This window comes from Carassius carassius, chromosome 47 (assembly GCF_963082965.1).
Source record: "Carassius carassius chromosome 47, fCarCar2.1, whole genome shotgun sequence".
Classification (NCBI taxonomy): Eukaryota; Metazoa; Chordata; class Actinopteri; order Cypriniformes; family Cyprinidae; genus Carassius; species Carassius carassius.
In genome coordinates this window covers 21,635,388-21,757,721 of record NC_081801.1, presented here as the reverse complement: position 1 = coordinate 21,757,721, position 122,334 = coordinate 21,635,388, and the positions used below count along the sequence as shown (strand labels likewise).

At 37.3% G+C, this 122,334-nt stretch overlaps 5 protein-coding genes and 1 pseudogene across 9 annotated transcripts; 5 read left to right on the top strand and 1 right to left on the bottom strand.

Moving 5' to 3' along the window:
* Positions 1–894: 894 nt before the first annotated feature.
* On the top strand, positions 895–25,900 carry map4k6 (mitogen-activated protein kinase kinase kinase kinase 6). 2 transcript variants are annotated; one of them, XR_009428806.1, is made up of 33 exons: positions 895–1,153; positions 2,594–2,651; positions 3,309–3,399; positions 3,480–3,544; positions 3,819–3,874; positions 7,281–7,328; positions 7,468–7,510; positions 7,628–7,700; positions 8,229–8,360; positions 8,696–8,758; positions 8,846–8,927; positions 9,042–9,152; positions 10,423–10,498; positions 12,083–12,141; positions 12,304–12,350; positions 12,604–12,642; positions 13,340–13,373; positions 13,452–13,746; positions 14,959–15,077; positions 19,672–19,710; positions 19,812–19,896; positions 20,325–20,404; positions 20,692–20,752; positions 20,853–20,976; positions 22,112–22,170; positions 22,255–22,358; positions 22,445–22,619; positions 22,780–22,848; positions 23,530–23,616; positions 24,574–24,644; positions 24,733–24,788; positions 24,870–25,320; positions 25,762–25,900. XR_009428806.1 is itself a non-coding variant. In XM_059542755.1 (32 exons), the coding sequence occupies exons 1-32, from the start codon at positions 1,061–1,063 to the stop codon at positions 24,955–24,957; spliced, it is 2,682 nt and encodes an 893-aa protein (XP_059398738.1). In that variant the 5' UTR covers positions 895–1,060; the 3' UTR covers positions 24,958–25,418. The 2 variants fall into 2 exon arrangements, 1 of the variants encoding a protein (XP_059398738.1); XM_059542755.1 differs by lacking the exon at positions 25,762–25,900 and having other exon boundaries at positions 24,870–25,418.
* Positions 25,544–26,480, top strand: zgc:110222 (uncharacterized protein LOC550336 homolog). Its single transcript, XM_059542774.1, has 2 exons — positions 25,544–25,984; positions 26,217–26,480. Exons 1-2 carry the CDS (start codon positions 25,726–25,728, stop codon positions 26,441–26,443), a joined length of 486 nt encoding a protein of 161 aa, XP_059398757.1. The 5' UTR covers positions 25,544–25,725; the 3' UTR covers positions 26,444–26,480.
* Positions 26,481–27,175: 695 nt separating this feature from the next.
* Positions 27,176–47,093, top strand: LOC132130899 (myotubularin-related protein 1-like). 4 transcript variants are annotated; one of them, XM_059542758.1, is made up of 15 exons: positions 27,176–27,385; positions 30,032–30,137; positions 31,744–31,809; positions 34,958–35,033; positions 35,223–35,311; positions 36,388–36,702; positions 36,795–36,878; positions 36,985–37,134; positions 37,699–37,887; positions 40,172–40,357; positions 43,403–43,609; positions 43,702–43,794; positions 43,877–43,990; positions 44,083–44,259; positions 46,833–47,093. In XM_059542758.1, exons 1-15 carry the CDS (start codon positions 27,336–27,338, stop codon positions 46,980–46,982), a joined length of 2,052 nt encoding a protein of 683 aa, XP_059398741.1. In that variant the 5' UTR covers positions 27,176–27,335; the 3' UTR covers positions 46,983–47,093. The 4 variants fall into 4 exon arrangements, with proteins under 4 accessions (XP_059398741.1, XP_059398740.1, XP_059398742.1 ...); XM_059542757.1 differs by having other exon boundaries at positions 27,177–27,385; positions 35,223–35,317; XM_059542759.1 differs by lacking the exon at positions 31,744–31,809 and having other exon boundaries at positions 27,177–27,385; positions 35,223–35,317.
* Positions 47,094–48,329: 1,236 nt separating this feature from the next.
* On the top strand, positions 48,330–53,824 carry hmgb3b (high mobility group box 3b). Its single transcript, XM_059542773.1, has 5 exons — positions 48,330–48,457; positions 51,988–52,167; positions 52,248–52,390; positions 52,491–52,665; positions 52,954–53,824. The coding sequence occupies exons 2-5, from the start codon at positions 52,018–52,020 to the stop codon at positions 53,092–53,094; spliced, it is 609 nt and encodes a 202-aa protein (XP_059398756.1). The 5' UTR covers positions 48,330–48,457; positions 51,988–52,017; the 3' UTR covers positions 53,095–53,824.
* Positions 53,825–62,400: 8,576 nt separating this feature from the next.
* On the top strand, positions 62,401–94,860 carry LOC132130651 (short transient receptor potential channel 5-like). Its single transcript, XM_059542423.1, has 11 exons — positions 62,401–62,848; positions 70,358–70,751; positions 73,573–74,094; positions 77,561–77,897; positions 79,972–80,111; positions 80,241–80,563; positions 82,148–82,343; positions 85,176–85,382; positions 90,216–90,257; positions 91,536–91,625; positions 92,455–94,860. Exons 2-11 carry the CDS (start codon positions 70,365–70,367, stop codon positions 93,274–93,276), a joined length of 3,066 nt encoding a protein of 1,021 aa, XP_059398406.1. The 5' UTR covers positions 62,401–62,848; positions 70,358–70,364; the 3' UTR covers positions 93,277–94,860.
* A 1,606-nt stretch (positions 94,861–96,466) lies between these two features.
* Positions 96,467–110,117, bottom strand: LOC132130860 (putative bifunctional UDP-N-acetylglucosamine transferase and deubiquitinase ALG13; annotated as a pseudogene).
* Positions 110,118–122,334: the final 12,217 nt, after the last annotated feature.

Genomic DNA, 122,334 nt, shown 5'->3' with positions numbered 1-122,334 from the left:
CCTCTAACACTAGCTTGCTCTATTCTTTTTCTATTATTTCTATATTATTTAAAAGCCCTTGTTACGTGTACTGTGTTAAGCTAACTGAGACTTGTTATAGCACTTATATATCATTGTTCTTTTTGCTGTTTTTGATTGCTTCTGTCCTCATTTGTAAGTCGCTTTGGATAAAAGCGTCTGCTAAATGAATAAATGTCATTGTAAATATAAATATAATCAGACATCACACATATGTGGCGTCTCGAGTCCAAATGTGCTAAATATGTTGTGGGTATAAATAGGATGGTGAATAAATAGGTGTGAATATGAAGTTCTCAAATCACCCACAGTAATCTCTCACGAATGTTTACATTGATCTGACGCCGAGGAACCTGTAGATGGCACTCGCACTTTTTCACTATTTCAAATAAGTATTAGTATTTTACATTACTGCTAAACTTAATATTGATGCCATATATCGCCTTGTTTTGTTGTCCAATGTTTTAAGATCTACTTGCAAGATTTGAAGGAATTCAAATGCGTTTCTCATTCAAAATGTTCGTCAAAATATGTATTGCCTAATATAAAAGGCAGTAGCCTAAGCTTTGTTTAAGCATACTTATATAACCGATAAAAGCCAAATGAGAAATTAAAAGTACAATAGTATGACGTCTTTAGTAGCTAGCCTACTCTGTATTTAACTGAAACGTTTTGATCTAAACTGTCTCACAACGTAACGACATAAAGAACGCGTTTTGCGTGCGTTCCGTGTGCGTTAATTGTCGCTCTTTAGGTGCACATAACAAAAAATATTTGACGTTTCCCACGCGTTTAGCTGCTCTCTCTCTCTCTCTCTCTCTCTCTCTCTCTCTCTCTCTCTCTCTCAGAGATGCGCTCTTATAGACGTCCTGAACGCGTCTCTGTGAACGCCCTCGGAGAGAGAGATGCGTCTGTGTCATCGCTGACATGTTCACTCTAGTGCACTTGTTACGTTGAGGAAGTGGTGGTGAGTGGCACTTGGATGAGTATCATCCGCTCTTGATTTGGCACCGTGAGAAAACGCGTCAGATGCCGCGCTGCGATGGACGCGATCGGAGTATCGCACACGGATCCGCTCGATGACTATGAGCTGATACACCGCATCGGCAGCGGGACATACGGAGATGTGTTTAAGGTAGGAAAGTATCTTAGAGGCTCTTGTGTTTGTACCAGTGAGAATGCAAGAAAACTATAACCAAAGTTTCCATCCCAAAACCACGGTTACTTCAGTATAAGAGGCTTTATGATATTGTTAGTGAAAGGGATGAGTTGTTGTAATCATGCCTTGCTGCAAATTCTGTGTTTTGGGACATAGTAGCTGGTTTGTTCTTGGTCCAAAATGATCCATCAGCAAAAACACTTTCCAGCAGTTGTTATAGATTCATGACACAGATACTGCATCTTGTATCTTAGTTATATTTGCAACCATCTTGATTGTGCTTCAGACTTGAGTATTATATTATACTTTGTAGCATATTATGCATTTGCATTAACATGTTGTAGGAAATAGTATTAACTACCAATTTCACAGAACATGAATGATGCGTGTAATAACTGTCTGACCATGTTACCCTACTATGACTTCAGTTTTCACACCCCATTGACTTTGATGTTCAGTAACGCCCATGTGGCCCTGGCACGTTTAACTGCATAAAAGCATGCGACTGTGCATGTGTGCACCTTCACTGTGGATTCCTTCTTCATAAAAGAAAAGTAAAAAGGATACTAAACATGAATTTTCCTTGCAAATGGAATTTGTTCCTTTGAATGAACTGATCTGATCATGGTGGCATAGAATGCAACAGAAATAACAGGGCGTGAAAAACATCTTTTTGCATACAAGGAAGCGACTAATAAAAAGATTTGCAAACGCCGTATGCACATTTTGTCTCTTCGGAGTATCTGACGGTGACCTTGTTTGCCCTGATTGGGTGGATTGTCCATTTATATCACTCTGCCTGAACAAACATGAATCATGGCCTTGATAACGGTGAAAGACACATTACAGGATGTGATTTGGTTCAGCAGGAAAGAAAACAGGAAATGAGCACTGCTACTTTTTTTTTCATCTCTACTTCACCTTTCCAGTGTCTGTTGATCCACTATTGGCTGCTGGTTACCATGGTTACAGGCAGACAGCTTCATTTTTCTGTCGTGTGTAGACCACAGAGGCACACAATGTGCCTCACAAATCCTACGATGGTTTTCAGTGAAGGTAGACGGTTTGTCTTGCTGCTGTCACACTTTTTAAGGGACATCCTTGTGATACAATCACAGTTCTTTCGTGGTTAGTATAGTATGAGGCTTTTGAAAGGTATAACTGAAACCCGTCAGACTTGAAAGAGGTAGCGTGTATTCGTGTATGTATCAAAATACTTGTGGCTCTTTGTGCATTGGATTTTTGTGATCCAGTACTACCGCAAAAACAATGTAGAAACTTGAAGCACTGGATTTTGAAAGTAACTGACTGATGCAAATACAGTATGTCTGATGTCAACATGTATTGTTTATTTGTAGAAGCAGAACGCTATAATTCATCTGCATAAACCACAAGTTTGTTTCTCTGTCCTCATAGGCCCGTAGCATTAAGACTTCAGTCATCACAGCTATTAAAGTGGTCAAACTGGACCCTGGTAAGGTCATAAACCATTGTTAATAAAATGTTCTTATTTGCATTTTACTGATATGATGCACACTATGTATTGATCTTTTCAGTAGATGTGGTAAGAAATCAAAATCAGCTTTATTCGCCAAGTGTGTGCAGACACACAAGGAAGTTACTGTCATGTAAAGAGGCTAAAGTTATGTCATATATGTCATATATTATACAATTTAATTGTAAAAAAGGTTGAGGATGTTAAATATGTTCTATGCAATATTTAGTCCAGTCAACACCTCTTGCTAATTGGCATTTACAGTTATTGGCCAACACTAATTATTTCAAAATTATATGTCACAGTAGTTCTTTGCTGTCTTAGCTTCCGAACTTCTGAACACTGACACGTATTTAGATCTTAAAACTGAAAATGATTGAGAAAGGCTTGTAGTTGCAACTATTTTTATATATATATATATATATATATATATTATATATATATATTTATATATTTAAAGATACTCAGAAGATCATATTTTATGCTGAAAATTCAGTTTGATGCTGAATTCTTCACTGCAGCATCTGAAATTCAGCTCAGTTATTTAATCGCTGTAAATCTTGCTGTTTTGTTAAGGGAGCCTGTTGAAAATATAACGTGTTACTGATAAAGAACCTTGTTTCTTTTTTCTGTCAGGTGATGACATTTCAAGCATTCAACATGAGATAACCATGATGAAAGATTGCACTCACAAAAACATTGTGGCCTATTTCGGTAGCTACCTCAGGTTAGTCATGTAAGAAACTAATACTCCAGTTTGAAGAAAACTTAAGGAAAACTAACAATGAACTTCTTCATATTGCACAGAAATAACAAGTTATGGATCTGCATGGAATTCTGTGGAGGAGGATCATTGCAGGATATTTACCATGGTACAATTCAAAGATATGATAATATGATACATTATTGCATATAATTTGGATGTTATATGTCATTATTGACATTGCAAGTAGGTAGTCAATTAATATATCAATCATTCTAGCTGAGGTTGTGATGTTTAATTGTTTCAAAAGCAAGCCCTCCTGTATGTTGTTTCCTTAAGAAGGGTGATTGACATGGTTTCTGTTGTTATTTATATTGTCTGACAGAGTATTAATGTACACATGGTATTAAGCGAGTCTAAATGAGGTCATTGTGTTTCTGCAGTCACTGGTCCTCTGAAAGAGAGACAAATAGCTTATGTGAGCAGAGAAACACTTCAGGTGAGGATGCCTTCACATCTTACATTATGTTTTTATCACTTAAGGTCCAAGAGGCAGTTGGAAGGGATTTCAGTTATGTTATTTTTAAATTATTCTAGTCATTTAGTTCATTTCTACTTGTTGTTGTTGTTGTTGTTGTTTTCCCATTTATTGACGGACATGTCTCCTGTCCCCATATTGGTAGAAATCTGAAGTACAGAGGCATTGTGTGTGCTGTGTGAATGCTGTGTGATGTAGTTATAGACTAAATGTGAATGTGTCCATTAATTCATCCTACTCACAAAAAAAAAAAACTGATTAAGTATTCATCAAAATGAATTAAAACAGTGTGGTGCAAACTCAGAAAATGACGCAAACCTGCAATAATTAAAAATGTTAAATAACACACATGTATCTAATCCCATTTTATTAACCAATGTCTTTGCTGCTGACTGTTGAAGAGCCAGTTCAACCATACTAATAAGCAAAAATGTCTTTAGATAAACTAACAATTGTGCTTCATTGTTTTTTTTTTATTGCTTAAGAGTGTTGAACGTTCTCCTCCTGTGTTCTGCTGTACAGACGTGAATTTACTTTTCCTTCAGCCTGAGGTTTAACGGGGAAGTCGTGTCCTAATGGTTAGAGAGTCGGACTCCCAATCGAAGGGTTGTGAGTTCGAGTCTCGAGCCAGCAGGAATTGTAGGTGGGGGGAGCACATGTACAGTTCTCTCTCCACCCTCAATACCATGACTTAGGTGCCCTTGAGCAAGGCATCGAACCCCCAACTGCTCCTCGGGTGCTGCAGCATAAATGGCTGCCCACTGCTCCGGGTGTGTGCTCACAGTGTGTGTGTGTGTGTGTTCACTGCTCTGTGTGTGTGCACTTCAGATGGGTTAAATGCAGAGCACGAATTCTGAGTATGGGTCACCATACTTGGCTGAATGTCACTTCACTTATTCAATACATTTTCTGGTGTGAAAGGGCTTTTATATTTTCTATAAATAGAAGTTCTTATATTAAAAATTAGGGATGCACCGAAATGAAAATTCTTGGCCGAAACCGAAAACCGAAAAAGAGAAAACCAAGGCCGAAAACCGAAACCGAAACACCGAAAGAAATTATCCCAATTATTAGTACCATTGCATTTATTGCTATGACCGTGTACTAACTTTACTAAAATTAAAACATTGCAATTGCATAAATTAATATTAAAGTTTCAAAGATAATTACAATTACATAAATTATAAAAAAACATAAAAATGCATAATTACAAATATTTATTAAGCACATTGCAACAATGCACAGTATAAAATAAAATTCAAACTAAAATTTAATCCCACTCATCTGTATATTAAATAATAATGTACAGGCCTACTGGCCTGCAGAAAGGTTTTAAAATTAACTGTTCTCTCATAAAAAGTGCATTTAGGTGAAGAGCATTTGAAATTTTTCTCTGTAGAACTAGAAAGTGCATTACTTCTCCAGTAGGCAAGACTGTTATCACTTCTGGGGATGGGGACTTCAGACAGATAACCATCTAGCTGTTGAGCAGTTGAGCTTGTCATCTGCCTGACATTTGAGAAATATTTGAGAGAGTGTATTTAAATAGGGCCAGGGCATAAATAAACATTTTTATCAAATTAAAGCAGAAATCTAGCAAAAAATCTAGCAGAAATATGGCTACAATCTGATATTATGCATGTATATGTATATGTGTGTGTATTATATATGCAGAGACGAGTCTTTTTTTTTTTGCGCTCTGATCTCAGTCTCCTGCGCTTGGCGCTTCTCCGTCTCCACGCGGGTTCTCCGCATCCAGCGCGGCCTGGAGCATTTCTCGTGTGCTCTGCCATATTTCCGCGTCCAAGTAATGGTCTTTATAACGCGGATCAAGCACATTCGCGATGAAGTGCGGAGGATCCGAAAAGATCTCAGTGAGACGTGTGCTAACAGACTCTATAAGACTGTACTTTTCTTTGTTTTCACTTCGTGGTCCGTCTCAATCTCTTTGTTAGGAGACGCTTTAGTGCTGCGAATAAAGGAATAAGAATAGAGAGAATGTTCTCTATTAAGACCCACTGGTGTGAAGTGAATGACGCGGGGAGCTCGTGGTCTGCGCTATGCAGGTGCACGTGCAGGTCGCGGTTTCTGTTTGCGTCATCATAACATTTCGGCCGTGTTGTTTCGGTAATAAAAGTGTTTCGGCCGAAAACCGAAAATGCACTTTTTGGCCATTTTCGGCCGAAAATTTTCGGTGGCCGAATATTCGGTGCATCCCTATTAAAAATAATCAAGCCCTGCTCATATTTAAAAAGTAACGTGAAAGTAACGCAAAAGTAATTTAACGTAATGTAATTAGTTACTTTTTTAGGGAGTTACGCAATATTGTAATGCATTACTATTAAACGTAAATTTCCACAACCCTGGTAACCACACAGTTGCAGGACTTCCATAACATGGATAAAATAAAATAAAAAGTGGGCTATGGAAGTCAATGGGGACCAGAAACTGTTTGGTTACCAACATTCATTTTTGGGAGTCCAATGTTGTTTGGTTCCTATTCTTTGAAGGGAGCTAAAAGCGGCACTAAAAGTGCCAAAGGTGTACAGTGTTATTAAATATAACAATATAGTGCTAGAATTTTGTGGCAAGTTGTTTAGCAACAGACAATCGATCATAAACTAAACAATGCTCCCCTCATTAAATATTCATGTTCAGTCACAGAAACTTCCCCGTGCTGTGTTTAGCTTCTGCATCTGAGGGAAACCGTTAAATTAAATAGCAATTGCATTAGTTATAGCCATGATAATTTGATTTACGTTGAGACATTTCTAAAAAGGTGCATGCTTGCTGCAGTATACTTTCCCAGGCAGTGTTATTAACTTTATTACGTTGGGATATATTTATCCAAAGGAAATCTTCAATATCACTAAAATAAAAAATATCACATTTTAGTAATTTTATAAAACTGTAATATTTATAAAATCACTATATATATATATATATATATAAAACTCAAATGCACTTTTAATATTTAAAATTATTCATTTTAGTTTTTGATGTTTTAAGTTTATGATTTAAATAAAACTTAAAACTGAATTTTAATATCAGCCCTTTATTGGTTATCGGTCTTATTTGTGTCAGACAAAATCTAAAAGTTGAGTGTTTATGTGGATAAATGTAACAGCAATAGTGGCAGATCTTTTTGTATCGTAGCTGACAAGGATGGGCTTCTGTTCACCACTGAATTCTTATAAATATGCAAATAAAAGTGTTAACCGTTACAAATGTACAGTGTGAAATCGTAATACCTTTTTACCCAGGAATAATTATTAATCAGGTTAGTAAAAAGGTTAAAAATGAAAATAATTTAATACGTGTAAAGCCCATTTATGCTGTATTTTTCACAACTGTGTTCTGTTTACAGGGTCTACATCATCTCCATCAAGGGGGGAAAATGCATAGAGACATAAAAGTAATTTTACAAGCCATTATTGCATATAGCCACATAGTGATTGATATACATTGGTAGTGTTCATATATATGAGTGAATTCTTTATAGGACAATAGCGCATATGAGATGTGCTCATTGTGTCCTTCTTGGTTGCCCACAGGGTGCCAACATCCTTTTGACGGAGCGAGGAGATGTCAAACTAGGTCAGTCGGGGTTTACCCCTGTCTCAGACCCTCACATTTAAACACACTTATGCGCATATTAATTAATACACCATAAATCTAATAAATGTGGGCTTTTGTCTCCTCTCTGTCTATCAGCGGATTTTGGAGTGGCAGCTGAGATCAACGCATCTGTTGCTAAGAGAAAGTCCTTTATCGGGACGCCATACTGGTGAGTCACCAAGATTGTAATATAGTATAAGAATAGGAATAAATATGTTTACAATTTAAAATAACTGTGTTATACTTTAATATATTTTCAAATGTTATTTATATTTGTGATGCGAAGCTGAATTTTCAGCATCATTACTGCGGCCTTCAGTCACATGAACCTTCAGAAATCTTTTTTAATATTTTGATTCGCTGCTCAGGGAACGTCTCTTATTATTATCACAGTTGAAAACGGTTGAGCTGCTTAATATGTTTGTGTAAACAGTACACATTGTTTTCAGGATTCTTTTTTAACATTATAAATGTCTTCACTCGTGATCAATTTAATGCATCTCTTTTGAATAAAAATATTAATTTCTTTAAAAAACATGAAATGGTGGTGTATAGAAAAGAATAACTAACTGTATATATTATGATTTTATAATGAATTTATTTATGCTTATTTAAATCCATTTTGTGTAAAAAATCCCATCTGTTGTTGCTTTGTTATTTGCTTCTTTTATATTTTACTGTGATGGCTTTCTCTCAGGATGGCCCCAGAGGTTGCAGCAGTGGAAAGGAAAGGCGGTTATAACCAGCTGTGTGACATCTGGGCAGTGGGGATCACAGCTATTGAACTAGCAGAGCTGCAGCCGCCCATGTTTGACCTACACCCTATGAGGTCTCAACACACACACACACACACGCAAATATACACACATGTAAACCCTTGCTAAAGGACTAACACACTGAAACTAGTCACGCTACAAAAGATATTCCCCTTTGTTATAGGTACAGTAAGCGATTTCTTTTGTTTTGCTAATTTCATCTCAGTTTGAGCCAATCAAACCTTGACCCCTTGGCTACACAAAACATGTTTTCACACGCTGCCAGGAGTGATGTAAGCTTGTCTAGCAGAAAACTCAAACAAAAAGATGCAACGTTTCATAGACATTGTCCTTTAGGTTGAAAGGTTGGCGGCAGAGATCAAAACCGTCTTTGTTGTTTCGCCCTCAGAGCTTTGATGCTAATGTCCAAGAGCAGTTTTCAACCTCCCAAACTCAAAGAAAAGAACAAATGGTAATATAGCTGTTGATTTTCCTCATCTTTGCCTAAATAACAAAGTGTTCTGTTTGCAAGTTCAATAAAAGCACGCTCATTTATCAGGTCCACAGAATTTCACAACTTCATTAAAATGGCTCTTATAAAGAGCCCTCGGAAAAGACCGACAGCAGAAAAAATCTTACAGGTACATGTTAACTATATCTGTGTGTTGAATATCATTTTAATGATCTGATATCCTTGTAGGGGCTCTTGATACTGTCTTATTACTGAAATCTTTTTTTTTTCTCGGTCTTTTCAGCATGCTTTTGTCACGCAGCTTCTCACACGTAACCTTGTTATAGAGCTGCTGGATGCAGTCAATAACCCTGATCTGCAGCAGACACACACTATGGATGAGAGTGACCTGGAGGTGAATGGAGCGCAATGAAGATATTTCCTTTCAAATGGAGAAACATATTTTATTTCAGAGCACTTTCGATTAAAGCTGAAGTGTGTAATGCCTTTAATGGTAAAATACTTTCTCCCAATTCCACTAGGCTGAAAGGGTAAAAACTGTTTGTTTGAATGGTCCAACATTTCCATCATATTTAGAAAACCTGTTGGAAATCCAGGTCTATTTATTAATGTATTTAAAATGTATCTATTTGAAAAAAAAAAATATATATATATTTTGGAATTATTTTGGGGGGCGTCAAGTCATAGAACAATCCTGATATCAAAATAAAGAAAAAATTAAACCTAAAAAAAGGATTCATTCTAAGAAAAATGAAACCGTTTTGTTAAAAACAGAAAATTATAGTAATAACAATAATAAATTAAATATATAAATAGATTTTAAATAAATATATAAATAAATAATAAATACATTTTAGCTTGAAAATATACATTTATAGTATAAAAATATAGATATATGGCATTCATTATTTTTACAGTTTTATAAAAAAAAATGTAAAAAAAATAACTTACTATAATAATAAGGTTGCACTGTGTTGTAAACCCCAAAATAATGTATTGATGTTGAAACCAATTTTTTTTATTATAAATAAATTTAAAATCATCAAATAAATGTTTGATTTGCTTTACAAAACAATATATATAATATAATATAATTTATAAAGGTCTGAACACATTTTCAAAATATAAAAAAAATGTATTCATCACAAAACAAGAGTTATTACTTTTGACTTGTTTACAAGTCATTTTTTATATTTTATTATGCTTGTTATTATTTTATTTGTATTATTTTAAACACTCAAAAACTATATGATGAATACAAAGAGTATGTTTCTTAAAGCCCAGGAATCATTATTTTTGCAGTTTTATTTGGTGCCAGGAATGGTACAAAAATTACGCACTTCACCTTTAATACTCAAACACCAAAATGGTACATAGACAGTACCATGGCTTTAAGTTGACATGTGACATTTTTAACATTAATTATCTGTACTGTGGCTGTTCTTCAACCCTGCTCCTGGAGAACCACTGTCCTGAAAGTTCAGCTTCAGCACACTTGCCTGTTTATTCCCAAGTGATCCTGAAGAGCAGGATTCGCTGGTTCAGCTGAACCCTGCAGGACACTGGGTCCCCAGGAGCAGGGCTGAAGCCCTCTGCTGTAAGGTAAAAGATCTTCATGTGACTTTAGAGATTATGTCCATGGTTGTGTGTCTGTGTGTTTACAGACATGCAGTGTCCTACCTGATAAGATTCATTCCCTAGCGAAACGTCCCATTCAAAGAACTCGGTCTGAAGAGCAATGTGAGTCAAGTTCATACTCTTATTCACAGTAAAAGAACTATCTTTATGTTATTAGGTAGTGATTTTAGCAGTATGTTATTGCATCCAAATGGCTCAGAAACACCACATAAATACGTTTCTGAGAACCTTTTAACATATTTCAGTTACTAAACAACCATTTTATGAAGTAAATTGGTAATATCATACATTTATTAAATAAATTTGTTTTTCATTTGTTTGATTTATTCATGAGCATTTATATCCTCTCTCTGACCTTTACAATAAAAGGGTCAGTTCACTCAAAAATGAACATTCTGTCATTTATTTACAGTCATGTTGTTTAAAAACTGCATCTGTGTTTTTTTGTTCATAAAATGGAAATCTGTGTGCTCTGATGCAACACCGTTCTTCAAAATCTTTTCTGTTTTTGACATGACGATGAGTAAGTGATTGATTGTGAATGAAGTGCCATTTTTTGGTAAACCGTCCCTTTAAGTGGCCTTTTTTGGTATTTAAGCAAACCATGTAAATGTCAATCATTAATGTATCCTTTGAATGTTACAAAATGCTGATTTTGGCAACTTGATTTCAATACGTTTTGAGTTCTGAAAGTTACAACCTTGACTTAAATACAGCACTGATAAAAGTAGTTTTAAAGCGGAAAAATAACAGAATGATCCAAACATAATCAAATATGAGACAGATTCTGTTGTAAAGTAGCTCCACAGAAGACAATCATCAGATATTGTCAGTGCAGTCAACAATTTACATTAAAACTCTTTTATTTCAAAAGCTTGTTCTTTAAATGACCCCTTTATGATTCCGAAAAGTTTGTAGTGACTCAGCATATCCTCTACAACAGTGTGATGACAGAACTCTAGAGTAATATGACCGTTGTGACTTCACCTCATGGCTGATCAAGAGTGACTAAGAATGCGACGCTAGCCAGTGAGCGCAATTGTTGTGGTTTGGAAGATTACAGCAAGCCACGGCCACAAGCCAAGGATAGCTGGCCAACAGGCGCTATTGTAATTAAAAAGCCAATCTAGAGCTATGAAAGGACGTATTGTGTATGTTCTGAGTGTTTATTTAGGTTCATGTCTGTTTCCATGAATGCATGAGAAGTTAGAATGCCATGCAGACTTTACTATACTTTATGGTGGGGAAGTCGTGGCCTAATGGTTAGAGAGTCGGACTCCCAATCGAAAGGTTGTGAGTTCGAGTCCCGGGCCGGCAGGAATTGTTGGTGGGGGGAGTGCATGTACAGTTCTCTCTCCACCTTCAATACCATGACTTAGGTGCCCTTGAGCAAGGCATCGAACCCCCAACTGCTCCCCGGGCGCCGCAGCATAAATGGCTGCCCACTGCTCCGGGTGTGTGCTCACAGTGTGTGTGTGTGCATTTCGGATGGGTTAAATGCAGAGCACAAATTCTGAGTATGGGTCACCATACTTGGCTGAAGGTCACTTCACTTTCACTTTTCACTTTCACTTATAGAAAGTGGCACGTCATACTCATACCACACGATTGTATGTGAAAGGGGAAGCATGCTGCTGTTGAATACAGTCATACAGAGGAGTTGTGATCGCTTTTTCTGTTTTCCAGTCGGTCACGTGAAGTTTGGACCACCCATGAGAAAGGAGACGGATCCCTGTTCTGATCTGGTGAGAATAAACATTTGAATGAAATAGAAAGGACGTTGTCCAGTGAAAAATCTGTCATTTTCTCACCCTCACTGATCGCTCATTTCCATACGCAAAACACAAAAGCATGAAAAGAAATGATAAAACAATACTCATGGAATATGGTTTCCTGTTCTTCATTAGGGGGCGTATGAGGACTGGAGCTCTATCAGTGCGGACAAGGACTCACCGTGGGTTATATTTCACTCTCGCCCGTCTAAAGTAATGGTGTCAGTAGTAAATGTTGAGTTTGATTTGCTAATGCATGGAAGCCAATCAAAAATATTGATTGGCTGAGCAGTTTGACACCCACCAATCACTGTTCAACATTTAATTGGATACATTTATTGTTGAATTAAGCTATTAAGAAGCACTTATATGGTTATCGTTCTCACAAACAGGAGTTTTAAGGGTTGCATTGTATTTTTATTCTTTATTTTGCAGGAGTTTGTTAGAGTGTGTGGAAGAGGCCTTGATGGAAAGGTGAGCTGGCTTTATTTTTTAATGTCTCGACACACAGATTCAGACAAAACTAACGGTTGTTGCTCATCATTATAAATGTACACTGCAAAAACATTGTGAATCAGATTTTTGTTTTACTAGTAAAAATAAATAAAAAATGAATACTAGGTTCAACTCACATACAATTTGTCTTTATATGTTCCCTTTGGCATAAATATCCAAATGTTAACTATAGTTTTAAATAATGAGAGTACTTATGTATAGTTGATTATTTCTGTGGCTACCTCTGGTCTAATTTGATATCTGTTTACTAGAATGAAAATATCCATTTGCATAGCTTTTGTGGTTAATGAAACATTTTGAAATTAATTATATTATATACTAAATCAAAAATATGAAATACTATACTTGTATATAAAAAGCTTATTGAATTCAATTGGACCCCTTATATCTCCCAAATATGGCATATTTGGTTACCACCTCAAATAGGTTAATATCTTCCACTAATGAGGTTTTAAGAATTTTATATATATATTTTGGACTAGAAAACAAGACCAATATGCCAATTAATTTTTTATATATATTTAATATTTAATCTGTCATCTTTAAATTTGGAGTAAAAGGTCAATGTACCTTAAACTATTTAGAAAAACTGATAGCTAGGTTAACATACAACTAAAATGATGAAATGTCTAACATTCTGCTTCCTCTTTTGCAGGAGTTTGACTATAAAGAGAGGCTCTTCTGCGGAGGTAGAAAGCAATGACATAAAAGTTTAAAAAGTCAAAAGTTTTCTATAATAGTAGAATTGATGTGTGTTTAATCCACAGCACTCACCGGATGAAGAGGATAAATATGGGACGGTGAAGAGAGTGGTCTCTTCTCCCCAGTCAACAACTACAACAACCAATCAAGAGAGAAAAGCTCCCACTCCCTGTTCCCTCTCCTCGCCTCTCATTGGCTCCACGCCTCTGAAGGGCCCCGCCCCTGACTCTAACCCCGCCCTAGTCAATGAATCCGCTTTCCTGATTGGTTCAACACTGTCAGATCTGTCACTCCTCACAAACTCCTCCTTCTTCAGTGATTCCACCAGTCTAGGTTCCCTTTGTTCAACACCAACTGAAGGTGAGATATATGCATCAAATTATGAGTATGTACTAATGACCACAGCTTTAAGGTAGAATACCTCAGTTTTAGAGTACAGTTCTGTTTTAATATTTAGTTTTAGTGATGTTAAATGGACCAACGTCATTAATAGCCTACACTTCTGCACATTACTCAATCTATATGCTTTGTACTTTTATAGTGTTAAAGGGATACTCCACCCAAAACTGAACATTCTGTAATCATTACTTCCCCTCGTCCCTTTCCACCTATGACTTGCTTTCTTAAGATGAAGCAGAAACAATGTTTTAAAAAGTTTATAATATTAGTATTTTTCTTACACACACCGCTGTAGTTTGGTAGTTTCACCCCCTCAGTTGAAACTGTAATAACAGGATACTGGCGAAACAGATGTGGCAACCTGATGGCTATTGTGTTCCAGTTGGTCAGAATTCACTCACCGCTCAAAACTCTGGATATTACTTTTAAAGTTCTGCATGCCATTGAATGCCCTCATTGTAATAAATGAAGTGTATATACCAAGGATCCTCAAATCTAGACCTGGAGATCCACTTTCCTGCAGAGTTTAGCTCTAACCCAAATCAAACTCTCCTGTCTTTGGGATCATTAGAAAATCACAGGTAGGTGACTTTGATCAGGGTTGGAGCTAAACTCTGCAGCGCATTGGACCTCCAGGACAAGATTTGAGTAAGGGGCGTATATACAATGTAAATAAGAGATTCATTGTGCAATGTAGAGAGATTTATTGATTATCACGGATGTTGTTGTGAGGACGCGATGAACTGGTGTGAGTGATTATGTGTTCTGTGATTATGAACAAAAGCACTATTTGCACACATTCTAGGCTACATACAGTCCATTCAGAATTTGAATGAATGTTTTATATTTCGGGTTGTATATTTTAATTTTTGAGTGGACCACCTTTGTCTTTCGATGCAACCAGTTAGAAAACTACTTTAGAATTTTAGAAGACACTTTGGAACACCTTAGCAACCACATAATAACACACGTAAAACCACTCATAACACCCTAACAACCATATAGCAACACATTGAGCACCCATTAGAAACTGCATAGCAATTTCATGGTTTGAGGTTTCTGGGGTTTTTTCTCATATGTAAGGCCACACCACCCAGTGAGATCAATATAGTTAGTGGAACCTGTTATACCAGGCCAAAATCCAAACACTGATGCAGCCGCTGTGTTCAACAGGTTTGATAGCAGAGAGCTCTGTCACTCCAGACCCAGGAGGAACCAGGAGTCATTTTCCCCCAAATGACCCCCCTCTCTCTCCAGAATGGAGCACTCTCAGGAGGAAACCAGATGACTCTGTGAGTAAAAAAATAAAAAATCACACAGGTCAAATCAAATTTAACCTTCATGACTTGACGAGAGTCGGTAGGAGGGTACAAAAAAGGGTGGTCTGGGGTACGGTTCATATGAACTCCGGTACGGTTTGCTGCAAGCAAACAGTAAACAGATGTAAAAAGAAGTAAACAGATACTGGCTTGATGATGCAAGCGAACCCTGGTTTGGACCCAAATAAAATAATATTAACACAGTCCAGCAGGGGCAGGGGGAGGGGTAGGGGGAGGGGGAAGCAATCGAACTCAGGTTCGGACCAGGCAAGAGGACCAAGTGTGAAAGCATCCTTAGAAGACTTCTCTGCCAAAGACGAGTTTTACGGCTTTTCGTGTTTTCACTGTTATACACTCGGGGGCGCTATTACACATCTTCTGAAAGAGTAGAAAACTTCCCGAACAAAAACACAGGTGAACAGGACGGAGAAGTGAGCGATCTCTTATGTAAACATGCATATTAAAAAAATGCGATCATCAGCAATAGACAGCACATAAATGAAAACTGCATAATATTACGGAGTAAAATTAGAGATGCACCGATCGATCAGCCAGGGATCGGAATCAATGTCATGTCTTTCTGATTTTGAGCTGATCCGTTTATATGCAGCTGTGAGCGCAAGCGAGGCCTTGTCGTTGACGTAACAACAGCGTGAGCGATCACAGCCGCATGAAAACTAAGGCTGGGTAAAAAAAAATTGATATCTTCATATTAATCAATTCTCTTTTTTTATGGAACAATATCGATTCTTAAATCCCAAGAATCAATTAGTCTAGTCTGTTTTCAGTTAATGGATTGAACATTGAAGGGAACTTCCCATCCAATAAATCGCAATAAGCATTGTGCTTTGGTGCTTTTAATATGAAACAAAGTCTCAGGTTTCAATTTATGTCCATTGTATTCCACTATTCAGACAACAAATGCAGTTTTGTGCGCTGTTTAATCTGGAGTGACAGATCTCGGTAGTGCCTCAGTTCAACAGACGCTGCAGTGTGAAGCACAACTAAAAATGTCATCCACATTAATACCAGTTTTAGCACAAAATAAACATGATTCATGACTACACATCCGAAGATAAGTTAAAAGAAAGAGTACATATTTACAATCTGTATCCTGTCTCATGTAATCGTTTAATCAGTATTTCAGACGTGCAAATATATCAATAAAACGTCTTGTAAACAATTTCACATAACACCACATTTACCTCAGATACAAACATTGTTGGTGATCATAAACTCGTTACTCGTTAAAAACTGTAGAGAGGGGTATTTTGCTAAATATATGCACCATGTAACATATTCATTATAATTTTTACTCTTCTTGTGTTTAATTTTTTTTTAATAAATCCATCAATTTTTTATGAAAGCCATATTTTCTTGACCTGGTAAGGACTCTAGCTGCTGCATTTTGGACTACCTGTAGCTTGTTTATTAAAGATGCAGGACAACCACAAAGAAGTGCATTACAATAGTCCAGTCTAGAGGTCATGAATGCATGAACTAGCTTTTCTACATCAGAAACAGGTAACATTTTTCATAGCTTGGCAATGTTTCGAAGATGGAAAAATGCTGTTTTTGTAACATGGGAAATATGATTTTCAAAAGACAATTTGCTGTCTAATATAACACCCAGATTTTTGACTGTAGAGGAAGTAACAGTACATCCATCTAGTTTCAAATTGTAATATACGAGATTCTGTGTTCTGTTTTTTGGTCCAATAAGTAATATCTCTGTCTTATTCAAATTTAATAGGAGAAAATTATTGGTCATCCAATCTTTTACATTTTTAACACACCCTGTTAGCTTAGGTATTTAAGAAGTTTCATCTGGTCTTGTTAAGATTTATAGTTGAGTGTCATCAGCATATCAGTGGAAAATAATCCCGTATTTTCTAATAATATTACCAAGGGGCAACATGTATATTGAAAATAGCAGAAGACCTAGGACAGATCCTTGTGGCACTAAACATTTTATTGGTGATAAATGAGATGACTCCATTTAAATAAACAAAATGGTAGCGTTCGGACAGGTAGGATCTAAACCATCTTAAAGCCTGCCCTTGAATACCTGTATAGTTTTGTAAAAGATCTATGAGTACGACATGATCTATGGTGTCGAATGCAGCACTAAAATCAAGTAAAACTAGTACTGAGATACAGCCTTGGTCTGACGCAAGAAGCAAGTCAATTTTAACAAGCGCAGTTTTCTTTGCTATGGAGGGGCCTGAAACCTGAACTCTACATACAGATACATTTTTTTTTTGCAGGAAGGAGAACAATTGAGGAGATATATATTTTTCTAAAGTTTTAGACATAAATGGAAGATTCGAAATGGGCCTATAATTTGCCAGTTCACTAGGATCTAGTTGTGGTTTCTTAATAAGATGCTTAATAACCGCCAGCTTGAATGGTTTTGGGGAAGTGACCTAAAGATAACGATGAGTTAATAATATTGAGAAGTTGTTCTTAGACTACAGGTAACAACTCTTTCAGTAATTTAGTGGGTACAGGATCTAATAAACATGTTGTTGGTTTAGATACAGTGATAAGTTTATTTAGCTCTTCCTGTCCTATAGTTGTAAAGTGCTGCAGTTTATCTTTGATGGATGAAACTGACGCTGTAGAATCTACATTCGCTATTGTATTTCTAATGTTATCTATTTTATCAGTGAAGAAATTAATAAAGTCATTACTATTAAACTGTGAGGGAATATTTAGATCAGGTGGCATCTGTTTTTTTTGTTAATCTAGCCACTGTGCTAAATAAAAACCTTGGATTGTTTTGGTTCTTTTCTATGAGTTTGTGTATATGCTCTGCCCTGGCAGTTTTTAGAGCCTGTCTATAGCTGGACATACTGTTTTTCCATGCAATTCTAAAAACTTCCAAGTTAGATTTTCTCCATTTGCGCTCAAGACTACGAGTTTCTTTCTTGAGAGAGTGAGTATTACTGTTGTGCCATGGGAAAGTATGTTTTTCTCTAACCTTTTTCAATTTGATGGGGGCAACAGCTTCTAATGTATTAGAGAAAATAGTGCCCATATTGCCAGTCATTTCGTCTAATTCATGTGCATTTATGGGTACACATAGCAGTTGAGATAAATCAGGCAGGTTATTTGTGAATCTCTCTTTGGTGGCTGAAACAATAGTTCTGCCCAGATGATAACACAGAGTCATATAGTTCATATCTGTGATAAGCTGCATGCACGATACAAGTAAATGGTCAATAAGATCGTCACTTTAAGGAACGATATCTATATCAATCAGATTGATTCCATGCGATATAATTAAGTCTTGTGCATAATTAAAACGATGAGTGGGCTCTGTGACATTTTGCTTCACTCCAAATCTGTTAAAATCTGTTAAAATCTCTGACAATTAGCGCTTTATCAACGGTAACCAATAGGTCTGAGAGGAAATCTGTAGATTTAGGAATTCCATGTCGTTGGCGTGGAAGTTTTTTTACTGTGAGTGAAGACACTTAAGTTTGCTATTATTTGGAAGAGTATTGTACACTTCAGTTTTGTTCATTCTGGATCTTTTGACTCTTGTAAGACAAGCAAAAAAGAGAAAAAGGTCAATTTATAAAGTTGTTTTGTTTTATAAAGCAGCTCATTTTCATTTAATTGTTATTTCTACTTCTTTCCAGTCACAAAGCACTTTTATTTGTTGAGAGTTGTTTAAGTGAGAGAAGGTCCTGTGCCTTGGGAAATTGCAATGTTTAATAATTTATTTTATTATGAAAAATATATATATTGCTTTGAAGAAAAGTAATTTTTTTGTTTGTATATGCTGTCAGTTATAGTTCTTAGAAAGAAAATCGGCAAAAATCAGTATCGGCAGATCACACTTACAAAAAAAAATAAATAAATAAATAAAAAAAACACGTAAATCAGCCAAGAAAATTACAGTCGGTGCATCTCTAAGTAAAATGTTGATCCAGGATGTGGTATATGTCTGTGCAAGCTTTAGAGGTGTTGATGGAAACGATTTACTGGGTTTATGCCTTGGCAATCATACTGGATGTTATCCAGATGTAGTTTTTGATAAAAATTTGGTTTCTCACCTTTTTGCTCAAAACTATATTAAAAAATTTAAAATAAAAGAAATGCTTTAAGCTAGAATAAAACTTTTTTTGTTTAAAAGTAGAGGCTCTGATCTTTATTTTGGTGTATTGCATATTCATACAGCAAAATATACTGGAGGCCATCAAATTGGAGTGAAAATCATAAAAATCGCTGGCAGTGGCTGGCAACGTTTTTCAAAAATGCTGGCGGGGAAAGAGTTAATTTGGCCTTTCATGCCATATCATAAAAGAAAGAAAAAAACAGGCCATTGAAACATCTTCATTTCTAATTTATATTTTTGTTTTAACTTTTTGTTGTATTTTTGCATCAAGTTATACATTTTAATATAATATAGTTAGATATATTGCAATATTTAATATTTAACCATGACCCTCAGTCAAGTTTTGGCCCTTTGTATTGAAAATGTGGGCACCTCTGGTTTTAATCAATGGCAGATTTTCATTGGTCGCTCACACTTTATTCTCTTTTCATCGATTTCCAGAAAGTTGTCCATGGACTGCCACCTACACCACAAGTACATGTAAGCACGGAGATTCAAATTCTATTGTGTGTTCTAATTTTATGCTTATTGTTCTGTAATTACAAATATAAAACTTATAAATTATACAATTTTATTTTCAGATGGGGGCCTGTTTCTCTAAAGTATTCAACGGCTGTCCGTTAAAGACCCAATGTGCTGTTACATGGGTTCTACCAAAGACTAGAGGTAAAGTTTGCAGCGTTTTAGATCACCAGAGACAGCCGTATTCGGCTTGCTGCCAATACCATGAAACCGCACACAAAACCCTCGAACAAGTATATCAACTTGCATATGGTTTTGTTGTTAGAGCGAAATTAAAGTGCAGAAGCAGGACAAAATAGCTGGTGTGTTAAAATAGATTAGTGTGAATACAGCATATTATATCCACTGCCATCTCCTATTAAAAATAAAGCATTAAGCAATCAGCATTAATACTAAGAAAAAAAGAGAACTCACTCTCAGATACTAAGGGAGCTATTTGTTTATTGTTATAATGTGTTTATAATTTTGTGTATATAAAGTATGTTTAAACCAATTTCTATTCTTTTTAATTGCAACAGTGTCTGTTTTGTCTTTGGTTATAACAAGAGCGATATGCTGATATTTACTCGTAGATCAGTACCTTATGCTGGGTGCTGAGGAGGGCATCTACACTCTCAACCTCAATGAGCTCCATGAGGACACCATGGAAAAGGTAGCCATATTGTTTTTTCTCTATTTCTTTTTTGTGGACCCTTTCATTGTTTCAGAGTAAATAATAAATAAAAAAGCTCCAAATGAGAACAATATGTCACAATATGACAAAGGCACAACAAAAATACAAAATATACAAAGGTACATAAAGTTATATGTCACAATTTTCATTGTGAGATATAAGGCCACAATTACCTTTCTATTTTTTGTTCTGAGGAGACAGTCTTTCATAATTTACCAGAGCAAATATCTCATGAAAGAGTGTGTGAGATTTTCTTTCTTTTCCAGTTGCTTCCTCAGAGATGCAGTTGGTTGTACGTGATGAACAATGTCCTTATGTCCATCTCAGGCATGTGCAATGTTACTAATATGACCACATTTAATGTACCACAAAGATCTGATATCTTCATTAACTCTCTGACTGGTACCCTGCTGTTTTCTTTCCACAGGAAAGTCATCACAGTTGACTTCTCATAGTCTGCCGGCCCTCTTTGAGTACCGCAGGAATATGCAGCGTAGACAGGGGCATCTGGTGATGAACGCACACCGCTTGAGCACAAAGATAAGCGCAAGGTTTGTAGGATTCAACAGTTCATCTGTGAATGCTCAAGACTGCATGATGGTGATGAGGTTACATAAACTATTATTCTTGGTTGAGACAGAGCTAAACAGGCAGTGATGTAGAAGCAGGTGTTGATCTTCTTCTGTGGAGGCGGAGTTTAGCCACACTATTACATCATAATGTGGCACATTCCACAAGCTGTCATTTTTGGCAGACTGGCTTCAATATAAGCTGTTTTTAGACTAAAGTTTTGAGTTCTGAAACTTGCAGGATGTTTTTATAGTACAATGCCCTCTTATATGTCAAAAGATCAAGGGAATTTAGATTTCTCAGTTCATGGTTCCTTTAAGAGATCACATTTCTACACATTTCTAAACCCAAAAATGACATGTTTATATTGTGTTTATATATATATATATATATATATATATATATATATATATATATATATATATATATATATATATATATATATATATATATATATAATTTTTATCTATGGTAGATGAAATTTTGCTGTTTCTACTTTGGATATGAGACATCTTTTTAGGTGTATACACAGTATTCATTAAATTTAAATTTTTAAGGTGATGTGTAACCTATTAAGTAACTATTGTTTAAACGTTTGGGGTCATTGGGGATTTTTTAATTTTTTTATAATTAATACTTTTATTCAGCAACAATGCGTTAAATTGACCAAAAGTGACAGTAAACCATTTATAATGTGAAATATGTTTTATTTCAAATTAATGTTGTGCTTTTTAACTTTTTATTCATCAAAGAATATTGAATAAACGTATCACATTTTCCACCAAATATTTAGCAGCACATCTGTTTTCAGTATTAATAATAATAAGAAATGTTTCTTGAGCAACAAATCAGCTTATTAGAATGATTTCTGAAGGATCATGTGACACTGAAGACTGGAGTAATGAATCGGAAAATTCGGCTGCGCATCACACAAATACAATTTTTATAATATTTCTAAATATTAATTTTTATGTGGATACCTCCATTTATTTAACATGAATATGTATTTTCTTATATTTTAATTTGTTTAATTTTAATTGATCTTTAGCTTTGTCTTTGTCAGTTACTTTGAATTAAAGGGTCTGCTAAATGGTGGCAATTCTTATCTTCCTCCAGGAGGTATGCCATGTCAGTAAAGATCCCAGACACCAAGGGCTGTAGAAGATGCAGTGTGGGTGAGGACCAGTGACCTCTGTAGGCGTGTGAATCATTCTCTAGGCATTCCATGCACATGTTAATGTTTATTTCTCTGTTTCTAGTTCGAAACCCCTACACTGACAGCGTTTTCCTTTGTGCTGCTGTTCCCACTGGTTTGGTTCTTCTAATGTGGTATGAACCTCTGCAGAAGTTCATGCAGCTCAAGGTGAGAAATAAGAGATAAGAGTGATGGAAATGTTAAAAATACCCGCACTGTTGCGTAACCTTCCTGTCTCTCTCTCTCTCTCTCAGCACATTGCTCTGAATCTGCCAGAGTCTCTGCCCGTCTTTGAGCTGCTCGTAAACGAAACAGAGGAGCTGCCACAGGTCTGTGTGGGGGTGAGAAGCTATACCTGCCAAAAAGACAACACTGGACAGATGTACTTTGACATCATTCACCTGGATGACACACCACAAAGTCTACCAGGTGTTGCATTTTGTGGATACATCAACAATCACACTGTAAAGTCACTGTATGCGTGAGTTTTACAACAGGAAAAATGTATATGAAGAATCTTTCAAATGAACTATATTATTTATATTGCAATGACAGACTGATCAGTTGTGTGATTTATGTGACCTCACAGATGGTGAGTCTTTGGAGGTCAAACAAGTGATTCAGCTCGACAGGGACACAGTTCTCATAGCACTGAAAAGTAAGAAATCGCTCATTTTCACTGAATCATTTGAAGCACTTCGTATGGATGCTCAAATTGGTTTAAAAAGTCATATTTTATATGTTCCTTGTGTCTTAAATAATGTCATTCCTGCTTCATCCATGATTTACTTTTTGAGTTCTTAGAAATGTGTTCTTTGTATTCATGTTGGTTTCATGTGGTTTTGAGAAACTTTTATATCATTTTCAAGAAAACATGTCATGTGGTACAATCAGTAAAGTGAATACCATATTTTTCTTACACTATGAATACACAAGTATACACATCGTAAATATCATTGTGAAAAAACTTAATAAATATATTTTGAAAAAAGTTTTAAAATATATTTTTCAAAAATAATTTTTTTTTTTTTTTTTTTTGACAAATGTATGCATCATTAATTCATAAAATATCTTGGTTTAGGGTGTTTTACCAGATGACACACACTCATTAGGGCCATCTGGGGTCCTCTTTGGGTCCTTTTTCAAGATCCCTCCCCCCTTCCTCTCATTTCTGCATGTTAGTTGCACCACATGACTTTGCTGGTTGCACCATATGACTTTATATGGACATATGGACTTTATACAGTGTCATGTATATATACGTGCATTATTGTCAGTGCAGTTTCTGTGTTTTTACAAGCCAAGGAACCAAATCTATTAACAAACCGTTTTGTTTCAGACACGGTGAGGGTTGTGAATCTTCAGGGATATCTGAGCCATCAGAAGACCTCTGAACTTGCTTTTGAGTTTCCCATTCAGACACTGGGTAAGGACATGATGCATCAAGCTCACTGTCGGCTATTAGCCAATGCCAGGCCTTCTTTGAGCATATCTCAGCCTAGGTTTTGCAGTATGTTCCACACTATTGTCACTAGTTGGACAACCATCAGCAGCTTTTTGGCTGACTGTGTTGGGCCAGTTAGTGAGAGAAATCACTCTGACTGGCTGTTCAGCTTAGCGAACTAAGTGCATGAAAATAAAAATAAAAGTTAAGTCAAGTGGGCACACACAGAAGGTTATTCTAATTTTACATCTTCATCTTTTCTGAGAATGCCAACACACACATTTTCATATTATTGACTACTGCCACCTGCTGGTATGGAGCGTATTTGCAAATCTTATAGTGCTTGTAGTCTTATAGTTCTTGTAATTGCAGGTACAGAACTATAAGATTTTGTGGTGTATGAGGTGCAACATTTTGGCCCAAATGCAAATGAACCAGATCCAGGATCTCTCTGTGCTTGACTGTCTGTGCAGATCCTATATCTCTCATCAGAAGAGGTGTTATGGGTGCACTTTTGATGAAAATTAAACAGAATATTAGTTGTGATGACAGAAATGGGAAGATTATAGTGAGGATACTAGCATGTTCTTTTTTGCCCTCCTGTCCATAAATATGATATTTGCATTAACACAGTATCACTGGGCATTATTTGTGAATGACACGTCCTCAGTATTTAATGTTGACTGGCAGGAACATCCATTAATCCAAATTACGTGACTTCATTAGTCAAATTTTGAGGTTTTGAATTGAAAATATGCCATTTATGACTATTTATGATTATATCGTGACTGTGTAATTTGAAAATGAATGTGAGTAGCCTAAAACTATTTTCAGTTATTGCCACAATATTTAGATGGCCTTTAGTTTGTGTACATCTGTCTATTTAGGAATCAGACTTCTATCTGTTGAATCTGGTGCTAATGTGCTTGTCTTTTGTAGTGTGTCTACAGGACAGTGTTCTTGTCTTCTGGAAACATGGTCTGAAAGGAAGGAGTTTACAAACGAATGAGGTAAACCTGTCGTATAGAACAATGATGGATGGCTTCACTGATGTATGAGGAAGGAAGAAATGATGAAATATTATGCTGTTCACCTCAGGTTACCCAGGAGATCACAGACAGAAGTCGGGTTTTCCAAGTTTTGGGAACAACTAGGTATGTTGTTTTCCCACTTTAGTTTAGCAACACGTTTGGGAATGAATTGAATCATATACTTATTATTATATGTTACTACAGGGATATTATCTTGCAAAGCACTCCTACGGATGATCCGTCTGCCATGAGCAACCTGTACATCCTCACTGGGCATGAAAGCAGCTACTGATGGGACTGAAACGCTGAGAATGTTCAGTAATAGCTGGAAACACTACAAAGGTTCCCTACTGAAAGGGTAGAGTCAGCAGGCCCAAAAAGCTCCAGGAACAGAGGAAGACATGATAAAGTCACATACACAGGTCTCCAGAGGCTTTGAGGACCGGAGGCAGAATTGGAGTTGACGTGGATGAACAAAGATCAACCATGAGAGAGTGACCTGTGGACCTGCATACTGTGTTGAAATAACTTGTGAATCAGGCTGCTATGGGTTCTGTTTAATACTAGACACTCTGTTGTATTCCTTGTTTCAGGAAATACCATGTCATATATCAACGTTTTTGTGCAGTGGTTCAGAACTATCTTCCATTGGCCAGTAAATTAATTGATGGAATCCTGTCAACCATTGTACTGTAAAACCTACAAAAACCAAAACTGTGAAATAAATTAAATAAATGTAAACGACATGGATAATTTGATGAGTAACTTAGTATATTTCATGTTTTAGTCTTGTGACTTGCACTGTATTGTGTTGCGTTTTAAATAACAGCACTAGCTGGCGCTGTTTCTTTCTTGAGCTCTTGTCTTGTCATTTTAAAAACAGGAAGCGCTTTACACAAGCGTTCAACAAGACGCGTTTAGCGGGAAGTTATTGTAGTATTTACAGCAGTGTTAGCCTTATACCTGGGTTCTAAAGTACTTAGCATCTGTTGGGAATTTGCAACGTACTTAAAACGTGTCTTTTTAAAGTTGATGAATAGATAAATATTATATTCTCGGTATGAGTTTAGAGGTGGCTTGCTTGTCGTTTCGCCAGCCGTACGCTACTCTTGTGTTGGACGGGGTGAAGACCGTAGAGAGCCGCTGGCGGCCCCTGCTGTCAGGACTGAGGAACTGCACGCTAGCGGTTCACATCGCTCAGAAGAGCTGGGAGGGAGAGGACTGGAGACTCATCCTCACCGAGAGACTGGGAATGACCACCGTGCAAACCGAGGAACTGCTGGAGTCTGGAGAAAGGTTCGGCCGTGGTGTTATAGCAGGTGAAATGTACATTGATTTGTTAATAATCTCAATGTTTGTATAATATAAAGATTTATTTAAAAAATCAACAATGGTGTGTGTGTGTAATATATATATATATATATATATATACAACTGAAACATGAAGTGCTTATATACTTTCAAGTCAACATCAAAGTACAAATGAGATCGAGACAAGACCAAGATCTACAAAAAATGGTCTCAAGACTATTTACCATTGTATACGTGCAGGTCTTGTGGACGTTGGGGAGACGTGGTGCTGTCCTGAGGATATTCCCTGTGAAGAGATGAGAGAGCTGGAAACTGCAGCTTGCTTGACTGAACTCAAAATGAAATACCTTACAAGACTCTCAAACCCCCGGTGGCTCAATGAACCAGTATATTCCAGGGGCCATAAAGACGTGTGGACGGTACACGTCCCAGTTCATCTCCTGCCCTCCGCTCCTTCACAACCGTAACAGTGAAGCAAAGTTTTCAGTTGTGTATTTGTGTCTGAAATATGCCTCCCTTGAGATCTGCAATCCTATGTAATGTGTACAAGCTGTTTTTTCAACGTGAAATATAAAAAATGCATTTGTTACATTTAAATGATGTTAGTTTATAGTGAGGTAACAGGGCTCTTGGAACATTAAAATAGTACACAAACGTGTAGATGTATACATGTTATTTCAGGGGGAGAGATTATTCAACACTTCAAAAATGTATAAATACCTTTCACATTATGCGAGCATATTCATCTTATTTCTGTTTTCCTCATTACCTGGGCATCGCTGAGAAGCCAGAATTTGGGATTTGGAAAGGATTAGGAGGAAGAATAGATTTGTTCAGAGCCAGATGGGCATTTACCATTAATCCCCACACAATGCGATTAACATGTTCACTATTTTCCCCATTTTTAAAAAATAATTTCTATTATATTATTTTTATCCCGTATTATGTAACAAGGGTGTGTCAATAAAGTGTTTCTAAATATTGCTTTTGCTGGTTGCATTTTGGGTAACGTAGTTGATATTAACGCTGGCGTGGCGGTGCTGGTGGCCAGTTTACGAATCCTACTGTGTTGAAGACTGACAATTAATATTCATGAGTGGAGTCCCTGCCATTGGAAACTGAAACTATTGACGCAACCTAATTAATATTCAAGAGCAGACCGTCACCATTGGAGGTTTGTTGCAGCACAGACCTAATTATTATTCATGAGCGATTCCTTTTGACGTAGTGGGATTCACGATTTCAACTCTCGGCGAGTCACAAAGTTTTAGAGGAAAGCGTTTGCAGATCCAGACACACGATGAGCGTTGGATGTGCAACAAAGCGTGATTTTATCCTTCTGTAAGCCTTCTGTAGAGAATGGATAAGCGACCAACCTCAGCACAGTCAAACGCTGAAACCCCAGACAGGTCAGTGCCCATAACACCCTTTTTATAGTTTATGACACAACTCATCTATCGTTACACTGCTAGTGGCGTGACGCGACGCTAGTGGATTATACGTCGCGTCGCGTTGTAGAGCTAGAGTGTCATAAACTACCTAACGTTAGCTGCGTTTTACCGCGTTCTGTTACTGAGTGACTTGATGCAAACAAAACCCTCGGGCTAACTTTGAATTAAATGTTGTGTTTTATTAACCAGACATTCAGATAAAGGATTTTATCAACATGAGCAAATATTGCTGATTACTTAATCTTAAGGGTGTACTCACGTAAACATCGGTTTTGGAAATAAAAATGAGCGAGAGATGTAACTTCTACTGCAGACATTAGTCTGTTTTGTGATACGTGGAGCGGGTCGACCCTCATGGGCGCCGCTTTGTTGACATCACATGAGCAAACCGTCTCATTTAATTGGAGTTAATGGTAAAAAAAGCTGCCTGTTTCTGCCACTGAATAAAAATGTTAAAAAGCTAATTGCCATTTTTTTCCTTGCAAGTTTACTACTAGAAATTCTCACTTTTTTTTCTCAGAACTACATGAAATTGCGAGTTATAAAATGTAAAATTGTGAGATATAAAATCGCAATTGTGTGTTAAAGTCAGAATTGCAAGGTATACCATTGTCTTTTTTTCTCTCCTCAAAACTAGACTGTAACTCACAATTTAGAGTTTACATCTTAATTCTGAAAAAAGATTTTAGAATTGCAAGATATAAATGTCAGAATTGTGTCAAAAAGTCTGAATTTTTACTGATTTTGAAATTTGATTTATCTCGTAATTCTGAGAAAAAGTGACGTATAAAGTGATAGATAAAAGTGAGATAAAAAGTGACCATTACCTTAAAAAAATTATAAAAAAATTATTCAGTGATTGATGTTTTATAAAGTAAGTATAAATATGTAGTCCATCTAAACAACAGATGTACAGGTGCATCTCAATAAATTAGAACGTTGTGGAAAAGTTATTTCACTAATTCAACTCAAATAAATAAAAATAAAAAAAATGCACACAGACTGAAGTAGTTTAAGTCTTTGGTTCCTTTAATTGTGATGATTTTAACAAAAACCCACCAATCGCAACAAATTAGAATACTTCATAAGACTAATAAATTTTTTTTTTAGTGAATTGTTGGCCTTCTGGAAAGTATGTTAATTTACTGCACGCCTACTCAATACTTGGTATAGGCTCCTTTTGCTTTAATTACTGCCTCAATTCGGCGTGGCATGGATCAGTTTGTGGCACTGCTGAGGTGATATGGAAGCCCAGGTTTCTTTGACAGTGGCCTTCAGCTCATCTGCATTGTTTGGTCTCTTGTTTCTCATTTTCCTCTTGACAATACTCCATAGATTCTCTCTGGGGTTCAGGTCTGGTGAGTTTGCTGGCCAGTCAAGCACACCAACACCATGGTCATTTAACCGACTTTTGGTGCTTTTGGCAGTGCAGGCAGAAGCCAAATCCTGCTGAAAAATGAAATCAGCATCTTCAAAAAGCTGGTCAGCAGAAGGAAGCATGAAGTGCTTCACAATTTATTGGTAAACGGGAGCAGTGACTTCAAAAAACACAATGGACCAACACCAGCAGATGACATTGCACCCCAAATCATCACAGACTGTGGAAACTTAACACTGGACTTCAAGCAACTTGGACTATGAGCTTCTCCACCCTTCCTCCAGACTCTAGAACCTTGGTTTCCAAATGAAATACAAAACTTGCTCTCATCTGAAAAGAGGACTTTGGACCACTGGGCAACAGTCCAGTTCTTCTTCTCCTTAACCCATGTAAGATGCCTCTGACGTAGTCTGTGGTTCAGGAGTAGCTTAACAAGAGGAATACGACAACTGTAGCCAAATTCCTTGACACTTCTGTATGCCTTGACCCCAGCCTCAGCCGATTCCTTGTGAAGTTCACTCAAATTCTTGAATCGATTTTGCTTGACAATCCTCATAAGGCTGCGGTTCTCTTGGTTGGTTGTGCATCTTTTCCTTCCACACTTTTTCCTTCCACTCAACTTTCTGTTAACATGCTTGGATAAAGCACTCTGTGAATAGCCAGCTTCTTTGGCAATGAATGTTTGTGGCTTACCCTCCTTGTGAAGGGTGTCAATGATTGTCTTCTGGACAACTGTCAGATCAGCAGTCTTCCCCATGATTGTGTAGCCTAGTGAACCAAACTGAGAGACCATTTTGAAGGCTCAGGAAACCTTTGCAGGTGTTTGAGTTGATTAGCTGATTGGCATGTCACCATGTTCTACTTTGTTGAGATGGTGAATTCTGGGGGTTTTGTTAAATGTGAGCCAAAACCATAACAATTAAAAGAACTAAACGACTTAAACTACTTCAGTCTCTATGCATTGAATTGATTTAATACACAAGTTTCACAATTTGAGTTGAATTACTGAAATGAACTTTTCCACGACATTCTAATTTACTGAGATGCACCTGTACATGACCGTCTGACAGCATAGTCCAGAATGATGAATGCTATTGATGTACTGGTTCTTTTAGGATGAATAAAAGCCAACTGTATGTAAACAGAAACTATGTTTTTTAAGTATCTTACTGACAGACATATACTGTATGTACAAACATATACTCACTAACACTTTTATATTATAGTCCCACAGGGCCTCATGTTGAATGGTGTAAACAACTGATAGCAGCCACAATGTCCAATCAGTTCTCAGGACCCATCAGCTCAGAAATGAATTTCAAAGAGTACAAGGTATGAGTGTAAATACGTACTGGTATGTGTATATACTTAAAATATAAACAAACACTTTTTCTATTGACATACAACACAGATCTCATGGTTTGGATTGCACTAGCTTTACAAAAATCAAGACTGCTTTTTCTCTCAATGCATTGCCAGAGATCTCCACCCAGTGCCTTTAGTTTATGTACTCTTATGCAAGAGGCAGCACAGACAACTGCTGTTTTTGTCATGAAACCAAAGTGTATCAGAACATTGCTGATAAAATTATTTCATTCATTTTGTCACAGATACATATTTCACATTCTCTCAATATTTTGTAATTTTGTTACAAAAACCCTTTTGGTGGAACTTAAAAGATAAATTTTTCCTCTCCATATCATAGGATTATAAAAGCATCGTAAAAATAGTCCAGACAGCTCATCTGGAGTCATATGATAGCTTAGTGTGAGGAACAGACTGAAACCAGTTGACTGATAATTGTTGATAATCTTCTTTTTTTTTTTTTTTTTGGTGTTAAAGGAATAGTTCACTAAAAATAAACATTTGCTTAAAATCTACTCACCCTCAAGTCATCAAGATGCAGATTAGTTTGTTTCCTCATCAGAACGACTTAGAGAAATTTACAACATTTTCATTCTCTGAGGTGAATGGGTGCCGTCAGCATGATCGTCCAAACAGCTGCTAAAAGCATCACAATAATCAACAAGTACTCCATTCTACTCCAGTCCATCAATTAATATCTTGTGAAGTGAAAAGCTGTGTTTGTAGTAAACAAAGCCATCAAGACATTTTTAACTTTAAACCTTTGCTTCCGGCTAAAATATAAGTAGTCTATTCATAATTTATGCTTTACCCAGTAAGTAAGACATCTCATCTGAATCAGGAGAGAAATATGCACAGAACAAAGCACAATTCACAAATGAAAACAGTCCTAAACAGTTCTGTGTTGGTGGATTTTGCTATGGGAGGAAATCAGGGGACTTTTTCACTGGATGTATGTTATTATGGATTATATAATCAAATTTTGGCCAGAATAGACTGATAAAGTAATGATACTTAAAAAATTGGTCCCTTATGAGTTGAGATCAACTTCTCTGTAAATCATGCAGAACGTCTGATTTTCACACTCTTTCTGTTCTTTAAAGGGGTAACAACAAATTAAGATTTACTTAATCTTTTAAATTAAAAGAATACATTATGATTGTAACTTTCATAATTGAAACATTATGATGAATATGATACTGAACAAAACGTGTTTTTATAATATTTTGTAAAATATATATTTTATCTATATTTATTATTTTATTTGTTAGGTTTTACATGTTTAATATACAGTCCACAAGACATTCATATGTTGATTTCCTCAAAAACAGAGTTAGTATCAGAGTTTTTGATGCAGAAACCTTACCTAACACCTCAGATCTGGGAAAGTGCTAAAGTGTATTTGGCCCCTTGTACACCTTCATACTTGTCGTTCTCATGGCTTCTTGAAATGATTGCGTTTCCACAGACTTTCTGGTGTGATTACATGCACTGCAATGTTTCTGCTCTTCCTTCTATCTCTTTCCTCATCACTCTTTTTTTTCTGTGGTGCTGTGGGGTTTCTTTGGTGCAGGACTGTGATGTGGAAGTTAACGGATTTCTCTTGGACAATGACCCTCAGCAGACTGCCTCCTCTTCGGCAAGTCTCTTTGTGTGTGTGTGTGTGTGTGTGTGTGTGTGTGTGTGTGTGAAAGATAGAGAGAGATTCTATTAGACTCTATCTGTTAACTATTTGACTTAATTACTAACTCACTAACAGACTGAACTATCTGTCTGTCTGTCTGTCAAAACAGCTGTCTGTCTGTCTGTCTGTCTGTCTGTCTGTCAAAACAGCTGTCTGTCTGTCTGTCAAAACAGCTGTCTGTCTGTCTGTCAAAACAGCTGTCTGTCTGTCTGTCTGTCAAAACGTCTGTCTGTCTGTCAAAACAGCTGTCTGTCTGTCAAAACAGCTGTCTGTCTGTCAAAACAGCTGTCTGTCTGTCTGTCTGTCTGTCAAAACAGCTGTCTGTTTGTCTGTCTGTCTGTCAAAACAGCTGTCTGTTTGTCTGTCTGTCTGTCTGTCAAAACAGCTATCTGTCTGTCTGTCAAAACAGTTGTCTGTCTGTCTGTCTGTCAAAACAGTTGTCTGTCTGTCTGTCTGTCAAAACAGTTGTCTGTCTGTCTGTCTGTCAAAACAGTTGTCTGTCTGTCTGTCTGTCAAAACAGTTGTCTGTCTGTCTGTCTGTCAAAACAGTTGTCTGTCTGTCTGTCTGTCAAAACAGTTGTCTGTCTGTCTGTCAAAACAGCTGTCTGTCTGTCAAAACAGCGGCCTAGCTGTCTGTCTGTCAAAACAGCGGCCTAGCTGTCTGTCTGTCAAAACAGCGGCCTGTCTGTCAAAACAGTTGTCTGTCTGTCTGTCAAAACAGCTGTCTGTCTGTCTGTATGTCAAAACAGCTGTCTGTCTGTTTTGTATCAAAAACATTTGGAAAAAAAATCTATTTATTGTATTGTCTGGTCATTATAATGAAGTGTTTTTGATATTTACCAGCATGTCAATGTAAATGCAGTAGCTGTATGTAATATTTGGATATTTATCTTTGTGCACAATTTTTTTCTGGGACACATACGCTTTTGAAAGAGTATGATTTGTATTTGAATTTTCAGTATGTGTTATTGTATTCTACTTTATTGATATAGATCACTGAATGAGTGAGTGGAAAATACATATGTTTTGACTCATATGCCATTATGAAATATCACCACCCCATGCCATCTTTTCAGGGCTTTATTAGTATAATGCTGAACAGATCTCCATAGATCTTTTGTCTTTGTGAAGGTCAAGCCTGTTGAACTCCACAGTGCCGTCGTTGTCCTGCAGCTGGACTGTAACAGAATGACTGAATTCTCTGATTCTATGAGTCTATGAAGCTGCCAAACAGTTGTGTCACTGTGGGTGGAGCAGACCCATGAGCCCCCATCTCTTCCCGCTGAGCTCCCTGTGGCTCACTGTCAACAATGTGCTCACAGAACACGAACTTTTAGAGCCATAGACGAGTGATTTTTGGGATCTGAAAAGAGTAATCCTAATGCTTTCATATTGCATTTAGATAAGATTTGTATTAGTTACTGGTAGGGGTGTAACGGTACGCAAAAATCACGGTTCGGTACGTACCTCGGTTTTAAAGTCACGGTTCGGTTCATTTTCGGTACAGTAAGGGAAAGAAATGCAAACATTAAACTGCAGTTTGTTTATTACTATACACTTTTTTTTAATACTTTTTAATAAAATATATATAAAATAAAAAAAGAATAAGAAATAAAATACTGCTGCAAAGTTCTCCACTAAATAAAATACTCTGTCTCAAACCAATATCATATAATAAAATATAATGAAAAATATAAATAAATAACTATGATTACAGTGCAGCAGTACCAGTCCCAGCTTGTAGGCCTGCTTCACCAGAACTGTGCCGTGCCTGCTGCTGTAGGTGACAGGGAGACCGCCGACAGACCAGGCTCTTGTCTTCATGACAACAATATCTATACTTCATGTTGAGCATAAATATAAAACCTACTGATAAAGGACACCTTCAACAGTATTGACGACAATATAGACTATGTTTGACAGGTGCAATATTTGAAGATTGATAGAATTGAGCTGGCCTTAGAATCGGCTGCAGGGCGGGATTTGCGCTGAACGCGGAGACTTCCGCCACTTAATATGTTCGTTTGTAAACACGAAAATGTACTTATGTTCCGCGCACAAAATATTGCATTTGGTCATTCGGTACACACGTGCACCGTACCGAAAGCCCTGTACCGAAACGGTCCGGTATGAATACACGTACCATTACACCCCTAGTTACTGGTGTAGATTCACATTCAATATGCTGCAGGAGTGGTGTTGATGGTTTCCAGAATGTTCCTGAGGATTTCAGAGTGTATTCTAGCTATGTGCAGAAGTGCATATTCCCTTCTGTCAAAGATAATGAAAGCATCTAAAAATATGAATCTCAGATATTTTGCTCTTGCTGAATTTGCGTCATCAGCAGTTTGCTTATAATATCAGATTTTTTTTCGGTGTTCTTAATTACAGCCCTGCCTTCCGTGTTTAGTTTACAACCTCAAGCATCGGACTGACTGTTTGTATAGGCGGAGAGAGAACTTAAAGTCTGGGAGTGGTAGCGAAGGAAACCACATGCAGCTTTTGTGTATCTCTCTGACGCTGAGTTGTATTTTTATAAATCAACGTTTTCTAGAATTATTTTATTTTTTTTGTCTGTTTTATTAGAGATTTCCCAATAGTTTACTTATAAGTGGCACTTATGAAGGTAAGCACCACTATTAATATTGTACAAAGTAATAAATAAAAAATGCAAGATTTGTCCTATGTTGAGGGACCAGAATATCATAGATACATTGGGCTCTGGGTTTGCTGTTATGACAGTTGCCTAACAACCAGCTATAACACCCTAGGAACTGCATAGCAATGCCATGGCAACATGTTACACATGTTAAGTTTTTGGGCAGGCAGCACTCAAAATGTGGTCATATTCTGATTATGTAAGTGTAAAATACATAAAACTAATTGCAAAATCTAATAATTTTGTATTCTATAAATCATATTAAGACAGCTGGCATATGTCTGTATTAATCTGAATTTTGTATAATTTAAATGCCTAATTCAGAATATATTGGATACATTTTGCTGAGACTGGAATATTCCAATAGGAACATGTAAACGCTTATCCAGAATATTCTTTTCCTTAATCAGAAAATGATGTGTATCATGTCAAAATGTGTGACAGGCACTCAGAGAAGGAAATAAGCAGGCTCAGATGGAAGAGGCCCCGCGTGTTCCTGGAGAAACCATCAAAGCTATTGGTAAGGAACTTAACACTTGTGCTTGAGCATCTTTTTATGAGATGTATTAGTATATAGAGCCATCATGAAGCATAACAAATAAACCATAAAAAGAAGAGTTAATATATGGTCAGTGATCAAGGGTAAAATTGTCATCCTTTTTAGACCGTTTTGTATAACTTTGTATGCCGTGTTGTTGTTTTTTTACAGTCAAAGACATCATGTATATCTGTCCGTTTTCTGGGGTCGTGAGGGGAACTCTAACCATCACTGACTACAAGCTCTTCTTTAAAAGCCTGGTGCGGGTAAACACACTTTCTATTTCTTTTAACGCCATCTGAATGCAGTGACACACCAAACTGACATTGAAAGCCGACTGTGGTGTCACTTCATATCAAAGTTCTGCTTGAATAATCAACAATGTAGTTTCACATTTTTCATCTTCATCTTACCTGACCATTTCAATACGCAAATATTTTCATAACGATTTGGCTGTCTGGAAAGAATAAAGACCAACTGATCAATGTAATTCATATCAATGTTACCAAGCGCTGCTTTGTTCACAGTTTATATATCTACAGTCTTATCCTGCGTTCCATTCAGAAGGGCTCATCCCTATGCCCTAATCCCTTTCAAAGGGTTTACCCTCCGGAGTGAGAGCTTCGAAGGGTTGAAGGGTGTAGGGGACCAAACAACTGCTTCTTGAAGTGCCCTTATGCGTCACCATCACGTGCCCACACGGAGGCGCTGTCATCATGCAAAGAATCTGCGCAAAGGATCGTGGGATTCCGAAGTGTCCATCAGTTGTACTCTTCAAAATCCTTCATTCCGAAGAGCACTTTAAAGTGGCCAATTTTGAGCACTTCAGTTTGGAACGACTCTTCAATATGGCGACCATGTTTGTTTTCACTCCGAAGTGCCCTTTCAGAGGGCGATATATTCCACCGTTAGTTCCAGTTTTCTTGTTTGAATGATGAATACAGACTACTGCCACCTGCTGGTATGGAGAGTTATTTCCTCTCAGGCAGAGGCAGAACAAATTTGGTAGTTCAAGCAACTTTCCAACTCAGACCCTGGTGAGGTGAGGCAGCTTTCATTTTCACTAGTTGGTTTGGTGTGTCACAACCTTGCCCTAATACTGGCATACACTCTTTCTACATACTCCGATGTTTAGACTTTCCTATGGTCTGCAAAGTACATAATTCTACTATGCACTAAAAGTATGCAAATCAGGACACAGACATGATCTCTATAAAATAAAATGAGGTTCTGGCTCAGTAAATGAATTAATTTAGTGCTCTAAACTGGTTTCTCAGATCTCAGCAAGCACAGATGTTTTGGTTGGGTGATAACATTTCTTCTGTGTTTGGGAAAGGATCCTCCATTTGTGCTGGATGTGAATCTTGGAGCCATTAGCAGACTGGAGTCCGTCGCCGTTCAGAGTCACGGAGAGAACACTCAAGGACTTGAGATCGTTTGCAAGGCAAAGGACACATCTTTGGCTCTCGACCTCTTCCTTTTCCAATCTTCACTTCTTTTTATTCACTTGCGCAGACTTTCAAATATTAATTCCTGTTTTTTACCACAGGACTTGAGAAACCCCCGGTTTGCGTACAGGAAGGAGGGACAGAGCAATTTGGAGGTGTTCGAAATACTGTCAAAGTACGCATTCCCCCTCTTCCACAACCTGGTACGACTTTTTAAAAACACCCACAAATGTGTACAGAAGCTGAAGCTGTTTCAGTGTGTTTAATGAACCACGTTCCCTCTATTTTCCTTCAGCCTCTCTTTGCCTTTAAGTACCGAGAGACATTTCCAGAAGATGGCTGGAAGATCTACGACCCAGTCGCGGAGTATAAGAGGCAGGTAAGAACTATCATCACCACTCACCTTACGCAAAATGAGTTAATAAAGGTCATTATTTTGGTATTATGTTATGATGTACCTGTGTCGATGATGTGGATGGTAACAGGGTCTTCCAAACGAGAGCTGGATCATCAGCAAAGTCAACAGCAGTTATGAGGTGTGCGAGACGTATCCCGCTCTGCTGGTCCTTCCCTCAAACGTCACAGAGGATGAACTGAAGAGAGTGGCAGCCTTTAGGGCCAAACGTCGTTTCCCAGTGAGATAACGTATTCGTTTAATTTGAAAAGGAGAATTTAAAAAAGAGTTTAGTTTTCTTTATGGTCCGTATGGTTTGACAAATTTAAATATCTTTTAGCATCATCTGCATTGTCATCAGGGTTATTATAGTAAAAAAAAAAAAAACTACATTTATTTAATTTCAGATAGTTGCCAAGGCATATTTTTTCTTTTTCATTTAACTTGATGTACTAAATTAACTAAAACTAAAACTGAAATTAAAATGTTATATAACAATGTATATTAATATTATTTCAAAAATGATAACAGAAACTACAAAAAATGGTTTTTAACCGTTTTAAACAATTTTTAACTATGATTTCAAATATTAAACATAGTTTAAGTTAAGTTAAGTTTATGCATTTGGCAGATGCTTTTATCCAAAGCGACTTACAGTGCATTCAGACTAACATTTTTTACCTAACATGTGTTCCCTGGGAATCGAACCCACAACCTTGGCTGCTAACGCAATGCTCTTCCATTTGAGCCACAGTAACATTTGATTTGTTATATGAGCATCTCAGACATTACAACTTTTCGTCAGGTGCTGTCCTGGATTCACCCTGAGAGTCAGGCCGCTATTGTGCGCTGCGGTCAGCCACAGGTGGGTCCATCAGACCGCCGCTGCAGGGAAGATGAGCGCTACCTGCAGACCATACTCGACGCCAACGCTCAGTCTCACAAGCTCTGCATCTTTGATGCTCGCCAAAGCACTGTGGCTGATACTAACAAAGTAAGTAACTGTTTTAACAAACAAATACTGTGGATATACACTGCCCTTCAGTTAGTGTTTTTGGATGCATTAAACTGAGAAAGAGTGACAGTAAAGACATTTATAATGTTACAAAATGTTACCATTTTAAATAAATTCTGACCTTTTGAACTTTTCTATTCATCAAAGAGTTTCCACAGAAAATATTAAGCAGGCCAACTGTTTTTAACATTGGTAATAATCAGAAATGTTTCTTGAGCAGCAAATCAGCATATTAGATTGATTTCTGTAGGATCATGGGACACTGAAGACTGGAGTAATGATGCTGAAAATTTAGCTTTTCATCACAGGATTTTAAAATATATTAAAATGGAAAACCCCTATTTCAAACCCTTCACAATATCACTGTGTTGACTGTGTTTTTGATTAAATAGATTCAGCTTTGGTGAGTTGAATGGACTTCTTTCATTAACATTAGTCTTGTGTATACCCTATATATTTATAACATCATTGAGAAATGTGTTCGCTTGTTTCTCACTGTCTGGTCCAACTCTTCCATTACAAGAAAAATAAAAACGTTATATTTTGTACTGAAGTAGTTCATATATAGGTCCACAAATATAATTTTACGCATTTCCGCCTTTATAGCATAAGATCTAAGAGATCATGAGAAACATCATTCAGTCAGGTGTGTTTTGACATATATATATATGAAATGAATATTATACAATAAGGGATGAATTTAGCTTACTAACCTGTTTTAGATTCTGACTTTACTTAGAAAAGTGGTTCATTCTAATTTAAGGAAAAAAAAAAAAAGTGAAAGTCGTGACAATTGCCAAGTGTGGTAACCCATACTCGGGTATGGTGCTCTGCATTTAACACATCCAAAGTGCACACACACAGCAGTGAGAAGACATACCCGGAGCAGTGGGCAGCTATAGATCCAGCGCCCGGGAGCAACTGGGGGTTCAATGCCTTGCTCAAGGACACTTCAGTCACTCCCTCCCACCTTCAACTCCTGCCAGCATCAAGACTTGAACCAGCGACCTTCTGTTAACTAGTCCGGCTCTCTAACCATTAGGCCACAGCTGCCCTCTGAAGTCGTGGCCTAGTGGTTAGAGAGTTTGACCCCTAACCCTAGGGTTGTGAGTTCAAGTCTTTGGCCAGCAATACCACGACTGAGGTTTTCTTGAGCAAGACACCGAACCCCTGACTGCTCCCCGGGCGCCGCAGCATGAAAAAAAAAATGACTGCTCCGGGTGTGTGTTCATGGTGTGTGTTCATGGTGTGTGTGTGTGTGTGTGTGTGTGTGTGTGTGCACTTTGGATGGGTTAAATGCAGAGCAAAAAACAAATGGAGCCCAGTGACTGCCATTGTATGCACACAAAGAACACATTTCTCACAGTATCGTCTATGATGTTACACTGGAGAAAGAAAATCATACAGTTTTGGAGCGACATGAGAGTAAATGAGTCAAATAAGCATCTTCCCTCTGCTAGAACATCATCCATTTTAGATTAACATTGTTTGTTTTTGGATTAGTCCAGATGAGGACAAGACAAGGCTTGTGAACATTTCTTAGAAGTTCAGTTCATGAAAGATCATAAAAATCTCATCGATAATTCAGCAATGCTCTGGGCTTATCATAACATGTCAAAACATGTTCCCCTTACACATTACAGCAAGTGTGATGGCTCAAAGTTCAATCTGAATGAGAGAAATCACGTGGTTGAAGCTAAGCATCTAAAAACACAGATGTTTTGAAAGTTTCCCTTCTGGAATATCCATCTTAAGGCTGGAGTACACTACACGACTTTTTAAAATTGAAACACTAGACATCATACACTTGTTGATTTTGTAAATGGTTCCAGACAAATACTGGGCATCATACGGGAATCTAAAGGACTGAGGATCACACACTTCCAGACTTTTAAGTCCTTCTTAATGCAACACACGCAGAAACATGTGTCTTGTTTTTAGGAGACACACAACAAATAAAAACAAAATGTATTCTGGAATTGGCTTAAAATATCAAACATGTTCGATTTCCTTCTGGACTGGACTGAATCATTGTCTGAAGCTGGTTTCCACTACACACAATACACAATTTGTCTGTGAAATTTGTCAACTCCAACTAACCAAAATCTTCAGACTGGCTCTAAATATCTCAAACTATCATCTACTCAACCAGACTGCAAAATCTGGATAAATCTGTTGTGTATTCCAGGGTTTAAGCTGGTCACTGTGTTTTTGGAACATGGTGGTTTTCTGGAATAAGTGATATGTGGCTTCTGTTCTATAGGCCAAAGATGGAGGATATGAGAATGAGAGTTTCTACATCAATGTGGAACTTAACTTTCTGGAGATCCCCAACATACACGTGATGAGAGAATCCCTGAGGAAGCTCAAGGAGGTGGTGTATCCTGCCATCGACCAGCAGCACTGGTTCTCATCTGTGGACTCTACGCACTGGCTGGAATACATCAGGGTGAGAATGTGTGACTATGTTAGTTTTGAAGTCAGGATCGAAACGGGACACTATCAGATGGTCATTATACCCTGACATTCATTCTCATAAATTTTCATTGAGGTTTCTGTTCTGTCTTCTCTTTATATATATATATATATATATATATATATATATATATAAATTATTTTGCTTAACATGAGCAAGTAAACCATTCGTTGGCTGAATCTATGGCACTGAATCTATTTCAAATCGAAAATCTTCTTAAAGAAATAAGTTAAGAAAATATTACATTTTAAGAATAAGAGAAATGGAGAAATTAAGCATTAGATCACTTGTTCACCAGTGGATCCTCTGCAGTGAATGGGTGCCATCAGAATGAGTCCAAACAGCTGATAAAAACATCACAATAATCCACATATAATCTAACTGATTCCAGTGCATCAATTAACATCTTTAGAAGTGAAAAGTTGCAATAAAAATAAATAAATAAATAAAGTATTATGATGTTTCTAACTTAAGGCTGTTGCTAAAGTAGCATGCCCCTTGTACACATTCCCTCTTATTCACATGCCCTTGCATAATCTGTGTGTGTGTGTGTGTATATATATATATTAGTGCTGGGCAACGGAAAACATTTTTTTTTTTTAAATCATCGCAATTAATCGCATTATGCACAAAACTAATAATGCATTCAAAAGTAATGTATTGTGCACATTTTTTCATTTAAAAGTAGACCAAAAACCAAAAACATTTGGTTTGCAAACACTTTAAACAAATAAGGTGCTTTTTACAGCAGTGTTCCTTTTACATAGTAACAGTTAAAATATTGATTGTAGCCTAAATCTCAACTTATTAATGTAATTAAATATAAAACAAGCTATTTGTCACTGCCATGACATTAATGTTTTTTAAGAAAATATTTTATAGTTTGTTATAGAAAAACAAGTTATGCTCAAGGTCCAGATCCTCAGTCATAACATTATAACAGACACAGCGCGTTTCAGTTATATATAGATCAGTGAGCATGAGCGCTAACTAGGGCTGTGCAAAAAATCAAATGCGATTTTCATGCGCATCTCATCAGTAAAGATGCTCCTGTGATTAGAAGTATATCTCCAGCACGTGCGTTCAGATCAGGGTTGCCAGGTTTTCACAAAAAATCCTGCCCAGTTGCTTCTTAAACTAATCCAATCGCGCTTCTAGGAGGTTCCCTGATAAAAATAGCTTCCCGGGTTAAAATATACATTTTTTGCAAGGGTTGCCTTGGTAAAATTCACATTTTAGGGGCTAAATATCACGTTATTTGTATTGGGGTTGCTTCAAACCGCGGACATGAAAAACAATCGCAGACTTGGTAACACTGGTTCAGGTGGAGCGGCAGTTTCTACACAGAGCCGTAGTCTACCGACAACTAACACAAAATCGTTTTCAAAATCGACAAAGAATCGCCTGCGATTTTAACATCGATTTTGTGTAGATTTTCAGTGAATTACGGCTCGGTGTAGTAAATGCCAACCAGTGTTGCCAAGTCTGTGGTTGTTTTTCATGTCCGCGGGTCAAAGCGACCCCAATACAAATAACGTGATATTTAGCCTCTAAAATGCCAATTTTACCAAGGCAACCCTGCTAAAAAATGTAAATTTTAACCCCGGGAAGCAATTTTTATCGGGGAACCTCCTGAAAACGCGACTGGGCTAGTTTTGGACTAGTTTTGAGTAGCAAGTGGGCAGGATTTTGCTGTGAAAACCTGGCAACCCTGATCCGAACGCACGTGCTAGAGATATACTACTAACTACAGGAGCGTCTTTACTGATGAGATGTGCATGAAAATCGCTTTCGATTTTTTGCACAGCCCTAGCGCTAACCGCCCCAGAGTGCAGATAATCTGATTCGTGCTGCATGATTGCGTGAGTATTTCTGAGCTGCAAAAGCGATAGATCTGTAAAGCAATATATTCTAAGATGGACGTGTGTGATCACGTCCCACACGACTCAAAATAATAAACCACAAGGTTAACAAAATGATTCACTCCGCTGTGTTGAGTGAGAGCACTTCTCTGCTGTCTTCACGTGCTATCGGAAACTTTCTATTTCCAACTTATAAAGACATGATTACGAGCTCATTGCATTCTTTTCAAATCACAGTGGACAGTGGTTTGTGATCGGTAGCATCCCCTCCTGTGCCCCATGATTTGTCTGTATGTGTATTCAGAGCCAGTGAGAAACAGACTTTCATAATAATAAAAATAATAAAAATTAACAAAATAACTTTTATAACAATTAATAAAAAACTGCATTAACGCAATAAAATAATTGTCGTTTTAATCAATTAATGCGTTAACGCGATAATAACACGTCTAATAGATGCTCAAAATGCATTGGCCAATGGTGGCCATGTTTTTTAAGATACATGAATGTCCTCATTGTCATCTGTGACCGTTTGGACAAAGACACTGCATATCAATTTCAAGTCAATTGGACTAACGGTTGTGTAGTCATAGCTGTTTTTCCTTCTTATAGTGCCACCAAATAGCCAAATGCCGCATTTATTTATTTTTATTTTTTTACTGTGACCTCATATTGAGCTCTTACATAAGTGTTCAGAGTTTGGTGAAAATATCTCCTTCCATTCAAAAGTTATAGGCACCGCCAATAACAATTTTTGGCATCCTGTCGTGATGGCGTGTCAAAAGTAAGGGTGTCTTTTTCATAGTTGAATCAGAATTTTCAAATCTTGCTGATATTCGACTAATAGTCGAACCATATGTTCGGGTGTGGGGCAAAATACATTGAGTCAAGTCAGACATTCGACACCCATAATTACTGATGTTAACACACAGGGAAAATGTGTAACAATTGCCTCACAGATACAAACGGGTTTTGTGTTTTGATTAAAAGATAGTTGACACTAAACGTCAGCAAAACCTTAACAATACACTTTTTTTTTTTTTTAAATAGCTCTCTCATTATAACATTAGCCTATATGACAGTAGTTATTAATGTTCTGCATTTGTCTCTGAAGATGACCAACACTCACCAAAATGACCGGTCATTTTCTCTGTAGCTCTTGCTAGCAGGTGCGGTGCGCATCGCAGACCGAATCGAGTCCGGTAAGACGTCAGTGGTGGTGCACTGCAGTGATGGCTGGGACCGCACGGCTCAGCTCACCTCTCTGGCCATGCTCATGCTGGACGCACACTACCGCTCGCTCACGGGCTTCCAGGTGCTTCTGGAGAAGGAGTGGCTGAGCTTCGGACACCGCTTTGCCTCAGTCAGTAAAATCCTGTGTTTATGGAGAAAACCATTCTGCAATGAACGTGTACTAGCACCTTACGGCTTTCTTCTTGTCCTTCTGTCTGTTAGCGTGTGGGACATGGAGATGGGAATCATGCAAACTCTGAGCGCTCACCTCTCTTTGTGCAGTTCATCGACTGTGTCTGGCAAATGACCCGGCAGGTGAGGAAAAGTGAAAAAAAAACATAATGAAAAAAAAGTATGATGTTGTATTATTCTTTTATTATACGTTTTCTCTCCATAGTTTCCCTCTGCATTTGAATTCAACGAGGTATTTCTCATCACGGTGCTTGATCACCTGTACAGCTGCCTGTTTGGGACGTTTCTTTACAACAGCGATCAAGAACGGGTCTCAAAGGCAGGAGCTGATGCATGCAACTGTTACTTGGTTTTTAAAGTCATTCTGTCATAACTGAATCACCCTAATGTCATTCAGTTCTGATTTTACAGGAGGTGTACAGCAAGACCGTGTCTCTGTGGTCATATGTGAACAGCCAGCTTGAGGAATTTACCAACCCGCTGTATGTGAACTACGAGCACCATGTTTTATACCCAGTTGCCAGTTTGAGACATTTAGAGCTTTGGGCCAGTTATTATGTGCGCTGGAACCCTCGCATGAGGCCACAGGTGAGCAGAGGATGATGGTTGATGGCACAGTGTTCAATAACTACTTCATCCACATGTTCTACAGTGGTTGTAGGTGAAACATGTTTTGTAGAGTTCTGTTAACTATTTAAAACTGTTAAGATTCTGAGTTGATTTTATATTTTAAGTTGCATTAAGTCAAATCTTAGGATTGCCTGGATTTACTTAAAATGTTATTTTATGGAATATATGGCAAAACTTATCTTTTTAACTACTACATTTAGAAAACATTTATTATATGGTAAATGGGGTTTGAAGAATTAAAGATTTATACAACTTTTTTATTTATATTATTTATCAAGCTGCATCCATTTTTATCAGGATGAAGTCCACGGTTTTGTGGTCAATGACTTCTGAACACCATTTTATACAACCCGAATTCCGGAAAAGTTGGGACGTTTTTTAAATTTTAATAAAATGAAAACTAAAGGAATTTCAAATCACATGAGCCAATATTTTATTCACAATAGAACATTGATAACGTAGCAAATGTTTAAACTGAGAAATTTTACACTTTTATCCACTTAATTAGCTCATTTAAAATTTAATGCCTGCTACAGGTCTCAAAAAAGTTGGCACGGGGGCAACAAATGGCTAAAAAAGCAAGCAGTTTTGAAAAGATTCAGCTGGGAGAACATCTAGTGATTAATTAAGTTAATTGATATCAGGTCTGTAACATGATTAGCTATAAAAGCTTTGTCTTAGAGAAGCAGAGTCTCTCAGAAGTAAAGATGGGCAGAGGCTCTCCAATCTGTGAAAGACTGCGTAAAAAAATTGTGGAAAACTTTAAAAACAATGTTCCTCAACGTCAAATTGCAAAGGCTTTGCAAATCTCATCATCTACAGTGCATAACATCATCAAAAGATTCAGAGAAACTGGAGAAATCTCTGTGCGTAAGGGACAAGGCCGGAGACCTTTATTGGATGCCCGTGGTCTTCGGGCTCTCAGACGACACTGCATCACTCATCGGCATGATTGTGTCAATGACATTACTAAATGGGCCCAGGAATACTTTCAGAAACCACTGTCGGTAAACACAATCCGCCTTGCCATCAGCAGATGCCAACTAAAGCTCTATCGTGCAAAAAGGAAGCCATATATGAACATGGTCCAGAAGCGCCGTCGTGTCCTGTGGGCCAAGGCTCATTTAAAATGGACTATTTCAAAGTGGAATAGTGTTTTATGGTCAGACGAGTCCAAATTTGACATTCTTGTTGGAAATCACGGACGCCGTGTCCTCCGGGCTAAAGAGGAGGGAGACCTTCCAGCATGTTATCAGCGTTCAGTTCAAAAGCCAGCATCTCTGATGGTATGGGGGTGCATAAGTGCATACGGTATGGGCAGCTTGCATGTTTTGGAAGGCTCTGTGAATGCTGAAAGGTATATAAAGGTTTTAGAGCAACATATGCTTCCCTCCAAACAACGTCTATTTCAGGTAAGGCCTTGTTTATTTCAGCAGGACAATGCAAAACCACATACTGCAGCTATAAGAACAGCATGGCTTCGTCGTAGAAGAGTCCGGGTGCTAACCTGGCCTGCCTGCAGTCCAGATCTTTCACCTATAGAGAACATTTGGCGCATCATTAAACGAAAACTACGTCAAAGACGACCACGAACTCTTCAGCAGCTGGAAATCTATATAAGGCAAGAATGGGACCAAATTCCAACAGCAAAACTCCAGCAACTCATAGCCTCAATGACCAGACGTCTTCAAACTGTTTTGAAAAGAAAAGGAGATGCTACACCATGGTAAACATGCCCCGTCCCAACTATTTTGAGACCTGTAGCAGAAATCAAAATTGAAATGAGCTCATTTTGTGCATAAAATTGTAAACTTTCTCAGTTTAAACATTTGCTATGTTATCTATGTTCTATTGTGAATAAAATATTGGCTCATGTGATTTGAAAGTCTTTTAGTTTTCATTTTATTAAAATTTAAAAAACGTCCCAACTTTTCCGGAATTCGGGTTGTATATATATATATATATATATATATATGTATATATATATATATGTATATATAGATGCATGAGTTAAGAGAAGTTCGACGTAAAAGTTCTCTCTAGGTAGATGTTTTTTTGTTTTGTTTTTAATTCCACTGCCCTGCAAATGTGAATGGCTATAAAAATCTATAAATTTTAAATAAATTAATAAAATGTTTATTTAGTACAATCATTTGTATTTAGATTTCTAGAATTGTATTAGAAAAAATTTTTTATTTGCCATTTAACGCAGTTGGACATGCCATTAGATTCTTCACACTTGGATACTTTAAACTTGTTTGCTTAGCTAAAATGAATTTTAATTGGCTAAAGAAAAAATAAAAATGCTATTTAAATGATGCATTTAAAAAATGATTCACCAATGTATTTTCACATTTAATATTTGAATGCATTTATATATACATTTTAATTATATTTTTTTATTTACCAAACATTACTTTTTATTTGTATGAATTTTATTGTGTTATTTTTATCTTATCTTGCAATTTAGTAGTGCATACCTCACGTTCATTGACACTTAAGGCTCTCTTTCCCCTGCCTCTGTCTGTCAGGTTCCTGTTCATCAGAGTCTGAAGGAGTTGTTGGTCCTGAAGTCAGAGTTGCAGAAGAGAGTGGATGAGTTAAAACGAGATGCAGCTTCATCACATTCTCTCTCCTCTTCCTCGGAGCATGAAGGCATGCCCATGCAGACTACTGTCTGAGCATATCTTGTTAAATAACTTGGAAATACTGGTGTCAAAAATCATATTATTTTTTTCCGATCTTTGTTGTCACATTTGGATAATAAAAATATTTACATAAGTTTGATAAGATCCTAGTGTAATTCTATGAATAATAACCTCTGTGTGGTCATTGGTGCCCCCTAAAGGCCAGAAAACCACTGACTAAACCACAGAGAACTACAGTTCAGCAGACATTCTCCATGAGTGCTCTGTGTTAAATTGTGTTGAGGGTATCACTTTTGGTGATTTGATTTTATCATCTGAGTTTCATCGAGGGCGAGAGTTCAGGACAGCCTATTCTAAGACAACGGTGCATCTTTTGGTCAAATCTTGTTGGCAACAATAAAATGTTATCCTGAACTAAGTCTCTCTACTAAACATGCCTAAATATTCCAGTGGCTTTGGCAAACATGTTCTTGCTGTTATGCTGCATATAAGAATTACTCCTCAACGCTAATTGAAATATAATTCAAAATCATGTGTAATGTAAAATTTGTGCATAGATTTGCTTTGTGGTTGTGTGACACATTAGTGCCACCTTAAATTGTTATTATTTAAAATATGCTTCAATATTACTATGACATTATTATAAGGTTTACTAAAAGTTGCCTAATGCGTACATATTTTACTTTCTGAATGTGTTTGTAATATCCATTTATTTTATTTTATAGTAATACATTTCTAATTTCTTAGAAGCTTAAATCATTGATAATGTTAATATGTTTAAATCTACATTTTGTAGTACAAAGAATAAAAAATATCTTTCATCTTGTGTGTAATTTCTAATGCTTTTGGTAAGCCATAATATCTCATTTCTTAAACATTTCTTAATCCCATATTTTAAACGGGTTCAAATTACATGTCAATGCAATTCAAGCCACATATTTATAATAAAACAAATAAATATTGTTACTCTACTAAATTTAATATTGAAAACAAAAACCATAGTCATGTATGTCCTTGACACAGTGTTGTGGACAAACCTTTAAACACAATGTTTTATATTACTATCTTTATGTAGGCCGTCCTCGTTTTCATGTAGCAGCCAAACTGCCCTATTTTCTTCTACTTCCCTCAATATTCTCACGCCCTAAAACACTGTAGAGCATACAGTTCTCTGTGTAGTACAGTATTGCATGTAGTTCACGCTCACACGTGGTTTGCACAGATCTTTTTAACTTCTGTTGTTATGACAGCAATTCCCGCCTTGTTTTTGAATAATGGGTGTGGTTTAGGATTCTGTCCAATGGTGGCAAGCATTTTATGAATATGTATAATATTTGAACCAATCCACAGTTGTGGAGGCTGTTTTAAATGGGCGCCGGGATTGACCAATCAGGTGGGTCTCGTAGTGAGCTAGCGCGAGGCTGTGTGGTCTTCAGTAGAGAGGAAGGCAGCGCGAGGCCGTTAGTGTGACTGAGGAGAGCAGACGACGGGACGAACACTATCAGACGGTATCTATAAAACACTCCGTTTTAAAATCTTCACTGGGGCCTAATATTCTCTTTAAAATCTTATTTTAATTATTTAAATCACGTTTTGGTGTGTAAACCCATTTTTTTGTATAACTAACCGAGTTTTCCTTTTAAAAACTAATTTACAGTGAAATGTTAACGGTGGTTTGTGTTTATTTAGTTTTAAACTGTTTTGCTTTCGTTTACAGTCAAGAAAAGCTACATTTTATTGTGTGTTAAACTGAAGTTGAGTGACGAACGTGCTTTTAAAATGGCTGGCGATGTAAAAATATGCCTAAGAAATCACGGGGGGCTAAATGCTGAAAGGCTGGTGTGAAGTGCACAGTGTGTCGTCGCTGTGTTATATGTGCTGTGTAATAGTTTAATCTGGTTGTATGTTTTCTGGTTATGGAGAGCATTGAGCTGTTGACAGCCAGTGCCAGTCATGGCTGGTTTTCCTCTGCCTTTGTTAAACGGGTTTGTGCCGGGCGCGAATTTCCGAATCTTACTATAGGGAAGGTTTGGCTCATGAATATTAATTAATTCGCTGACGTTGCTGCGTTAAATTCGTACAGTGCACTTATTTGAATATTTATAACGAACGCCTTCTTCATAGTATGATTCGTTAATTCGCTAGATCACTAAATGCGTCTACTTGGCAACCAATCAGTTAGCTACGTGGGGCGTACGTCACGGTGCGTAATTAATATTCATGTTGCAAGCCTTCACGATAGTAAGATTCGTGATTTTAACGTGCAGTGTGGAACCGGTAAAACTTCATAAAAGCTGGACTCGCGGCTCACTGTACTTAATGAACGACTTTTAAAATGCTTGCCTATCAGCCAAGTCGACAAATCCCCGAAGTGTCTGCTGTGAAAACTAGGATGTGCAAGTCATTGTTCCTCGCCGCTGATAAAGAAGCCATTTTAATGAAGAGTCTGATTGAAGAAGCGGTCAGACAGTCCCTCTCCGCACATCACTTGTCTTTTAAACGCTTGACTAGTTAAATTGCATCGTATTTTGGAAATAATCACTAATTTGCAGCTTTACGGTTAAAAATAAAGTTTAGTTTCTGTCATCAGTTTGCACTTCACAACATGGAATTATAAATACATCGTGTTTGAAGGCACCTCGGACGATACATTGAAACAAACGAGGTTCCCGAAGTAAAAATCCCATTAACTGATTTTTATGATAATTTAGGTCTTTAAAGACAGCTGTGCTTTAAAGGGTTAGTTCATCCAGATAGCAAAATTATGTAATTAATAACTTACCCTCATGTTGTTCCAAACCCGTGAGACCACGGTTCATCTTTGGAACACAGTTTAAGATATTTTAGATTTAGTCCGAGAGCTCTCAGTCCCTCCATTGAAACTGTGTGTACGGTATACTGTCCATGTCCAGAAAGGTAAGAAAAACATCATCAAAGTAGTCCATGTGACATCAGAGGGTCAGTTAGAATTTTTTGAAGCATCGAAAATACATTTTGGTCCAAAAATAGCAAAAACTACGACTTTATTCAGCATTGTCTTCTCTTCCGTGTCTGTTGTGTGAGAGAGTTCAAAACAAAGCAGTCTGGATATCCGGTTCGTGAACGAATCATTCAGTTCACCATATCGAACTGAATCGTTTTAAACTGTTCGCATCTCTAATACGCATTAATCCACAAATGACTTAAACTGTTAACTTTTTTTAATGTGGCTGACGCTCCCTCTGAGTTCAAACAAACCAATATCCCGGAGTAATTCATGTACTCAAACAGTTCACTGACTGAACTGCTGTGAAGAGAGAACTGAAGATGAACACCGAGGCGAGCCAGATAACGAACAACAGACTGACTCGTTCACGAGTCAAGAACTGGTTGCATCGGTTTTCGGATCACCAGTAGTTCTTTCGGACAGTTAGGTTCAATAAACCGGTTGACGAAAACAGTTCACCGGTTCTTTTGCGCTCTACGTAATGGCGTCATTTGCGATGATTGCCCTTGATTCAGCCTTCGGTTTACCTGCGCTCATGACACTAGCACAGAATCAGTTCAGAATCAATCACCAAAAGAATCAGTTCGGTTCATGTGCTCTGTGTGTCAGTCTGCTTCACACTGAATCACACATGCGCAGTATCATCAGCTCCTCGGTTCTTATCTGGCTCGGCTCGGTGTTCATCTTCAGTTCTCTCTTCACAGCAGTTCAGTCAGTGTACTGTTTGAGTGCATGTATTACTCCGGGATATTGGTTTGTTTGAACTCGGAGGGAGTGTCAGCCACATTAAAAAAGTTAACCGCTTAAGTCATTTGTGGATTAATGTAGAGCTGAAACAACTATTCGATTTAATCGATTAAAATCGATTATTAAAATAGTTGTCAACTAATTTAGTCATCGATTAGTTGCTAAATAACTTTTATTTGCCGTAAGCGGCTCATTTCGTGCATATTTCAAATCTGCGGTGACCAAAGTGTGGCAGTAATGAGCCACCGGAGGTTTTACTCAGCCAGTACAGCAGGAGAAGTAGCGAAGAGCCAATAGCTGGCCTCGTTTTATGTCACGTGCTTCCCGAACAGCGTCTCTGCAGCATTCAGCGGGATGTGGGAGTATTTTACTTTAAGCATTCAAAAAAGAAGAGTAACCTGTAAACTCTGCACTACTGAACTGTTTAAGGGGCCGTTCACGTATCGTGTCTTTTGCGCACTCAAGTTCGTTATTTCCAAAGTAGGTATGCGCGCTCATAATGGAAGCGATGTGCCCGTTCTTCCAGGCGCGTCCGCACCGCATCGACAGTATACCGTACACACCGCTTCAATGGAGGGACTGAGAGCTCACGGACTAAATCTAACATATCTTAAACTGTGTTCCAAAGATAAACGGAGGTCTTACGGGTTTGAAACAACATGAGGGTAAGTTATTAATGACATAATCTGGGTGAACTAACCCTTTAAGGAGCCGCGAGGTTCGTAATCGATGGTATATGCTTCTGTTGAAGCCATCAGCCTGCATGAATTTAACCTTGTTTTGCTTAACAGCAGAACTCCTTGTCGGAAAAACTACATTTACCCATGATTCTGTAAAAATTTCTTACAATTGGAACCGTTTTCAGTAAGAACTCTTTAGCGCCTGTCCACTACCATGAACCACCGCAATAATGAATAGTGCAATAAATGTCATGTATAGCATGCAGTCTTCTAATTTTATCTGATTTTCAAATACTTTTACTACAAATGAAAGCATGTAATGTTGTGATTCAGCTTTACCTTATAGTTGGTTGGTTTGTGTATCACAGCTTACATCTCTTTAAGGATGACTTTAAAATCCATATGGTTTTCATAAGATTTAGAATAAGAATTATTTATGGAACCAACACTGCTGGAAAAGTGGGTGTGCACTGTTGCATTTTAATAAGGGAGTCTCTAGGGATGTGATGTCCCATGTATGAAAAGATGCATTTTATTTGCAGTAAAACTATGGTGCCCAATCATATTAGATCCTTTTAGTAACATACATTTGTTTTAGTTTATTAAATTGTCTGTGTATTTCCAGGTGTGGTGAAAGTTAAGCGGCTTTATAAAAATGGCAAAGGGTGATCCAGGAAAACCCAAGGGCAAGATGTCCGCCTATGCTTATTTTGTGAAGACGTGTCGTGAAGAGCACAATAAGAAGAGCCCTGGTGTCTCGGTTAACTTCTCAGAATTTTCCAAGAAGTGCTCAGAAAGATGGAAAGTAAGTAGAATATAAAGTCAATGAATATAAATGTAAAAAGTCTGCAGGTAGCAGCTTAAAGAAATTGACATTTGTTTCAGACTATGTCACCAAAAGAGAAGACTAAATTTGAAGACATGGCCAAGCAGGACAAAGTCCGTTATGACCAGGAAATGATGAGCTACAATCCAGGAAAGAAAGGTCAGAAGCAGAAGAAGGACCCTAATGCTCCAAGGCGGCCACCGTATGTGCTCTTTCCTTATTTCTAGAGCTTATTTCAGTGATTCTTGATGGAATATGCTCTTATTTGGTTTAGTCGCTTAAATTGTTTGTCCTTTTCCCAGGTCTGGATTTTTCCTGTTCTGTGCAGAAGAAAGGCCCAGCATAAAGGCTCAGAACCCCAGTCTGGGCATTGGAGATGTAGCCAAGAAGCTGGGAGAGATGTGGAACAATCTGTCCGATTCGGAGAAGCAGCCCTTCCTGTCCAAGGCCAACAAACTGAAGGACAAGTATCAGAAGGTGGAGCATGACCTCTCTCAAAATGCTCTTAGTTATCCAGTGTGGATAGTGGTTGAAAAACAAATGAGAGCGATTTCTGAAGGATCCTGTGGCACTGAAGACTGGTGTAAAGGCTGCTGAAAATTCTGCTTTGCCATCACAGGAATAAATTGCATTTTAAAATCTATTCAAATCGAAACCGTTTGAAATTGTCGTAATACTTTACAGTATTACCGGTTTACTGTATTGTTTATTCAGTGCAGACTTGATGAGCCATATGAGTTGTGTTATAGTGTTCTGTCTTCTCAGGACATGGCTGACTACAGAGGAAAGGGAAAAGGAAGCGGAGGGGCATCATCTGCCAAATCCAAACCCAAGGAAGAGGATGATGATGACGACGACGATGATGATGATGAGGACGAAGAAGAGGAAGATGAGGAGGATGACTAAAGAACTTGTTTCTCCTAATTGGGCAGCAAGTTATTTGTTCGCTTCCAATTAGTATCAGTTAAGTCTGGGTCTACGAGGTCTTGATGTCAAGGCTGCTATAAACTGATCACCAGTAGAGACGCCCAATGCATGCAAGCTCTGACTTTAGACAACCAAACTTTCTCAGTGCTGGGTTTGCTGGTGGTCCAGTTACAGCTTGCTATTAAACTGCATTGGCAAAAGCAAAATATTTCCACACCGTTCAACCATAAAGTGGTAGCAGTACATACTCTTTTAAAACTATTTAAGGTGGTGTGTTTCTGTATGGATGTTGACTTTGTTCTTTTGTTTTATTTTCTACTCTCCCAGCTTTCAAAATGCACAATCTGTTGCTATAATTAAAGTTCAGTTTCGTTCTGCCCCATAAGCTTCCTGCATTGAGAGTACGTTTGTGAATTGTGGTTATTATTATTTGTGTAATTTTGACTGATTACATTGATTAATTTTATGTGCGGAGAGTCTAGGTACATTTTCAGCTTTAACCAGAGGCAAGTGATGAAATGTTAAGGTGGGGAAAGCTCTAATTTGCACCTTCAGTTTTGTTTTTTATGTCTAGGTGACACTGTGATTTGAAATAAACATGGCATTTTTAGATCTCAAATGATTCGAGCGACTTTCTTATCTGCAAAATGTAGTGTGTAAATACTTGAGGTATTTGTCAATGTTATCAATAAAATGATAAATGGTTATAGTTTCTTTTAAGAGTGCTCGTTTAATTTGGATTTGTTGTCATTCTCTCTCTGATAATGCATTGACTGGGGTGAGCCACTAGATGTCAATGGAGGGCACCTATTGTACAAACCCTGTTTAACAACTTAGGACAGGGGTCCTCCTCTCTGTCCCTCGAGATCCACTTTCCTGCAGAGTTTAGCTCCAACCCTAATCAAACCCCAGAACCAGCTAATCAAGGTCTTTAGGTGAGTTTAATCCAGATTGGAGCTTAACTCTGCAGGAAAGTGGATCTTGAGGGCCGGAGTTGAGGACCCCTGACCTTGAGAAAGCGGTCAACAAAACCTGAAAATCCCAGAATGCAGTGTATTAATCTTAAAAATCTATTCAAATGGCAATAAACATAAGAGAAAAGGTAATTATATTCTTACCGCAAATGATCAATGATGTCAACAAAGCAGTTTCTATAAAGATTCAGGGAAAAGTAGATTTTTTTTTTCCTGCAATCCTGGGGTAATGTAATTACAACTAGTCTGCCTTAAATATTAGATTTTTGCAATAGTGCATGCATCTTAAATTTCAGTAGTAAAATTATTTTATGTAATGCTGTCCTGGCTGATAGAATTATTATTATTTTTTTTTTATAAATAACAGATTATTTCTGGTATGTGGAGGAAAGCAATGTGTGAAAAGGCTGTGAAAAGCCCTTTGGATGGCTGATCCCCTGAGAACTGAACCAAGCCATACATGTTTAATGTGATGTCACCTCAGCCGTTGGTTTTATACTGCAAAAAGACATTTGGCAAATATAACCTGAACAATGGAATTACAAACTACCAGCAACAGTGCGCACACGCACTTTGAAATGAGTCCCAAAATATTGCATATTTGGACCACTGAGGCACATTACAATGGACGACTGATTAGATAAAGCCATTCAAGTGGCATTTATTTCAAAGAAAGAGCACATTTCTACCAGTGAAAACTATTCTCTGGTCGATAATGTCAGACAGGGTTTTATTAGTAATATTTTTCCGGCGCACAGAGGTATGTGAGGTCTGTATATCGATGCATTATGTGGGTGCATAGGGAATTTGGGGTCTTATAATTGGACATGGGTACCCCTCTTGAATGACTTATAGTCAACATGACAAGCTACAATAGCTGATTTAAATATTGTGACTAAAGCAATACTGAATTCAGTTTCTCAGTGTCAGGATATGCATCTTTCACACTATTGTCTTGTCTTCTGAAATGAATGGATTTAATATCACATCATTTCCGCTTCAGACATTTTAACCATAAAGCCTACTGTATCATATATATGATCTTTCCAGGTCTATAGTGTCAGTGGTTATTATTTCACTAGTCTGTGACAATTAAATCGGGAACATTCTCCATCGCAATGCTTAGGAATTTGTATGAATATAAATATTGTAATAAAAACTCGCAGATCACAAAATTCACTGAAATATATCTTAAGTGCAAGCCACGGTCTCATTTGTATCAGATTTGTATTGTATTGGACATTAAACATATTAAACTCAAAATGAATGTTCCTCTGGGGGAAAAGGTTTAAATCGTTTATTCATTATATATTAAAATTATAAATATATATTATAAATCTTTTATTTATTTAAAAGTTGTTTACCCAAAAATGAAAATTGGGAGAAACACCTGAGAAGAGATGATGCCAACCCTGAAACAACATACAGAACTACCAAATTTTGCTATAGGTTTGATTGCAACATATAATAATTGCTCTTAATTGTGTTCACGGTTGATTATGCCTGTAATTGATTTATCCATACATTTCTGCCATATGTACATTAACTGACAGTCACCACTGATAAGCTACTACTAAATATATTGTAGAAACTATTTTTTTTCTGTAAAGCTGCTTTGCAACGATTTGTTTCACGAAAAAGTGCTATACAAATAAACTTGAACTGAATTGAATCAAGAGCGAATTATATAGTGTGGATTGCATGTGGATTGTTGTAGTGTTTTTATCAGTTGTTTCAACTCTAATTCTGACGGCACCCATTCACTGCAGAGGATCGATTTCTCCAAATCTGTTCCCTTGAAGAAACAAAGTACAATCTTGGATGTCCTTAGTGTGAGTATATTTCAACAACTTTTCATTTTTTGTGGGTGAACCATTTTTTTTTTTCTCAGAAATATCAAGAAATATTAAAACAGTGTGAAAAGGGTTAAATTGTAGGTTTCTTGGCTTTTCAGATGATGTTTGAAATCTCTTCTGTCTAACCACCTGCTCAACTTTTTGCCAGATCTGTCTCATCCTGCATGTTTTCCCTCATCAAATATCACATTGCACCCTGTAATATAAGATTATGGTTTTTAAAAGGCATTTCATACTAAAATCTATTTAAAATAAATAAATAAATAAGAATGTATTCCTGACCCTCCAGCATGTCCACCAGCCCTCCTGTCTTCCCCTGATTTATGTTAACAGCACATTAGCATTATTCAGTTCATCAAGGCTGCATTACAATAGACTGACAAGAGCATATATGCTAGCACATGACCAGTTATTTGTCTAAGGCTCATTTTCACTTCATTATTGTCTGACAGATTCATATCTGGATTAGATTTAATGCCCTGACAGATACGTTGTTAAATCCTTCACTTAAAAGTAACTGCATGCTCAGAAGAGCTTATTAAAAGCATGTCACTCCAGGCTGCATTTTATAGGTCATAAACAGATTTGAAGAGAATAATTGATGCAACCTTTTATAAAATCTGAAATATAATGCATAACCTACACTACTGCTGTTGTGTGGCTTTATCGACCAGAGGAGCCCGTGTGCAGCCGTGCCCCATGTCATCACCTCGTCTGATTGCCTCTGGGCTCATGCACTCGTTCATTAAATGCTTTGCACCCACCAGCTCCCTGCAAATATACAGAATGAAGCAGCAGGGTGCAATCACAAACTTGTAGGATCTCTTCTTTGATAAAATATGCAGGCCTGATGCCGAGAAATAATGTACAGACACACTGAAGGAAATTCATCCGCTGATACATCCTGCTGTGATCTGATCATTCTATGAAATGCATTGGCATTGTGTTGCCTGTGGCGTGGGTTAATGATGCTCTGTCAGCGCTGGAGATCAATTGAAGTTAATGAGGTGATGCGTTCCTGCACCCGCCCCACACAGAAGAATAAAACACAGCTCGCCTTTTCTTTTAGTTCTCATTTCGCACACGATGTTATCCCCCCCCCCCCCCCCCCATCTTATCTAGTCATTTTATTATGGAAGCCCATTTGCGCAGCTGAATACACAAATAAAAAATGTAATTGTGATTTCTTTTTTTTTTTAGAATTGCAAAATGTAAAGTTTGAATTGTGGAAAAAATTCACAGTCGCTTTAAAAAAAAAATTATCCCATGGTGGAAACAAACTAATGTGATTTCAAAATATTTTTTTTGAAATGTGGAATTTTTGAAACATGTTTTTGTTTTGTGTATAAAAATAAAAATTCATTTGGATATTGATGTTGATATAATAGGGGAAAAATATTATTAAGAAAAACAGCAGAAAATTCTATAATTGTTTCTTAGAAACAGAAACTATTCTAAGAAATTATTAACATTTATTTATTTATAATAATTATATATATTCTTTATTTATGTATTTCATATTTTTTATTTTAATAAATATATTAGATTTATAAATTAATAAAATCTAAAATATTTTTTTTAGCCTAATATATATATGATTTCCGAATTGGAGTATTTTTTGTATTTTTAATTTGCAAAAAAAAAAAAATGTTAAATGAATGTTATAATCCCACTCATGGCTATCAATTGCATATGCAGTTGTTTCAGGCATTTAAAGGGTAATTAAGACTGAATGCTATCTAGTTAGGGAAATAACTCATGGATATCTAGAGAAGAGATCATTAACTGGCAAAGGACTTCAAAAATAACAAAGACCTACAGCTAACAGGCCAGGAAGCTAACCGAGGAGTATGGCTGTGAAAAACTGTGAGTTGCATGAGCATCCGTTCATTCTGATTTCTCCTCAAGTCTCTTTATTCCTCTATTGCAGAGAATCTGTAAAAGAGTATTTGCTCCCCCTTGAAACCATGTAATACATGTGTGACCTTTACAGCACACATCGATATTTTCCTGCTTTATCTTTTCTCTTATACTGTATATACGAATATAAGAATTATAGGGGCAATTAAAACCTAATCCAAATGATACAGGCTTGTGTAGCCCATTCCAGCAGCTGCTTTGTTAAATGCTGACATTATTGTTTCTGTGACAGATGCACATGCTGTTCAGATTTTCAGAACAGGATATTTTTGACTCGATATGTCATTTCTGTTCTTATAGGTTTCTGTAAGGTAAAGGAGAGCAGTTGTACCTGAGAGAGCCAGTATGTACGTCAGTTACATGTCAAACTGCCTCAATGACAAATGAGCTCCAGAACAATTCTATTAAAAAACTAACAAACAAAATGTATTACATAGTTAGGCATAATTCTTTATTAATATTTCACGGGGGGAAAAAATATTGTTTTAACAAGTTTTTATTACACAAACTCAAATTAATGGTGTAAAATGAATAAAACAAGAAATGCTATCATAGCAGACTCTGTGTATTGAGGTCAGTAAGTCTCTTGAAATGTGGTGCAACTTTCCCAAAACTGATATTTATTAAAGGGACAATAAGTAACTTTTTAGGTATTTTATTATCTAAAATCAATATTTTTATTCATAAATATGCCCTCAATGGTGTACAATTTTTTTTTGGTAAATATCGCCTACCGTAGATGCAACGCGCATTTGAAAAAGCGAGGCGCTGGAGAGCAAAATTAGTTTGGATGCAAAATACAATTTCACCACTAGATGGGAGTAATTCCAACTTACAGTTCCTTTAAGTCATAATATAAAAAAAAGAAAGAAAGAAAAAACATATTAGCCTGAAAATATATATTTTAAAAACTTTTCTAATACAAACGATACAAATTACTTTCTACTTGATGGTTGCTCCACATGACATATTTAGAGTCAAAATGTATATATTTTATTTTTATATTTATTTATTTTTACTTGAAAATAGCATATGTTATTGAAGTCCATAAACAACCAAACATGTTTTATTTTTCAAAATATCTTTTGTTTTCCATATTTAAAAAAGTCTGGAACAAAATGAGTTGTGAGTAAATTACAGATTTATTTGTTTTTTTATGTTTAGGTGAACTGTTCCTTTAAAACCTAAATTTATTACTGTTTTGAAGATCTTGAGTTTGACAACTTTGTTGAATTTTTTTTTTTTTTTTTTTTTACAAAACGTTCTGGCAGACAAACTGTGCTCCCATAGTCAAGCGTTCCAGCATTTGGTCACATTTTCTCTTTCCCTTTTCTTCTGATGGTCTTTCCTACGCGCTGAGATTTTTGTGCCAGCAGTGGCAGATTCTCCACAATCAGACAAGTCCTCAGCTGCAAAAGCAAAAGATTTTTCAGATGTCTGTGACGGACTAAGCCGATGTCTCAATGTGTGCCCTGTGTCAGAATTCTAGCTCTGTCGCAGCTGGACGTGGCCTATAGCGTCTTTACTTCTTCCTCTCACAGATAATCTCTCGCTATTTAAGTTCGCCATTGGTATTCAATTCCCTGTTTTGCTCCATCCTTATGTGCATGGCAGCAAGAGAGTATAGTGTTAAAGTTTTAGGTAAGCTTATGCTGTAGGCATAGAGATATTACAGAAGTTTTTCCTGCCACAGTCAGCTTTGGATTCTTCACTGAGGGTTTGTTAGGAGCTATTCTATTTTTTTTTGGTTTTTTTGTAAAGCTGCTTTAGCAAGATTTGTATTGTGTAAAGTACTAAACAAATACATCTGTACATGCTCAATCAGTTTAATGACTCAATGGCACATCATGTCTTGTTTTCAGCTGTTAATTATATTAATCAACATATGTGGCTCTGTTCCAAAATCTAGTGAGCAGCGTGCATTTAGCTTAACGCATCGTAGGCATGCTTCTAACATGGAGGTATCATTATACTGCCTTCTGAGATAACAAATTCAGACAGCGTAACATATATTTTCCATGGAGAGTTTCTAGAAATGGGCAGCACAAATGTTTCTAGTGCAGCGAATCAGCATATTAAAATGATTTCTGAAGGATCACGTGACACTGAAGACTGGAGTAATGATGCTGAAAATACAGCTTAAAATATCTTCAATAAGAAAACTGTTACTTTAAAGTGCAATTATGTTTGTTTTTACTGTACTTTTAATCACATGCATCCTTGTTGAGCAAAAGGGATTGTCAAAAGCATAAAAAGTATTTAAGATCATCTTGTAAACACTGTAATTATTGTATGTGAAGAACTGTTTACTGCGTGCTGTCGAAAGCTCAGCGCAGAGGAGCCATACATTATACCTGCCATAACCCACAGCCACAGCAGACGTGATGAATAACCCACCAGGGATTATTATAGCAACTGTGAAGAGGTCACCACTGCTGATTTCATGAATAAAAGTTTGAGAAGATAACTGGACACCGGAAGCATTACATAATTACACTTTATCAATAAAAGGACAGAAATTATGCTCATTATGCAAGTCTCTCTATTAGGGGTGCACTATTAAACCAGATGACCCCATTAGTGTGCTGATCTAACCGAAACCTCAGGCTCTTACAGCAGCCATCCGGCTAAGTAATAAATGCAAATCAGACCGAATGGGAATCATCAAAAGGATTTTGTTGTTGTTGTTTCGTTTAAGTAAACATTTTTTAGGAGCAGTACAATTCCCCACAAAAGAGACAATTTGTGTAAGAGTGCAGAGTTTTAATGAATCATCACAGCTCAGATCATTTGTGACTGCATGAATTGGATGAGAAATGCTTTAGGTTTGCTGTTTTCAAAGGAGAAAATCTAAGCTGAGATGCAGGAGATCTTGCTCTCCTTTTAATCACACTGGTTTTCTATGAAATAAATAATAATTATTATGTTTTAAATAAACCTTTTGTGATTTTTTTCTTTCCTAAAGGCCTGTTCACTTCAAGGATGTTAACTACAACTACAAAGTTTTAATAATCATTCTAAATTCATGGGAATAGTGTTCGGATTCAGATTTTCAAACACTAGGCATCATACACTTGGTTACAGAGAAAATCTGGGCATCATGTACTAAATGAGCAAGGATCACACACTACCAGACTTTCAAGTCGTTCTGATCACAACACACTTACACAGAAACATGCACATTGTTGCAAATAATATTTTGGTAATACATTTTTCCAGCGATCCAAATAGTCTGCAAATGCATTGAATTCAACTAAAACAGATCTAATCTGGTCCAGTTTAGAGTTTACTGTGGCCAAAAAAAAGGTTGACTGACTGACATGTGCTTTTATGTGCCATTTAAGATGGGTAAATCTAAATTTAGCCAAACTCTAATTAGGATGATGAACTGCAAACAATTTGTATATGTTTCATGGGAATTTCTGCTGGTTTGCATGTCCCCATTAATAACCGTTAGATGGTTAAACAGTATTTAAAGTACACTGAATTTTAGGTTAAACACACTTGTCATTATTACAATGTAATTACACAAATAAGTACTAAGTATTATTAATTAACATTATTATTAATTAACAATATGCACTTATTATATGGTCAGGTATTGGGCAGTTGCTTTTAATTATGTATAATTTAATGTTATTATTAGAGTAAGTACATGTTACATTTATAACAAGGACACTGTGAAATAAATTAGGAATCGACTTGGATCAACCAAAAGTAAGATTTTCTTCATTCGGTGATCAGTATTTAGTGTAAATCTGAAGAATATGATACTGCAATGATTAATATCTAGCTTGATAAGTGCAATCAAACAAAAACTCAAAATGTCTTTGGTGAAATAGAAATAGTGACAAATCTTTTCTTCCATATTGTGAGGTACATCCGAGTGAAACGGATTATTGAAAATGCAGAACGGGGACCTCGGAATATTGCCGTTGTTCTTACAAATGAATGTGAGCTTGTTGAGTGTGGAGGGGTGGGTTAAGAGAACAAAATGATTGGAGGAGTCTGGCATATGTCACCAACATTTTGATAAAATATTATGAGGTCAAAAATAAATGAATTTTCATTTCACTCTGACTTGAATACAGCATGATTGAGTCGGCCAGTGAGCTCATTTTAGATGTGCTTTTTTCTCTACTACTGTGACCATGGAGGAATGTAACAAACTGATACGAGTGAACGTACCACAGCAATAAACACCGCATGCCTGTCTGGATCTCCAGCCAAGCACCTGTACCCGTCCTGTCATTCCCAGAAAAAGAGGAAAAAGAAGTAGAACGCTTAGGAGAGCAAGCACAAAACAACACACTAATGTCAGGGGAGAAACAGAGCAGCTTCTTTAAGATGAGGAACAGACAGGCAGGATTTGAGAGGACATCAAGCAGAAAGACAACCTGGGTGCTGGAGAAGAGGGGAGAGAGAATGGAGAAGAGGGACTGGGGGATGCTGCGAGAGGGAGGGAGGGATGGAGACACCGAGACAGAGAGAGGCGGGTGAGCTGGAAAAGGAAAAGAAAAAGAAAGGAAAAAACAGGAGAGAGAACAGACAGCCAGAGCGGCACAGAGACAGACAGAGGAAGAGCAGGGACAGAGACGACACACTCCATCCGGAAACCATGACAACCGAGACAAGCGCATGCCAATCCTCATGACTGCAGTACACACTGGGACACTGAAAACCAGGAATGATTTGGATGATTTTGCTCTTTTGTTCAGGATTGGTTTGTTTTTATTCACCTGGCGTTGAATCCAGCTCTCTCCGGCTGTTCATCAGAACCCGGATCAAAGGGAACAGCTGGGAACCACACGCCGGAGTCTCATCCACTGTGACCCATCAATGGACTCCCTGAGGTGGGCTTAACACACCGCTCATTGATCCTCCACCGGATCCAACGAGCTGCCGGCAGGCTTGGAGACAGAATTTTCTTGAAAATCGCCTGTAAGACAGAAGAGACGAAACATGTAAGCCAGAAGACACAGGGTGAGTGCACTTTCCAAATTCTGCATGCAGAAAATTTGGAATCATTTGGAAAGGTTTATGATTTCGCAACATGTTGCAGAAGGTGCAGTGGTTTCAGTGGACAGACAAAAAAAACTACATACAGATTAAATGTATTTGCTAAACTGAATTTTTCTTTTTTTTTTTTTTTTTTAGAAAGGTTTACACTACTAAGACTATGATGTCCTCATTCAGATTATTTGTTGAGCAATGTCAAAAAACCAAGCAAAAGCAGCAACATTTTAGCATGGTGGTCGTTTGTGAATGTCAACAGGTTATTAAGACTCTAATGGAGCTCCATGGCTTGTCCTCAGGAAACAGCACCATGTGTCCCTATGACTTGCTACTGACATAATTATCAGGATTAACTGAAATCTAATTAGGGTTCATTTGCTAAAGAAATGTAAACAAATTTATTTTGTAAATGTTTCATGGGAATATCAGCCATTCTGCATGTCCTCATTCATAACAAATTGGTTAAAATGTTAAGTACATTTCAATAGAGTTTTGGGTTACACTTTATTCTAAGGCATAATTTTTTTACAATATGGTTACACAAATAAGAAATAATTCTTATTAATTGACAACATGTACTTGGTTTGGTATTTGGTAAGTTGCTTTTAATTATGCATACTGTATTACCATCTACTTTATTACCATAGTAAGCACATGGAACGTGTAACAAGCACACTAAAATAAAATGCTTCATATATTTGATGAGAAAATTATAAATTTGTCTTTTCCCCTCATTGCAAATTCAGAAAAGTCGGTGATGAGTATTTTATCACATTTTCTCTCGTACTGGCCTTGTCAAGCTCAATAAACAATATTTTTTAAATACCACAGAATATATCTACAGAATTGTAAATGTTATAGAGTTGGCACAAAACAGTAATGTTTTAAAAGAGAGATAAAATAAATAAAACTCAATAATAATAATCATTCAAATTACACACGCACACACACACGTTATAAATTATATATATATTTTTATATTTATATTTATAATAATTTATAACATTTGTTTGTTATTCAGATGTATCATTTATTATTGAAAGTACAACAGCAAAATTCGGAAATGAAATTATTAAAATCAGAGAAAACAACAACAGCTATTTTCAGGCACAAATTGCAGAGTTTCCTGACAATGGCTCAGTAAGGCCGATGGGGAAATTATCTAGTCTATCTAGAAACTATCTAGTGCTTTTTGACAGCACTGAAAAAATGATGGTATATGAGCATACTAGAAGAGATGAAAATGGTTCAGTAATCCAGTATGTAGGTTACAGGCATGTTGCACTGATGGTCACAGGTGTGATTCGATGTACTTGACTTCTGTTTTCAGGTTTCAGGCTCAGATGTGTAAATAACATGAAATTTCAAGGTTGCTCTCATGCATTATGTAACACCATGTGGGTCAGCATCATTTCTGAACACTCTTTTCGTCTGCTCGTTTCCTTTGACCCTTCACCAAGAGTCAGTAGTAATGTAATACGCTGTGGTTCCCATGAAATGTGAAACTGTAACACAGCAACAAGGTGCAAGTCAAATGCTCAATTATCACTAAAAGTGTGCTTGATAAATGGCTCATTAGTGTTAACAGTGCATGATTGTTGCTTAATAGTGTGTATTAAAATTAAGCAAATTATTCCTATACCAGAAAAAACAGAAATGGTATCACAGACCATGCAAAACTTTGTCCTGATCGATATGAATTCAAAGGACAGCGCTGAACAACTATTTATATTTGTTGCTATGTTCAGAATGGAATATTAACGTTGGACTGTACGTACTGTATACTATATTTTTAAAATGTGAAACTGTAGCAATAAATTGACCCATATTGTTGTGAAATGGCAGTGTAGTTCCCTTAACATTCATTTTTCTGAGCATGATCAATATGATCATACAAAGAAATGTTGAAAAAATCATAAAATAGTCACTAAATCATTCATTCATCACACTGTAAATAAAAGGTGGAATCGAGCGCATTGCATTATGGGATACAGTATTTCACTGTATACTCCACATCTGTGTTTCCCATTCACACAGAATAGTTGCATAATAGGCACAGTACACAGACTGCATGTCAAAAAAACAAAAAAACAAAACTCTGAATGCATTTCTCTTGTCTTTGTGGTCGCATTAGTGTAAAAAGCGCTGTCATTTTATAGCACTTTGGTGATAAGGGTACTGATGACAAATAATGGTACTGTGATGCCTCCTGGGATAATATTAGCGTCAGTTTAGGATTATATAAACCCAAAAATGATCCTACTGCACGCCTCTGTGTTTTATTACAGAACAGCCATCTGACATCACCTGTCAGTACATCCGAAACCAGTCTGGCTAATGACCCTGTTCTGTGGTGAGGACCGTATACGGGGATCTTGTCACAGTGAGTCACTTTAACAAAGTGGTGTTCAGGTTTTACATAGCCAAGCCCCTCTCGTCTGCAGTCATTGATGCTCTGTGAAAAACAATAGCGCAGGGATTGTGACGCAGGTCCATCAGTACAGTGAGGGACAGAGAGAGAGAGAGGAAGAAGATTTCTGTGGCTCCCCCACACTCTAGTAAACAGCTGCCTGAACCTAATTAGCGTTTCGAACTGAATGTCTGCTCTGTGTGTGGGCTCCAGTCTCAAAAACACACTCACTGTTATGGCCAGCTGATGCATTTACCTAATACCGACTATGCTGTTTGTGTACCTGTGGCTTCCTTACTTTTCTCTACATGCCCCCACAATTCCTGATAAGTATTCCTGAAGTATACTCTGGGCCTGGGCTGTTGTTCACAGCTGAAATCAGAACAACAAACAAACTACTTGAATTGCAACAACAGACAACAGTGTTGATGAACACTTGTGTGGGTGGGTTAATGAGTGCAGAGACATTTAATCGGTCATAACTTCTGGAGTGCAGACGCGGAACATTCTAGAGCACGTTTGTCCAATGTCTGTGTTTGTGTACACTTTCAAATTGAGCCTGTGTTTACGTCAAAAACAATGTAGACCTTTATTTTGGGATTTATTGAAGTAGACTTTAAAAGGCTTGCATGCTCAACTGTGCAGTGCTAACAATTGTGTACACCAGGACCTGACGTCTCTGATGAGATAGATATGCCTCTGCTAATTTGTAAATGTGCAGTTAATATAATATTTCATTATATTATTAAATATGTTTGCCAGTAACCAATTTTCGGATTGCTCGGAAGCATGAAAATGACTTAGTTTTCCCTGTCTGTGTTGTCGCCACAGCTCAGGATAGTCACTATTGAAGGCTAAGTGATTGTTTTCATTCTTATGGTGCACTGCAGGGTAATTTTTTGTACAGTTCTAGATTAATTTGTCACATGGTATTTACAGCTTTGGTTACTGGGTCTGCAAAGAGCTCCAGCTATCACAAACCTATTTGGGTTGAGGTTAGAGGCTCATATAATAGTTACTATCAGTAACATGCCACAAACTCTCAGCAATACACCTTCCATGGTCACGCTTTATTCTAGGGTCAAATCCTCAATATTTCCAAACTATTAACTATGACATTTGCCTCAGTGAACTCCTAATTTGCTGCTTATTAATAGTTAGTAAGGTAATTGTTAAGTTTAGGTATGGGGTAGGATTATGTGATCTAAAATGCAGATGGTCATGCAGAATAGAGCATTTATAAGCGTTTTATGACTAGTAATAAACAGCCAATATGCTAGCAATATGCATGCTAATTTATAAATGAAGCCTTACCCATTCCATTACAAGCTATGTAAATTACAAATGTATATATTTAGCTGGCCTGACAATTACATTATTTGTAACACATTACTGTATAAATAAAGTAAATGGCTCAGTTTCATCCAATATTTCTTTTTGTACCATACAATAGGGATATATAGATATCATAAAAAAGCTGTGTAAATGCACATCAAACCACATGAAAACAGTAAAATTAAGCTACTTTTCCATTATATATATATATATATATATATATATATATATATATATAAAGAAAAAAAAATAGAGCCCAATCTACTGTGTTAATATGAAGGTGTTTTTTATATACTCTCGTTCACTTGCATGCTCTCCGACACCCAATAACTGGAATCAGGTGCAAAAAGCTTTGAATCCTGTCCCTCTAAAAGCTTTCACATGCTCAAGAAATGCTTTAACAACATTTTGTTTTGTTTTTTTCTTTCTTTTAATAATTACCTTTCCCTTAAAGACAATATTCTGCACAATGGCATTTGTGGCAATAATGCAGAAATGTGAAGGATATAACTTTATAAAAACACTTAGGGTTTGAATGTTTATAGTGCTGCTTTGAAATTGTAAAACTGGATTTAACATTACACAGAAAATGTTAGTGAGCAATTACGTATAACTGTCGATTCACTTTAACTGTAAGTGTCTTACTGTAACTCAAATTTAATATCTTTCCATTTCTTTTATCCCTTTTCTTCAAAATCTTCTCAGCCATGTTTGTAAATAAGACCGCTCTTGTAAAACCAGCTTGATTATGTAAAAGTAATCATTTCTGGTGCTCATGGACCATGATGATTCCTGTCATAACTTGGTATTTTGAAATTGATATTCAAAATTTGAATCTCTTGTCGGGAGTATATGATTCAGACCAGTGGAGGAAACCCGAGTGCTGTAGAAACCAAAAACCTTAACATTTCTAATCTCTAAATCACTGATCCACTGCATTAAAGCTAGCTCTTTTTTCTCTGTCAAGTTCTGCCATTCCATCACAATGTTAGAACCTACGTGCTAGGCTAGTTCATCTTTTAAAGACAGCTCAGCTTCTGTTCATAGCTGGAGGCAGAGGTCTGTATGGTCCACCAGAGATTTCTGCTTCTGCTATTTGTTTCAATTGAGTAATTCCTGTTGTTGAAACAACATCCATCTCTTACTCCCTCTATAAACACACAAACAGTATTGTTAGTGCTCTCTGTTTTCACAGAATCATTGTTACCTGAACATTTAGTTCAATTAAACCTAAATTCTGGAGGTTTCAGCAAATGAAATGAAAACAATAAGGTTCAATTCAATAGAAATCAAAAACAAGAAGCTTAAATCTAACTTAAATACATTTAGAGATTTAACAAAAAAATGCAATGAAAATATGAATAAATAATAGAAGTAATGTTATATACAGTTACTTTGTGTATTAAGACCGACGGAAAATAAAAGTTGCAATTTTCGCTGGAAAGAGAGTATAGTTTCTTAGCCATATCAGCCTAGATAATCACAACTTTTTATTTTCCATCGGTCTTAGTACGATGGAACTACAGAAGAGTAAAGTTTTAAATAGGAAGAATATAGAAACTCTTTGGTCATTTCTGAGCGAGATGCTAACGGTCTAATCAGATTCAATTATCTATGATAAGCTAAGTTAAAAGTGCTACCACCAGACCCGGAGATCAGCTCGAAAAGGGTAAAACTCAACTGTTTAACTATAGTGGAGTTGGAAAATGAGCCAATTAAAAAAAAAAAAATAAAGGGAAAGTGTTCCTTTAAAATGACAATAACCTTGATTTATGTTTTATGCAACTCAGAGATGCTATTTCTATCTGTAATTTTTAAAACATGTATAGTATTTGGTCTGTGTAAATTCACTGCCAAACCACTCTAATGAACTAAGGTGTACGTCCAAGTCAAGAAGCATGCTGAATAAAACATGGGTCAGTTCCCTGTGGAAGCCTCGTTTAGCTTTCATGAACCAGTGAGGTGTGAAGTACAACAGCAAGCAGGAAAAACATGCAGCCTTTGTTCTTTCATAATGAAATAATGAAATACTTACAGACATGAGTATAAAATGCATCAAATAAAATGTTATGATATTCAGATTGACTCGATCACAGTAAAACTGGGCAGCTGCCTTGCTTTTGGGGAGGTCCACAAATTCTTATGCCAGGATAGCTGAATTACTGCAAGTGGTATTTAATGTATACTTTGATTGACCAACAATCCTTATTTCTTGTAGATTGGCTATCACAACTCTTGTGAAATTATGGATTTATGATATTTATCTACAACACAATTGCATCAATCATTTATAGGGATTGCTTCGTAAAGTCTTGTATCTCTAGACAGGGTGAAGCAAAGAAACACAAGCCTATCTTGGCAGTTGCTCACATTCTTTTATGCATATGTTAACTGAAATGCCTAGAAATCAAAGGGGTGTTATGGTAATGGTGTGTGATAATGTTAAGAAATGTTTACTTTTCACATCACACCAAATATACTGGTAATGCATGAAAGAAAATGAAAGAGAGAGTCATTTGATAAAGTATTCTTAACAAAATATATTATTAAAAAGGCAAAACAAAAATTTCAAACAAAAATGGACATATAATACTTACCTATAGAAAAAAAAGGTAGCACATCAACCTTCAGTATTGATGTGGTTCAGTTCCTAATTATCGCAATGACAGGAGGCAGTTAGTCTGCTTCTGCTGTTACCCAGGGCATCCCCCAGGGATCTGTCATTGGCCCTCTGTTCTTTCTAAACTACATGATTCCCAGTAGACAAATAATGTGACATCAGTCCTGGTTCTAAACTTTCCATCACCCTCATTACTGCATGATTTTATGGCTGGGGCTCTAAATGGATTCTTTCTCATGTTTCACACAGAAAAGGCAGAAGTTTCATTCATATATGCTATGCTTCTAAACAACAGCTTGTATTCTGATTTTGTCCACCAAATGTGTCATGCTGAGCATTGTTGGGAAATGTTAATTTTGAATATAGCACATAACAATATTGAGCAAATCATTATAAAAAGCGGTGATTAACTATTATTTGCATTACTTTGTTTTACAAAGGGGCCATTCACACAGGACATCTGTGTAATATATATATATATTTTTTTTAAATATGTTGGACTATGTAAATATGCTGCATGCATCTTGTTGTCAATCTATTTAGACTCTATTTCAAGTTAAAAGAAAAAACACAACTTAGGAAGCATTAAGTGCTGCTAAATTGACTAAAATATATCTGCTAAAAGGTCTAAAATTTAAGAAATTCTAAATAGACAAAAAGCCTAAAAAATTACAACATCCCCTGTAACCATCCAGTTTCTTACTAAATATGTTGTGTTTAGAAGGATCACTTCAGATTGATATTTCTAAAAGTTTCAATCACTTGTAGTGAATAGCTCTCCTTAGAAATCAGGGCTCAATCAACCATGAACAAACTGAGGGAAAAATCATCTTCATATCACAGTTTGACATCCTTGGCCAGCTGACACTCCTGGACACCTTGGTGGGAGCTTCACTTGACTTCACGTGGCATTAGTGGAACATCTGGACATACCACAATAAATATATATATATATATATAATATTCTGTGTACAATCTGCAAATATATGCTGGATAGCTAATATCAATCAGCATTTCAACATCTGATTAATACATGTCTTCAGAAATCTAACTGATTGTTTGCTCAATCTCTGCACAGCTTTGTATGGACGTGAGTCGTTTTATGTCACAGAGTCCACATGAACCCCATGGCGCAGCTATACTACAACAAAGCCAGTGACTCCCCGTACCGCGATCGCATTCCGCTGCAGGTCGTGAGGGCGGAGGTTGAGCTGTCTGCCAAGGAACGTGCCTACCTGACGGCGGTGGAGAAGGGAGACTATGCTGGAGTTAAACAGGCCCTTGAGGAGGCTGAGATCTATTACAACATCAACGTGAACTGCCTGGACCCACTGGGCCGCAGCTCACTCCTCATCGCTATTGAGAATGAGAACTTAGAGGTGATGGAGCTACTGTTAAGTCATGGCGTACACATGGGCGATGCACTCCTCTACGCCATCCGCAAGGAGGTGGTGGGAGCGGTGGAGTTGCTGTTATCCTACAAGAAGCCAAGTGGCGAGAAACAGGTGCGTGAATATTACAACTATAATACTTAAAAGTATATAAATCACTCGTTTTTCTATAGAAACATAGTCCAACAGTGACACCAGCAGTTATAACGGGAGTCCGTGTCTCTCTCGTCTTCCATAAACCCAATGAGTTCCCAATCACTATGAGTGAGGGACAGAGAGGAGGAGCGCAAACATAAAACCATGCCCCCTATTCATGTAAGAGGAGGCAATGCCTCCATCGCGATATGATTGGTTTATGTTTGGCTGTGATTGGTTTATGCCTCTTGTGTTCATGCACATTCGGGAATAAACTACTCACACACTTAGATATTACCAATTTGTTAACTCAACAAAAGACTTAATGTCCGCATGAAATCAAAATTGACTTTATTTACTTTACTAGCACACATTTTTAGTCTTGATGTACAGTAAAAAATTAATCCGTGCTAGTTAAAAAATAGGTTGTCTTCATAATCTTTAATCAAAACCTGAACATTTACTTCTGCTCTGGAATGGCATTCCTTTTCTGATTGTGTCAGTTTGACGGCTTGGGCAGAATATCCTTAAACACACCCCTCAAACCGTTAGGTTGCTATGAGTGAGGGACAGAGAGGAGGAGCTCAAACATAAAACCATGCCCCCTATTCAATATTCAGTTTCAGCTGGAAATACATCACTACACTGAAATAAAGTCGGCAGCAACTTCCAGTTCACGAGGACTTTAAAATGGCATGAATAAAAAACATGATATGCGGGAGTTTTTAGTGACCAACCAACTTGGTGAAACTTAATAAACAATAATTTAATATTGTGTTATATTTTAGACACAATATTGTCAATACTGTCTGTTTTTCTGCAATTTCGGCAATGAAAATATTACTGGTTTTGAACAATGAGCTAATGATTCAGTGATATATTCATAAAAAAGTCACTAGTTTCGCTTTTGAATGAATCAGCTATTTGAACAAATCAGTTGAATGAATGACTGAATGGCTCACTCATTAAGCCAGTGAGCCATCTTCTGGTTCTTATTTTTATTTTATTTATATACATATATATATATATCAGTATAATTGTGTATTTGTATGTTGAATCAAAATTTTTCCTTCTTAAACTTAATTTTTTGCAATGTCTATTCAGTGATTTTCTAATCAAGCACAATAATGACTTTAAATGATCTGCAATAATGACGTTAATTAATCAACACATGATATACCAATTCATTAATCAAATTAATCTGAGATTCATTTGATTAATTAATCAGCGCATTAATTAATTACACTGAAACATTCAATCGCACTGTCAGCCCTATTTAAAACATAAAAAAATACACAATAAAATGATGTTAAAAAATCAAAGGTCACTGTGTAATTTGCACCCTGATCAGAAGGTATGCTGAAATAAAAAGCATAAAAAGCAAATAAAAAACTTACTGAATAGTCTCATATAATCTCTCAATCAGTGTTTCAACGATGGAAAGACATCAGTGAAACAACAATATGTTGGGTAAACAACTAGAAAAAATAACCCCAGAAGTTATTTTTTACTTAACTTAGCGATGTCTAATTTATATGAATAAATCTTTCGTTGTGAACAAGCCACCATTTAAATGTTTATATTTCAACAACGAATTCTAGTATAAACATAATTATATAATTGAAACGTTTATATACAATGTCCTTATGTGCAATTTAAATGTTTGTATTCAACTTTTTGAGTAGTGATTATTATATCTAAAATAAATAGCAATTTGAATGCAGAGTTGAGAGTCTGTTTTTGGCAATAGTTATATTGTTATATTAGTTATATAGTTATATTGACTGTTTTCAATAACTGACACGTATTGTAGCTGGTTTCCAAATGAGTCAATACTGAATCATAATTGCACAAGAATCGAATTAAGAGCTAGCGAATCAGAATCTAATAGATTTGTATAATGTGTCAATACCCACCCCATTGCAGGGTTTCAGCCCTTGCAGTAATTTTATTTAATTAATTTTTTTGCTGCTGCTGGAAGTTTCTGGACAGCACACATTGAAATAATTTTGCATTCTTTCATTTCATCACAGCTTTTCACACCATTTAAATGTGAGGTGCCTTTAGGAAAAATCTCTGAATTCAATCAAGTGAAGTGAAAGATACAGATATCAGGGTGATTCATTTCATATCTGAATTGGGTCATAAAATGCCTCAAAGGAACACATTTCTCCTTGATCATTTGAGATCAAAAACACTTGATATACTATGAACACATAATGTAGCTTTCAGAACTCACAATTTTTACTCCAGTCCAAAAAGAGAAGACTATTGAAATAAGCATTAAAACAACTCATTCTTGCTTAAATTTTTGACTTCATACAGATGTATTTACACTTAAGATTGGTGGTAATGGACACTTAAACTTGTCAAATACGCCAAGTTCAAGTGTCCATAAAAAATATTTTAAAAAGGCTAAAACTGACGGACATTAACATTTTCTCAGAGCCGTAACCATAGTTTTAAGCCCTTATGTTCACTTTAATGCACCCTTAAAGGGAGGCAGAGAAAAGTTTACTCAAATTGGGCTGATGGCGCAATGCAATGCACCTCTCAAGGGTCAAAGGTCCTTAAGGTCTCTGACCATTTTAGAAGGCCAATTGACACTGCACAGAAAGATTCCAAAGTTACTGATTGGTTTTTCCAATCAGTGTCTGTTAGTGTTAGGATTGTTTTCGCTGAAAGCAGGTCATCTTTAATATTATGTACAGTACATTGGACTGAACTGTAAAGATTGACAACTTCCTCAATAGCTTATTTTTACTTTTATTTATTGCTTGCTTTATTTTCACTCTTCAAGGTTCCTTCACACATGATGGACACGCAGTTTTCGGAGTTTACACCCGATATCACACCAATCATGTTGGCTGCCCACACTAACAACTACGAGATAATCAAGCTCCTAGTTCAACGTAAAGTCACCATCCCACGGCCACACCAGATCCGCTGTGACTGCGTGGAGTGTGTATCGAGCTCCGAAGTGGACAGCCTTCGGCACTCCCGTTCACGTCTAAACATCTACAAAACACTTGCCAGCCCCTCTCTCATCGCCCTTTCCAGCGAAGATCCTATCCTCACAGCGTTCAGGCTGGGCTGGGAGCTGAAGGAGCTCAGTAAGGTGGAGAACGAGTTCCGGCAGGAGTACGAGGAGCTGTCACAGCAGTGCAAACTTTTTGCTAAAGACCTGCTGGATCAGGCCCGTAGCTCCTGTGAGCTGGAGACCATCCTCAACCATCGGGATGACCACAGCGAGGAGCTGGACCCCCGTCAGTGCAGAGACCTGGCCAAGCTCAAGCTAGCCATGAAGTACCACCAGAAAGAGGTGAGAGTCCAAGACTGACAGATTATGTATCTGAGTGACCCCGTCCTACTTCACTATCCATAGTTTTTGATTAGACGGCAAATCGTTTCATAGGTTTCAAAGGTTTTTGATTCTATTCTATTGCGTTTCTTGCAAAATCAGATTAATTTGATCCATCATAAAGTTCTGTATTTGAAAGATTCTTCTACTAATGTGTCTGAGGTAAGAACAAAATGAAAGACAATCTACTTTAGATTGTTTACTGTGAAAAAAAGTAACTTTGAACATAGGTAAGCTAATGACCATAGGTAAGCTATATTAGTATTGGTTTCCAAATTTTTCATAAAATGAAAAGGTTGAATTTCAATAGTGGTCCTGAGGTAAGACAACAGTGCACAGTGTCTACACTAATTCACACATGTAACTAATCTGCTTACCAAATCACGATTCATCAACAATTATTGACCAAAATAATATCAGTTATGATAATAATAATAACCAGCTACAATTATACTGCCAAAAAGCATATTTCTCACAAGAATGTCATCATATAATGAATTATTATGAGTTATTTCATTATATTGTGCACTTTTTTCTATCTTTTTTTTTTATATTAGATCTTGGAAAGTGTGTGTTTTTTATTTTTGCTCAAATCTAGTCTCTGTGAAGAGCTAAAAGTATGTATGCATGTGAAGCTTTTTCTATTATCTTCAAAACAGGAACTGGTTTAGTGCTTGTGTAAGCTCATTCTCCTTGTGGCATTTTTAAAGCAGCTTATGAGATAAATATAAATTAAAATGCAGTGTTTTGATCATCCATAACGTCAGTAAAGCATGTATAAACCTGTAAACATTTGTCTTGTCCTTAGGCATCAAATTAAGTTTTCTCTTCATCATGTTGGCTTAATAAGTTTATCATATTTTGTCTGTGCAACAAATACAGTGTATGGGAATCATGTTAAGTCCTACTCATTTATTTTATTGATCCTACTTTTTCCCACCTCATTCATCAACAATACATATTTTGCTGATATATTAATACAATTATAAAACGCAAATTTAATAAAACAATTAAATAAACTAACAAATAAAAATATGAAAAATGTACTTAACAATCCAGGACATTAAAAAGATTTCTTAAAGTAAATCAGAACTTTTCTTATTTCACTAGAAATTATATCCCGAGATGAAGTGCTTTCATAAGAACTGTTGTTTTCTAATGCTGATAGAATTGATGCAAAATATTTTCATGAGAGGCGACAGTTCAAGTTGCCATTGCGAATCATTTTAATGGGAGCCCTCAACAGAAATTACTTCTTTCATAAAACATAATAAAACTGAATAGCAATGTAGGTCAGGCAGCAAGAGAAAAATGTGATTTGAAAACCATTATTTATACAATTATTATGGACAGGCACGTCATTTTCCACCTGTATTGTGTAAAAGAGAGGCATTTCTGTGTGTTTGAGTGTTTTTTTTTTTTTTTTTTATAAATTTTTATAGAGTAACTGAATCATTGTGTGAAAACATGCAGGGCTGAGGTGTTGTGGCATAATGGACTGATATAATAATGTTTGCAGGTTTAAACCTCACAAAGGTTAACTTGTGAATTATCAAGTTTGAGGAAGTCATTCCAGGTTACTCCAAAGCAATAAATCTTGTAGTAAGTGTAATGTAATGTTTAGATAAATGTTTTCCAGTGATTATATTCAAACTTAATGACTTCTTACTCAAAGTCTCACAGTTTGATTTAATAATTGATTTCACCTTAAATGCCTCTGGAAAAAGGTATTACGTAAAGACATGGATGTCAAACCTCAATCATGTTTACTCACTTCAAAACCTTTTCAACATTCCTGCTGTTGCATATCATTTGTTGTCCGTTTATGTTGTTTGCTTTTCTTAGGATGATTGATATATAGTAGTTAACAGAAAAAAAATGAAAACAATAAGTTTATATATGGGTAAATGGGACAAATAAACTGACTTTGTGACTTACAATAGAGGAACATAAGCACTGTGTCACAAAACAAAACAAAACAAAACAGCAAATAATAGAGGAACATAAACACTTTGTCACAAAGACAACAATTATACAAAACTAAGAAAAAAATAATTTTTTTCATTACATTTGTATTTTTTATATTATATCTTATCAATAAGAATCGAGAGGTGCATGATTAGATAACCAATCAATTCGGCACAGATGGAGCTTGTTTAGTTAACACAAAACGTGTATATATATATATATATATATATATATATATATATATATATATATATATATATATATATATATATATATATATATATATATATATATATATATATACACAGTACAGACCAAAAGTTTGGACACACCTTCTCATTCAAAGAGTTTTCTTTATTTTCATGACTATGAAAATTGTAGAGTCACACTGAAGGCATCAAGGGCTATTTGACCAAGAAGGAGAGTGATGGGGTGCTGCGCCAGATGACCTGGCCTCCACAGTCACCGGACCTGAACCCAATCGAGATGGTTTAGGGGTGAGCTGGACCGCAGACTGAAGGAAAAAGGGCCAACAAGTGCTAAGCATCTCTCGGGGAACTCCTTCAAGACTGTTGGAAGACCATTTCAGGTGACTACCTCTTGAGGCTCATCAAGAGAATGCCAAGAGTGTGCAAAGCAGTAATCAAAGCAAAAGGTGGCTACTTTGAAGAACCTAGAATATGACATATTTTCAGTTGTTTCACACTTTTCTGTTATGTATATAATTCCGTATATAATTCCACATGTGTTAATTCATAGTTTTGATGCCTTCAGTGTGACTCTACAATTTTCATAGTCATGAAAATAAAGAAAACTCTTTGAATGAGAAGGTGTGTCCAAACTTTTGGTCTGTACTGTATATATATATATATATATATATATATATATATATATATATATATATATATATATATATATACAGCCAACTTACTTCTGTCCCATGGCAGTTTTCTGTCATGCCTCCTCCCCAACTCCTCAATCTTAAACAATTCTCATCCCATAATGGGGGAGTCCTCTGGGTACCTCCGGCTATATTCTGAGATCGGAGCCCTCCCTCAGAGAAGCATGCCAAATATGCTTACTATTTGCTCAATTCAATTATATGTAAGTGCAAACTTGTGAAATAGCATATATATTGGGAGAAAATAAGCTTAGTTTCGATCAAATTAATAGCATAATACAAATAACTCTGTTAACCACTTTATTTAATTAATATGTTTCTTGACAGTTTTTTTTTTAAATCACCAGTTATCCAATTTTCATATACATTCATATTATTACAAATCATATACCAAGTTACCGAAAAAACGTCTGTATGATTTAAACATCCATTTAATCTTTTCAACACAATGCATGAATGTTAAGCAGATATTATGCCAGATACTGAATGCCATCTTTATCTGTATTTGTCATGAATTCACTGGCTTATTAGACCATTCAACTATTATTATATTCTCAGTTTGTAGCTCAGCCCAACTGCCAGCAGCTCCTGGCAACTCTGTGGTACGATGGGTTCCCAGGTTGGAGACGACGTCACTGGGCAGTGAAGCTTGTCACTTGCTTCATCATTGGCCTGCTCTTCCCTGTCTTCTCCCTTATATACCTTCTGGCTCCAAAGAGCACCCTGGGAACCTTCATCAAGAAACCTTTCATCAAGTTCATCTGCCACACTGCCTCCTACCTGACCTTCCTCTTCCTCCTCCTCCTCACCTCACAGCACATCGTGCAAACTGACCTGCATGTCCAGGGACCTCCACCCACCATCGTGGAGTGGATGATCTTACCCTGGGTTCTAGGTAAGGCTTCTTTGGTACATTTGAGTGCAGTGGATGGATAGATAGATAGATTCATTCTCCCATAAAAGATGCATTGTAAAAAATAAATAAAATAATAAAAAAGATGTGTGTGTACAATTGTATTGATTGTGCACTTGTAGTGTACTTCAAATCTTAAAAGTATATTTTTAAAAACTGTTTAAAAAATATTTTACAGTACTTATTAATGAAATAAAAGAGGGTATGTTTTATTAAAACACTTAAGAACACTTTTGAAAAATTTACTTTGTGTTAGTTTTAAATCATTATTTTTCGTCAATTTTTTTGTCATTCACTTATAATGATGTTGACTAACATTCTAAAGAACATAAAAAGTACTTTATTATCATTTTACCTGTAGTGTGTTATTCAATTTAAAGTTAATATATTTTTAATGCAAATGTATTTAAATACATGGCATAAAGGATTCCATGTCACGTACGTTGATACAAGAAACGAGGAGAGATCCAATTGCAGGTATGGTGTTTATTGAAGGGCAAATCCAAAGGGGTAAACAGTCCAGGCAGGGTCAAAACCAGAATATCCAAAACAACAAGAAAACAGAACAGAACACACGGCAAAGGCAAGACTACGGATTGTATCAAACATTAGACATACAACAAGGACTCCGTGACAAGGACTCAGACAGACCAGGTATAAATACACAAAAGGATGATGGGGAAATGGGAGACAGGTGGGGAACAATCAATTAACTAAACAAGGAGGAAGGTGACCAAATAAGGAGACAGGAAGTGATAAAATGATAAACACCGTGGGAACTGAGGACACCTAGTGGAAACCCAGGGAACACAACCCAGACACTGTGACATTCCATGTATAAAAAATACATCAAAGTGTATTTTAATTTAACTTCTCAGCACATTTGGCAGTACACTTTAACCATATTCCAAACACAGTAAACGTAAGAAAATCCATATAAAGATGTACTTAAGTCCATTTTACTTGGGTCAGAAGGCACTCTTAAGATCAGCTAATTGCATTTCATATAAATTTAAAGCATTATACATTTTCATTTAATTCTAAATAACACTTACGATGCAATTGTCTTAAACATAACATTCAACTGTTTTTCATATTATATTAAAATATATACGATATATTTATAACCTAATATATATTTTTTTCATAATAAGTCATTAAAAGTATGCTGTACTACTTTAGCACAACTTCTTTTGCACATGTGATGTACCTTTTCCAACTTCTTTTCAAAGTCTTTTTCATTGTTTAGAACACTTTCATGCAGAATATTTTCAATCCCCAAGTAGAAAATAAAGTGGGTGGACACTGTTGTGTTAGAATTGTGTTAAGCGTAAAAATATCCATTTATCTCAAATAATGAAGAAATTCTGATCTGTAACATTCATTTAGTTTCATTTCTCATTTCTCATTTCTCAAGCAGTAAAACAGTTCGACTGCACAGGAAATAGATACGGTAGTGGTCTTATCCCTCTCATGATGTAAATGAAAACTCATAATCATAATTTATTGACCTCAAGACAAAAGCAGAGGAAATCATATTTCAAGCCCCCAGTTCAGGATTGATTACACCAGGGCTCAATCATAATTGCTTGAGGTTTTCTCTCAAAGAAAACACAAGCCCAGAAGTAGACACAAGTGGAGGCTTGAAACAAATGATCTGTAATGTGGAGGGCAGGTGCAATCAGCGAGAACGGAGTTTGCTTTATTTCTGTGAATATGAGCCCTAGGCAGTGAAGCAATGAAAATGTATGTACAGTATAGCAGCTTAAACAATACCTGTTTGTTTTCTGCTTTCTTTTCCTGTATCTCTGTATTCATCAACTGTAAGTCACTTTGGATAAAATGTAAATGTAAAAAATTAATTTCAATTAATTAATTTTGGAGACATGTTAGGGGCAGGGTGGGACAATTTTCCAGGGTTTATTATTATTTTCTTATCTTAACAACGCATTTAGTAACTTCAAATGATTTTTTGTTTACCTTACCATATATGGGGTTATGTAGTGAAAGTGGAGGATCTGCACTTTTTGTACTGTTTTCATTTTGGCCCTTGCAGGCTTCATGTGGGCGGAGATTAAAGAGATGTGGGATGGCGGTTTCACAGAGTACGTCCATGACTGGTGGAACCTAATGGATTTTGCGATGAACTCCCTCTACCTGGCCACTATATCTCTTAAAATTGTGGCCTACTTTAAGGTTGATACCAGCATTTTTATGAAAAAGATTTGATACCATTACAGAAGACCACTTGTAAATAGTTTCAGCTTGTAGTTCCAGGAACTAGAACCGTCTTCATTTATCTCTCTTATCTTCTCTCTTCATCAGTACAACAGCTCTCGTCCTCGTGTGGAGTGGGAGATGTGGCACCCTACGCTCATCGCAGAGGCTCTCTTCGCCATCGCCAACATCTTCAGCTCTCTGCGTCTCATCTCTCTGTTCACCGCCAACTCTCACTTGGGCCCACTGCAGATCTCTCTCGGCCGCATGCTGCTGGACATCCTCAAGTTCCTTTTCATCTACTGTCTGGTGCTGCTGGCCTTCGCCAACGGCCTCAACCAGCTCTACTTCTACTATGAGACGAATGCGTCTGAAGAGCCCAACCACTGCAAAGGGATCCGTTGTGAGAAACAGAACAATGCCTTCTCTACGTGAGACAAATACATTTTGAAGTTCTTTATGCTAGCTAGCCACACCTATATTTGCATAGGTTCTTCATGTACATTTTTTTATCAATAATCTAGAGATAAAATGTATGTAAGTTTAAATTCGCAGTCATCTAAACTTTAAACAGCAGATGAAGAACTTTCATACATCAAAATCAGTATTTTGTAAAAAAAATAATTCTGATTAGGTAAAATGATTGTGCTCCTATAGTTTGAATTATTTTTTTTATTTATTTACTTATTTTTTTGCATGACACATCTCTTTCGGCATTAACCTGAACATAAGCATGTGTTTCACGCATCATAGAACAGAAGAGTGGCTCTCAGGAGTGTGTGTCACATGCTTTTAATTGTCCTGGCAAAAACATCCTGAATCCATCAAGTAAAAATCAGTCTACGGGCTTTCATAGACTAACTAGGAAGTCAGACTAAGGTCTCGTTTTTTAAGTTTTGTTATAGGCAATAAAAAGACATTAATACATTAAAATCGTACATATAGCCCCTTTAAGAAGAGTACTTGTGCTTTAAAAGTATAAGTGCAAACTGAATATAATGTTTTTGGACACTTAACTGCATGTAATTTGCAATTAAATAGAGTCAGACGTAAAAAACGTCCTGCGTGTTGAGGACTTAAGACATTAAATGACAATGACACAGCTCAACAGTCAAGGTCCCTGCTTGGGTTTGCAGTAGCAGAGGTCTTATAGCTTTGATAATAATCAAAATAAATGAACTATGATGCACATATTACAAAACCCCAACCGACACTTTGGTCAACTTGATCAATGATTATAATGTGGCCAAGGTGTCACACTCAGTGTAATACCGACCTCCTGCAGAGGTCAAAATGAGAAAGAAATGAGAGCGGAAACGAGAGTGGAAATGGTTATGATCTTCCTGAAATTTCACATCATAGCATGAGCCTTGCAGAATCGTTTGAGCTCAGAAGACAAAGACAAATTTATGGAGCAGCGTGGCATCCATCAACTGTTGTTGTGTAATGACGAGAATCTGTTGCTCAAGGCTGCGCAGTAATAATGTGTTCAAAAATGGGAAGAGATTTCAATGAGAACAACATATTTCCGCACTACTCATGGGAGGGCTAATATTTGATTTGTTCAAAGTAAAAACAGTCAGGAGAAAAAAAATACAACCCAATTTTTCTTCTCTGTTTTTCCACAGAGTTTTTCATTCATTCAGTGTATAATAGGAGGAACTATTTTAATTGAATTCGCTGTTCACCATTTGAAATTAATGAAATCTATCTATCTATCTATCTATCCATCCATCCATCCATCCATCCATCCATCCATCCATCTAAAAACAACAACAACTACAACAAAAGGTGCATATTTTTACAAGTTGCAGGCTGTTGATAAAATGGCTTAAAACCATTCCAATTCAGTTTCCCAATTAAATTCTAATTTTCCTATATAAATCACTATGTGTGTATATAGTTATGTGTGTATGTTATGTGTGTGTTTGGGAGAATTATGGAGATTTATGGAGACGATGGACAATTCTTGCTTTGCTTTTTACTTTATTCCCCCTCTCTCTTTGACTTCTCAGGCTATTTGAAACTCTCCAGTCTCTCTTCTGGTCTGTGTTTGGGCTGCTGAATCTGTACGTTACCAATGTGAAGGCTCGTCATGAGTTTACCGAGTTTGTGGGGGCCACCATGTTCGGCACTTATAATGTCATCTCACTGGTGGTGCTGCTGAACATGCTCATCGCTATGATGAACAACTCTTACCAACTCATTGCTGTAAGTGCCATCAGATACTTCCACCTCAATCCTTTGGTATTGAAAGAAGGTTTGAGAGTGTTAGAGCGACTTAATTTCTAAAATCAGTTGTAAGCAAGCCCTCTTTAAATTGGCCAGAAAGGTTCAAATTCACTAAAAATGAAATTGCAAACAGTATTTTAGCGCAAAAACCACTTGCAATGAGTTTGACCACATGCTCACTGTTCTAATTGAGTACATTTGCTAGGAGTACATTTGCTAGGTATAAATAATATCCTGCTAAAAATAACATTTTATGCCAGCCTAAGATTGGCTTGCTGTTATTGGCTGGATCAATCTGGTCTAAATCTTAACCTGGCCAAGATGGTATTTAGCAAGTTTAGCTGGACGATCAACTGAAAAGTGACTAAAATCAGTCAACAGACCAGCCTGACCAGGCTAGGTTACTAAATAAAACCTTTAAAGATAAGGAACATGATAATGTGCCTTACTGATCAAATTGTATTGTATTGTATTGTATTTGTGCAATTAACATTGTGCTATGAAAAATAAGAGTGTCCATGAACAAAATCTAGTTTAAAACATGTGCCAAGCTATTAAAGGGTTAGTTCACCCAGATAGCAAAATTATGTAATTAATAACTTACCCTCATGTTGTTTCAAACCCGAGAGACCACGGTTCATCTTTGGAACACAGTTTAAGATATTTTAGATTTAGTCCGAGAGCTCTCAGTCCCTCCATTGAAACTGTGTGTACGGTATACTGTCCATGTCCAGAAAGGTAAGAAAAACATCATCAAAGTAGTCCATGTGACATCAGAGGGTCAGTTAGAATTTTTTGAAGCATCGAAAATACATTTTGGTCCAAAAATAGCAAAAACGACGACTTTATTCAGCATTGTCTTCTCTTCCGTGTCTGTTGTGTGAGAGAGTTCAAAACAAAGCAGTTTGTGATATCCGGTTCGCGAACGAATCAATCAGTTCACCAAATTGGACTGAATTGTTTTAAACGGTTCGCATCTCCAATACGCATTAATCCACAAATGACTTAAGCTGTTAACTTTTTTAATGTGGCTGACACTCCCTCTGAGTTCAAACAAACCAATATCCCGGAGTAATTCATGCACTCAAACAGTACACTGACTGAACTGCTGTGAAGAGAGAACTGAAGATGAACACCGAGCCGAGCCAGATAACGAACAACAGACTGACTCGTTCACGAGTCAAGAACCGTTTCTGTCAGACACGTCCGATACGAGAACCGAGGAGCTGATGATACTGCGCATGTGTGATTCAGTGTGAAGCAGACCGACACACAGAGCGTCTGAACTGAACTGATTCTTTTGGTGATTGATTCTGAACTGATTCTGTGCTAATGTTATGAGCGCGGGTAAACCGAAGGCTTGAATGAAGGGCAATCATCGCCAATGACGCCATTACGTCAAGCGCAAAAGAACCGGTGAACTGTTTTCTTCAACCGTTTTATTGAATCGAACTGTCCGAAAGAACTACTGGTGATCCGAAAACCAATGCAACCAGTTCTTGACTCGTGAACGAGTCATTATCTGGCTCAGCTCGGTGTTCATCTTCAGTTCTCTCTTCACAGCAGTTCAGTCAGTGTACTGTTTGAGTAAATGAATTACTCCGGGATATTGGTTTGTTTGAACTCCGAGGGAGTGTCAGCCACATTAAAAAAGTTAACAGCTTAAGTCATTTGTGGATTAATGCGTATTAGAGATGCGAACCATTTAAAACGATTCAGTTCGATTTGGTGAACTGAATGATTCGTTCACGAACCGGATATCCAGACTGCTTTGTTTTGAACTCTCTCACACAACAGACACGGAAGAGAAGACAATGCTGAATAAAGTTTTTGCTATTTTTGGACCAAAATGTATTTTCGATGCTTCAAAAAATTCTAACTGACCCTCTGATGTCACATGGACTACTTTGATGATGTTTTTCTTACCTTTCTGGACATGAAAAGTATACCGTACACACAGCTTCAATGGTGGGACTGAGAGCTCTCGGACTAAATCTAAAATATCTTAAACTGTGTTCCAAAGATAAACGGAGGTCTTACGGGTTTGGAACAACATGAGGGTAAGTTATTAATTACATAATTTTACTCTCTGGGTGAACTAACCCTTTAATATTCTTCCTGTTCTTTGTGTGTGGTTATGGTTTTGAAAAACTTTCATATAAAAAAATAATAAAAAAAAGAGAGAGAGAGAAAAGTTTACATTTAATGTCTAACCAATAAATAATTTTTATTTTTATTTTTTAATAAAAATCATGAATTATTCATACATAAATCAGTTGTGGTAAGTTGCACCACATTACATTTTTAATGCTCTACAAATGTCTTGTCATAAAAAAAATATGATATTATTTGATATCAAGAGTCTTGATTTCTGACAATCATGAGGGTCGTTAGGGGCCCCGTCTATGATATATTTTCCAGTTTTATGTTTAAACGTGTTCTTGATGTGAATGTTTAATATTCCTACATTACATAATGTTTTTGTGTATGTATTGAATATTAAATACATTAGTATCTTACTAACAGACCTTCATATTTTAGTAGTTTTGTTACAGCCAGATGGGCTCATAATCTGTGTATTTTTCAACATGTTAGTTTTGTGCTTATATAAGCTGCATTTAGAGGCATTTTCACCCCTGCTTGTGTCTCACAATGGGAACTGTTTTCCAAGTAAACACAATTCTGAATAAGCGCACATCATCCAGTCCCAAGATGAGTTTTGCAGTAACAAAAGCCAGTCTGGGACACTGTCCCAATTGGCACTTTCAGCACTGTCCTCCATCCAACTGTCTGTCTCTTTCTCTGCTGTAGGATCACGCCGACATTGAGTGGAAATTTGCTCGTACCAAGCTGTGGATGAGCTACTTTGATGAGGGAGGGACGTTACCACCACCTTTCAACATCATACCCAGTCCAAAATCTGTGTGGTACCTGTGTGTGTGGCTGCACTGCCTTCTGTGTGGACATGGAGAGCCTAGGCATAAGGAGTGTAAACACGAAAGCCTCAAAGAGTTCACGGTAATGCACTGTGTGCTTTCATTCTGTGTGCGCGTGGGTGGCATTATAGCTGTCATTATGAACAGTGATTTTTTGAAGAATCACTAGAAATAGTGAAGACACATCTGCTCGTCCTTTGTTAACTCTGTATTGCAACCACCCTGGAGTTCCTTAAGGCACGTCAGTTCATAAGGAAGCCATATTTATAATACATCACTATTAACTATAACATATTTCAAAGCAGAAAGTTTCATCATAATTAGTGCTTCTTTAGCTCACATCACTAATTCTAGACTCAAGGCAGTATCGCACTAGTAAAGTTTTGATTGATGAAGATTGTATTCAAGGTAAAGATGTTTATAGTGCCATACAGGAGTCGTACATTAGGTGCAAGTGTATCTTTTATTATTGATGCCTTAATGAACCGTGGTCACTATAACATCACATTTCTGCTTGAACACAGTTAATTTGTCAAAATTAATGTGCAGCGAGTTTTATAATAATGGATGCTCTTCGAAGAAGCGTGTTTTGGAGCAGTTTGTGTGGATCAGGTGTTTATGGGCATCAGACGCTCCAAATGCAGACACAATCGCACGTCCTGATTTTGCTGAGTTAGATGAGTTACATTTTACTCCAAAAATATATTCTTGACCATATCCCTACACCTAAACCTAACCCTAACCATGAGTAATCCCTAAAATCAGAGGAAATGATAGATGAATGATACTGATACTGATGTACAAGCACCAAACAGTGATTTTAAGCATAAACTTCACAAAATCTATAAACTGGTTCTTCAAATCTGATTGGTTAATCACAATGTTGTTCCAGGGACAACAAAGATGTTGTCCCAGGAACATGTCTCACTTGGTAAAATCAGGTTCTGCGACATGATCATGTGTTCTGACAGAGAGGTCTTGCTTGGTATGGCAGGTTGACTTTTGCTTATCTTACTGTATAATTGAGATTTACGTAGTTTACTTTTAAGTACTTTTAAGTTGTAAAGAATATCTGCTGTGATATTTTTGCGAAGTGTGTTTGACCCTAAATGTTTGTAATTTGAAAATATGAAAATGCATACAATATTTACAAGCAAGTGCAAGAGACAGTGCCGTTATGGTAGAGTAGGATATTTAATAATAGTGGCGTTAGATACACACATAAGAGAAAGAGAAGCGCTTTCAACTCATTGAACAATTAATAAACAACATATTCTTTAATCCTAACAGAAATTAAATCAAGAGCCGGGAGTTATTTTCTCTGTCTTGTTGTCTGATCACAATTAAGGATATAGACAGCAGCAGGTATGTTAGGCTGCTGTCACTTTAAGATGCATATATGGATCCAATATATCTATCCATATTTCATTTAATTTCTTATGTTCACAACCGACTGTGTTTACGTGAATACCTTCAAGCATGTCTGTGGTTTATATTGTCATTCATGTTTCTTTATTGCTTCAGCATGTCCATAATTATGCAGTCCTATGAAACAATATGTTGTCATACTGCCTAGTCCTACTCAAGAGGATGGCTCAAGTGATTTCACTGTCAACAATGAAGATTAAGTCATAAAAATATATAAAGGGTTAGTTCACTCTAGAATCAAAATTCATCCATCTTCTACTCAGCCTCGAAGCATCCTAGGTGTATGTGACTTTCCTCTTTCAGAATAATCCAATTGAAGTTATATTAAAAATTGTCCTTGCTCTTCCAAGCCTTTTAAATGGGGTAAGCGGGTGTTTGTTGTCAACTGTTCAGAAGACGTGAAATTAAGTGCGCATCTTTAATAAAACATCCCTCACACTGCTCCGGGGGATAAATAAAGGCCCCCTGTAGCGAATCCATGCGGTTTTTGTAAGATAAACAACTTAATAAACACTTTTCTTCTAACATCTGCTGAATGCTGGGAACCGGAAGACATGCAGGCGGAAGATGGAAGACATATGCATCAAGCGTGTGCCTCTGGGAAATGTAGGAGCAAAGGAAACAGAGTTTCCTTACTTTAGCTAAGGAAAACAAGTCTCCTCTTGGGTTATTTCGAAATCCTCCAACGTTTGTCTTTACAATTCCTTGTTTTCTGCCTCTAATTCGTGACCACCATTTTGTTTTGTTATCTTGCCATGCTCGTCACTAACCACACAGCACTGATGAACTACAACATCCGCCTGCATGTCTTCCGGTTCCCCACGGTCAGCAGAAGTGAGAAAAAAAGTGTTTATTACGTTTGAAATCTGGATATTTATCTTTCAAAAACACATGGATTCGCTACAGGGGGCATTTATCCACCCAACAGAGCAGTGTGAGGGATGTTTTTATTACAGATGTGCGCACTTAATTTCATGTCTTCTGAACAGTTGACAACAACTGTGGCCATTAAGTGAACTGCATCCAGCAACTTAATGCTTGTGCTTGTGCACACATGCCATACTTAAGCGACGGATGGCCAAAACAGTGAGTGAACGTGACATCACGTAAAACAGAGAAAGTTCATTTAATTTACACGGTTTCCTTTGCATTTTCCCAGCAAAACTGCCCGAGTCCCTCACATAAAAATCAGTCAACAGGTTTTGTCTAGTTTTTAAGTTTCGTTACATGCTTTGACACGTTGGCAATAAAAAAGTTTAAATAAAACACTTTAAAATGCTTTCGTATAGACCCTTAAAAATGAATTAAAATAACTTTAAAAATAACTTTATCTAGCAAGCAAATTCATAAGTTCTAGAGCGGCACAGCTATTTACAGATCGCTTTCTTGTTTCCTGTAATGACATTCAGTGAGCAATATCTGATATATTATATATTTTAGTACATACTAAACCAGCACCAAAGCACTGAGCACCAAAACAGCTTCTTTTTTTTTTCTTTTCTTCAGTTGGATTAATGTGTGAATTATGGCTCCAACAGGATGAAATATGATACACTTGCATCCAGCCAAAAACTGTGATAGGCTATAGTTGATAGTCAGGGGAGAGTCTAGGATTTTTTCAAAAAGGAGGGGGGGGGGGGGGGGGTAATAGATCAGAACATATACAATTTATATTCACTTTTCAGAAATAAAAAAAACTGTAATAAATAAAAGAATCCAATCTGTGAATAGATTACAATTTATTACAACCGATTGATGAACTGATAAGTGGCACTTGATGGTCATCAGAAGATGTGTGTGTGATAGATATTAGTCAAATTATACGTAAGAAACGGTTTAACATGTGGTGAATGAAGTTCGAGGCTGTGGCGGTCATGTTTTTTCTCCCTCCGTATAAGTATGAGTGGATCATCTATGCCTCAAGCTGTGAATCTGCACGACCAACTTTAGCCCGTGGCAAAATCTGTTGGAAAATCTTTCACCCTCACACAGAATTTAAGTTTGTATGGCTTCTTATTGAATGAACTGGCATTTGCTTGGGAAAATTCACTGAATAATGATGACACCCTCAGCAGCTTCATTCACTCAAGAAAGAGTTTATTTCATTTTTTACACTGACGTAGTCAAGATTTTCACAATGTTTGACTGTACTTTAAAAAAAAACATTTTAAAGTGTGACCTCTCAGAATGGCCTACTAACATCTGAAAAATATATTAAAGCCAAAAAAAGATGAATCGTGCACATTTTAATGATGATAATAATAGCAATACTTTTAACATTAAGGATACTAATAAATCTTCAGAAATCCTAAATTGCCTTTTAAATGGTTTCAAGGATGTCCTATCATTAAATAATGTTTGGATTTAACCTGCCAGGGTTTGTCTATTTGGCATCCAGCCTCAAGTTGCCCTATAGGCCGATATTGGTTGCTAGGCAACCCCGCTTCAACCATACCCATTCCCCTGCCATCTTTCTATCAGTTGAACTTCTCTCCTCTGTGAGGTGGGCTCTACTGTTTCTGCAAGCGCGCTCACCCAAATTCTCCCACACAGCACATGGAGCACACAGTTTTGGGTTTGACAATTATGTATAATGCTATCATTTATTTTTGAATTTGTAACTGCCATTGCAGTGAAGAATAGGCATGTCAAATGCTTTCAGAAGGCTTCAGGTCATTTCAAGGGACAGTTTATGTGAAAATGAAAATTTTGACATCATTGATTCATCCTCATGTAGTATCAAACCTGTACGAATTTTTATTCCATGCAACACAAAATGAGAAATTTTAAAAGAATGTGCTGGTTGCTTTTCATACAGTTAGAATAAATGGGGACTAAAGCTGTCCAGCCTTTTAAAGGTGAAAAGGTATTATGTGTTTTCAGAAGGCTTTCAGAAGTCACATGGACCTTATGATACCCCTTTTCAAAGTTTCAAATTTATGTATACTTTTCATTGTCATACATAAAAAAAATAAAAAATAAAAAAAGATAATTGACTTCAAACACTATATTTTGTGTTCCACGGAAGTCAGTCAAGCAGGTTTGGAACCATATGAATGTTTATAAATGACCGTTTACATTTTTTTGGTGAACTATTCAGGGATGTTATCATAAAACTAAAACCGTTGAGAAAACTTTTTAAGAAATATAACGCACAGATTTTTTAAAATTATTATTTTATTTTAGCTACTTACCAACAATTTCCATTTTTGTTTAGTTTAACTTAAAGTGCTTAAATATTTAAAACAAACAAATAAATTAAAAACTAAATGAATAAAAACCATATGGACATTCAAAAGATAATTAAAATGACAAAAATAAAAAAATTCTAAATATTAACAATAACTATAATAGTATATCAATTATACTCAAATAAAAGTAACTGGAACTACTTTGTGATAACTAGTTCAAACTATTCACCATTGGATCATAAGTATTACATAATGCCACATATTTGCTGTTGAAATCTGTTGTCTTTATGTTTCAGGAAAGGCATGCCGATAACCTCATTCAGAACCAGCACTACCAGGTAATGGTGTTTGGCCGTACACATCACACTTTGGCATCCATTTTGTTGGATTCAAACCTTGCTTTTAATATGTTAACAATTCCAACAGTTTATTTAAATGAGAAAACAAACATTAGCCTATGGGCATCATGCATATTAATGAGTTATTAGAGCATTGCACATTGTATAATTTGCATGTCTTTTTGTAAATAACAGTTCTAGGCACTTACAAAGAGAAAAATCATGTAATGTACAGTAGGTGGGATTTTAAAGCAGTTTGAAATAAATAGTGCACAATCACACCGAAACTAAATATTATGTTAATTAGTTAATCAATGCATATTCATTACTTGCTCTAATTGCACTACACCCTGTCCTGCTTTGAACTTTATAACCACCGGATCCCTGCTGATTACTAAGGCATTAATACACAGAGTGCAGCAACCTCTGGTGCAGGTAACAACACTAACGAACATCTATTATGAGAGAACACAGCTGCCGCTAAATATTGCAACGTGAGATTTCATAAAGGGAACACAGGCAGGAACTTCAAGCTATACTCACACTTGTCTCATTTGTTTGCTTATATTTTTTTATTTGTGGAATACCAAAGTAGACATTTTGGAAGAATTTTACTTAGTCCTGTACACTCACCTCATATACGTTTTTTTTGCATACTACTGTATGTAGGGAAGTATGTGATTTCGCATTGGAATCAACAGTAGTGGTCATATGATGCTTTTGATACAGTTTTTTTTTTTTTTTTAGCTTGACAGCTGTGCTCATTGTATTTAAAGAGCTGTGTGATGATTGTTCAAAATCTCATATTTTATGTTCTATGAAAAAATACAGATGAATAAATTATGACAATTTTGGGGTGACTGATTCCTTTAAGCGGGGTGTTTTGTAAGTGAGAGGTTGTATATAATTGCTACAGACAAATATTTCTGCCATAGCGGATATTGCAATATGTATTTTGTTGTTGTGCGTAGTGGGTTTTGAGAGCCACTGCTGGCTCATTCTTTATTGGATATGCAAATAAATGCTAATGAATGCACATCCAGATTTTCATCTCCAGTTATAATGCATACGTCATGAATATGATTTTCACCGCTTATTAAACTGGAATCACAAAATATGCACATGCCAATTACATTCAAAGCCCATCACCATATCTCAACCCACCCGAGAATATATCTTCACCTCCTTTGTGGAGGAGAACATGGTTATTTGTAGATCAGAAGGTAATATGTCAAGAAAAATTTATTGAAGTTTGTCCTGTTTGTGGCTGTTTTTTAGGAGGTGATCAGAAACTTAGTAAAGCGATATGTTGCAGCCATGATACGCAGCGCCAAAACAGAAGAAGGGCTGACAGAGGAGAACTTCAAGGTATGAAGATTTTTTTAGTCACCTCTATATAATCACTTACTGAGGCCATAATGATCTCAGTTGCATTCGTAAAGTGTTAAAATTTTTTATCCAAATGTAGCAATGTTTGTCATGCAGTTTTGATGGTTACATGTGGTAGAAACACACTTTCGACGTGAATACTAATGAAATAATGTTGAGTAGAATAAATGAACATTGGATTCAGGGCTGCAAATGATCTTATTTCTAAATAATCTATGGTCTTCTGAAGAAATAAGCTGAATTGCTACAAAAGACATCAGTATTTGATACATATTAGTTGCCATTATTATGTTAAATATATTAATATTGTTTATTATTAACATGAATAAAAAGAGTTTATTAGCCTAATTGTACACTGTTTAAAGTGCAATACAGCAACTTCTGTAAATATTTATTTTGGCTTGGGTGCGATCGCAGATGTAATATTCACCTTATTAAATCTAAATAGTCTAAATAGCTATTACCCTTTAGGACCTTAAAGTGCAAAGTGTACTAGCCAATAACACAATAGGACAAAACAAGTAATTTCACATTAATCCAATTTCCAACCTGTATGCAACAGGACATTTTGTTGGTTGCTAAGTTTTCATTTTGTGATGCCATCATTTCCTGTATATTAAACCTCAGACATTTGGGGAGAGACTGATTACGGAAGATGATAAACTCCAGATATGACTCACCCCTAAAGTCAGCAAGGCAAACCATAAGAAGCAAAAGTCATGAAGATAGTCATAACGTTAGAATATTTCCAGTAATTAGGTGGTCTCGTTTACGCTCTGGTAATTGAATTCATTTTCTCCGCATTCAGGAAGTTAAGCAGGACATCTCCAGCTTCCGCTACGAGGTTCTTGACCTGCTGGGCAACCGTAAACCACCACGCCGCACATACTCTTCTAGTAGCGAGGCCACTCAGCAGGACGAAACAGCTGAGTCTGAGGAAGAGGAGGACGGGGAGGATAGGCTCAGAGGACCTGGATATGGGGATGGGGGAGAGTCATCTAGATCTAAAGCATCTACGTCCTTCTCCCAATGTTACAGGAGAAACAGAGAGTCCCAGTTCAGTGTATCAGCTCTTTTCAAGTCCATGTCGGGACCAGTCAGAGGCAGACCAGAAAGCAATGGCTTGAGAAACAACATATCCCACTCGGCTGCATTTGTGCGGACCAGCAGCCGCCTGCAGCGCTTTTCGTGTTCCAAGAAAAACTCTTTGAAACGCTTGGAGATGCTAATGTCCCGTATGAACGGACACATCCCTGACCAACAGGCAGAGACCAAGGGAGATCAACAGTCTGCATACAGCATCTCAAACAGCGTACCACAAACGTCTTGGCAAGGTCCCCAGGTGTTGTTGAAGGTAACACAGAGCGAGTTGCACCTGCACACATTGGGACTGGGACCACCAGAGACTGAACAGAACCCAATGCAGGCCATATCCCAACGGACAAACAGCAGGGACAGTCTCCTCCTCCAGCCACCCAGCCACTCGCTGCACTCTGCTTCCAGTCTGACCGCCTCCAGTGTCCAGCTCCTGGCCTCCAGTGATTATCTGTGCCACGACTGGGTGGGACCCTGTGACAGTTTGGGCCCCTCCAGCTGGGAACAAGAGGAGTCGGTTACGACAAAGCTGTAGATGCGAAGTCAGTTCATTAAAGTTTCACAGCTTAAGGCAGGGGTCTCCAAAACTGCCCCTGGAGAGCTACCGTGCTACAGATTTCAGCTCCAACCCCAATCAAACACACGTGAACTAGCTAAACAAAGTGTTCAGAGTTACTTGACAATTACAGGCAGTTGTGTTGGAACTGACATCTGCAGGAGTAGCTCTCCAAGGAGCAGGGTTGGAGATCCCTGGCTTAAGGCGACTAGTTCAAAGCTTCAACAGCAGTGAAGGGCATATGACACTCATACTTCAGCATCTTCATGCTTTGCACACATTGGGCCTTATTCACAAAATCAGAGCAGCACGAATTGTGTAAAAACATTCGTAAAACATCAATGCAAGTGTCTGGTAGACCATTTATGTAACGCCTAAGCAAACGATTTGGAAAATGTGTTCCTTGATTGAAGCCACTTGGAATTTACATTCAAAGGTGAAGCATGTAATTTATTTGCGAAAAAAAAAAAAAAATATATATATATATATATAATGCTCAACACTCCCCTTTCTGCAATTGATTGGATCCTAAAAATTAAAGCAAAATCGCAGACTGCATCTGAAATCACATACTTTTCCTTCCTATATAGTAGACAAAAGGCTCTGAAGTATGTATCCAATGGACACTTTACTATGCCATGAGGGCACGGGAGAGCAGTGAAGCAACGTAACTGATGGAAAGGTTACATGAACATACACACATTCATACTACATAGAATGTACTTTTTGAATGTTTAAAAAGTTATTACATATTCAAAAGTGTCAACTTGGAGAGTATGCGATTTTAGAGGCTGCCATGATCTATGCATAGGTGTAGTATTAATACTATTCGTACATACTACATTTACCATGTTGGCATTGTCATGTGACCTACAACATCAGTCATTTTGATTCCCCAATATTGACGAATACTCTCACATGGCTTTATGGGGTAGTAAAACGTCTCTGCAATCTGTTTTTTTTTTTTACATACTGTTTTATGAATTCTACGAATTTGGTTAGTGATAATTTGACGTACTATGTTTCGCATACTATTAGCAGGGAAAGCATGTCCCGATGAGGGGATTGTGTTACACTTTTCAGGTAATCAACCTATGAATATCGTAAGCCAAATTTTCATTACAGGGAATATTCAGATAAATAAAACGTCTGGAATTCACCCCCTAGTGGCAGTTGTAATGAACATTTATCCTCACCATGGCGGAAAATGAATAATCAAATATAAACAATAGCTAGCTATGCATATAGGGCAAATGACTACCAATTCTTTTGGAACAGACAAAACAAATACAAAATTTTTATTAATAATTGTATTCCTTATTGCATTTTACAACTATTAAGTGTGTAAGAGTTACGCTGTACACTGGTTTCATTAAATTCAGGTTAGCATGTTACATGCGGTCTAATATCTCAAGTTCAAAATTAATACATCCAAAACTTGAATCGGATCTCAAACATAACACATCCGCATATGATCCCATGAGCCTATGTGTCTCTACATAGGAAATAAATGAATTCCAGTCTATCAGACATCATTTATTATGTGCAGTGCAAAGGTGGCTTTACTCATAGTTGACTCTGCATATGAAGCATCTAAAGAGAGAGACATTTCACCTTTAAATGTAAACTTAATATTGGCTCTGTTGGCACCTTCTGTGGTTTTATCAGAATTTTTGGTTCATTTTATTTGAATTCCGTGCAAAATTATGTCGGAAAATCACATTTAATAAAAATCCCAAAGCAAACAAAACTTTATACACTTCTGAGCTCTTCAAAATATACTTAAGGATGCATCCAAGTGGCTCTCAGAATGCACCCTTGTAGCAACTCTCTCATACAAATCCAATGTAAAATCCTGAGTTTATTATGCAAGGCTTTAAGTTAGCAATTTGAACAAGAGATATTTACTCTGTATAACTCTGCACTGCATACTCAGTTCTGGTGCTGTAACACTTTTAATCATCAATGCTAGTGCAATATTTTTTGAAAACGAGCTCATACTGCAGATTTGAAGATCATGTGTATGTATTATAGAAAGTCCTTTTCAGAAATCAGAAGTGGAAGTAGAGCCAATATATAAAATATAATATCTGAAACAATGCAAGTGTTTTAATGATCTTGAAGTGACATTATTTTATCAGAAGATACAGGTAACCGGATGTGGACCTTATTATATATGCATCTTTGTAATACACTTATTTCTGCACTGAACATAAATGTTTTTAAAGGTCACCAAATGGTTTCAAATTAAGTTTAAAATATGCTGCAAAAATTATGCATCTATGTGACTGGTAATAGCTTTTCATTTGTTTTTCCAAAAATGTTTTATAGCTAATGGTATTAGTGACTAAAACACAATGCATGATCAAATATTTAGAGTTTGTGGAAGCTCAATACCAGGAGCTACTGTAGAGTTAGTTTCTAGTTTAGACTATGAACCCATCACAAATAATATATCAAATTCATTTTACAATTTCTGTTGTGGGTTAGTAACCTCTCCCTTGCGTTGCTATTTATGATGGTAATAATGCTGTCAGTTATCGACAGTAAATTTTCTAAATTTATTTTTCTATTCTTTTTTGACATATGGGGTACATTGTTGTTAAATTTCATGTTATACCTTGAGTTAAAATAGATGCTTTAGTGGTTTTATATTTCATTTTTTGTTTGTGGTCACATGAACTTAATAAAAATCACATCTGGGTTAACATTGCTAATGATTGAAACCTTTGCTGTTCTTTAAAGTCTACATTTTCCCTGTGTTATTGTGCATGTTATTGAAAGTTAATAATATAATATTTCTTTGAAATGTAATTTCTTGCTTTTTCTCTCAAATGACTCTGGATTTCAGTTGATGTCACAGTGGCAACACAAGTTTTTAAGACATTTGTTTAGGGCGGGTACTATAATTTTTTTTTTAAATATATAATAAAATATATAAATAAATAAATATATAAAATATATATAATAATTAGCTATGATGGGAATTGGTACTTAATGAGATGTGCTCAAGCAAGTGAACCGCAAGGCAACTAAAAACTAATCTAACACTAAAACTAAAGGTTTGAAAAAAGACAGACAAGGAATCTCTCCACATATTACTAAAAACAAATAAATTATACAATTCTCTCTCTGTTTTTCATCAGCCATTAGCTAGAAAGCTCACAATTTATCTCAGCACTAACTGGTAAAAACAAAACAACAAAACAATCAAACAAAGACAAGGTATCAAGTAACACGGTTGGACTTCTGAAATAAAATTCCCAATTACGATTAAATCAATTCCCAATAGACAAAGGGTTCCACGTGTTAATATCCTGTTTTATGTGGAAATTAGATTAGATTAGATTAGATTAGTTTAGATTAGATTCAATTCAACTTTATTGTCATTGCACATGTAAGGTAAAGGGCAACGAAATGCAGTTAGCATCTAACCAGAAGTGCAATTAGCAGTAAGTACAGGATATACAGTCTACAATATGTTACAAATGTACAATAAATATACATATAAGGCAGTATTATGGACATAATTAACAGATTTTAAATACTATCAGCATGATATACAGGTGTACTATGAACATACTATACAGATGAATTATGTAAAAGTGTATGTACACTATAGGCAGAAATTATGAACATTTACACTAGTGCAATGGACAGTAAAGTGGATAGAAAATATTTCAGTGTGCAAATGGATTACTCCGTGTTCTGGATGAACAGACAGTAGTGCAAGTAATAACAAGTTTACTGTTTTTTGTTTGTTGTAAATAAAGAAATAAATAAATCAGATGTAGTGATGATGAGGGGTGAGGAGTCTGTGTGTCAGTGGGCAGAGTTCAGTAAGGAGACAGCTGTAGGGAAAAAGCTGTTCCTGAGTCTGCCGGTCCTTGTCCGGAGGCTCCTGAAGCACCTACCGGAGGACAGGAGGTTAAACAGTCTATGGTCAGGGTGAGAGGAGTCCTTGAGAATGCTGTGAGCTCGACGTATACAGCGTTTCCTCGAGTTGTCCTCACTAGCAGGAGGTGTTGTCCCTGTGATGCATTGGGCAGTTTTCACTACCCTCTGCAATGCCTTGCGGTCAGCAACTGAGCAGTTCCCATACCAAACTGTGATGCAACTGGTCAGGATGCTCTCGATCGCACACCGGTAGAAGTTCACCAGGATGGCTGAAGACAGCTGGGTCTTCTTCAGTGTCCTGAGGAAGAAGAGGCACTGGTGAGCCTTCTTGACCAGGCTGGAGGTGTTTGTGGTCCAGGACAGGTCCTCCGAGATGGTGGTTCCCAGGAACTTGAAGCTGGAGACACGTTCAACAACCATCCCGTTCATGGGGATGGGGTCATGCGTGCAGGTCATTGTCAGCACACCATGTGGCCAGGTGCTGTACCTCCTCCCTGTAGGCAGTCTCATCGTTGTCTCTGATGAAGAAAATCACCATGGTGTCGTCTGCAAACTTAATGATGGAGTTGGATGCATGCACAGGCTTGCAGTCGTGGGTGTAAAGGGATTAGAGGAATGGGCTCAGCACACAGCCCTGTGGTACGCCGGTGTTGAGTGTGATGGTGGTGGAGCAGGTATGGCCTGACCTAACATGCTGAAGTCTGTTGGTCAGAAAGTCCATGATCCAGTTGCAGAGAAAGGTGTTAATGTCCAGGTCTCCAAATTTTGTGGTCAGCTTGGAGGGAATGACGGTGTTAAATGCTGAGCTGAAGACAACAAACAACATCCTTACATATGTGTTGTTATTGTCCAAGTGTGTGAGTGCAGCGTGCAGCACTGTGCACACTGCATCCTCTGTGCTCCTATGTCTTCGGTAGGTAAATTGGTGTGGGTCCAGTGTGGGTGGGAGGCAGTCCTTGAGGTGTGCTAGGACCAGTCGCTCAAAGCACTTCATAATTGCATCATATTTGAGTAAAATGGGCAGCTTTAAAGATCACATTGTGAATACATGAGTAAGTGTCATACGCCAAACTGTCAAGCAACTGCAAGATTAACCATGAAATAAATTGTATCCAGTCCGTATAATATACCATTATTTACAAAAAGTCAAATAATTGCAAATAATTAATTTCTTAATTCACATTTAAAGATTAAAAAAATTTCAAACAATTCAACCATTCTGGAGATTTTTTTTTTGTCTATGTTCACCAAGGCTGCATCATTTTTAGGAAAAATACAGTAAAAACTATTTCACAATATTACACATTTAAATTAAATTGTAAAATGACATTTAATCCTGTGATCAAATCTTATATTGATTGCTACATTTTCCTTTTCAGGATCCTTCAAATAGTACATTTATTTTCTTCATAAAAAATAGGTTTTAGCTTGTAACCTCAAATTGGATTTGGAAACCACTTGATTTGGTTTCTAATTTTTTTATTTTTATTTGTGCAGGTATATTAAGTGACGTTTTTGACAGATAAACAACAGACATTGCTTTCCTTAGACTTGAACTCCTGGTGTGATGCTAAACTACTACATTCTGGAAAATTTGTAAAAGCAAATGAGAAGGGAACGAATTACATCTAGAATCATGTCACCTTTTAAAATCATCAAATAATTATGGAAAAAAGTCCAATGTAAGCTTATTAAATTACAGTGAAATGATGTTGATTGGGGAGAGAATGTGAAGGGTGGTAAAAGCACACCTACTCTGTCCTGCATTTCTATTTAAGTACCGAGTAACACTGCAGGATCCCTGAATAACCATTCTTCTGTGAAAACAATACTAACAAATTAACAAACGGGAAGATTTCTGCTGGTAAACGAGACTTAGACAAACCGTGAGTGTGGCAGGTGGGTGGTGATGTACGTAGCTGGTGGGGCGGTGAGAGGAAGAGGGGCAGTTTGTGGGGTGGTGCATGCAGGGGTATGGGCTGGCACCAAGAGTCCAGGGCGTGAGGTAGTGGTGTGTTGTGGAGAGCACAGGCATGTAGGGCTCATAGGAGGGGTGAAGGGGCGGCTGGCCACACTGCTCCTTCACCAGGGGGTAGAACACCGTGCCAGAGACCACCACAGGAGGGCTTTCCATGGCCAGAGGGGTGCCTGAGGAGAGGATGGCATAGGTGTGAGTGTACAAGGGCTGCCCTGACTAAAGATTTTTCTAGCAGTCATTAAGCCACTGGTCCACTAATCGCATGTTTATATTCATTTAATTACTTAAATATGTACCATATATATTGTAGCCTTTAATGTATAGTCTATTCTGTGCTCAAGTGCACGTATAAATCTTATTACAAAGCCACAGCAAAACTAATAACTATGAATGTATCAAAAAAATAGCAAGGAAAGATTTTAATTATTTATAAACAAAAAATTTTTAGTCTCTGTTGGCTGCAAAGATGAAGTCGACGATGCTGATGCGTCGCAGTACAGTGGATGTTCCTTCACAGAGAAATGCATTTCGTATACATAATCATATATAGATTACATAACCAGACAGTAATTGTTTTAAATTTTTATTGGTTCATTTAAATGGATGGTTCACCAAAAAAATTTAAATTATCCCATGATTTACTCACCCTCAAGCCAAACCATAGATCATCTTCTTTCAGACGAACGCAATCTGAGTTAAATTAAAAAAATCACCTGCCTCTTCCAAGCTTCATAATGGCAGTGAATGGGAGGTGAGATTCAATATATTTAGTCATTTAGAAGACGCTTTTATCCAAAGCAACTTACTAATGAGGACAATGGAAGCAATCAAAAACAAACAAGAGAGCAATGATATGCAAGTGCAAGTCTCAGTTAGCTTAACGCAGTACACATAGCAAAGTTTATATATATATATATATATATATATATATATATATATATATATATATATATATATATATATACACACACACACACACATACACAGACACATATGTACACAAACACAAATAAAAAGAAAACAGAAAAAATAAAGCAAGCTAGTGTTAGAGGCCTTTTTACTTTTGTTAATTGTATAATAAAAAGAAAACAAATATAATCCAAAAAAAAAATCGATTGCTAGGAGTTAGAGGGTGAAAAAGATGGAAGAGAGGTGTTTTTAGCCAATTCTAAGGACTCAGCTGCTCGGATTAAGTTGGCAGGTCATTCCACCTGGAGGGAACATTTAATTTAAAAGTCTGTGAAAGTGATTTTGTGCCCATGTGAGCAGCAATTGGAAGCCAGTGCAAACTGATAAACAGAGGTGTGACATTGATTATTTTCGGCTCATTAAAAATTAATCTTGCTGCCGCGTTCTTGATTAATTGTAAAGGTATGATAGAACTGGCTGGAAGACCTGCCAAGAGAGTATTGCAATAGTCCAGCCTGGACTGAACAAGAGCTTGAACAAGGAGTCATGAAGCATGTTCTGAAAGAAAGGGCCTGATCTTCTTGAGGTTGAATAAAAAAATTCTCCCTCGGAAGGGAGAATAAAAAATGCAGGACCGGGCAGTTTTAGCAATGTGGTCTGAGAAAATGGAACGGCCTCTTGTGTATGCTCAAACGACAGTTAGCAGAAGCTAGAGATTACGGTTTATAAATAAGTTTTAAATATGGATTTTTGTTTTTACAAAAATGCATTGATTGCTTTAGGAGGCCTTTATTTATCTCCCGGAGCCATGTTTTTATGATGGAATTATGCACTTTTATTGGACTTCCAATGGACTTCCAATGGACTATTGAATCTCACATTTCAAGCTTTCTTTAGATATATTTCTCATGTCTGTTAGGCAAGTCGCCTATACGTGGAGTTGTGGTTCTTTTTTTGTGATGCACTCCAGTTCACAGAGATAGAGATGGCAGAAAGTGCATTGAGTGTACACAAAGAAAACCCTTTGCAGTTTCGAACAATGTATTACTCTTACCTGTATGAGCAAACATTTTATTGATACAGGGTAATTTAAGTTCTTTCAACTGATCTCAGAAAAAACAAAAGATTGCATCAGTGCCTCCATGTCCTGCAGTAGGCAAACTAATAGCTTCCACACTCCACACAAACACTTGGATAAGCACCAAATAGCACACATTTATCTAGATTAATGTTAGAGCGAGTGGCCTGTAAGTTGCTATTTCTTAACATGTTTCACTTTCAAATGATAAACCATATTTGAATTGTGTGAATGATAGGTAAACATTTGAATTTCTGGGGGACTGTGTGGTCAGCGGTGGGAACAGTGCTCGGGTACGGCTGGAACTGAGCATCTGCCACAGGCTGTGAATACACCTGCTGCATGTGCCAGTAACTCTGCTGAAACCACTGGAACACAAAAACATCAGTATGAATACAAAATACTGAACTCAGAAACAGTAGTATGTCACATAGACATCAATGACAGTAGGCCACATTATTTGAAATCTGCTGACAATTGTTACTTAAGAATTATCTAACCTGTGATTGATGTAATATCTAAGGGCTCATGTACAGATGTCTTTGTTGTAAAGTGGTTTACAGTATGCATTAGTGAATCAAGCCAGTGACTAAATGATCAACTGGCTCTGGATACCACTGGCTCTGCACCCATTTAGCTAAATTCCTTACTTCAGACTTATGTGCCCTCTAGAAGCTTGCGTTCTGCAAGTGCACATTGCTTGATTGTGCCATCCCAAAAAAGCACAAAGTCACTTTTACAGACTTTTAAATTTAATGTTCCCTCCTGTTGGAATGACCTCCCCAACTCAATCCGAGCAGCTGAGTCCTTAGCCATCTTCAAGAATCGGCTTAAAACAACATCTCTTCCATCTTTATTTGACCCTCTAACTTTAGCACTCACTAATGCACAAATGCCTACCTGATTTAATATACAATATACAAGTTTATTTACATAGCAAATTTAAAAACAACTGGTGTTGACCAAAGTGCTTTATAAGGCTAAAAGAAGTTGACAATAATGACACACAGAATTTAAGCACTAGAGAAACAATAAAAGTTAAATTAAATTAAATTAAATTAAATCCTTAAAAAAAAAAAAAAGAGGACAACAGCTAGTTACAAAAGAAACGAATGGCAATATGAATCAAGGGATATTGAAAGCCATGGGGGAAAAAAAGTACGTTTTCAGGGAAGATTTAAAAATTGGCAAGGTTTGGCCGGATCTGTTGTAGGCTGGAAGGTAGATTTAAAGCGAGTGCAGTTCAGGTCGTGGTCTTTGTCAAACGGGTCAGGTACAGGATTTAAATTAGTGCTGCTGTCGGATAACGGGTCGGGTGTTCTGTTCAGTTTTGCTGGTGTGAGTTTACCAAACAGACCTGTGCAGGACTCTGCTTTAAACTGCTTTGCGTCTTAAGGTTCTTTAGCTTGTTTTTTCATTTATTTTGATATTTATATTTTATTTTGGTTTATGAAAATGTTTTTTGATCAATAGTTTTCGCCTTAGTTTCACCTTCCCTTTTGGGGAAATCGTGGCCTAGTGGTGAAGTCGTGGCCTAGTGGTTAGAGAGTATGACTCCTAACCCTAAGGTTGTGGGTTCAAGTCTCGGGCTGGTAATACCACGACCTTGAGTAAGGCACATAATAAGAAATACATAATAGGAGTATGTTTTGTCAATTTGCAATATGTTAACACTTAAACCTGTTGAAAGATTGTTGAAAGAAAGTTTTGTCCCACCTGACACTTATCTCCTAAACAGTACTGTCTGCCAGCAAACACCATGTAATCAGTCTTCTGTAGCTCTATAACACAGGATTATCACAGAACACATCACAAATGATACTCCTAAATTAGGGTAACAATCATTTAAGATCTTAAAAAGTAATTATAAACTGACCTTTGTGTCTGTCTTGCCACATGTCAAACTCCACATTGCGGTACAGCTCTGGCTCTAAGCCCTTGTAAGGTCCAGGCACTCGGCCCAAGGAAGGTATCTGGTGCTGGATGAAGGTTTCCTGCATGTTTGGTCTTTCAGCGTGTAGAGTTATTCAGTTTAGGTTAAACTCAAATCCGACTCCATTTTATTATCTAATCTGACTCCATTTTAGTATGACCTTGAATTTAGGTTGAAAGGCAAATTGGTTGTTTGTTGGTCTCTAATTATAATTGTTATTCTTCTGACATTTGATTATTCTAATTTGACTCTTTACTTTATTTTACTCGTTCATTAGGAATCTATGTCGCTCAGGGTGCCCCATGACGGCCGTTCTTTTACGTGTGCCCCACGATCACAAACTCGCCAGTCTCAACAGTAGTCAGAGGTTATGACTAATACTATTTAATAGGTTACCCATACTTACCATATTTTAAATAGTGTTTCCGTTTAGTCCCCCTCAGCTACCCATGTACGACTTCGTTAAAGCTCAAAACAATTATCAGCGGTTCTGCCTGTCTGTCTAGCCCCCCCCGACAGTCATATAACTATGTACAACTTAATTAAAGCTCCAACAATAATCAGCGGTTATGCTAGCACTACCTGTCTAGCCCCCGACAGTTATATAACTACGTACATCTTAATTAAAGCTGAGACAATAACCAGCGGTTATGACCAGTACTTTTACTAGACCCCCATAGTTAACGCAACTGAGTATAACTTAAGAAAAGTCAAGCGGTTTAGCCAGAAATCTAAAACCTCACCTGATGTGTCCTATGCTCCATCTAGTCTGAGTTTTAGTATGCACTTAACCCTGGACGCAGATTTGCAGAAACATAGCCTTCACTTAATCTACTTGAGAAAATAATTTCAGAGTAAGTCAGAGTAATTTAAATGTAACAATTTATTATCAAGTCAGGTAAGGATTATGCCAATTACATAGCCAATTCATAGATATCAAATCAATACAAGACATCAAATTCTCAAAGATGAATCTAATAGTAAAAGATGCATACCTGACTCTTAGAAAAATACATAGTATGAAGTGTGTGGACACACTTCATGCTATGGGCTCATTCCAGCTACAGAAGGCTCTGATCCTCTTGCTGCAGTCCTTTAAATACCTCAGACCAAGACAAACATCCCCCGAGATGGAGACAGGAACTAACAATTGGAATTTGCATTAACTCAGGTCCCAAGCCTGGGTGATTTTACAACTCAATGGGAACAGGGGGTAATTTTGCTGGCCAATTAAGAACAGGGATACCATGGTCCTTAAACCAGGTACTTGTAGCTTTGGCACTGTGTGCAGGTGCAAAGTCCTGTTGGAAAATGAAATCTGCATCTCCATGAAGTTGGTCAGTAGCAGGAAGCATGAAGTGCTCTAAAACTTCCTGGTATACAGCTGCGTTGACCTTGGACCTCAGAAAACAGCAGATGACATGGCACCGCAAACCATCACTGACTGTGGAAACTTTACACTGAACCTCAAGCAATGTGGATTGTGTGCCTCTCCTCTCTTCCTCCAGACTCTGGGATCCTGATATCCAAAGGAAATGCAAAATTTACTTTCATCAGAGAACATAGCTTTGGACCACTCAACAGCAGTCCAGTCCTTTTTGTCTTTAGACGCTTCTGATGCTGTCTGTTGTTCAAGAGTGGCTTGACACAAGGAATGATACAGCTGAAACACATGTCTTGCATACGTCTGTGCGTAGTGGTTCTTGAAGCACTGACTCCAGCTGCAGTCCACTCTTTGTGAATCACATTTTTGAATGGGTTTTGTTTCACAATCCTCTCCAGGGTGCGGTTATCCCTACTGCTTGTACACTTTTTTCTACCACATATTTTCCTTCCCTTCGCCTCTCTATTTATGTGCTTGGGCACAGAGCTCTGTGAACAGCCAGCCTCTTTTTGCAATGAACTTTTGTGTCTTGCCCTCCTTGTGCAAGGTGTCAATGGTCGTCTTATGGACAACTGCCAAGTCAGCAGTCTTCCCCATGATTTTGTAGCCTACAGAACTAGACTGAGAGACCATTTAAAGGCTTTGCAGTTGTTTTGAGTTAATTAGCTGATTAGAGTGTGGCACCAGGTGTCTTCAATATTGAACCTTTTCACAATATTCTAATTTTCTGAGATACTGAATTTTTACTTAGTTGTCAGTTATAAACATCAAAATTAAAAGAAATAAACATTTGAAATATATCAGTCTGTGTGTAATGAATTAATATAATATACAAGTTTCACTTTTTTAATGGAATTAGTGAAATAAATAAACTTTTTGATGATATTCTCAATATATGACCAGCACCTGTAATGTCCTGAAAAGTCAGAGAAGTTACTTGCTACTTTCTGTAACTTTTCAAGCTACAAACTACTCTAAGTTAAACTACCATCAAGCTACTATCTTTCAAAAAAATACAATACTGTTCAAAGCTTTGGAAAGCTGTGAACAGCTGTCTGTAATATATAAAGGCTGCATTTATTTGACCAATAATACATTAAAAAGTAATTTGTGAAATTGAATTTTAAATTGTTTCAAATTTAAAATGCATTTTTTGTAACAATGTTAAGTCTTTACTGACAGTCTTTTTTATCAATTTAAAGAATATTTGGTGATTAAAGTATTCATTTTTATTCTTACATATACTGTACCTTGGAATATAATCACACAAGTTGTATGGACTATCTCTCTAAGTGCTTTTCCAGCATTTTTGGCAAGAATGCTGATCCAGTATGACAGCCCCAGTCCCCATACACTTTCATTGTGTAATAAAGAGCAGCTACGGCATTCTGCAAATATCCCCTTATTGTGTTTCCTGTGGGTCTGAACATCATGAGGATGAATAAACTACAGAATTTTGACATCTGCGTCAACCATTTGTTTACAGTCTAAACTCTCAAGGCATGGATCTGTCAACATTTTTTCCATGATGAAACAACACTTTGTATTTAAGAGATAGTCATTAAGAAAGACAAAGAGAAAGATTGAGGAAGACAGAGACTACAAAGACGACAACAAACAAGAGAAGGCCTCTGAGGGCGGTCTTCCGGGGTATTGTAACCAGCATCTTCACTGCACATAGACTGGCTGTTTGGGTATCACCGCCCCCCTACTTTGAATCCCTCCATCACCACCTGCAGCTCTTCTTCCTCAACTCTTCCTCAACCAGAACACGTGTGTATAACAGTTCATACAAAAGGGCTGAAAAAATGAAAGCTACACAATCAACATTCCAGTACTGTGATGTTACAATACAGAACAAAATGTTTACCGTTTGGATTGTTCAGGATGTATTATACATAAACTGCTAACTCACCCTGACCTATTGCAGCATCCACTGGATAGTTATTGGGGTAAACAATGTCCTAGTGACCGTTGTTTGAGCAACACAGCAAAATCTGTGAAGGGGAATTCTGGTAAGTGTGCTGGGGACCATAATGAATGCTGCACAAATTACACAGTATTGATCAACAAAGTCAAGAAAAAAGAACACACTAAAACTTTGTAATCTTATTTCTTCACATTTCAAAGGAGAACCATTTGATGGATGGAAGCAGAACAGAAGATTGTGTGAATGCTACAAACAACAACAAAAAGAACTCTGGCTCAGACATCCCACCCTCATGATGTACATATTGTACACTTAAAATATCTAGAGCTGATAGATTCCACCAGATTCTCTTTCATTTGATGGCCACTACGCAACTTTTGGAGTCAGGGGTCCAGCTTCCAAGGAGGCTCTCATGAAGGCTTCAATGGAATAACTTTTCGCTCCAATTCATGGTATTAAGTCTTTCATAAGTGGTAAGCAAGCCAAAAAATCCAATTGTGTATACTGCTTTGGTTTAGTTATTTCTGTGACACAGCAGCTGTGGTTAGTTCATGGGCGATTGGGTGAACTTTTGAACATGAGCTAAGGGAGTTTAACACATTCCTCACCTTAGGCAAATTGTCCTCCTCTGGTTAGTGGCTTTCCTGGATAACCTGTAAATGACAAAGCACCGCCTGTGCCAAAGACCATTCACATGAGAATATGGGCCCAAAATTCCACATTTTCAATCTGAATGTATTCAGATAGGTATAGTTCAGATGTACAGTACTGCGATGTACTGGCAATTAGATACTTGGCAGATGAGAAAATTTACAGTTTAACAGCTTTGGTCTGTTTATCACATAAAACTATCATGTGACTTAAGATACAGCACAGGAGTCTCCTTTTTGTCATTTTGATACCTCATAGTATATTGAAGAGGGCAGCCAGAATGTCCCTCAGAAATTCAACTTCTGTGTTCGACAGAAGAAAAAGACGTAAGGGGTTTCAAACAAGAACATTTGTAAATGATGCGCTTTGAGTGTTTCAAAAAAAGGCTCAGGATTAAAGAGAAAGAGATGCTGAGCATACCTGTTCAGTAATGGCAGTGCTTTTATTTCCACTTGACCTGTGGTTTCCTATTGAATTTGGCATTTTAAAAGACAGTACATTACATTCCTATGAAGTCTTTAACACCTCATGTAGATTTGACTCTTGAAGCATTAAATAGCCTAATCATTACGCTACAAAAATAAAACACATACAGTATGCATTAATATTTTTGTGACAGCAACAAGATAAAAGAACCTGAATACAAAACTGGGGATCTTCCAAACGTTCCAAATATTTCTCAAAAGATCCTTGAACAAACTGAAACCCATGGTAAAACCATAACACAACATGTTATAATGTTTAAACTTCATGACAAAAGTGTATGCTGATGTAGTCTGAATTGACTCACAGGCTCAAAGTTGCATCTGTTTGCCTTAATGAAGTTGACACACACTTTCCTTATTCTTTGATGGTAATTCTGGGAGTAATAAAGCTTATGGCAAAACAAAAAACATCAGTTTATCAGCATACATCAAAACACCTGGACAGGTGCTTCAGTGGAGAGGTATAGTCATATATCGTCTAGCTACTTATTTTACCAGCTATGCTACAGCAAACACAAATTTCAAGAATTCATAGCTACTTTCACAACTTCTGAATGCCACAGACAATGTACCGTTTGAGATTATTTTATTAAGTTATATTTATCTTTAAAATGTACCTGCTCAGAAACAGCTCGAAACGTGTCTCTCGCCATCATTTTTCGGTAAAGCCCCGATGCTGCCAGACACTCGTCCATGTTTAAAAAGTACTGTTTCAAGGCTTTCTGCATCTTCAAGAAAAAACAACAAAAACAGACATACAGAATTTCACAGTTTTCCGAATAAAAGCGGAACAAACTGTGAAGGTCAAAAGTTTCCTTTCGGGCTTGAGAATGAAACAGGTGCTGCAAATGAAGCCTGACTGAAGCGCATCACTGTCTTTTGGCGTGACTTTAAATTTCAAAACTTTTGAAACATTGGACTGATGTTTTCAATGACGACACTATTGCAGAAGTTTTAGCTATTTAAAGTGGATTTAATATACATGGGGTGTCTGTTAACACTCTAGTCTAGACCCTCAAAAATATGATTAGCTATAATTAAGTCTGTTTATTTCATTGGGGTACTTTGGAGGCTCTCCCTCATCATTCATCTACAGGTACTGTTTGTGCCTTGCTCGTCAGTTTCAATTTCAAGGATTTCAGTTCGATTTAATTCAGTTTCATTTCAGTTATTATTCTGAGACTAAATGTCTACCTGTGATATGTGTAGCCTAATAGAATCAGTTAACGTTAGGTTACAGACACTTTTTCTGACTATTATTAATTCCTCATTGTCATTAGTATATGTCCCCAAAACCTTCGAACTGGCTGTTATTAAGCCTCTCAAAAAACCACAACTTGACCCTAAAGAACTAGTTAATTATAGACCAATCTCGAATCTCCCTTTTCAGTCCAAGATACTAGAAAAGGTGGTATGTATATCTGGTTGTATGGTTGTATCTCTCTATTAGTTTTATTGGATCTTAGTGCTGCGTTTGACACAACTGACCACAACATTCTTTTGTATAGACTTGAACACTTTGTTGGCATTAATGGAAGTGCATTAGCATGGTTTAAATCATACTTCTATGACCGCCATCAGTTCGTAGCAGTGAATGAAGATGTATCATATTGATCACAAGTGCAGTATAGAGTACCTCAAGGCTCAGTACTAGGGCCGCTACTCTTCACGCTTTATATGTTACCCTTGGGAGATATCATCAGGAAACATGGTGTTAACTTTCACTGTTATGCTGATGATACTCAGCTCTATATTTCTTCCCGGCCCGGTGAAACACACCAATTTGAAAGACTAATTGAATGCATAGTCAATATAAAAAACTGGATGACGAGTAATTTCTTACTGCTAAATTAAAAAAACAGAGGTGTTAATTATAGGACCCAAAAAATCTGCATGTAATAACCTAGAACACGGTCTAAGAATTGATGGCTGCTCTGTCAATTCTTCGTCATCAGTTAGGATTGTCATCAGTGCTATTTGATCACAATCTTTCCTTAGAAAGCCACGTTTCTAGCATTTGTAAAACTTTTGGATCAATTTTTCCAAAGATCCTTGAACAAACTGAAACCCATGGTAAAACCATAACACAACATGTTATAATGTTTAAACTTCATGACAAAAGTGTATGCTGATGTAGTCTGAATTGACTCACAGGCTCAAAGTTGCATCTGTTTGCCTTAATGAAGTTGACACACACTTTCCTTATTCTTTGATGGTAATTCTGGGAGTAATAAAGCTTATGGCAAAACAAAAAACATCAGTTTATCAGCATACATCAAAACACCTGGACAGGTGCTTCAGTGGAGAGGTATAGTCATATATCGTCTAGCTACTTATTTTACCAGCTATGCTACAGCAAACACAAATTTCAAGAATTCATAGCTACTTTCACAACTTCTGAATGCCACAGACAATGTACCGTTTGAGATTATTTTATTAAGTTATATTTATCTTTAAAATGTACCTGCTCAGAAACAGCTCGAAACGTGTCTCTCGCCATCATTTTTCGGTAAAGCCCCGATGCTGCCAGATACTCGTCCATGTTTAAAAAGTACTGTTTCAAGGCTTTCTGCATCTTCAAGAAAAAACAACAAAAACAGACATACAGAATTTCACAGTTTTCCGAATAAAAGCGGAACAAACTGTGAAGGTCAAAAGTTTCCTTTCGGGCTTGAGAATGAAACAGGTGCTGCAAATGAAGCCTGACTGAAGCGCATCACTGTCTTTTGGCGTGACTTTAAATTTCAAAACTTTTGAAACATTGGACTGATGTTTTCAATGACGACACTATTGCAGAAGTTTTAGCTATTTAAAGTGGATTTAATATACATGGGGTGTCTGTTAACACTCTAGTCTAGACCCTCAAAATATGATTAGCTATAATTAAGTCTGTTTATTTCATTGGGGTACTTTGGAGGCTCTCCCTCATCATTCATCTACAGGTACTGTTTGTGCCTTGCTCGTCAGTTTCAATTTCAAGGATTTCAGTTCGATTTAATTCAGTTTCATTTCAGTTATTATTCTGAGACTAAATGTCTACCTGTGATATGTGTAGCCTAATAGAATCAGTTAACGTTAGGTTACAGACACTTTTTCTGACTATTATTAATTCCTCATTGTCATTAGTATATGTCCCCAAAACCTTCAAACTGGCTGTTATTAAGCCTCTCAAAAAACCACAACTTGACCCTAAAGAACTAGTTAATTATAGACCAATCTCGAATCTCCCTTTTCAGTCCAAGATACTAGAAAAGGTGGTATGTATATCTGGTTGTATGGTTGTATCTCTCTATTAGTTTTATTGGATCTTAGTGCTGCGTTTGACACAACTGACCACAACATTCTTTTGTATAGACTTGAACACTTTGTTGGCATTAATGGAAGTGCATTAGCATGGTTTAAATCATACTTTTATGACCGCCATCAGTTCGTAGCAGTGAATGAAGATGTATCATATTGATCACAAGTGCAGTATAGAGTACCTCAAGGCTCAGTACTAGGGCCGCTACTCTTCACGCTTTATATGTTACCCTTGGGAGATATCATCAGGAAACATGGTGTTAACTTTCACTGTTATGCTGATGATACTCAGCTCTATATTTCTTCCCGGCCCGGTGAAACACACCAATTTGAAAGACTAATTGAATGCATAGTCAATATAAAAAACTGGATGACGAGTAATTTCTTACTGCTAAATTAAAAAAACAGAGGTGTTAATTATAGGACCCAAAAAATCTGCATGTAATAACCTAGAACACGGTCTAAGAATTGATGGCTGCTCTGTCAATTCTTCGTCATCAGTTAGGATTGTCATCAGTGCTATTTGATCACAATCTTTCCTTAGAAAGCCACGTTTCTAGCATTTGTAAAACTTTTGGATCAATTTTTCCAAAGATCCTTGAACAAACTGAAACCCATGGTAAAACCATAACACAACATGTTATAATGTTTAAACTTCATGACAAAAGTGTATGCTGATGTAGTCTGAATTGACTCACAGGCTCAAAGTTGCATCTGTTTGCCTTAATGAAGTTGACACACACTTTCCTTATTCTTTGATGGTAATTCTGGGAGTAATAAAGCTTATGGCAAAACAAAAAACATCAGTTTATCAGCATACATCAAAACACCTGGACAGGTGCTTCAGTGGAGAGGTATAGTCATATATCGTCTAGCTACTTATTTTACCAGCTATGCTACAGCAAACACAAATTTCAAGAATTCATAGCTACTTTCACAACTTCTGAATGCCACAGACAATGTCCCGTTTGAGATTATTTTATTAAGTTATATTTATCTTTAAAATGTACCTGCTCAGAAACAGCTCGAAACGTGTCTCTCGCCATCATTTTTCGGTAAAGCCCCGATGCTGCCAGATACTCGTCCATGTTTAAAAAGTACTGTTTCAAGGCTTTCTGCATCTTCAAGAAAAAACAACAAAAACAGACATACAGAATTTCACAGTTTTCCGAATAAAAGCGGAACAAACTGTGAAGGTCAAAAGTTTCCTTTCGGGCTTGAGAATGAAACAGGTGCTGCAAATGAAGCCTGACTGAAGCGCATCACTGTCTTTTGGCGTGACTTTAAATTTCAAAACTTTTGAAACATTGGACTGATGTTTTCAATGACGACACTATTGCAGAAGTTTTAGCTATTTAAAGTGGATTTAATATACATGGGGTGTCTGTTAACACTCTAGTCTAGACCCTCAAAATATGATTAGCTATAATTAAGTCTGTTTATTTCATTGGGGTACTTTGGAGGCTCTCCCTCATCATTCATCTACAGGTACTGTTTGTGCCTTGCTCGTCAGTTTCAATTTCAAGGATTTCAGTTCGATTTAATTCAGTTTCATTTCAGTTATTATTCTGAGACTAAATGTCTACCTGTGATATGTGTAGCCTAATAGAATCAGTTAACGTTAGGTTACAGACACTTTTTCTGACTATTATTAATTCCTCATTGTCATTAGTATATGTCCCCAAAACCTTCAAACTGGCTGTTATTAAGCCTCTCAAAAAACCACAACTTGACCCTAAAGAACTAGTTAATTATAGACCAATCTCGAATCTCCCTTTTCAGTCCAAGATACTAGAAAAGGTGGTATGTATATCTGGTTGTATGGTTGTATCTCTCTATTAGTTTTATTGGATCTTAGTGCTGCGTTTGACACAACTGACCACAACATTCTTTTGTATAGACTTGAACACTTTGTTGGCATTAATGGAAGTGCATTAGCATGGTTTAAATCATACTTTTATGACCGCCATCAGTTCGTAGCAGTGAATGAAGATGTATCATATTGATCACAAGTGCAGTATAGAGTACCTCAAGGCTCAGTACTAGGGCCGCTACTCTTCACGCTTTATATGTTACCCTTGGGAGATATCATCAGGAAACATGGTGTTAACTTTCACTGTTATGCTGATGATACTCAGCTCTATATTTCTTCCCGGCCCGGTGAAACACACCAATTTGAAAGACTAATTGAATGCATAGTCAATATAAAAAACTGGATGACGAGTAATTTCTTACTGCTAAATTAAAAAAACAGAGGTGTTAATTATAGGACCCAAAAAATCTGCATGTAATAACCTAGAACACGGTCTAAGAATTGATGGCTGCTCTGTCAATTCTTCGTCATCAGTTAGGATTGTCATCAGTGCTATTTGATCACAATCTTTCCTTAGAAAGCCACGTTTCTAGCATTTGTAAAACTTTTGGATCAATTTTTCCATCTCAAAAATATATCTAAATTACGGCCTATGCTCTCAATGTCAAATGCAGAAATTTTAATACATGCATTTATGACCTCAAGGTTAGATTATTGTAATGCTTTATTGGGTGGTTGTTCTGCACGCTTAGTAAACAAACTACAGCTAGTGCAAAATGCAGCAGCAAGAGTTCTTACTAGAACCAGGAAGTATGACCATATTAGCCCGGTCCTGTCAACACTGCACTGGCTCCCTATCAAACATCGTATAGATTTTAAAATATTGCTTATTACTTATAAAGCCCTGAATGGTTTAGCACCTCAGTATTTGAATGAGCTCCTTTTACATTATAATCCTCTACGTCCGCTCTCTACATTCTCAAAGCTCAGGCAATTTGATAATACCTAGAATATCAAAATCAACTGCGGGCGGCAGATCCTTTTCCTATTTGGCGCCTAAACTCTGGAATAACCTACCTAGCATTGTGCGGGAGGCAGACACACTCTTGCAGTTTAAATCTAGATTAAAGACCCATCTCTTTAACCTGGCTTACACATAACATACTAATATGCTTTTAATATCCAAATCCGTTAAAGGATTTTTAGGCTGCATTAAATAGGTAAACCGGAACCGGGAACACTTCCCATACCAACCGATGTACTTGCTACATCATTAGAAGAATGGCATCTACACTAATATTAGTCCGTTTCTCTCTTATTACGAGGTCACCGTAGCCACCAGATCCAGTACGTATCCAGACCAGATGGTGGATCAGCACCTAAAAAGGACCTCTACAGCCCTGAAAGACAGCGGAGACCAGGACAACTAGAGCCCCAGATACAGATCCCCTGTAAAGACCTTGTCTCAGATGACCATCAGGACAAGATCACAGGAAACTGTCTCAGGTTACGTATGTAACCATAGTTCCTTGAGTAGGGAACGAGACACTTCATCCTCTAGGGGGCGCTTTGGGGAACACCTCGTCGTGACCAGTGTCTGAAGCATACATTGAAAAAACACCAACTTGTTGGCCGGCGACAGCCTCTGACGTTACTACCGGCGCGACTATAAATCAGCACCGGGAGAGCACGTCATTATCTTCTTCATCTGAAGCTTGCGTCCGAAGCATGGCAGGGAGGTAGAGGACACAGTGTCTCGTTTCCTACTCAGGGAACTATGGTTACATACGTAACCTGAGACAGTTCCCTTTCAAGGGAACTTCGAACTGCGTCCTCTAGGGGGACGCTTTGGGGAACAGTATACCCACTCCGCCATGCTGAGGGGAGTGCAGGCCAGAATCGGGGCAAGCACTAAGTACCAACTCTACCATTTCCATGGGAGTTGCCCCTGGGACGTTTAGACGGCTGTCTGTGACAGTACTCCATACGGCCAAAAGGCCTAAGCTACATACCCAACTTAATTGTTAGGGCTTTGGCCCAGGGTAGAGCTGAAGGCTTGGAATCAGGAAAGATTCCTTTAAAGGGATACGGCTAAGAACCTAGCATTTGTACCAAGTCTTGCCTGTCACACAGGAGCTCCCGCTAGCTTATGCATAAGCTTGCTGAAAGAGCTGTCTCAACAGTTCTCTAGTAGCAACATCGTTTAGATGGGTATCCGAGGATACGTCGGTGGAGTGGCGCCCAAGATGAACGGGGCTTTCACCAACTCAAGAAAGGGCACGAAGCAACCGCGCAAAGCCCTCACCATATAGGATTTTAGAAAAAACGCAGAATACTAGCGTGCGAACTTACCACAGTGTTGATTTCAGAAAGTGTGAAAGGCTTCACGTGCACATTTACCATAGCATGGATTTTCAAATACTGTTCTAAGGAGGGGCTCTCGTGGCACTCCGATAGAGTAGCTCATAGATGGAATAGTGTATCTCAAAACAGCATGATTGAGAGTCATCAACTCGATCTATGGAAACAATACTGGAGCGCTCTGGGGAAAAAACAGAGAACTCAGTCTCATACGAGAGGAGAACTCCTGGCTCAGAGTAGCGCGCTCATAGGCGGCCCTTTTTTGGAAAAAGGGGAGCGCTGCTAAATTACCACGAGAATCACCCAAATAGCCCCTCATGTTGAGGGAAGCGATGCTTGAGGTGTATAAACAAATACACACTGGCTGAATGGAGCCCAAGGAACCAAGGTCTAATTATCTCAAGAAAGGGAACAAAGCGGAGCACGTAACCCTTATCGTACAAGATTTCAGAAAGTTTGCAGAGTCTTGCATGCAAACTTACCACTTGTGGATTTTTAGAAAGTGCGCAAAGTGTTCACGTGCACACTGACCACCATGTGGTTTTGAGAAAGTACACAAAGCTTAGTGTGTGTACTTAAAGGTTCCTAAGCATCGCAGAGGTGCTGAATCTCACGGGAGAGACACGCTCAATTTTACAAACCTCGGGTGAGGGGAGCATCACCTGAGGCAGCATATAAAAGAAGACTTCTGTAACTGCCACCTCCACTTCCCGGAAGATGCAACAGCACCCCTAAGCGGCCAGGAGACCCCTCGGGGTGACCTGGCCGGACATCCATGAAATTCCCTGCAGTGCTGTGCCAGGCCTGATGATCAAGGAGGCTCCCTCAGAAACCTGTGATCTCAGCCGCCTAATACCGGAACATGAAGCTGGATGGCTGCTTCTGGCGAATGTTTAGTAAACACTGTAACTAAGCACTGCAAAGGAAACTCACAGAGTTTATTAGTAGACACGTAACCACCAGCAATTAAATACACATAAGTATATAGAGAGAGGGTTACATTTACTCAACCACCCTCCTGCGCCGGAGCCCTGCTCAAGGGGCGCCTCCTTTTAGTCTGGGCCATCAGTCAGGTGGTTGCTATGAACATAGAACCATAAAAACATTATAGGTCCAGCATAGGAGACTGATATGCGAGAGGTTTCCACCTAACTTCGATCAGGTGGAGAGCTGGTGGTTACAGGGGAATTAGGAAGGGGAGGTTAAAAGCAGAAGTTAACCCTCTGAAGTCTATTAACACATATACGCGTAATGAGGCTATTTTCTCCTGATAACCTCTTAGACTCTGGAGGGTTAAAAATCCCCAAAGGGAATGAGTAGATACCTTGGTATCACTCCGATTCAGACGAGAACGCTGCCTCGTCTAGATCATACCCTTAGGTTCTGCTTACCTCCTCGTGACCCACGATTCCTCTAACCCCTGCCCGCGGGTGGGGGAGGAGCGCGAGTTGCGACACTAGCCTTCTGTGCCCATCTTTGATCCTCAGATCGAGACAGGCCAGAACCCCTATGTTGTTTGGGCTCAGACCTGGAACTTCGTGGAACAAAGGATCTGAAAGAAGCAGAGCGCGCCTTCGTCTCCCTGAACTTCTCAAATCGCCGTCTCAACGGAAATACCGAGAAGTTCAGAAGGCGAAACCTGAGCATCGAGCAGAAAGCATTTTCTTTCCTCCCGATGTCTGCCATGTTCATCCACAGATGTCTCTCCGCTGCCACCATGGCCGCCATAGTCTATAGGCTAGCCAAGTACATGGCTGAGGTGGCCTGCTTGGTAGCACAGAGAGAGATCCGTGGTGCGGCGCAGCTCAGCTACCTGATCAGAAAAAGGCCCCTGCCTCTATCCAGGTCTCTTAGCAAATCAGTCTGATATGCTTGAAGCACCAGCATTGTGCTGTAATAAAGCCACAGCCTGACCTGCCACTGCGTATGCCTTACCATTTAAGTGAGATGATTTTCTGAAGGGGCTTAGATGGCAAGGAGGGAGATTAAGAGAGGATGTTTCCCCTGCAGAAAGAAAAAAATTTTCACAGATAAAAATTATTTATAAATTATTTTATAAAATTTTTAGCTCTTTCTACAGGGGGCATTCCCTCCTAGCCACTTTCGCGCATCACCTCGATGTCGGCAGATTACTTTCATGATGAAACCGATGGATGCGAGAAGAAAACGGCATCTTTCATTTCTTTTTAATCTCTGTATGGAGATCATGCACAAATGAAAGGCTCACCTGAGCTGTAGGGCTATGGTCAAAAGGTAATTTTCGCTCAATAACCTCCAACAGCTCTACATACGCAGGGCAGGAGAATTGAGAAGGCTCAGCCTCAGCTTCTTCACCATCCTCAAATACCTCCTGCTTTTCCTGGGTAAAAACCCAGCAGAGCACTTACCTCAGTATCAGAAAGTGTTAAAGATATAACATCATCCTCCCGAGGCTCTCTTTCGTCCGCCGCCCCCTTTTTTTTTTTTACGAGCTCGAAAGGGAAAGTCCCTCTTTAAACCATTCAGACAGATCCACCTGTATTCTCACAAGCTCATTTTCTTCCACGCCTCAGCGTGGACAGATCCTGAACCGCGGGAAGCAGGTGGCTGCCTTTTTTTTCTCAAAAGAGAGATGAACAAGAGCGGAGCTTTTCCCTTGAAAAACGCTCACAATGCACGCAGATTGCCTCCTCAAAGACATCGCGTGCGTGCTCTTCACCCAAACAAATGATGCAAAAATCGCGTGTGTCATCAGGTATCAAATAACGCAGACACGGATGCACACATCGTCTAAACGCTTGCTAGTTGTCGCCATGATAAACAGAGAAAGATCGCCCTTACCGGTTCTTTCAGATGCTCGCTTCAAACAAAACAGTCAGTGAAGATTAAGAAGATAATGACGTGCTCTCCCGGTGCTGATTTATAGTCACGCCGGTGGTGACGTCGGAGGCTGTCGCCGGCCAACAAGTTGGTGTTTTTTCAATGTATGCTTCAGACACGGGTCACGACGAGGTGTTCCCCAAAGTGCCACCTAGAGGACGCAGTTCGAAGTTCCCTCGAAAGGGAACAGATGATTCTTCTGCACAATCTGACTGGCTGCAGCCTGGAATTGAACTACTGGTTTCGTCTGGTCAGAGGAGAACTGGCCCCCCGACTGAGCCTGGTTTCTCCCAAGGTTTTTTTCTCCATTCTGTCACCGATGGAGTCTCGGTTCCTTGCCTCTGTCGCCTCTGGCTTGCTTTATTTGGGGTCACTTCATCTACAGCGATATCGTTGACTTGATTGCAAATAAATGCACAGACACTATTTAAACTGAACAGAGATGACATCACTGAATTCAATGATGAACTGCCTTTAACTGTCATTTTGCATTATTGACACACTGTTTGCTAATGAATATTGTTCAGTTGCTTTGACGCAATGTATTTTGTTTATAGCGCTATATAAATAAAGGTGACTTGACTTGACTAACCAACATGTCAAAATAAATAAATAAATAAAATAATAATAATAAATCCAAGGAAAAAAATATCTATCAACTAATTATTTAAACTAGGCCTATATAATAAACCCTGTCAGTGGGTACACACACTATATTAAAGCGATTTGTAAACAAACATTTAAATTGCACATAAGGGGATTTGTCAAGCCGACATAACGTTTATCTTGACAAACTTTTATTTTCCACCAACAAACTTACTTTTTGCTAACAAAATCTACAGTAAAATATTATATTATGTTATGCATGTACAGGTATGCATAGATTTAAATCACCTTATTCATAAAGGAATGGGCATCCCCATCTATTTTTATAATTTGTACATTAGCATTTATTCATTTAGCAGACACTTTTATTCAAAGTGACTTAATTGAGGAATGCAAACAAGCGATTCATCCTAAAAGAGCAAATAAACACGGGAAGTGCTCGCAATACAAAATTTCAGACATCATTCAGATTAGTACAAGCTCAATGTCACTTGGATTTTATTTAAATATTTAATATATCTTGGTTAGTTATTTTGATTTGTTATTTAGGTCTTATGTGAAAAATATGTAAAGTCAAAATAGTTGTTTAAAACTAAGTTACACACACACACACACACACACACACACACACACAGTGGGTATATAAAATAATCACCCCCTTTAAAATGACCACAGTTTGTTGCTTTGCAGTCAGAAATGAAGACTGACACTGACACACTTTTTGTTTTATCCAGATGTATTCAGTGCAACTAATGTGCATGTGTTATATCTTTCCCTTGGAGGTTATAAGTGGATTATTTTCTATACCCACTATGTGTGTGTGTGTGTGTGTGTGTGTGTGTGTATATGTTTTAAATATTTTGACTATATGTATTTTAAGCATAACACAGAACACCAAAATTGCATTAACAAATCTAATCAGGTAGTTTCAATGATTCTGGTTAAGGTAATGTTTTTGTAAAGATTACACTTTGGCAATATATATTTTTAACTTTTGACCTATATATTTTAAAGTTGACCTGAAAAATAATTTGTCCCAATAAATTAATTGTTTGAATTTCACACGTAAATGCACTTTTAAATTGCACTGACTGTTTTGATTTCATTTTATTTCATTTACATTTTTTATCATTTAGACAGGCACGTATAACTCCACTACTTAAGAAACCCAACCTCAATCCTTCACTTTTAGAGAACTACAGACCAGTTTCCCTTCTTCCTTTCATTGCAAAAACACTTGAACGAGCTGTGTTCAACCAAGTCTCTACATTTCTCACACACAACAACCTCCTTGACAGCAACCAATCTAGCTTCAGAAGTGGACATTCTGCTGAGACTGCCTTGCTCTCAGTTGTTGAAGCTCTAAGACTGGCAAGAGCGGATTCCAAATCTTCAGTACTTATCCTGCTTGATCTGTCCGCTGCTTTTGACACGGTTAACCACCAGATCCCCCTTTCAACCCTACTGGCAAAAGGCACTTCAATGGTTTGAGTCTTACCTATCAGATAGGTCCTTCAAAGTATCTTGGAGAGGTGAGGTGTCCAAGTCACAACATCTAACTACCGGGGTGCCTCAGGGCTCAGTTCTTGGACCACTTCTCTTCTCTGTCTAGATGACATCATTAGGTTCTGTCGTTCAGAAACATGGCTTTTCATACCACTGCTATGCTGATGACACTCAACTCTACCTTTCATTCCATCCTGATGATCCGACGGTAGCTATTCGCATCTCAGCTTGTCTAACAGACATTTCTTCCTGGAGGATGGACCATCACCTTCAACTCAACCTTGCCAAGGCAGAACTGCTTGTGGTTCCAGCAAACCCATCGTTTCATCACAATTTCACCATCAAGTTAGGCACATCAACCATAACTCCTTCAAAAACAGCCAGAAACCTTGGAGTTATGACTGACGATCAGCTGACTTTCTCAGACCACATTGCTAAAACTGTCCGATCCTGCAGATTTGCTTTATTCAACATCAAGAAGATCAGGCCCTTTCTTTCGGAACATGCTGCACAACTCCTTGTTCAAGCTCTTGTTCTGTCCAGGCTGGACTATTGCAATGCCCTGTTGGCAGGTCTTCCAGCCAATTCTATCAAACCTTTACAATTAGTTCAGAAGGCGGCAGCAAGATACATTTTTAATGAGCCAAAAAGAATACGTCACACCTCTGTTTATCAATTTGCACTGGCTTCCAATAGCTGCTCGTATAAAATTCAAGGCACTGATGTTTGCCTACAAAACTACCACTGGCTCTGCACCCATTTACCTAAATTTGTTACTTCAGACTTATGTGCCCTCTAGAAGCTTGCGTTCTGGAAGTGAACGTCGCTTGATTGTGCCATCCCAAAGAAGCACAAAGTCACTTTTACAGACTTTTAAATTAAATGTTCCCTCCTGGTGGAATGACCTCCCCAACTCAATCCGAGCAGCTGAGTCCTTAGCCATCTTCAAGAATCGTCTTAAAACACATCTCTTCCATCTTTATTTGACCCTCTAACTTTAACACTCACTATTCTAATTCTATTCTTTAAAAAAAAATCTAACTACCTTTCTAATCTTTTTGTATTCTATTTTCTTTTCATTAATTATGGAATTGTATCTGTGTGTATGTGTAAAGACCTCTAACACTAGCTTGATCTATTCTTTTTTTATTCTATCTGTTTTCTTTATATTATATTATTTAAAATCCCATGCTATGTGTACTGTGTTAACCTAACTGAGGCTTGTTATAGCACTTATATATCATTGCTCTTTTTGTTGTTTTTGATTGCTTCCACTGTCCTTATCTGTAAGTCGCTTTGGATAAAAGCGTCTGCTAAATGAATAAATGTAAATGTAAAGTGCTGTTCTTCGGAGTATCCTCACGGTGGCGCCAAAGCTCACGATTAGAGACGAGACTCTATATGCATTTTTTTAATATTCGCTTCTATTTGTATTGTAATGCTAAAGGTACATGAAAAACAGTGATCTGATGGATTGCAGAATTATTTGTTTAAAAGTGTCTAAATCTAAATTTAGTTATCACGTTTGCTGTTACTGTACTGTATTGTACTGCTACCTCAGAACTTGAAAGTCTACAAAACAGGAATGTAGAAAATAATCAGTTGTTTCCACTCATAAAAACACCACACTTAAGAATTTTCGAAAATTGACATGTGACCTAAATATAGTATATGTTAAATGGCTTTGCTCTTTTAAGAAACCAAAACTAACAAAAACTAAGCAGCTCATAGATGACGCTAAAATGTCTGATAGACATATGGAAGGGATTGTATGTTCTCAAGTTCGAAGATGCCAACTAACTTGTGAAAATTGCTTCTTTACCAGTTTTATTTTTTCCCCAGTCTATTTTAATAAAAAAAGTAAAGATTATTATTCTTTTGACATTAATAAGAATTAATATTAATGTTCTTTAGCAGGATAATTGATTGAGTTTAGCTGGTAGTACTCCGGATTCTCATCTTTCACTAAGCACATGGAGTGAGATGCTGCATATTTGCCTAAAAGGCCTTTGACACCAGAATCATTGAAGTATCTGGTGTCGTCCCTTCCCCCTTCAACTAATGGATGGTCAAACACTCCGGAACTCAATCCTTATAATGAAAATACTGCATTAATTTTATTTTGTGATGTGTCATTGTAATTCAAGAGATGTTTTTAATCTCCAGATTGCTCCGGCACAAGCCATTTCAAAAATATTTGGCAGCAGCCCATCTCTCCCCACACGGATGTATGCTCCTTTTATTAAATGCCGTTTGTCAGAGGTGGACATTAAAAGCTCCCCTTTATTTGAATAAACCTACTGTAAAAATATGCAAATTGATCCATGGAAGAATGCTTGGCTCACAC

What these genes read in the sequence shown, in the direction of transcription:
- map4k6 (XM_059542755.1), top strand. Translation starts at nt 1,061, where the DNA reads ATGGACGCGATCGGAGTATCGCACACGGATCCGCTCGATGACTATGAG. An exon ending in AGTGCGGACAAGGACTCACC is followed by an intron (nt 12,351 to 12,603) that starts GTGGGTTATATT and finishes TTTATTTTGCAG; the next exon opens with GAGTTTGTTAGAGTGTGTGG. An exon ending in CACACCACAAAGTCTACCAG is followed by an intron (nt 22,620 to 22,779) that starts GTGTTGCATTTT and finishes GTGACCTCACAG; the next exon opens with ATGGTGAGTCTTTGGAGGTC.
- zgc:110222 (XM_059542774.1), top strand. Translation starts at nt 25,726, where the DNA reads ATGAGTTTAGAGGTGGCTTGCTTGTCGTTTCGCCAGCCGTACGCTACT. An exon ending in CGGCCGTGGTGTTATAGCAG is followed by an intron (nt 25,985 to 26,216) that starts GTGAAATGTACA and finishes GTATACGTGCAG; the next exon opens with GTCTTGTGGACGTTGGGGAG.
- LOC132130899 (XM_059542757.1), top strand. Translation starts at nt 27,336, where the DNA reads ATGGATAAGCGACCAACCTCAGCACAGTCAAACGCTGAAACCCCAGAC. An exon ending in AGCAGACTGCCTCCTCTTCG is followed by an intron (nt 31,810 to 34,957) that starts GCAAGTCTCTTT and finishes AATGTGTGACAG; the next exon opens with GCACTCAGAGAAGGAAATAA. An exon ending in ACTGGCTGGAATACATCAGG is followed by an intron (nt 40,358 to 43,402) that starts GTGAGAATGTGT and finishes TTTTCTCTGTAG; the next exon opens with CTCTTGCTAGCAGGTGCGGT.
- LOC132130651 (XM_059542423.1), top strand. Translation starts at nt 70,365, where the DNA reads ATGAACCCCATGGCGCAGCTATACTACAACAAAGCCAGTGACTCCCCG. An exon ending in GATCTTACCCTGGGTTCTAG is followed by an intron (nt 77,898 to 79,971) that starts GTAAGGCTTCTT and finishes TGGCCCTTGCAG; the next exon opens with GCTTCATGTGGGCGGAGATT. An exon ending in ACTCTTACCAACTCATTGCT is followed by an intron (nt 82,344 to 85,175) that starts GTAAGTGCCATC and finishes TCTCTGCTGTAG; the next exon opens with GATCACGCCGACATTGAGTG.
- hmgb3b (XM_059542773.1), top strand. Translation starts at nt 52,018, where the DNA reads ATGGCAAAGGGTGATCCAGGAAAACCCAAGGGCAAGATGTCCGCCTAT. An exon ending in AGTGCTCAGAAAGATGGAAA is followed by an intron (nt 52,168 to 52,247) that starts GTAAGTAGAATA and finishes CATTTGTTTCAG; the next exon opens with ACTATGTCACCAAAAGAGAA. An exon ending in AATGCTCCAAGGCGGCCACC is followed by an intron (nt 52,391 to 52,490) that starts GTATGTGCTCTT and finishes TCCTTTTCCCAG; the next exon opens with GTCTGGATTTTTCCTGTTCT.